A 143,307-nucleotide genomic window follows, 5' to 3' on the forward strand; every position below is an offset into this window, starting at 1 on the left:
TGTAGGTGTATGATCCTGGAGAGACGGGAAGCGCATGGGGTAAGCCTCCCAACCTGCACATTTCTGCTGTGGTGCAGGGAGGTGGGTCCTAAGTGGAAAGGTGTCTAGCTGAGCTAAGGGGGCCAGGGTTGGGTTAGGGGGCTACTGAAGAAGCTGAGAATTGAGGGACGGGTTACTGAAGAAGAGGAAGTTGCCCGGGAATTCAGCATGGTCCTTGGCTGAGGGCTAGGCTGCACAGGTGCAGGGCGAGGCTCTGTGAGGCCCAGCAGAGATGATCTGTGTGGGGCTGAGGGCTGAATGGTGATACCAGAAGTTGTGCAGTTCTGGGAGGTATTGGTGTCTGGCCTGGCCAGAGTGCACAGCCTTTTATGAGCACCTTGGACTTTCAGGTGAGACTCCAGAAAAGACATGATTTAGGAGTCAGGAATATGTCTTACTTTACAGGCTGAGCCCTAAGATTAAAGTCAAAACTAAAATATACCCACTCTAATACAGAATAAAACCAAGGCTGACATGGCCAAAAGGGTATGCCTGTAATCTGTCTACCAGGACAAAAATCAGGACCCTTTAGAAGAAGATAATATAAACCAGACTTCTTAAAATATATCACCCATGATGTCCAGCATACAATAAAAAAAATTATGAAATGAATTGTGAAAAAGCAGGGAGATTTGACCCCTGATCAAGAGAGACAAACACATAAGAATCAATAGAACAGACTCCAAGATAACCCAAATGTCAGAATTAATGGTCAAGGATGTTAAGTAGCTATTGTAAATATTTTTATGGACTTAAAGGAAAACAAAGTAGAATGAGTAGATAGATGGTTAATTTCAGCAAAGTAATGGAAACTATAGAAAAGAATCTAGTGGAAATTGTAGAATGGAAAAGTAAAATATCTGAAATTAAAATTTAACTGTAGGGGATTAACAGCAAGTTGAAGACTTCAGAAGAAAGGATTAGTAAACCTCAAATCAAATTAATAGAAATGATCCTACCTAAAGAACAGGAAGAAAATAAGATTTAAGAAGATTAACAAAGCCTCGGTAACCTATGGGACAATATCAAGCAAGTGAACATATGTTTAATTGCTGAGGGAGAATGAGGCCAAAAACATGAAAAAACAAAGACCAAAAAAAAAAAAAAAAAAAAAAGCCCAAATTTGGAAACAAAGATCAAGTTACAAATCCAAGAAGCCCAGCAAACCCCAAGCAGGATTGATTGATTGATTGATTTTTTTGTCTGGTGTAGTCTTTATTTCAGATATTTATTAAAATACCATTAGATTATTCTTCAGGATAAGAGCAAAGATCATCCCCTGCAAAAACTTAGGAACTATGTACAGAATTTTACAGAACAGAGGACAACACTTTAGCTGAAGCCTGCCTACTGACCAGTGAAGGGTGTTCTGAGTGGAATCAGCAAAGAAAAAGAACTCAGGCAGGGAAGGAAATGAAACTGCAGTTGTCATCAGGGCAAGTCTTGTGATAGTCACAATTGGAAGGTTCGAGTACAGCACAGGGGTTCCATGGGTCTTTATGGCTACACCCCTGGCTAAGGCGCCATTAGGTCAATATCACTCAAATTCCTGGCCAGCCAGACTCCCGTAGCAAAGAGTCCCAAATTGAGGATTAAGTTCCTCCAGAAGTCATTCTCATCGGTAGCGAATTGGTAGATACCCCGAAGCCAATCTCTCACATTGTCCAGGATTTCGGGAGCTTCATTTGCCTGCAGTGTTCATGCTGACCCCACTGGAAGCCATAGCAGCACCCAAGCAGGATTAAAATAAATAAATAAAAAGACAGCAGGGCACATCACAGTTAAAATGCTGAAAATCATAGTTAAACGGATAATCTCAAAACTCACCAGAGGAAATGAAATACATTACCTACAGGGGAATACGGATACCAATGACAGTTATCTCATCAGAAACAACGGAGGACAGAGGACAGAGCCACGTCTAAAGTGCTGAATGGAGAGAAAGTCAACCTAGAATTATATAGTCTGTGAAACTATCCATTAAAAATGAAGAGGAAATAAAAGACATTTTCAGATAAGCAAAAGCTGACAGAATTCATCCCCAGCAGGTTTGCACTACGGGATATGCTGAAGTAAACTTGCAGCCATACGAAGGATGAAGAGTCCTGGAAACGGTAAATATGTGGAGAATGTATTTTTTCATACAAAGCTGTATTTTCTTCTTTTATTTTTCTTGAGAAGTGACTGACTGTTTAAAATAAATGTCATACTATAATACTGTTAAAAGATAAACTGAGGCACATAAAACTTTTGAAGCATTTGTGCAAACACTGATTTTTTTCCCTTTTTCAGTTTTATTAGGTAGAATGATTACAGTTTAACTGCACATACACATTATATTGCATGTAAATACGTATGCACAGTATAGTGCACATTTTTTTAGTTTACGTATATGTACTGATTATTGTTTCTAAGAACAGATTAGAGCTTTAGCTTTTTAAACTTACAGAGTTATCAGAGGAATAAAGCCAACTACAAAGTAAGAATCAACAGAATGGGTAATCCAAACATTGTGCTAAACTGAACGTGGCTGGGGGCGCTCTAAGCGGCAGGAGCCAGGGGAACAGGTGCAAAAAAATGCAAGGCTACTTCGTTGGCTGTATCTTGAGCAACTGCAGTATTTGGAAAAGTCTAGTTGGCTGCTTGTGATTGGTCGTTCTTAAGTTTTGATTTCTTAACCCTGAGGCATTTACAGAAATTGGCTCTGGCTTAGGTTTTGGCTTGCTTACGTTAGCCACCCTAGGCTAATGACTTCCTTGTTTAATGACTTGAACAACAGGGAGGGGTTTATTATGTAAGTATATGTAAAACACAGGACAACAATAGCAAAGGAGGTGGTAAATGAAACTTTAATGCAGTAAGATTCCCATATGTTACACATTCATTTTATATATTCATTCTAAATAGACTGTGATGAGTTAAGGAAGCATATCATAATCCCTAGAACCACCACCAGAAATACAATAAAGAGAAGTGTAGGCAAAAGGCCAATAAGAGGACATAAAAATGAAATGTATAGCATATTTGATTAGTAACAAAAGACTGGAAAAGAGTAACATAGGAACAAAAACCAAGGAGAAAACCAAAAGCAAGCAGCATTTTGGTAGACTCAAAATCAGTAAGTACATTAAATACCAATGGACTAAACACGCTAATTAAAAAGCTGAGATTGTCAGGCTCAAGTACATTCAGTCTACAAGAGACACACTTAAACCTAAAAACACAGAAAAGTAGAAATTAACAGGATAGAAAGCCATACAGTGGAAACAGTGAGATGAGAAAACTAGTGCGACTATATGGTATTGGACAAAGATTTTTAAGAGAAAGATTATTATGAGAGAGAAGGGGGAACTTGCATAATTATAAAAGGGTTAAATAGTAAGAAATATATGAAATCCTTAACGTGTATGTACCTGTACTAGTTTCCTAGGGTTGCCATGCCACAAACTAGGAGACTTGAAACAACAAACATTTATTCTGTCACCATTCTGGAGGCTGGAAGTCTGAAACCAAGCTGTCAGAGGGCCATGCTTCTGCTGGAACCAGTAGGAAAGACTCCTTTCTTGCCTCTTCCTGGCTTATGATGATTTTCCAGCAGTCTTTGGTGACCCTTGGCTTGCAGCTACAGCACTCATCTCCGTCTCCAGAGAAGACTCATCTGCATTTCTCTTCGTATGGCACTTCCATAAGCCATGTCGAATGAAGGCCCACCCTAATGACCCTGTCTTAGCTGATTACATCTGTAAAAACTCTGTTTCCAAATAAGGTCATAATCACGGGTACAAGGGGTTAGGATGTAAACATATATTTGGGGGAGGTTCAGTTCAACCCATAATAGTGCCTAATAACAAAGCTTTACAATACATAAAAAAGGGACAAACACAAAGGTGAGAAATAGACAAGTTCCTTATCATATTGAAGAAATTCACATCTCCTGTCAGTCTCAACATATTTCAAAAGACAAACATCTTAGATAATAGAGCTGAAATGGAATTAAACTAGAAATCACCAACAACAAGCTATCCAGGAAAGCTCTAGATATTTGGAAATGAAGCCATATCCTTATAAGTAGCTAATGCATCAAAGAAGAAATTACAAAGGAAATTAGAAAAGATTTTGAATGACACGATGATGAAAACGCATACATCAGAACTTGCCGAATATAACGGAAGCAGTGTTTAGAGGGAGAGCTATAGTTTTAAACACTTATATTAGAAAAGAAGAAAGTTTAACAATAATGCTTTAATGTTCCAACTTAATAAACTTGAAAAAGAAGAGCAAATTGAACCAAAAGTAAATAGAAGGAAATCATAGATATGAGGGGGAAAAAAAGCAGATAAATGACAGGGAAAATTAAAGCCAAAAGTTGGTTCTTTGAAAAAATTAATTAAATTAAATAATCTATTAGATGGATTAAATCAGAAACAAAGAAAGAAAACAATTATATCAGAATGAAAGAGAGGGAATCTGTAATAACAGATTCTCTGATATTAAAAGAGTAATACGGTTGAGTAAGGACCTCTGAAAATTCTGCCTCCGTAAAAGAAAACTAGCAAAAATTGTCAGGAGGCAGTCCTGTGGGGCGATCTGAGAGGCTGTCATCCTGGGCTCAAAGGGGTTCGAGTCCTCAGAAGTGTCCGCCGGATGGGGCATGACTCTTAACGTTTAGGCTATATATTTATTTCAGTCAACAGTTCTGGCGACCACATGGGACCCAGAGCAGACTTCTCTCCTTCGCCTGCTCTCTATCAGGATTCCGTTGCATTGGTACCAGCAGAGGCCTCTTGGGCCCATCCGACTCCTCAGAGAGTCCAGACGAATTTGGATGCAGGAATCCTCCAGAATGCATTTGTTTGGAGGCTCACTGATTCTGTCCCTCAGTTTCCTGCTGTCCTTTGCTTCTGCCAAGCGCTTCCCCAGGAGGTGGTTCTGAGCAGGCCTTGGAGAAAGGGGGTGTGTGCCTTTCCTTTGTGGGTCAGGCAGCTGGTGTTCCATGTCGGATGACGTCTGTGCACTTCTTAGCTGCTTCACGAGGCCTCACTACGATCCACAGGGAGTACAGGTGACCCTTGAACAGCAGGGTTGGAACTACATGGGTCCACTTATACATGGACTTTTTTCAATAAGTATATTGGAGAATTTTTTGAATATTTTTGACAATGTGAAAAACCACACAGACAAACACAGTAACCTAAAAATATCAATCCAAAGAGTTCAGAAGAAACTAGGTATGCCATGAATGCATAAAATATATGTGGATATGATTTTATTTTATCATTTGCTACTATAAATTCAAGGGCTAACAGATAACGTTAACAAAATTAACAGACAATTGACACAACATTGTAAACTGACTATACTTCAATAAAAGTATATATATATATATACAATACAAAAAACCAAAACCAAACAAACAAAAAAAACCTGACAAATTTTTTTGGAGACGAGTGCTTCCGAACGATAAGTGCCAGACGATAAGGAAATTATAGAAGAAACAGTGCCGCAAAACAGAAGCCGTCTGTTTATTCAAGACTGCTTTTGAGGGCTTTTGCAACATGGCTCCTTCTATGATACAGGCACTGAAACTAAAGCAAATAGAGAATGAAAGAGCAGAAAAGTCACATAGAAACTATGATGTATTTCCATAAAGTTACATGGAATGTGCCTGCCTCTCCTGCCTCACCTTCCATGTCCTCTGCCTCTGCCCCACAAGACAGCAAGACCCACATCTCCTCGTCCTCCTCAGCTGACTCAGTGTGGAGACGTGAGGATGAACCTTTACGATGGTCCACCTCCATTTAATGAATAATAAGTAAACACCATGCCATACAGTTAGTAAACTTATCTGTTGTGAATGTGTGTGTGTGCGCGCGCTCATGTGAAAAAGTAACTTTGTAGCAATAACTGCGCAGACATCTTTATGTTATCATCATCATCCCTAAGTGTTCATCATGAGAACACCGTGTGCAAGACTTGTATTAAAGTGGAGAGCCTAATCCTTACACAGGTGGAAGGGGAGTGATACTTAATATAAACATAATGTGTTAGCTTTCTTACTGTTTTATAACTTAGCTTTCAAAGAATTACATTACCATACAGTATGTCTTTCTCTCTTGTAATTGGAAAAATTGCTTATCAGCCTATCATCACAGAGAAGTGATTTTTTAAAAAATGTGTTTCCAATAGTGTATGATGAATATGACTGTAATGTAACACACCATGAACATTTTATAATGATTCATTTATTAATGTACAGGCTAGGCTAACTATGAAGCAATCATATCTGTAACACCAGGCCACCATAAAGAATCATATTGCTGCTGCTTTGTTACCAATGCATGACTTGTTACACCTGTAAATAAATATGAATTTTTTCACATTAAAAAAAATTGTCAGGATCAACTTTTTCAAAACTCTGGGAAATGTAAACCCTGGGGGGGGGGGTGGGAATTTGGGTCCAGAGTGCCACTCTGTGTTACTCTAAATGTCCGTTTTGAACAAAAAATTGATGATACATACAAAGACAAGAGAGCATGGCCCATATTAGAAAAAAGAAATCAACAGAAACTGTTCTTGAGGAAGTGCAGATATTGGACTTTCTAGACAGAAGTTTTAAATCAGTTATTTTAAATATGTTTGAAGGCCACTAGGAAACAATGCCTAAGGAAATAAAGGAAAGCATGAGAATGATGTCTCTTTAAATAGAACATGTCAGGAAGGAAATAGAAATTATTGTTTTTTCAAAAAGAACCAAATGGAAATTCTGGAGTTGAAAAGTACAATAACGGAAATGAAAAATTCACTAGAGGGGCTCAACAGCAGATCTGAGCAGGCAGAAGAAAGAATTCACAAACCTGGATATAGATCAATCGAGATGATCCAGTCCGTGAAACAGAAAGGAAAGAGAATACAGAAAAATGAACACAGGCTCAAAGACCTGTGAGACACCAACAAGCTCACACACATGCACAGGATGGGAACTCCTAAAGGAGAGAAGAGAGAGGGAGGGCAGAAAGAATATGGGAAGAAATAACAAAGGAATAAAGAGAGTATACTAGGAACTATTTAACACATAAGAAGTTAGTAATGGAGAAACTGAAGAGCAAAAAAAGATATAAGACAACACTAAGCAGCAAATGGCAGATGTAAATCCTGTCTTGTTAGTAATATAATGTAAATGGATTAGATGCTCCAATTAAAAGCCAGAGATTGGCAGAATGCACAAAAAACATGCTCTAACTGACTATATGCAGCTGACTATATGCTGTCTACAAAAACCACATTTTAGAACCACAAAGACACAAATAGGTTAAAAGTAAAAGAACGGAAAAAGAGACACCGTGCAAACAGTAACCAATAGCAAGACAGACCACATCTGGGTAATAAAATAACTCTCAAATTTAAAAGACCGAAGTAATACAAAGCATATTCTCTAACCACAATGGAATGTGTTTAGGTAGGTCTCAGTAAATGCCGCATGGAATTTGATAAACATGAAATGCGTCCCTCCTAGTCTTCTTCCCTGACTAACCAGCCTTTCAAAACTCTCTGTCTGGAAGGGCAGTTCTAAAAAGCATTCTCGCATGACAGGTCACCTCATCCACAAGAGCTAGGTCAGAGGGGATTCTACAGTTTCATTTCCTGGAAACTGCTCCCTCCCTCCCCTTGGGAGGCAGCATTTCATAGTAAGAAATGCTTCACTTCTGGAATCAGGTAGTCTGAATGCCAATAACCTTTTTTATTTTTTTTTAAGGCAAGGTTTTTAGTTTCTCTAAGCCTCAGTTTTCTCATTGGTACCATGAGATAATTACACCTCAAAGATTTAATACGAGAATTAAATGAGATACTAAATCAATAAATAAATCTTAATTTCCTAGCTTCCTCCTCCTTCTGTCTTCCTCCTTCTCATGCAAATAACAACAGTGCAATATGAAAGAGAAGAAATGGGGTAAAGGGTCTTGGAGGAATAGAATTAGGGGAAGCAGAAATTAGGCTGTTGAGTAAAGCCATCCTGAGCTAGAATCCCAGTCCTACAGACACTCATCTGTAAAATGGATCTAATGACTTCCGTCTTGCAGTGTTTACAAGGATTATAAGAGATGATAAGGATATATATGACTTGTCTAGCACCCAGTAGGTGCTCCATAAATAGTAGTGGTCACTATTAACAGTAGTTAAGACATTTTTACCGTTTTCTCCTTCTTGCTCCCCACCCTGTCCCCAAAGCAAACTCCAGCAAACTCCTCCCAAGACACTCTCTGCTCCCCATGGCCTCTCTTGAACACCTCTTGCCTGCTGTATACCCACTTTTCCTGCACCCAGGCCAGAGTGGGGAGGGAAACAAAGCTATAATAAATCTAAACAATTTTGAGGAAGATGTTTAAGTTCCAAAATTATATGTGTGTGTGTGCGCACATGCAAGTGTGTATGTATGTGTGTGAGAGGAAACCTCAGTTAAACTGGGATGTCTCCAAACCCTAGTAAAGTAAAAATGGGGGTGGGGTGGGGAAAGCACGTTATATCAGTGACATGTAAAGAAATCATCATTTAAGCATGAGTGTGTTACCACGGGCTCCAGCCTGCGGAGACCTGATGCCCGGAGCCAGAACCAGGGAAAAGGAAGGAAGGAGTTTTGAAGAAAGAAAAGAAAGAAAGAAGGAAGGAAGGAAGGAGAGAGAGAGAGAGAAAGGAAGAAAGGAAGAAGGAAAGGAAGAAAGGAAGAAAAAGAAAGAAAGAAAGAAAGGAAGAAAAGCAGCCAGCGTTTAACTGTCCTTGAAGTTGTTGTTGTTGTTGTTGTTGTTGTTGTTGTTATTATTATTATTATTATTATTATTATTATTATTATTATTATTATTATTATTATTATTATTATTATTATTATTTAAAGGCCTGGCCTGATAAGACAGCCTTGCTCACGAGGGCAGTGGGGACAACTCCGGTCGGGATGGGTTCTCTGAAGCTTCAAAGGGACCTGCCACAGGCGCGTCTGTGCAGAAGCCCGACTGGATCTTGGCCTTGACTCCGGGACCCCGGGTTCTCCACGCGGCGTGTCAGTTTCCTCATCCACAGAGTGGCCGCAGGACCCCTCCCCCCCCGGTGGTCGGGAAGCTCGTCTGAAACCCCGAGCCCAGCTCCCCGCGCCCTCCGCCGCGGGATCCACTGAGGGCCCAGCGTCGGGACTCGGACCGCAGCGATCCGCGGCTCCCGCCTCCTCAGGGACCCCAGGGGCCGGCCCCCACCCTACCCCACCCCACCCCACCCCCGCGCCTGCCCCCACGTGACTTCCTGAAAGGCCCGGGGCCCGCCCCTCCCGGCTCTCAGTTTCGTTTCCTCGGCGGCCCCGGGCGGTCGTGCTGCAGCAGTCGCGGCCGCCGTTCGAGCGCGTCCCTTCGGTTCCCCCCAGGAGCGCCATGGCGGAGCTGTGCCCCCTGGCCGAGGAGCTGTCGTGCTCCATTTGCCTGGAGCCCTTCAAGGAGCCAGTCACCACGCCGTGCGGCCACAACTTCTGCGGGTCGTGCCTGGACGAGACGTGGGCCGTCCAGGGCCCGCCGTACCTGTGCCCGCATTGCCGCAACAGCTACCAGACTCGGCCGCAGCTTTGCAAGAACACGGTGCTGTGCGCGGTGGTGGAGCAGTTCCTGCAGGCCGAGCTGGCCCGGCCCGCGTCTCCCAACGACTGGACGCCGCCCGCCCGCGCCGCTGCCCCCAGCACGCCCAGCCCGGTAGCCTGCGACCACTGCCTGCAGGCGACCGCCGTCAAGACGTGCCTTGTCTGCATGGCCTCCTTCTGCCAGGAGCATCTGAAGCCGCACCTCGAGAGCCCGGCCTTCCAGGACCACTCGCTGCAGCCGCCGGTGCGCGACCTGATGCAGCGCAAGTGCCCCCAGCACAACCGGCTGCGGGACTTCTTTTGCACCGAGCACAACGAGTGCATCTGCCACATCTGCCTGGTGGAGCACAAGACCTGCTCGCCTGCGCCCCTGAGCCAAGCCAGTGCCGAGCTGGAGGTACGGGTGGCGGGCGAGGATGCAGGACGGCAGCCCGGGCCAGCTGGGTTGTGCAGGGGGCATCACCGTGGGCGTCTTGGCCTCCCTTGGATCACCTGGGTGGGGGCGGGGATGGACCTTGCTGGGCCTGAGATCCAAGCAGGACCATCCCCAGTGGCAGGGTAGGAAGGGACTGGGAGAACTACAGCCCTCCACCATCATTTGTGGTCCATCTCGCTTACCCCCACCCCACGCTCCCATTTTACAGAGGGGACCACTGAAGACGCCAGTGATGTTATTTGCCTTAAGCCTAGTACTTGTCTGATGACGTTTAATAGAAGGTTTTGAACGTCAAATAGGAGCGCTGGAGGTTACCTCTGTTGTCTCAATAAATCCTGGTATAGTTAGTTCCATTTTCTAGTTGAGGAAATAGAGGTTCAGAGAATTGGGCCCCCAGCTGGTCTGACACCATGTTTTGCCGTTTCTCCCCATGGACCAGCCTCATAGCCAAGTCCGCAGAGTTCAGAGCATGGGACATTCCTGGAGGTTTGTTTGAGGCCTGTGAGCAAAAGCCTTCCATGAGCCAGAGACTTCTGGTGACGAGGGAGGATGGTTATGGGTTGGGGGGCACAGGAATCTCTGGATATAACGCACAGGAAGAGCCAGACTCCTGCACCATCGAGCCCTCTGCCCTGGCTGTGCCACTTCAAGCACAGGATTCGTCCTCAGCAGTAAAGCGAGGAGGTGGGACCAGGTGGATTCCTCAGGGGCCTCCCAGGTCTATATGATTTCAGGGGTTTAGGGGATTATGGACTCAAGGCAGAGGCTGTAGTCAAACTACCCTTCATTGCATGAGTCTAAGGTGCAAAGCGAGGCCTGATTTGCCGCTGTCAGGGACTACAAGGGCTGTCCATGTGTTGACCAAGGAGACATGAGGCCTGTGGGAAGTTTGTGGTGGCGCCAGGACCAGGGTGCAGGCCTTGCTCCCATCTGGCCACAGCCCTTCCCTGGCCTGGTCTGCTTGTCCAGTCTGAGCTGGGTTCCTGTGGACTTCGTGAATCCCAGAAGCCAGGTCTCAGGCCTGGCCTGACAGTTGACTTCGGAGGCCCAGCCGTTGCTAGCCCAGCCCACCTGGGTGCCCGCCTGTTACAGGAAGGCACCTGCCCAGCCTTCAGAGCCTGGAGCCCTGCTCTGCCCTCCATCAGCTGTGGTTTAGGGCAAATCACTGCTGTTCTCTGAGCCTCAGCTTCTTCATCCGTAAAATGGGATTAATAGCCTTCTCTCTCCACCTCCAAGGGTGGTTGGGAGGCCTGGGGAAGTGGGGCTGGATGAGCTGTGTGGGAAGCACTTCGCAGGCAGGCCCCAGGGTCAGGGTGGTTGACGGGCTCTGACCAGAGCTGGGTGTTGAGACCTGGCTTTGAATTCTGGCTCTGCTGCGTGGCTTGGAACTCATAAAAGGGGACAATATTAGTACCTGCCTCAGAAGGTTATTGGGAGGATTAAATGCGGAGATCCCTGAAGGGCGTTTTACACTGAATGCATGGCCGAGCTGCTGTTACATGCCCTGAAGGGAGGGTGCTTCGAGGAAAGTGTCAGGCTACCCAGATCTTCTTTGCCTCAGGGCAGCCTGGCTCCTGTCCAAAGGCCCTTCAGGAAGTTCATATCCAAGAGGCAGAAGGCAAATAGGGGCCCATCTCAGCCTGGCCTGGGGCCACAGCTCTCTGTCAGCCCAGAGCTGGGTCTGGGCCCAGGTGATTTGTGTGCCGCACATGCTTGGCTTTGAAATCTTTGTGACAGGCCTTCCCCTGCCATCTCCCCCCACCTGCCATTGTCCTGGCTTGTTGAGTCCTTCAACCTGTCTAGTTTTCCAGCCCTGCTGCTGGTCAGTACTGGTGGCAGAGCCAGCCCAGCTTGGCTTGGTCGCTGGTTTGAGGCAGAGTCAGGACCCAAGTCCCCGGTCTGTGAAGGGATCCTCAGAACTTCAAAAAGTTCTCTACCTTGATTAGAGAATGGTCATTGCTGTCAGTCTGTGGGTCACTTTCCTTTTGTCTGTGGCTGAGTGGGTCCCTCTCCCTCATCAGGGGACTGCTGTATGCGTTTGATGAATGATTGGTAAAATCTTTCAAAATATGGAATGCAAGGCTTTTCTACCAAGAGTGGCTCTTGGAGGTGAAAACAGTTGGTAGTCCCCAGAGGTCTCTTCCAGCTCTGAGACCTGTGAGGCCACAGCTGCCTGGGCCTGCCCTTCCTTCCACCTTTGGTTCAGTGTATCTTGGTTACTGTTAGAGGCCAGGCCAAAGGGCATTGTCACAGAAGTCTCATCATTAGTGACCTGGGCTTTTGGAGTTGAGTTAGTGTGGCCTTGGTCTCTGCTTCCAGCCTTTACATGTGACTGTCACTGGGTTGTTCAAGGTCAGGTTCAGCCCTGCCTCACTCTGGTGGAGCGGGAGAGGCTGGGAAGTGGAAGGGAGGGCCAGGGTATTGTTGAACCAGCTGGTTACGGGACATACATTTTTTTCCTAGAAGTTTCCTGTATGCTCAGTTTGTTCTTTTTTTTTTCTTCTTCTTCTTTTTGTGTGTGTTCAGTTTGGGCACGAGTCTATAATTGTGACACCAGGATCTTGTAACACCGGTTAATAGCGTTGTGACCTAAGGCAGGCCACCTAATTGCTCTGTGCTTCAGTGAGTTCATCTGTCAAGGGCGAGTAACCCCTACTTCCTAGTGTTGTTTTTAGCTTTACATAGTTAATATTAGAAAAATGCCTGGCTTGGAGGAAGTACACGATAAACACTCACTTTCTTCATTATGGTGATGCTGGTGGTGGTGGTGACTTTCCCACCCATTCCTAGGCCTCAGCATTCCACCTGAGCAGGGTGAAATTCATATATGGATTACGAACATTTGTGTAAGTACTAAGAGGCCTGGGATGAAATTAGCTTCCTTCTTGCATAATTTGCCAGTGTATCTGAAGGTGGCTGGGGATTTAGCAATTCTGAATCACCTTAGTTTGGTTTCAGGGACTGAGCTGTCGGGGTGGGGGTGGGGGGGTCTGCTGCTGGTTCATCCTTATTCCTGGGGTGTAGCCCTTGGAGGTCCCTGCCTGTGGGCTTACCTAGTGAGCCTTGGGCTCTTGACTTTTGTCCCCTGCTTCCCAGAGGCTCTCCCAGCTGCCTTCCGGAACTAGCAGATGGCTCTGGGAGAACAGCCCCGGATGCCAGGCTTATCTCTCTAGGTTTCCTTCTCCCTGGCCTGACCTTCATACTTCCTCCCTGCCTTGTCAGCTCCCCAGTGTCTCTGAGCAGATCCTTCCTCCCGCCATATTTTGTCTGCTTTTCTGGTTGTTTACAGTGGGAAGGGTGGTTTGAATGACCTTCTTTGCCACTTACTGAGGCAGCTGTCCCAGCTCATTCTGTCTGTATGAACTTGGTCACCTTGCTGTCTTCTTTGCCTCCATTTCATCATCTGTAAAATGGGTGCGAGTGAAGAAGCTCAGAATCATCCACGCTATCATTTCCTAAGGCCCTTTGTTCTTGCTAAGATCCAGGCACTGTGCTGAGGACTTAAACAGCTTCAGTTAATCCTCTTACTAGCCCTGCGGGTGGGAACAGTTACATCTATTTCATAGCCAAGGAAACAGGTGAGAGGCAGTTGGAGAACTGGGGCTCGAGACTGGACCCCTGGTCTGTCTGGCTCTGAATCCTGTACTTGTAATTTCTTTAGTGTACTGTCCCCCTGAAAGGATGGAGGGAGGCTATAAATATGAAATTGTTTCAGAAAGCTACAAGCAGGCAAGACTTGGGGTGGTGGAGGTACCTTTGGGATTGAACCAGGGGCGGGCCCTGGTGTTGGGTGCTGGGGGGAGTTGAGAGCAGGTGCTTTCTCACCCGGTTGTTTTCTCTGCAGAACAAGCTGAGGCATAAACTGAGTATCATGTACTGTCAGATCAATGGCGCATCGAGAGCACTGGAGGATGTGAGAGCCAGGCAGCAGGATGTGCGGGTGAGTGACAGGGCTCTTCTGGGGCCTCCCTCTGCCTCCAGGAAGGATGAGCTCAGCTCTGGCCTCCACAAGGCCCATGCTTGTTTCCTTGAGTGTCAGAATTAAACTTCAGCTTTGCAAAACATGCAAGAAGAGCCGCAAACCAAGGAATGCCGTCCTGGGAGAGGGCCTTCGCAGAACCAAAGACAACCTACAACTCAGCCTTGGTGCGGGAGTCATTAAAAATTAGGGTTGGTTAAAAGAAGGATTTTTTGGATATTAAGAAATCAGTCTGGGGGGAGGGTATAGCTCAAGGGGTAGAGTGCATGCTTAGCATGAACGAGGTCCTGGGTTCAATCCCCAGTACTCACTCCAAACATAAATAAATAAACCTAATTAACTGTCCCCCCCAAATAATAAAAAGAAAAAAAGAAACCAATCTATAATGTTTATCAAATATGTGATTAAAAGAGTCTTATTCACTGTTGGAAGACCTGCCTGGCTTCTGAGAATTCAGATAATCACTAAGGACAAATAAAAATTGAAAATGTTTTCCATGCTAGGCAAAGTGGCATAAATGTGATTTTTTGAACCATTGTTTTTTTTTTTTTTTCTCTTTAGACATTCAGCAGTTAAAAAAAAAAAAAAAAGACCAAAACAAAAAAACCAAATAATTTTTTATTGCTGCCTTAGTTTGCATAATCTAATCAGACAGGGGTATATGTTAATCAAATGCTCCAGAAAATGTTAAAATTTTTGAAAATATCAGAGAGGGGTTGTACCTGGTGCAGTTGTTATAAGGTCATATAATAAAATACTCTGTTTCAGGGAGGGTTTTCTTGAAGAAATAACAATTTCACAGAGCTCTGAAAAAAGGAGAATGAATAGGGATCTAAGCTTAGGAAACAGCGTGTGCAAAGACCCCAAGTTTTTGGATCCAGTTAGGCTTGCTCATGAGAACTAATTATGTGCATCTCTTTTCAACTCTACGTGTCTTTTATGATTTTTTCCAGCTTTATTAGGGTATAATTGCCACATAGCATTGTGTAAGTTTAAGGTATTACACAACAAATGATTCAAAATATGTGAAAAAAAAAATTAGGGTTGGGCGGGGAGGGTATAGCTCAGTGGTAGAGTGTGTGCTTAGCACGCACAAATCCTGGGTTCAATCCCCACTACCTCCATTAATAAACAAATAAATAAATAAACTTAACTATTGCCCCCACCAAAAAAAGAAAAAAAATTAGGGTTAAAACCTAATATAAAAAGAGGTTATGATTTAAGTGGGAGAAAAACACAAAGCCAAAGTTGCATCTGTTTATTTATTTTTTTTTTGAAGTTCATTTCCTAGGGCTACTGTAAGAAATGACAACAGACCTGGCTTATGACAATAGAAACGTGGTCTCTCACAGTTCTGGAGGCCAGAAGTCCAAATTCAAAGTGTCCATGGGGCCACACTCCTTCTGGAGGTTCTGGGGAAGCATCTTTCCCTGCCTCTTCCAGCATCTGGTGGCTCAGGCATTCCTTGGTTTGTGGCGGCATCATCCAGTCTCTGCCCCCGTCTTCAGGTGGCCTCCTCCCTCTGTGTCCTCTCCTCTTTTTCTCTAACAGGGACACTTGCTATTGGATTTAGGGCTCACTGGGGTAATCCAGGAGGATCTCATCTCAAGATTCCTACCTTAATTACATCTGCAAAGACTCCTTTTCTTAGTAAGGTCACATTTACAGGTTCTGCAACATGGACATATTTTTGGGGCGCCACCATTCAACCCATTATAGGGATTACAGGAAAACAGACTGGAAGGAAACACAGTAAAGGAACAGCAGTGCAAGTATTGCAGTGGTAGAATTAGGGGTGGTTTTATACTGAAAGAAGATTTGATTTTTAAACATCTTGTTCTGGAGCTGCAGCGTGAATTTTCATTGCAGCAGCTGTGGCTTAATTAGGCGAGGTCTGGGTTCAAATACCAGCTCTGTTCCGTTCTAGCCTGGGATACTTTGGTCACGTTGGCAGATCTCTGAGCCTTAGTTTCCCCATCTGCATGAAGGAATCACAGCCTCTTTCCAAAGGTGAGGCTTAGAGGAACGGATGCACATGAAAGTACCTGCATCGGTTGGGGGGCAGGGGCAGCCTAGACTGCTGTAATGAAGATATAAACCCCCTCAAATTCAGCGGCTTAAATGAGACAGACATTTATTCTGCTCACTGTGACAGTTCAAGGCCAGACCTGATCAGCCCAGGCTAGTGGAATGGCTCTGCTCCACGTGATCCTTCAGGGTTCCAGATCTTTCCCTCTTACTGCCTTTCCTCATCTCTTTGGTTGCAGCTGGGTCACCATTCCATCTGTCTTCTAGCCTGTGAGAAGGCAGTCAGGGAAGGAGAGGGTGGCACTTATCCCTCCGGCTCCCGTTGCCCTGGGAACAGCTCAGTCACACGACCAAGCGCAGCCGTAGGGGAGGCTGGGAACTGTAACCATGTGCCCATCTAAACTCCAGAGGTGTCCTCTTACTGACAGGCAGAGAGGAGGATGAATGTTTAGAGATGTCGGCGGTCATGTTGGAGGTGGCAATGTGTTGGATAAAGAAAGAACTGAATTCCATCTCCCTGGCCCTCTTGTGTGGGTTTCTGTTTGTCATGTTGTATTCTGAGCCGACTGAGCGACCCAAGATGTAAAGTGAAACTCCAGCTTCCAGAGCAGTGCTAGCCAGTAGAAATATAAAATGAGCCTTACATATAATTCTTTTCTAAACCTTTTTTTAAAATTCCTTTTTTATTGGAGGTACTGGGGATTGAACCCAGGACCTTCTGCATGCTAAGTATGTGCTCTACCACTGAGCTATACCCACTCCTTGAGCCTTACATATAATTTTAATTTGAATAACCCATGAAGTTAATTTCAATAATATAGTTTATTGAACTCAGTATGTCTAAAATATTATTTTAATCAACATAAAGTATTAAAGAGATGTTTCATATTCCTTTTCTTCTACCATCTTTGAAAACCAATGTGTATTTTACACATATAGCACATCTTAATTGGGGCTAGCCATATTTCAGATGTTCTGTACACGTAACAAGTGGCTATGGTGTTGGATGATGCAATTCTTGAGGAAGTTTTGTGAAGCAGCTTCATACCCTTAAAAAAAAAACTACCCATGAACTGCTTCCCAGCTTAAAAAATAAAATTCACCCATGAAGGTAGAGCCCCCACCTTGCTTCTCCTTTTTTATATCCCCCTTCCTCTTCCCCAGAAGTAACCACCATTCTGAATTTATTTATCCGTCCCCATGTGTTTCTTTATACTTTTACTATGTAGGTGTGTACTCCTTAGGCAGTAAAGACTAGCATGCTGTTTCTCAGCTTTACATAAGGAGCGCCATCCTGTATGTCTTTTTCTGCAAGTTGTTTTTCCCTCATTACTATTTAACATTCCATCCTGTGAATAATTTTCAGTCTTCTCTTGATAAACATTCAGGCTGTTTCTGGGATTTTGCAAATTCAGTGCTGCTTAAAGAGCATTCTCATGTGTCTCTGGGGCAGGTGTCAGAGAATTTTTCTAGAGTATATTCCTTGGATTGAGTTGCTGGGTCCCAGGGTATGAGCACCTTCAGATACACCAGATGTTGCCAGATTGCTCTCCCACGTGGTGGTTGTGTCCATTGGTATCCCCACGAAGTATAGGTAAGAGTTCCTGGCAGTCCACGCCTCCCTGACACTTAGCTTTTTGGCCACTCTGATGGACGCCCTCTTACTCTGGCTTCTCAGGAGGCTGCGCACAGAAAGCTGGACCAGCTTAAACAAGAACACTTGGAAATGAAGGCTCTCATTGATGCCGCTGAGGCCAGCTCAACGCGAAAGATAAAGGAAGAGGAGAAGAGGGTCATCAGCAAGTTCGACCACGTTTACCAGGTCCTCCTCAAGAAAAAGAGTGAGATCCAGACCTTCAAGGAGGAGATTGAATTGGCCCTGAGCAAAGGGGACGAGTTTGAATTTCTGGAGGTGGGTCACGATGAGGCCGTTGTTGGGTATTCTCAGCCTTACGATGTTGATGACAGGTGCGGTGGGGGCCCTTGAGGAGCTGGGACAGTAAGGGGTCGAGGGAAGCATCCCTGAGACACCTGCTGTGTTCGTTTTGTACATTTCATGACGACTCGCCACAAACTTAGTGGCCTAGAAGAACATATGTCTGTCACCTCGCATTTTCCATGGCTCAGGCCTGACTTAGGGCTCCCCAGGCTGCAGTCTGTGCGAAGTGTTGGCCAGGCTGCATTCCTTTCAGGGCTCAGGGTTGTCCTCACGTGCTTGTTGGCAGAACTCAGTTCCTGCCAGTGCAGGACCGAGGTCCCTTCGTCTTGCTGGCTGCCCAGCGGGGCTGCCCGGTTTCTAGATGTTGCCGCAATTCCTTACCATGTGGCCCTCTCTCACGTTAACAGCTTACTTCTTCAAAACCAGCAGGGAATTTCTCCCTCCAGGATCTCCCAGATCCTCTGTTAAGGACTTTTACCTGATTAAGTGAGGCTCACCCAGGATAATCATCGTTTTGATTAACTCAAAACCAACAGATTTGGAATCTAAATTACATCTGCAGTATCCCTTCAGTTTTTTCATGTAACATAACCTAATGGCTGGAGCGATATTCTGTCATACTCACTGTCCTGCCCCAGGCTCAGGCTGAGAAAACGATGTAGGGTGGGTGTACCCGGGGCAGGCGGAACTCTTGGAGGCCATCCTAGAATGTTGCCTCCACCCCCATCCCTCTGTCCCTCCTCAGCATGGCCCCCGGAAGTGTCTTTCTAAAGCACAGACACCCCTCCCCACCCTTTCTGACTTCTTGTCCCTCAGCTTGGCCCACAAGGCCCTTGGAGACCGGCCTGCCTTTGCCAGCCGCCTCATTTCGTGCCCCCCACCCCCGCCCACGCCCCACGCTCTGACCACCGCAGTGCATGCACCATTCCTCAGACGCGCTGGGCTTTGGAAGGGACCGCCATGGCTGGCCTCTGCCTAGTCAGTCCTGTCCCAGGTTTGTCCCCGTGGCAACTCCAGTTCCCTCACCTTCCTCAGATGCCATGACTCTGCCATTGCTGGCGATCAGAGCATGCTAACTACCTCTGCTCTGTACTCGACGACGTCGGTTCTGGATATGCTTGTTTTCATGTCTATTTAAAAGACCGTTGTAGGGAGGGGATAGCTCAGTGGTAGAGCGTGTGCTTAGCATGCACAAGGTCCTGGGTTCAATCTCCAGTACCTCTGTTAAAAAATAAATAAATAAATAAACCTAACTGCCCCCTCCTCGCCAAAAAAAAAAAAAGATCATCAGGCCCTTTTGGGCAGGGGTCACCTCTTTTTACCGCCCTCTTCCTCCTGGTGTGGCCAGCACACAGCAGAGTGTCTGGCATGCAGCAGGTGTCCGGGGAGCCCCTTTGATTGGGTGATGGGGCTTTGACCCCTCGGAGGCCCAGATTCCATGTTTGGGCCCTGAGGAGGGTTCAGGAGCGCCTGAGAACCTTCTCTTCTCCGTGCAGGGACCTCTGTCCACGCCTAGGCTGGATGGCATTAAGTTTCACCGCATGTGCTCTTTCGTAGCGGCCATGAGCTCTCCAAGAAGGATTCTGAGTCCGCGTCTGGGTCTCGTGATACTGTAAGACCCAACTGGGTCTGGAGTTTGGGACCTTCTGTGAGATCCTCCCTTTTCGTTGGATGTGTAGCTGAGTCCTGAAGCCCTCGAGGCATCCCTCTCTGTTCTCAGAACATGTATTCAGAGCTGGTCCTCAGGGGATGGAGATGGTCATGAGTCACCTGTACCTTTTCAGCCACAGCTGGAGGGGTGGAAAGAGCATTATCCATTGGGGTCAGGAGACCTGGGTCCCAACTTTGTCCCCACCACTAACTGGCAGAGTTCTAGGTGGGACACTTGGCATTGCTTGACTTCAGTTTTGCCATCTGTAATGTACGTGACCTCTGAGAGCCCTTCCAGCTCCAGGTCACTGTCGGTTTAAGTGGCACTTGACCCCTCAGCAATCTCTGGCCTGTAATTTGAGAGGCTGATTGGACTTGGTGCCCACGGGCGCTGGGAAGCTCCTCCTGGGGTTCGTGAGGCCTGAGCCCAGGCCCTGGCTTCCTCAGAGCTGCCTGAACTAATCCTCTGGCTTGTTGCAGAAAGCAGCAAAACTGCAAGGAATCACAACGAAGCCAGTCTATGTCCCCAAGGTGGAGCTGAATCACGAGTTGATAAAGGGTATCTGTCAGGGCACCACTGACCTTAAAAATGAGTTGAAGCAGTCCATCACTCACCTCCAGAACAAGAAGCCTGAGGAGCCCACTGTTCCAGGTAACCATCAGCAACCGCCATGCTTCCCTGCGGTGCCCCGAAATGGGATGGATCCCCGCAGCGTTGTGAGATGGGAAAGAGGGTCATGATCTGGGGCTTGAGTTTCAGGGGTTACAAAACATCTGCCCTCCATCTAGGAAGTAGGAGGAGTCTGCCCCATCCTGAGACAGTAGCCATCCTTCCTAAAACATTCTTGGAGGCTGGATATTATGCTGGGACTTTCTAGACGGGCTGTTTTTGTCTCAGTCTGAAGTTGACTCAGATGGATTTTGAATGGATTCTAGGTTGTCAGTGTTATTCGGTGGGGAAATGGCTAATTTTGGGGGTCAGAGAAACCTGGAATTCCTCCATGATACCCCTTATGCTTCCCCCCATATCCAATCCATTGCCGGATTTTGCTTTTTAAATATCTCCTGACTCATTCAGCTGGTCTCACTGCTGGCCCCACCTTGCCTGCTCTCCAGGGCTGTCACCTGTGGCAGCTTCCTTTCCTCCCTCTGCAGCCACTCCTGTTGCAGCTAGCGAGAACTTTTCAGGATGCAGATCTGATCTCCTGGGATCTTCTCCCTTGCCTCACTTCAGAGAATTTCCATTGCTTTTAGATCACAGACTAAACTTGACCCTGGTCTACAAGCCCCTGCCTGGTCAGGCTCCATCTGTTTCTCCAGCCCCGAAGTGCCCCCTCCTTGCACACATCCCTCTACACGCAATTTCTCAAATATGTTCAGCCTCCTGCCACAGGGCCTTTGCACATGCTCGTCCCACTGCCTTGAGGGCTCACGTGCCACCATCTTCACCAGGTGACTCCTCTCACCCTTTGGAGATCAGTTGAAACACTACATTTCTCAGAAAACCTCCCCTGTTGCCACTCTTCTTCCTCAGATGAAGTCCCAGGATCCTTATCATCCATTGGGGCCCTTTTATTCTTCCTTGCTGGCCATGCCTGGGTCTGTTCTCATCCAGCACTCTCCCCAGAGCTGGCACAGAGCCTTGCTGTGTAATCCCAGGGTGGGCCTGAGTCAGCCCCGCCAGCCAAGTGGCCCAGCAGAAGGGCCTCTGCAGCAGGCATGACGTGGCCATGGTAGAGGGGCAGACTTTATTGAATGAGCCATGCGTGTTTGTTTTCCTCCTCCATCAGTGATCACTGGTCTCGGGGAGGAGGGAGGAGAGAAACCAGAGTGAAAGGAGCTACTGCCCCACGCTGGGCATCTCCATCTCACCCCCACCAGGGAGGGAAGTCGTCCCTGTCAGATGCTGGAAGGAACCAAAGCTCGTGGAGGGTTGGGAGGTCATGGAGCTCGGTGCTGGTGGAGAAAAGTCTCCACCCCCGCTACATTTTAAGGCAGAGAAAGGAGGGAGTGCACCAAATTCGTCTGTTACCTTGTGTCTAGTGCACGTACTTGGTCAGATGCGGAAGAGCAGTAGGCATTGTCTTTGTAAGCCCCTCCCCGCCTGCCTGCCCTCCCCCGGCCAGGCTGGCTCCTGGACTTGGTGTGGAAGAGCTGCATAAACTCACCCCTTCTTCTTTGCCGCAGGGGACCCTGGAGGGCACAGCCTGCTGGCTGCACAGAAACCCACACGGCCTGGGAAGAAGCTCCAGAGTAAGTAGCCCCACCGCTGTCCACGTGGCAGTAGCGGCTGTGGCTGGCGGTACACTTCCGGGTGGCATGGCCCCTTCCAGATGCAGATCATCCCGGGCACTGGCTCTGATGTGGGAGGAAGGGGTAGCCAGGGGGCCATGTGGGGCGAGGAAGGGTCTGGTAGGGAGGGAGCAGGACTTGTCTGGAAAGTACAGTATCCTGCAGGCTGGCAGGAGTAAGTTCCAAAACACCCCTTTTCATTCTGCTGGTGGGGAAGGTGGCAAAGAGGGAACCTGAATTCTTCCAGCCCACTTAAGCTCGAGCGCGTGTCAGAATCCCAGGGGCTTGTAACACACAGACTGCTGGGTCCCTCCCCTCCATACTCTCAGATTCACCAGGTGTGGGTGGGCCGGAGAATATGCATTCCCTACAGATTCCCAGGTGAGGCTGATGCTGCTGGTTTGGGGACCACGCTTTGAGGACCATTGTTTTAGCTACACTCAATTCCCACAGGCACACACTCCAGATACCCTTTAAAGATTGTTGTAATATTGGGCCAGCAACTCTCTTTTTTTTTTGCTGACTGCCTATTTTTTTCTGTATGTTTGTTTTTGCATTTTTTTTCTTTTGTGGAGGTATAATTTACCTCCAATAAAATGCATGACACTTAAATGTATAGTTAGATTAATTTTTTTTTAATGGAGGTATTGGGGGTTGAACCCAGGGCCTCATGCATGCTAAGCACGGACTCTACCACTGAGCTATGCCCTGCCCCCCCCCCCGTGTTAGATTAATTTTGACAAACACATCTGTTTTACCATTACCCAAATCAAGATAAAGAATTTCCATTACCCCCGAAAATTCCTTCATGCCCCTGATTAGTCAGCCTTTCCCCACCCAAACCACTGGTGCAGGTTTCTATCACCATAGATGACTTTGCCTGTTGACCTCATATTTTTCAAGTTAAAACATCTTTGCTTTATTTGTATGTATGGGTCACCTTCATGCAATGTGTTTTGAAAATGTCACTGCATTGTGCTTTAACATACCTAATTCTGAAAATATTCTTTTTCAGAAGAAGAAAAGAAACCCAAGAAACCTCGTAAGTTAGGCATTTCTGCGTCTGTTTGTTTCTTGAGTGCCCGAGAGCAGAGCCCGACGCCGATAGTAGAGCTGAGCCGCGGGGTTGGGGGTCTGTGGTGGCCCTGGGCTCTGTGACTGTGTCCCGGGCTGGCAGCCAGGCCTGGGCTTGGGAATGAGGCCAAGTGTAAATGCAGAAGTTCAGTGAGTGTCACTCTGTCTGGACTCATTTGTGTTGCCCTGGCTGTCCAGGTGTGTGTTTGTGGAGTCAAGAGTTGGGGGGAGAGCAGGCCATCAGGTCACTGTCATGTCCCCACTCATGCTTCTCCCTTATCCCCAGCCATTGCCCTACCTGGCAAGAATCTCTGTTTTGGAGCCCCAGAACAGTTAGTGGAAGTCAAGCAAACTGACCAGGAGGGTGAGTTCCGGGGGGCCAGGGGCAGTAGGGTGCCCACTCTGAGTTTGTTCTGAAAGTAGCTCTCTCTTTCTCATCCAGCTGCAGCCAAAGTCGTCACCCTTCCGCCGACCTCGGAGTCTCTCAAGGCCAAGGTGCTGGAGACCTTCCTGGTCAAGTCCAGGCCCGAGCTCCTACAGTGTGAGTAGCTTTGAGCCGCTGGCTCGCTTGCCCATGCCTCTGTCCGGCTTGGTCAGCCTCTCCCCTCTTCAGCGACTCTCTGTCCTCTACTTTATCACATCCTTACTAGCTCCCTTCAGGCAGCACCTGCCTTTCTTCCCGTCCCTGCCTGCCCCTCCCACCATGGACTCCGCCTGGAAGTGATGGGAGGTCCTTCCTCCAGGCCTGGTGTGTCCTAGGGCAGGGGTGGAAGGGACAGCCAGCACTCTGCTCAGCTCAGCCTTCAGAGCTCCTGCAACTGATTGGAGGTGTGGCCAGAAGGGTGGGGAGGCTGGGCTAGTGTCCCAACCAAGGATTAATTTTAGGTCACTTCTGTGCTTACAGACCTCAGTCGGCTCCTGGCTGCCCGCCAATTAAAGTCTAGACCCATTAGCTCTCCACTCTGTGGAGAAGAGTCCCTCTTCTCCAGCTGTGGCCGCTGTGCTCCCAGCTGCCCTGCCTTCCCTGGTCCCAGCATGGGTCCACCAGCCTCGTGACTCTGTGTGGCCCTCACTGTCCCCTCTGCCCAGCATAGCCTTTCTCCCTTCTCTGCTCCCGTCTAGTTCTTCTCACCTGTTGCTCGGCTCAGATTCCAGCCCACCTGTGAAATGTTTCCCTGTGCTCTCTCTGCCGTTCAAGTGGAGCCCGTTGTCCTGTATCTCTGTCCCTCCCCTTTTAGCAGAGTGTGGGTCTCACAGTGGTAGACTTGCCTTGCTTGTTGGAGTGTGAACTCCACGAGGCCAGGCACCATGTCTGGTTCATGGTTGTGCGTCCTGCACGGAATCTGGCCTGAACCAGGTGCTCAGTAAATGGTCTTGGATGGAGAAATAGACAGACAGATGGGTGACCAAGTAGATGGACAGATGGCTGGATTGATAGATGGGCAAATGTCTGGCTGGCTGGACAGAATGGATGGATGGGTGGATGGATGGATAAAACAAGTGAATAAATATTACCAGTTAGGAAAGGGTTTAAAACTGAGAGCACTTCGGGATCCTTGTCATTGATTCCTTGGAGTAATGCTTTCTTAGATGCTGTTAAAGTCATCCTGGACTACAACACCGCCCACAACAAGGTGGCTCTGTCCAAGACCTACACCGTTGCTTCTGTGGCTGACACATCCCAGAACTACCGGCCACATCCTCAGAGGTTCACATACTGCCCTCAGGTGTTGGGCCTGCACTGCTACAAGAAAGGGATCCACTACTGGGAGGCAGAGCTGCAGAAGAACAACTTCTGCGGGGTGGGCATCTGCTACGGCAGCATGGACCGGCAGGGCCCGGAGAGCCGGCTTGGCCGCAACAGCGCCTCCTGGTGCGTGGAGTGGTTCAACACCAAGATCTCTTCCTGGCACAACAACGTGGAGAAGACCCTCCCCACCACCAAGGCCACGCGGGTTGGGGTGCTTCTCAACTGCGATCATGGCTTCGTCATCTTCTTCGCCGTGGCCACCGACAGGGTCCACTTGTTGTATAAGTTCAAGGAAGACTTTACCGAAGCTCTGTACCCGGCCTTCTGGGTGTTCTCCACAGGCGCCACAATCTCCATCTGCTCCTCCAAGTAGGCGGGGCACCGGCCGTCGGCCCGACTGCCTGTGCGGTATCCGAGGCTCCAGTGAAAACGCAGCAGTTGGAACTCTCGGGGAGCTACCCCGAGAGGCCCCAGGGTTGAAAGGATGGGAGGGGGGCTGATGGAGGGTGAGAGGATGGGGAGATGGGGTAAGGGGAGGGGTTTGGCCGGGGAAGGGGGTGGGGTGGTTGTGTTGTGGGCACGATGACCTCCTGCCCCTGTTTTGGGATCTCCAGGCTGCTGGGCAGCTGCCTGGGGCTTCGGGGAGTAGTCATTAGTGCCCCTTTCCTCTTGGAGAAGATCTGTGGCCACTGTGGGTTCCTCCTTAGCCCTCTGGTGTCTGCCTCTTTGCTCTCTGGAGTAGCCTTCAAATCTTGGTGTCTTGATGACAGGGCTATTCAACTCTATAGATTTTTGTAGCATTCCGAAGGCATTGAATTTTAATATCACCCTCCACTACCTACATGTGGCGGTTGGGAGTAAGTGCTCAGACTTTTGGTTAGTTTCTTTCTTCTTTTTCTTTCTTTCTTCTTTCCTTTTTTCCTTCTTTCTCTCCTCCCTCCCTCCCTTCCTTCCCTGTGCTCAAGGGAAGCTCCCCACTGCGGGTCTCCACCCAGACCAGAGTTTCCCAAGGAAGTATGTCCTTTTCCTCCACTGGAAAACAGCCCTGCTTCCCTTCCCGTCCTGCAGCCCCTCATCACCCCATCCATGATCTTAAACTGTTTAATCCAACAGGAACCTTTTCAATCTAAGATTTCAAACCATGATCTGAATCCACCTGTGTTGAATGTGTGGTTCAGGGTCAAGGTGACCTAGGTCCCGTGTGGCTAGGAACCCCTCCCACTCCCAACTATTCTGAAAGGCATCTCAGCGGGGACGCCTTGGCGGCAGCCACGGAGCCTTCTTCCCGTAGCCCAGGCTTTGGGGGAAGGGGCTCCACTGGGCAAGAGGGACCCTGACCTGCGTTCACAGGTGGTGGTTCGGCTCTTATTGGAGCATCTTGCCTTCTTACTTTTTCTCTCCTCAGTGATAGCCTCCTCTCCCCAGGACTGTGAGGCACGGGACTGGCTGGTGCAGATACCGCTCTGGCCAGCACAGCTGAGTGATCAGCTAAGCCTGTTGTCACGCAGACAGCCCATGTGTGGCTACCTCAGGGACCATACTAGGTCACCTGCTGGCGTGACTACCTATGGCCAAAAGGGCCTGCTAGCAGATCCGTGGGAAATGGCAACATTCCTGTCCATTCTTGGCCACGGGCTGCAGACCCAGCGCTGGTCCTTACTTGAGTCACAGGCCTGTCACTGGCCCTAGCCTCTCGGGCTCTTATCCTTGTTTGAGCCAATTCCAGACATAGGGATTGACCAGGTGAAGGGTTGGGAAGACTTAAGGACCAGGGAGGGAACAAGCTGCCAGGCTGAAGCACAAGGGGCTATTTTTCCTGCAATGTTCTGTGCAGTGAATATAACCCCAGTCCACTAAGGGTGGGGGTGAGTGGATTGCTGGAATTTCCTGAGCTCCTCATATCCTGATATTGTCAGGACATAAGTTCTTATCTCAAAAGTGGGAGAAACTTAACCTCCCGTGGTGAGATAAGTCCTGCTCTGGGCTTTCCCAAGAGGAGGGCTGAGGCCAGGCTCCTTGTGGTATGAAAAGGAGGGTATCACTGGGGCAGGGGGCACCCCAGACCTTTTCATATGGATGCTGGAGAAGTTAACACATCTCTTGTACTGGACTCCTAGGGCACTCTAGTCAGGCCCAGGGCACTTGATAGTCCTGACAGATGTGTTGGTCTGCGTCACCTCCCGACACAGACGTTCACCTCCTGGGGAGAGAAACCATCTTTTTACGGAAGACCTCCCTGCAGTAGCTGAAATGTGGTTTTTAAAAGTTTTCTTCCTTTGCTTCTGGGAAGGAAAGTTCTTTGTCGATTCTTCTCTGCTTTGGGAGATGGTCAAAAGCATCTTCAGTGAGCTCCTAAAACGAAAGCCTTGTTTGAAGCCAATTCATACTTGGGAAACAGCTGGATGGAGAAGAGAATGACAGAGATTAAACCACGGGTGCTGCCCTGGCTCTTCTGCAGAGTTGAGGGCAGCAGAGCTGGCTCTTCCCTGGCGAGCGGCTCAGGAAGCATGAGTGCTTCTGTTGAGGAGCAAGCAGGTACTCAAGCCTGGCCCCGCGCAGGTGCTTCGGAGACGTGAATTGAGGGGCAAACCCTCGCGCCTCTGACCATGAGACTTAGCGTCTCCTCCCTTGCCTTGCCGGGCCGCTGTGCGCCCACTAGAATTGGAGGAGACTTCATATTCATCTGACTCCCTGTTTTGCAGGGTCAGTCAGAGGGGGAGGTATTGGGTGACTCCGCGCTTGCCATCCCATTGTGAAGGAGGTGCCTCCTAGATACTCCCTGGTACCCGGGGGAGGGTCAGAACTCCCCAGATACACAGACGAAAAAATACTCCTCTCCCAACCCAGGTATCAGGGGCTGTCTCAGTCACTCTGCCACAATAAACCAAAGGTCAGGGTCAGATTCTTGTTACTATTCAAGGTTGGTTGATTGGTTCCCCACTTTTCCTTCCTCGGAAATGGGTCTGTGATCTACAACTAATACTGATATGCTGTCTCTTACCTAATTCTGCCCCACCCCGTGTTGATTTTAATTAACTAGGAGTATTTGAGCTTATATATTCTTGAGCTTACATTTTTTAGAGTTGATTCTTTAGGAGACAATCAGAGCTGTAGACACGGATCTTTTGAGACCCAGGAGAAAAACTAGGGCCAAAGCTTGCTGACAAACCTTAGAAGCTTTGAATGCAGTGCAGCTGCACTGGCTGTTCTTTCACACACGTGCGTGCAGTGTGGGTAGAAGTGTTACTTGTCTGTCATGCTGGAGTCAGGTGCCCCCAACCAGCTGTCCCGGGGTTGAGATTTCAGCAGAACTATAGCCCACTGGAGACCTGCCCCGGGTGTGGCAACCCCTCCAGAAGCTTTTGATAAAGAATTCTCAGACTGATAGGATGTCCTGCAGGGGCTTTGCTTCAGGATAATCTGAGGATGGGGGCCGTAAACAAACATAGACGGGTAATCAGGGAAACAGTGATGGAGATGCAAGGATTCATTACATTATTCTTTCTTCTGTTGCCTGTGTTCGAAAATGTCTATAATGAAAAGTTTGAGAAAATGAATCCAAAGCAAACCAGCCATGGGCCCTGTTTGTGGATTTTATCCTTCTTTGATGAGAGGCAAGAATCGGAGGAGGTGTGGACTTGAGGTGATTGTGTGAGCATTTGAGTGGCGGTTGTCTCTGCTTTCTGATGGAGAGATTCTAAGTCCTTGGCCTTGCCCTCGGTAATAGTGTGAAGGAAAAGCCGGGCTGGGCCTAACTCATAAATCTAAGTTTAATAATAATAAGTGTCGGATTACTGATCTGAGTTCTGCTGGGCCTAACTCATAAATCTAAATTAACAAGTGTCGGTTTGCTGATTCCCTGCTTATGTTTTTTTTTGCTAGCCAGCTGGATTTTCAGAGAGACATATCTGACCTTGGAATGTTGGTTTGCTGCCTCTCTGCCTCTGCTTTTGTGATAATGATGCTGCTGTTCCTATTGGCTGCATACCCCAAGCTTGTAATTAACCCTATAAAACCTCATGCACAGGTTTTGGAGGTGGTCAGAGCTTCGGAGCAGAAGCCCCTCAGAGCCTGCCGGGGTAATAAATCTGAGTACTAAATCTGAGTACTCCATCCCTCTGAGTGGTGCTAGTTTCTTGGCTGGCCTGTTGTTTCCATAACAATAGGAGTGTACTTGTTATTCAAAAGCCCCTTGGATCCCACCTGAATTTATGCTAAGAGTGCCGGTAAAGAAAGGGATGGTAATACAATAAGAAAGGCTAGTTGAAGGGGGATAATTTGGGTGAAAATGCCTCATGACTGATGAGGTGACAGAGCAGGACTCTGTGGGGCCTTCCTGGGACAGGACACTGCCCCCCACCCCCACCATCCTCTGCTGTGACTCCTCTCTGAAGTACCCAGATCGTAGCATCTCATGAATATTTCCTGAGTTTTTCAGATGCTAAAAACCATAACCAAAGGGAAGGAATTAACTACTTGATGATCATGAGCACATGGCCCCCAGACCTGGAGCCTAGGGGTTGATAGTGTTGACTGACCCTGATATGGCAACGTCAACCAGAGAATTGTGCACAGCTGATCACGCGCCCTGTGACCCCCCACTTCCCCCTTACCCGGCCTTCAAATATGCTTTGCTGAAACCCTTTGGGGAGTTCGGAGATTTTGGGGGCGTGAGCCACCCCATCCTCCGTGCTCGGCCCTGCAATAAACCTTTCTCTGCCCCAAACGCGATGTTTCAATTTCATCTGCCTCACGGTGCTGCGGGCACACGAACTTGCCTTTGGTAACAATGATTGTCCCTTCCTTTCTTTTGTGATGGGATTTTCTGTGCTGAAGTTACTTCCTCTCAGAAGTTCAGACACTAGAGTTTTTTGGTTTTTTTTTTAATGTTTCCCTGTATGTTCCTGAAGTTTCTTGATTGAAAACATGGAGGTGGGAGCACATCTCCTCCCAGATGGGTTTTGAAATTCCTGATGGAACTGTGTCCAGCTTTTGGTTTCATTGAGTTTTCTCTGTTGATGTCCTGTTTTCAATTTCACTGATTTCTGCTCTAATTTTTATTGTATCTTTTCTTCTGTTTACTTTGGATTTAATTTGCCTTCTTTTACTAGTTTCCTGACATGGGAACTTGTATTATTGGTTTTAGAATTTTCGTCTTTTCTCATATATGCATTCAGTGCTATAAATTTCTCTGTAACTGTGAAAGAAAAGCTCGGCTGGGTTAACAAGCTAACTCACAAATCTAAGTGTAACAAGTGTCGGAATACTGATCTGAGTTCTGCTGGGCCTAACTCATAAATCTAAATTAACAAGTGTCGGTTTGCTGATTCCCTGCTTATGTTTTTTTTTGCTAGCCAGCTGGATTTTCAGAGAGACATATCTGGCCTTGAAATGTTGGTTTGCTGCCTCCCTGCCTCTACTTTTGTGATAATGATGCTGCTAAAGCAGTTCCATGCCTATTGGCCGAATACCCCAAGCTTGTAATTAACCATGTAAAACTTCATGCACACGTCTTGGAGATGCTCAGAGCTTCTGAGCAGAAGCCCCTCTGAGCCCGCCGGTGTAATAAATCTGAGTACTCCAACCCTCTGAGTGGAGCTTGTTTCTTGCTGGCCTGTCATTTCTGTAACATAACCACTGTTTTCACTTTATCCCACACATTTTGATAAGTTGTGTTTTCATTTTCATTTAGTTCAAAATATTAAAAACATTTCTCTTGAGATTTCTTCTTTGCCTCATGTGTTATTTAGAAGTGTGTTTTTTGACTCCACATAGTTTGGGATTTTCCAGTTATCTTTCTGTTACTGATTCCTAGTTTAATTTCATTATGGTCTGAGAGCAGACATTGTATGATTTCCATTCTTTTAAAATTGTTAAGGTGTGTTTTATGGCTCAGAATGTATTCCATCTTGGTGAGTGTTTCACGTGAGTTTGGGAAGAATGTATATTCTGTATATTCTGCTATTGTTGGATGACGTAGCTTATAGATGTCAATTATATCAAGTTGATCAATAGTGTGGTTGAGTTCAATGATGTCCTTACTAATCTGTTTCTAATATAGGGTTGTTGACCTACTCAGCACTGATAGTGGACACATCTGTCTTTGCAATGCTATCCATTTTTGCTTCACATAGTTTGATGCTTTGTTGTTAGGTGCATATGTATCAAGGATTGTTATGTTTTCTTAGAGAACTGACTCCTTAATCATTATGCAATGCCCCTCCTCTTTTTTTTTAAATAGCTGATAACTTCCCTTGCTTTGAAGCCTATTCTGTCTGAAATTAATATAGCTACTCCTGCTTTCATTTGATTAATGTTAGCATAGTATATTTTCCTCCATCCATTCACTTTTAATCTATATGTATCTTTATATTTAAAGTGAGTTTGTTATAAAGAGTGTATACCCAGGTCTTATTTTTTGAGCCACTCTGACAATCTGTGTTTACATTTAGACCATTGATGTTCAAAGTGATATTGATTTGGTTGGCTTAATATCTACCATATTCATTACTCTTTCCTATTTGTTGCCCTTGTCCTTTGTTTCTATTTTTGTCTCCCACTCTTTTCCTATCTTTTGTGGTTTTAAATGAGCATTTTATATGTTTCTATTTTCTCTTTTTTTAAATGGTTACTTTAGAGTTTGCAATATACATTTACAGCCAATCCAAGTCCACTTTCAGATGCCTGTATACCACTTCACAGGTAATGTGAGTACCTTATAATATCAAAATAATCCTAATTTCTCCCTCTTGTCCCTTGTATCATTGCTGTCATTGATTTCACTTATATATAAGAATACACAAGCATACGTAAACATAAGATATATATGTAAACATGCATAATCAAATACATTGTTGGCATTATTTTATACAAACTGTTATCTGTTTAAATTAAGAAGAAAAAATTAAAGTTTTTTTTAAACCTTCACTTATTCCTTCTTCAACGTTTTCCCTTACTTTTTGTAGATCTGAGTTTCTGACCTATATTTCTTTCTCTCTAAAGAATTTTTTTTTAAACATTTCTTGCAAAGTAGGTCCACTGGCAACAAATTCCTTCACTTTTTGTTTGTCTGAGAAAGTCTATTTCTCATTTGCTTTTGAAGGATAATTTTGCAAGGTACAGAATTCTAAGGTGACATTCTTTTTCTCTCAAAACTAAAAAATTTTCACTTTCTCTTCTTCCTTGCGTGATATCCAAGGAGAAATTGGATGTAATTCTTATTTTGTTTCTCTGTTGGTAAAGTTTCTTCTCTTACAGTTTCCTTCCAGAGTTTTACTTTTCTTCTTTTCTATATTATGAAAATGATATGCCTAGGAGTAGTTTTAAAACATTTTTTTTTTTAGTATTTTTCCTGGTTGGTGTTCTTCGAGTTTCCTGGATCTGTGATTTGGTGTCTGACATTAACTTGGGGAAATTATCAGTCATTTGAAAGAATTCTGCCCCTTTCTCTCTTTCTTCTCCTTCTGGTGTTTTCATTATGTGTATGTTACACCTTTTGTAATTATTCCACAACCCTTGGATACTTTGTTCTGTTTTTCTTCAGTCTTTGTTCTCTGTGTTTTTTCATTTTTGAGGATTCTATTGATACATATTTTAACTCAGAGATTCTTTTCTCAGCCATGTCTAGTCTACTATTAATCCTATCAGAGGCATTCTTCATTTTTGTTACAGTGTGTTTGATCTCTAGCATTTCCTTTTGAGACTTTATTAGGAATTCCATCTCTCTGCTTACCTTGTCCGTCTGTATTTACATGCTGTCTACTTTATCCATTAAATCCTTTAGCACGTTACTCATAGTTGTTTTAAATTCCCAGTCTGGTAATTTCAACATCTCTGCTATGGCTGGTTCTGATGCTTGCTCTGCCTCTTCAGATTGTGTTTTTGCCTTTTGGTATACCTTGTAAAGATTTACCTTGTAATTTTTTCTTGCTAGCCAGACATGACGTACTAGGTAAAAGGAACTGCTGTAAATAGGGCTTTGGTGAGAGGGCTGGGGGAGAGGGGAAGTGCTCTCTAGTCCTGTGCTTATGAAACAGGAAGTAAGTGGGCAGGGCACAGCCATTCAAAGCATGAGACAGCAATTAACACCAAAATGGTAGAAGATTCAACTCCCAGGAGGCCTGGAGGCTCATGATGCTGGGAGATTTGACTTCCAATAGAACTTGAGCTTCATTATATGCTCAGTGTAATATATTAGCATGGTAAATAACATGCCCACAGGTGCCATGACAGTTCCAAGCCTAACCATAAAAAGTCAAAGAGTGGGCAGTGGCCCAATTCCTGAGAATCCCAGCCCCTACCCCAGGGTAGTTGGCATGGTCCTCCCACTTGTTGGCATGTGAGGATACCAAGCCCATAAAAACTGGCAACACCACACCTCGTGGCCTCTCTCACTCCCCGGAACTCTGTCAATGGAGTGTGTGTCTACTTTTACTTTAACTGAGCACCCAACCCCCACACCTCATGGCCTTTCTCTTGCCTTCTGAAACAGCTTACACTCTATGCAGTATGTATCTCTCTAAATAAATCTACCTTTACTCAACTGTAGCTCACTCTTGAATTCTTTCCTGCTCGAAGCTAAAGACCCACATCTGGTGGGGCACATCCCAGGGACCCAACTGAGACCTGGGACGTGGCCCTCCTGATGTCCCACACTCATTTTTCTTGTATCGCTTAGGTCTTGGTCTTTTAGTGAGCCTATACTTCCAAACTGTGAACTTCACAAGTGTTTCTCAGTTTTTAACTCCTCCGCTTAAGTGGTACAGGATGCTGGAATGGGCTGGAATTGGATATTTCCCTTTCCCCAGGTCAGTTACGCTCTGATAAAACCACAGCAGGTTAGGTTCTGGTTAATTAGTTTACCCTGAGGGCAGACCTTGATAAGGGGGTAAGGCACAACTGGTAAAAGAATGACACAACCTTGAGGAAAACAGGAGGACAAAAACTGACTAGAACCTGCTAGGCCCAAGATGGCGGAAAATTCGACTTCCGGTCGAATTTGAACTTCATTATACACTCACTGTAATACATTAGCACGCTACATGGCAACCACAGGCACCATGATAGTTCCATGGCTGACCACAAAAGGCCAAAAAGTGGGTGGTGGCCCAATACTTTGAAATCCCCACCCCTTCTGCAAAATGGAATAATCCTTCTATTCATACCACTGGGTATGCAATTACCCAGCCCATAAAAACTAACCACCCCGTACCCCGGGCTGCTCTCGCTTCCTGAGACTGACAGCATTCTGCCTATGGAATGTGTATCTCTCTAAATAAACTCCTTTTCACTTTACTATGACTCACTCTTGAATTCTTTCCTGCTCCAAGCCAAGGACCCTCAGGGTGGCCCATCCCAGGGACTCACCAGAGACCTGGATCGTGACTGTTCCCTCACTCCCCCCGTTTCTCCTGCAACAAAATCAATGCTTCTTTAACAGAAATTACTTTTTTTTTTTTTAAGCTGAAAAACTTATCCCCACTTTTAAAGCACTTATTGCTTATCTGTAAGAAATGACACCTCTTTATACAACATGTAAAGAAAAGGCTGAACACAATCTGTCATGCTTCCTTTTTTGGGAAGTTTTTTACAACACAAATCTAAATTCTAGAATGATGTAGGAAGTGCCAACTGTCTTTAGTCAGAAGTAGACGGCAGGAATGTAATCTTGTAAACAAATTCTATGAAATGTAAACAAAAAACCTTCTGTGTTTATTTCCCCGTTGGGGAGTTGCCGCACAATTTTGTTCTATTCTATGAGCAGCAATTTGCTCTATTAACAGGAGCCCCACCTGTTGGGGGGCGGTTTCTGTTTTGCCTTTGTATCCCTTAATGACTCACAAGGAGTCATGACTCTATGATGAACTGTTAATATGCCTCAGGTCAGATTTGTTTAGCACATTCTAACAGTGACACAGAGTGACCTTTCATTTGTCACTTCTCTGGAAGGTAGCCAATTGCCAGAAACTAAGACAGCAGTACTGGACGCTGTACACTTTTAGGAAATAGCAGTCTTTACCATGGGGAACAGGAAATAATAATTCCCCATCTTATAGCAGGATGGAGACTAAAAGAAGATGAAAAGTAGAGGCTGGAATTCTAGTCCGCTGGAGTCATTTTTCCTCTTGTGTATTTTCAATCTTTCCCTTTCCATTAGGTATTTCCTTTCCCCTGAGCTGCCAGTTATGCCACTGTATTTCTTAGCAGAGCAATGATTTTAATGGAAACCCTCATCAACTTGCTAAATCTGGTGTAGCCCAAAGATCTGCCTCCCCAGGTCATCTGCTGCTGCTCCGTGTAGGACGGCTGCTCCAACACATAACCTGTCCTGCCCCTACGCTCCCCCAGGTGTGACTCTGTGGTTCACTGGTGCTTCCTCGCCTAGAACTCCGACCACCAGCCTCCTCCATACAATGCTGCTGTTGCTACACTGGCCCCGTGGAGGGTTGACTTATTCAGTGAATACTTTCTGAGTTCCTATTATGTGCCAGGCATCGTTCTCATGCTGGGGTTACAGAGAAAACAACCACCGCAAACCCAGATTCCTGCCCTCTTGGAGGCTGCATTCCAGTAGGGAACAGAAACACACAGATAAATATTAGTCGGGGAAAAAGTGCTATAAAGAAAATAAAGCAAGGTAAGGGCATAGTGCAACAGACAGGTGTGTGTGCTGGTCTAGATAAGATGTTTAGGGAGGACCCCTCTGATGGGTGACATTTGATCAGCAACTGGAACGAAGTTGGTGGGGGAAGGAAATAGCTTGGTGGTAGAGCCCGTGCCTAGCATGCACGAGGTCCTGGCTTCAATCCTCAGGCCCTCCATTTAAAAAAAAAGGGGGGGGGGTGATGCTGGGGAGAGATTCAGAGCAAGCAAAGTTCTGGGAGAAGAGGAAAGTCCCCGTGGTAGGAATACATCTGATATTTAGAGGACACGGTGGCAGAGTTTTAGAAATTATTTCAAGTGTGAAGTTATGTGAGGAAGCCACGTTTCCCTTTCATCCTCCTCTCTCAGTTTCCTCTAGAAAGTAAGCTCCAGGAGAGCAGGCCTTTTCTACACTGCTGTTTCCTAAATACACAGAAAAATGCCGAGGACACAGTACATGTAGAAAGAAATGTTTGCTGAGTGGTGACTGAATCAAGGATACACGCTCCACTGTGTGTAAGACTCTGAGGTACGTTTGGGGGTTAGCCAGAGGAATTTATAACAGAAGGGAAAAGTAGAGTTAACAGCCTGATGTTCAACATGACTAGTCCCGGAGTCCTAGGAATAGGAAAAAGCAAAAGCTAAATTCTTTGTTGCTATTGTTTTTTTGTTTTGTCTTTTTTTTCTGGGTGGGGAGGTAATTAGGTTTACTTATTTATTTATTTAATGGAGGTACTGGGGATCAAACTCAGGACCTCGTGCATGCTAAGCATGCGCTCTACCACTGAGCTATACCCTCCCCACTGAAACTTAAATTCTTCATAGGATCCCCTCGACGCACTCTAGATCTTGGCCTGTCTTTTCTGTCCTTGTCCATCCTCTGATTTAACAGTGAATAGAGAGACCTTTCTTTCACCTTGCGCCTAGAAAAATCTCCAGCTCCCTGTAGGAAAGTCTCACCACCTCCCTCCCCACAAAGGATTGTCTTCGCCCTGGGATTTAATTCTCTCTGTTTCTCCCCACAGGGGGATTCACGGGTCACAACGTCCTCAGGAGCAAATTTCCTAGCAACCAGGTGATTAATCTGGGTGATTCTCAGACTTTAGAGGTATTTGAATCACCTCAAGGACTTGCAGCAACAGATCCTGGCGCTCCAACCCTGAGTTTCTGATTTAATAGGTCTAGGGCGAGACTCGAGGAATTTACATTTCTAGCAAGTTCATTGGCGTTGCTGATGCTGCTGATCTGGGGATTGCCCTTGAGGAATCACTGACGTAGAAGAAGACCTCAGGGGGCATCAGCAAATATGTCCACCTGGGCTTTTGTGTGTTAAGTTTGGTCTCCTTTGAGATCTCCACTGATGTGAGGGCGAGAGAATTTGCTCTGCATTTCTACATGGCGGAACCACCCCTTGCATATTGATACAGGTTCCCCTTGCTGCCTGAGAGCAGAACATCCCTATATGGCGTAAAGCGAAGAGCATTTCCTCCTCCTTTCAGATAGTTCGAGTTTGGCCACTTTGCTTTTACAAAAGACCTACATTAGTACATTCATACAGTAATGCCTTTCTTCATAAAAGCTAAAATCCTCTTTGGATATCTTTGTTATCAAAAACAGATCCTAATGTAGGTGTTTTATAAAAGCGAAGGGGTAGAACTCAAAACTTTCGGAAAGTGGGGGACACCTGTAATCTCGTCTCCTTGGCTTGCAGCATACTTCATTCACTTCTTTCCTTTTTTGGTTATTTGTCATTTTGCCCTCTGTTGATTCTGCTTGTCCACTCTCCCCTAAAGGTGAGCATTCGCCTTAAAGTCCAGGGTCTCTGCTATTCTCCCCTGAGCTTTCTGCTCTCCAGGAATCCACCCCCTTTCCCCATCATCATCACCATCATCACAGCTGACCTTTATTTCCACTTACTGTTTTCCTGTGTTCCTTGTAGCACTGGACTTGTCATAAACATATCGGTTAGGATGTTGCCTTTGGCAGCAATAAACAGAAAATCCAACTTTAAAAACTAAGGAAACTTTTGATCTCACATGACCAGTAGTCCCAAGGTAGGGCAGTTCCAGGATAAGTTGACTCAGTGCCTCAACTTGGTCATCAATGGGTCTTTCCTTCTTTTCACACTGCCACTCTTGCCCTGTTGGCTTTGACCTCAGTTTTGCTTACCTCCTGGTTAGAAAATGACTGCAGTGGTTGCAACCATCACACACAGTCATGACATCGTCTCTTTCTCTCTGTATCCCTTAAGAGCCAGGCAGTCTTTCCTGGAGACACCCCAGGAGATCTCCCCTTTATGTCTCTCATTGGCTAGAACTGGGTCACGTGTCCGCTTTCAGCTGTTAAGAGAATGGGGTTTCCTTGTTGGTTACCCCTGAGTTGGGGCAGCGTCAACTTCTCCAAGTACTTGGCTGTCCTTTGGGGACACAAGGAAGAAGAAGGGAAATGATGGATGCTGGGTGGTGGGTGACTCAACAGCTGTCTGCTATCTGTGTGTTCTGGTTATATCTACCACTGCCTAGCAACACAAAAACTTAGAGAGGGAAACATTTGTTTTGCTCTTGACTTTGCAGCTTGGGTGGGGTTTGGTTGCAACAGCTCATTTCTCCTCTACTCGGTGTCAGTGGTGGTGGCTTGAAGGCTGGCTGTTAATTGTCTTCAGGCTATTCACTCATATGTCAGACAGTTAATGCTAGGGGGCCTTGCCTTGCAGTAGGTAGATTTTCTCTGTGTAAGACTGAAGAAAGGGCTGGGTTCCAAGGGCAAGTGTCCCAGCAGGACCAGGCAAAAGTCATTCATATTGCCTTTTACGACTAAGCCTTAGAAGACCCCTGTGCATTTTCTTCATTGGAAGCAGGTCACTCAGACCAGCCCATATACGTAGGATTGGAGTTCATTCTTTGATCAGAGGAGTGTCAAGGAATTTGTAGATCATAGCATGTGTTATCTAATTAAATCTTCCAAGCAACCCTATGAAGTAGGTTCCATTCTCCATTTTTTTTTACAGATGAGAAAACAGGCTCAAGAGATCATGTTAGAACCTTGAAAATATTGTGCTAAGTGAACTAAGACACAATGTTGTATGAATTCCACTTACATGAAGTACTTAGAATAGGCACATTTATAGAGACAGAGCAGAACAGTGGTTACCAGCGACTGGACGAAGAGGGGAATACAGAGTTATTGTCTCACGGGCATGGAGTTTTGTGGATGATGAAAAAGTTCTGGGAATGAAGAGTGGTGATAATTGCACAACGATGTGAATGTATTTAATGCCCCTGGATTTCACATTTAAAAATAGTTTATAGCTCACACTTAGCATGCTTAGCATGCACCGGTTCTGGGTTTGATCCCCAGTACCCCCATTAAATAAATAAATAAACCTAATTACCTCCCCACAAGGTTAAAATAGTAAATTTTATATTATATATATTTTCCCACAATAAAAAAAAAAAAAAAAAAGGAAAGAGAGAGAGAGATCAGGTTAACATTCTGACAGATTGTATCTCCCCAAAATGGCCACCACACTCTTTCCAGGGCAACATGCTTTTCTAGAACTTTGCCACACCTCACTAGAGGCCGCCTGTTTCTCCTCCTGTTGAAACTGGCAAGCGCCTGGTCACTGCCTCGGTGAACAGACCACAGTATGAGTGGTGCTGTGTGACTTCTGAGGCTGGGCCACCAAGGAGTAGGGCACCCCCCCGGCTTTCCAGGGAACTCAGATGCCATGTGTGGGGAAGTCGCAGTCCCAGCCAACAGCCAGCATTTACCGCTAGACACGTGAATAAGGGAGATTTCCAATGATTCAGTCTCCAGCCTTCGAGCTGAGCTATCCCAGCAGACACTGGGCGGAGAATTAGACCCTTGTGAGACATGCACAGAGGCCTGTCTACTTGCAGATTCAGGAGCAAACTAAATGTTATTTTAAGCCAGTAAGTTTTCAGGTAGTGTGTCACATGACCATGGTGACTAGAACACATACCTAGTGAGTGACAGAGCCAGGACCTGAACCCAGGACCTGGAGCTGAAACTCCAGCACTCAATCATGCCCCACCTCTCTGTGAAGGACACACCCATCTACGCCTGTAGCCTGGCCAGTTCATGAATGTCCCCATGTAACTTTATAGTTTGTGTATCTAGAACCAAGTTTATCTTCTGTTCCTCGGAACTAGCTCTCCCCTGTGTAGAGGACCAGCTCCACACGGTGTCATGGCGCCCTGGCACATACCCACCCAGGCAAGGCTTGAACCATGGCTTATGTGAGACTTGGCAGAATGCCCTGTGGTCCTCCCAGGCACAAGATGATGGGAAACCTACAAGGAGCTGGTGCAAAGTCATCTTGCGTTCGCCTCTTTATCCCCCCTGGGAAGCTGTCACACGCCAGCTTCTCATTTCTCTGGGGTTCTGGTGAGACGTGGGCTTCAGAATATCAAACCGCTTTCCTGTAGTCTAGACTTAGCTCCTCAGCAGTGGGGCGTCCCACAACTCGCCTTGCAGTCATTCTGCCTCTCTTGTTTTGGTGGTGTACGAGATCATGGAGAGTTGGCACCTTTGGCTTCTTGTAACCTTGGTACCTGTAAAAATGGCTGCTTGTAACTTTGCGGGTTGAATCAGGTGTTGGTCTTGGCCTTTTTTAGGTGAGCCTGATTCCCTGCACTTCCCCATCTGTATGTCAGGTTAGTGTCTACTGAACAAATTCGTTCCTCCAAGGTCAAAACCTTGAGGGACTCCTTAACCCTTTCTTCATGGTATCCTTCCTCTAGACCTGTCAATTCTGCCTCCATAAATTTTCTCAGTTCTGCCTCTATTTCCCTGTCTGTTATCTCTACCTAAATTCAAACCCTAGTCTGCTCGCTCCTCAGTTTTAGCCAAACTCTCGAACTAGCCTTCCTGTTTCCAGTCCTTCTCCCTCCAATCCATCTTCCGTGGTACTTCCAGAATAATCTTCGAAAAATGCCATTTTGTAGATGGTCCCCTAAGATTCATAGACTTGAAGTCAATGTCTTTAGCTTATTTAATGCTCTACAACTAGGTCTTCTGCTGTTCCTCTAAATTCATCTTCCATTAATTCTCCACATCAACCTTTTCTTCCTCCAGCTTGGCTAACATGGTGTCCTCTGAATATGTCAGGATGGCATCTCTTTGAGGCTCAGCCTGAGCCGCTTTCTTTCTCCCTGAAGCATTCCTCTACTGCCAGCTTTTCTGAACCCGTGTGCCACTGAGTTCTCTGTAGGAGTCAATGGGCTTATGGATGAGTCAGAATACAAAATGATTGGAGATAGCAGAAGATGACTAGACAGAGCAAGTTCATTGCCAATCGATACTAAAAATGTGTGAGGACTCCAGTAGGACTGGTGTCCTTGGCACAGAGGTTCTTAATCGGAGTCTAGGAGGCCCCTGAAGTTGATTGTAAAATTCTGCTGCATGCGATTAGCAATGTGTGTGTGTGTCTCTGTAACTGTGATCAGCTTCTTACAGAGGCCTGCTTGGGACCCAGTAAAGGCTAAGAACCCCTGACCTAGACAGAAGGTGGCAAAACTTAATGAAAAAACATAAGCAACACAAACCCCACTCGATTTTGGAGTCACAGGACTAGATTGGTATCCCAGCTCTGTGTGACACGGGCCTGTCACGAACCTTACTGAATCACGGTGTACTCATTTGGGAAATTGAAATTATTGTCTGCTCTGCCTAATCGGTTGGGCTTTTGTGAGGAATTTTATATCAAATTGCTTTCTAAATGATCAAATGTGCTACAAATATAAATTATCATACCACTTAACTCCAGACCGTATGGTTCTTAGTTTATCTGTCCCAGTTTACATAATTTGTTTTGCTCTCTTGAGATAATAGATTCTCATTAGTCTTACCTCCCCTGCATGTTGTCTGGGTGTCTCACTGGTCCAGAGTCCATTGCCATTGCCTGAGTCATGGTCACAAGCTTTTAGTGTCAGATATTAAAGGTCACTGCTTCTCTTACCAAATAAAAGTCAATCCCTTGCAACGTGTTAGTCAGAGATTATTCGTTTATAAGGAACCGAAACTCACTGCGGCTGGGCCCCCTCCTCTCCCAAAGGAAGTAAGCGTGTTATTTAAAGCAGTGCTTCTGAAGCCATTTGTGGTGAAAAATCAGGTGTTTTGTCGGTTTGTTTCTTTTTAAAAAAATTTCCAATAATTGTAGAAATTAACGGACAGAAACCTTGATTAAATAGAGCCAGGAGACAAGAAGTGGGAGCTCTCACAGCCTGAGATGACAGCAGAGCCCGACAGGGAGAAGAAAGATGCCTCTTCTTCCCCAGCGAGGACTCAGCCAACGACAAGCCACAGACTCGGTCCACAGAGCCCTCCCGACGTGCTTTCCCCCCTAAGAAAGCGGTCTCCTTCTCTTGTCATGTGGAGACTTGCACGTGGCTCGCCATGGTTGCAGACGTTGAACAGCAATTCTCTGCTGACCTCAGATGAGCCCATCCTTTCTGGAGAAATATCTGGCAGTCTGTTTGTTTTAGGTCAGCAGCATCATGGATCAATATTTTTATAAAACACAACAAAGAGAAAGATGGCATAAAAAGACATACAAAATCCAAGCCCTTTTAAATTCTGATTAGATTCAATAGTCAACTGTCAGAATAGCTATACGAATTTCTAAATTCTTACTCTCAATTTCTGCTCTTACTTACTGGAAGAAAGGTCTGTGGTCCATACTTTGAGTAGGACAGATTTAAAGGTTTCAAAAGCATTTCATGAAAATGAAGCCCAGTGGAGAGCCTGATCGCTTGCTGATCTATGTATGGGCTCCCTGGGTCCAATGAGCTACAAGGGAGGAATGACCACGTGGTATAAACATGGCTGTAAGGGTGGGAATGTTTTCCCTTCTTCTTGGTTCTTTGGCTGGTCTAATACTTAAATTGAAGTAAGACAGAGCAACAGGAGAAAAACAAAATTGTGTACATATGGGGGCCCTCTAAAGATATGAAGACCCAAAGGGCAGCCAGCTAATTGAAGCTTCTACAACATCCTAAGGAAAGGGATAGGGACCCGAAGGTACAAAGAAGAGGAAGGCCATTCACAGGAAGATGTTTGGAAAACAGAAGTTGCCCTGTTATGCTGGTAAGTTTCTTAGAGCACACACATGCCCTAAACACACACACTGTAGGAGCACACAGCCCTTGCTGTTTGTCAGGGGATGCAGCATCTCAGCAACTTCATTTGTTCAAACACTGCTGGGAGCCCGCTCTACACTGGAAATTGGAGGCTGAGTATAATGTCCTGCAGGGTTAAGTGTTCCATGAAGACACAGAGCAGGATTTTCACAGAAGTTATGCAAGTACTCTGTAATTTGAATGCAAAGATGACCAAAGTAAGCAACCTGTCCTCAAGCTCATGTTGTACACGGCTTTCTTACAGACGAATTTTCTGTCTACTCATGTGTGACAAAAATGCAATTTATATTTCCTAGTCCCAAAACTGTACCAAAAAAATTAAATTTCTATATATAGGCGACATGTAACATTTTCAGCTCATCAAAATCTCTGAACCCCTTCCATGTATATGGTCAGTTTCCTTGGAAGGGGGGTACCCCCAGGATTCCTGGTGTCCAGCACAATGGTATGTCTGCCTATATTCAATTGTATTTTTTTCTACTGTTGGTGGTGGTCGTGTTGACGACAAAAAAGCAGCAGGGTAGAGGACCTGGGATCAACATCCAGGCCCGAGTTACTGATCTGTAAGAGGGAGTTAATAATGTCTATGTCACAAAAGTGTAGATTATAATGAGATAAAAGTAAATAAAAGCATCTAGGCACAATTCTTAAGTGCCCAGTAAATGTGTGCTAAAGCTGTTTAGGAAGTCAAAATATGGCATACTCAGCCTATTTAGTTACTAGAGAGCCTTCTTTGTGAACTTCTGTGGGTATCACTGCCAGACATGATGACTCAGGCTTAAAATTATTGATCAAGAAAAGGTGCATGATTCTTGGCACTGCCTGTTTCAACAAAGGCAGGCAAGTGAGCAATGAATTTTAAGTTATTTTAAAAATAAAAAGTAAAAATTTTTAGTAAAGATGACAGAATGCAGCTGGACTGCAGAATCTCCTTCCTCTAATGCCTAATGAAATGAATGAAAAATGTTGTCTGCCACAAAATGTCATGTGAAATCCAGATCATAGTTGCTAAACCATGAAGCTTTATAAAAATTCGAATGGAATGAAATGGAAATGTCCGCCGGGCGAGAGGGTGCCCTCACCCTCCCCTCCTGCTATAATCCTCGTATAAGCCTGTGGGAGGCTACAGGTGATTAGCTGCCAACCCACATTTTAAAATCAGATTTAATACACAAAGTCCACATTTCTGTCTTTTCCAGACAGAGGAGTTCTGTTCTGGCTGGACCTGCTTGCCTGTGATCACGTGCTCTCGTCTGCTGCAGTCCCACCTTCTCCACCAGCCTCGTTCCTTTGAGCGTGGGAGCCGGCAACCTCTACACTGGCCTATTTCCCACTTTTACAACGAGCAGCAGGGCTCGGCCAGAACAGGTAACCTGTCTAATGTTAAAACAGTGCCAGAGGCTGGATTTTCAACCTAGGTATAAATTCTCTTCTCTTTCCCCCGTACTGACCAAAACTGAGACAAAATCACTTATTTGATTCCCTTTCTTACTCCACTCTGCCACGAGCCAGTCTCTAAGTCTGTGTATTTGCCTTTCTGTCCACACAGTATGTATGTCTGTCCTGCCGTAGACCAAGACCATCTTCAGTGAGACCAACTCAAAGCTGTTTCTTCGTGGTTGTGTCAGAAAACAACACAGAATCATACTTTCCAAGTGCTGCATTTTAAATTTTATTAAAAACAAGCAAACATCTTCAACATATCAAATGCTTTAATTCACATTTCTCTGTCTGTAGGCATTGACCACAGCAACACAGACTCAACACAACAAAAGCAACTGACACAGGGAAGTGAAGTGTAGGGACAGGGTATGGTGGCCACGGCGGGAGAAGGTGCACGAGGCCAGCTGGCTGCTCAGGTGGAGCCGTCACAAGCGTCCTTGACACCGCGAGTTCGCAGACCCGCTTCAGCCAGTTCATGTGCACGTGACCAGGCCCAGGGATCCGGCTGCTCTAAACTTGCATACAACAGGATTAAGACTGGAGCCAATTCATCTGCCGGGCTCATTCAAGCAGATCAAATTTGAAAGACTGCGGGCAGAGCCCCGACCAGGAAAATGACAAATGTCCTTATGAGCCATTATCACCCAACAACACACAAAGCGCCCTTCCTTACTCTGGGAATTGCTCAGGTAGCCCGACCTCCTCATCGGATCAGCATGCCCCTTTGCCTGGACAATGTTACAGGAACAGACACAGCGACCTAATGTTCCAGTTCTCTTCAACATTCCGTGTCAGCCATCAGAAAGGAACACACAATGCAGATTTCCTACATTATAGGAAGTGCATTCTGCTTCGACACTTTAACACTGGTAGCCCAGGGCATCTTTCAGAGACTGAGGAAATATCCCAGGTCTGGAATCAGCAGTGCATTTAAGTTTATAGTTTCTAGCTGACTTATTTTCTGCAGATATTTCTGTAAATGACCAAGTCAATCATTTGTTTTGTGAACTTCTGTACCAGAGGGTGACATTTTTTGGTTCTTTCCCCGGAACCTTAGAGTGAGCCTTTTTGAGACCTGTGACTCTCATGTGGTGGCTACACATGTGGGGGTTGTAAGTGTGTGTGTGTGTGTGTGAGAGTGTGTGTATTTACACAACTAAAATTAAATATAACCATTTCTATACTACAATTAGAAATACAAGGAACAGAGGCTGTCAGTGCTTTACCGTTCAACAAAATGCCTTTAAAGTTTGTGAAATAGCCCAGTGGCCACATTCCAAGCAGCAACTGAGACATCCAAAATATTCTTTTTACAAAAAAACATGAGGTCTCTGAGTATGTAAAAACTAGTAGAAAATTAATCGGGTGACAGTCATTATAGTGGCTTCCAAACTCTGAAAAAAAAAATAGTGAAGACTTTTTTTTTTTAAAAGGAAGTGGTTTATCTACTGAAATCTGACCTGAAGCAGCACTCCAGCATAGGGAGAAAGCAGGAGCCCCAGGGGTCCCCCACTGGCCCCTGAAGCACTGTTTGTCCTCCAAGACTGCATGGATCACAGTCTAAAACCTACAGTTCCACATAAAAATCTGAGGCTATCAATTTTCATGTAATAGAGTTTATCAACTGGATAGGATATGAACAAGTTTTTTCACAGTGTTCCTTTACAAGACAGATTTGTGGGGAAGAGGGCAGTTAGTGGAGTAAAGGAAAGACAATTTTAAGAATATCCAATTAACTCAAATTTTCTGCATGGCGTCTACTTGGCAAAAGCCCTGGGTGAATGCATGAGGTACAGAGCAGTAATTTTAAAATTTCAGTGTGTGTCAGAAATGCCTGAGATGCCTGTTAACAAAGCCAGACATGTCTACGTCCATCTCCAGAGATATGCATTCACCAAGTCAAGGGTTGGTTGTTGGGCTTAGGTGTCCACACTGCCAACCAGCTCCCCAGGGGATTCTGCTGCTGCAGACAGACTGCAGATCATACTTTGAGAAACAGGAGATAAGCCTTGAAGGGAAAATTTGCAGAAGGCAGGGGCATACTTTTAAAAAGTAAAACCAAAACAACCTCTTCTGTCTTGTCTCTGAGCATACATCTTCATTCAGATTGGGATAGAGTAACAACACTACTTTTTCTTTTTACATTTCTAGATTTTTTAAAAAATAAATCTATGTTTCATTGTCCCAAATTAGGCAGAATTAAAAAAAGTCTGAATATAAATTGCTGGTTCGTGTTTCAATATTATCATTTCGAGGGAAAAAACCTTTTGACCTTTTCAGCTGAATACATACAAATGACATATTTGGATCCACATGAATCTGTAAATTAATATAACCTTTAGAGCTTCCTAGATAGTGCAAATTTTAAATTCCATACTGTACATTAAATACAATTTTACCTTATATTACAAATGCACGCTATTTTTCTTTTCACATGCTGGTAATATTCATTTTTACAGTGCAAAAAGGACTGATTACAATTTCTGAGTCACAGTACATTTTCTAGCTCTAAGTAGGCAAACATGTTTCAAAAAGCAAATACTACACGTTTCTGACACATCCTAAAAAAATAAAAATAAATAATTTTGACCATAAAAGTTTTATAAACATTAGCTACATTAAGGGTTCACAGCTAAATTGTTGCAGAAAACCTAAGACACATTTCAGATCATGTAATCTTACCATCAGACAACTTGTATTTAAAAACATGTCAGTTTTGATTTCTATTAAACATAACAAAGCACTGAAAATTATCACCATCTACTTATGGGACCCATAAGAGCTGCCAGGTACTCAGTATTTAAGATACTAGGCTTGTGAGGAGTCAGGAATGTATTAGGACAGCAAAAGATGGGAGAAGTCTGAAAACAGACATGGAGACGTGCTTTACTTCATATATTTCTTCCTGAGAATGTAGAAGTTATTATTTTTTAAAAAATCAAGACAGTTTAAAATGGAACAGAAACATCCTGTGGCAAATTATTTTTTGTAAAGTGCAGAATCCCTGGTAATGTCAACAATGGCTATCCTAATATGTAACTTGCAAACATTAGTCTTGTAAATTGTACTTACTTAAAACAAGGCACATGCCTCTACATTTATTTGAAATGCTGGGTAAATGTGCCTAAAAAGTTAGTGGGTTTTTCTAAAATAAGATAGTATGTTTTATGATATGGTATTCTGAAATAACTTTCCTAATCAAAATTAAATCTGAATGAGTGAATAAGGTAAGAAAAACTTCATGAAGTGTCAAATAGGGAGAAAACTTCACTGGATTATGAAAATTGAAAAAACAATTTGTTTTTAAATAAATGAGTGTTGTATATAAACATTTTTTTTTAAAAAAAACCTGTTCTAAATCCAACATTACGGTTAGAGTACAGTTTTAACAATTAAAAAAACTACACTGTTATTTTGATATCCCATATTAACTATTTACTTTGATTGTATAATTAGGACTATGAATTATAGATAAAATATAGCCTAAGCAAAATGAATTAACAGTGTATTTGTAAAATGTGATGCCTGTAACAATTCTGACCATGAATTAAAGAATGAAACTCATTATACTCAAAACATGATCAGCCCATGAAAGAAAATCTACAAACTCTCCCTCCACCTCAACAGGTAACCTACTGTGAGAGGTGTATCAACAAGGTGAAAACAGATCTGCTCACAAAATCTTTCAGTACTAGAACTGAGCTTCTCCCACTGAGATCTGGAAGAGGTTAATTTAAGCAAAATAAAAATATTCTATATAGTGCACTGACTGCTGTATACTCTACTTAGTTGTTCCTTCAAAATACGGCCTGAGCCCGAAGGTGACTGAAACTTAAGTTTATGGCGCTTTATAATAGATGGCAGATTCATAACAAATCCTTTAGAGGAGCCAATGGTGTCTTGCAGGATACTTTCTAATCTTTCAGAGGTTAGTGTCATTAAAGACCACCAAGCTCACAAGTGGGCCATTTGTCATAAAAACCCCAGGCTGGAGGCCCCCCAGGGAGGCCCAGCTGCAGACCTGGGGAGCAGGGTGGCGAGCAGGAGGGGAGCCGGCTCCCAGGCGAACCATGAATCAGCCCTGCGGTACGTTTTTGGCAATTGAGGGTCAGATAAAACACTGAAACAACTTCAGCTACCCAAAAGTAGTTTGCCAGTGCTTTAAATCCCCTTCTGTTTTTAAAAACAGAGGAATATTTCTGAAGAATGAGAATATCTCAATAATATACTGCCAGGATAATTAAATTACACATTTTAATTATTAATCAATGGACTGCATGTCTATCTGATTGTGAGTAACAGAATTTATGCGATCAATTTACCAAATAAAACAATATATTGTAAACACTAAACACAGGTAACCACAACGAAGAAAATAAATAAGTAAAAAAAAATATATCTCTCATTTTAAAATAAATAAGATATAAACATTTTAGCAGATGATTCTGTCCACTTCCCCGAGGGGAAATTCTGTTAAGTACTTTGGATATAAAAGACTACTCTATTTCAAAATACTACAAGACCACTACATTTTAAAAACTTATCAATCAATACTGAACTTTTTTGAGCAATTAATCTGACTAGTAAATTTTCTTTAGGACATTTTTTTGAATTGTTGACATTGTCTTTTACTCAAAAGGGAAGTTGCTGAACCATCCAGCTCGAAACCTGTAACTTTCAATCCAAAAGTGCTCTGAATGTTAACTTTTACAATTCACCTATGTGGTTTGCTTTTGGCTATAGTGGGATATAAACAAGATGCTGAATTTTGGTTCAACTTGATCAGTAACAGAGGTAATCAAACAACACTAGGGGATGGAAAATGCTCCTAAAATGAAACTTAAAATAAAAAATTTAAATACTGTCTTTCTTTTACACTTCTCCTTTTAGGGTTCCTGGAATTAGACACTTAGGGACCCATTTGGTGCTGGGCTGGAGAAGACCTTATTAAGAGGCAGCTGCAGAGGACGGCCAGCACGAACCATGCCGTCTGACACCACCATCTCCTTTCAAAAAAACAAGTCATTTTTTAAATGTTATGGTGTCACCACATTATCAATTAAGATGGAAATGATTTTTCCTCCATCCACGTCTTGTCGGATGTATGTGTCCATCAACTGTGTGGTTCAAGAATAAGGAACGAGAGCGCAGACTCCAGTGCACCTACTCAGACATAAAGCCTTCTTGGGATGTTCTGCGACTTTTAACAGTTAGTGCTATATGACCAAAGCATTTGCTGAAAAAAGACCAGGCATCTGAAAACAACTGAAGTCTGGCTGTTTTTGGAATGCTATTTACATAAATGTATACCCATTATACTACTGATGAAATGAAGACTAAACTAGATGACAGAGAAGTTCTATTATGGAGGAATATGCATCTACTCATTTGTGAGGATTCTGTACTAAGCTCTCATTTCCTCATCCATCTACTCAGTTTCCTTCGTGTCCTCTGGATCCGAAGTACTAGAGATGTCATCATCTGTTTGCTCTCCAGAGAAATATAACATCAGTGCATGTGTCTTGTGGGTTATGGTGACGGTGCAGGGCCCTTGGGCCCACGGCTCCCCATCTACCTGCATTGGCATCATCGAGCACTTCAGTATCAGCTAGAATCAGAGCACACAAAATTAGACAAAAGTCAGTCTCCAAGAGTCCAGAAAAATCTTCCTTAGTAACAGGCATAGTATCCCTTAACCCTTCTCAGGGACATTTCTTAGCATTTCATTCTTAGAAAATTAATCTGAATGTATCTTTATTCCTCGATTGTTTAAGGGATTTTTTTCCCACTGAATGCTTCATTTCTTCAGCTGGAGTGAGGGCCATACTCCCTGCTTCTTCCCCATCCCACTCACCTGTGGTGAGCACGAGCTGTAAACCACTGCTTAAGGAAAGCTATCACATGGACGTTTACTTCTACACATCAACGGCTTAGAAATGGACAAATCAGTCCATGACAGCAATATTCCACCTACCCGCACCGTGTGTGCTTGTCCTATTCGAAAAGGATTTGCCAGTTTCACTTGAATCTGAGCACAGTGGAAAGACCCATATACTCCAACGACTTCGAGTAAACCATCATCGTGCCTAAAGTTGGAAAAAGGAGATACGGATTATATGATGCAATAAAATAAAAGCAGTCACATTAGGACAATTACTTTTTTTTCTTAAATTGAAGTATAGGCAGTTGTAATGTGTCAATTTCTGGTGTACAGCATAATGTTTCAGTAGGACAATTACTTTTTAACACAGGTGGGCCATCAACTTATTAAATATTGGTATTAATGAGGTATAAAAAAAAAACTTGAGGGAAAAATGTTAAAAGTCTACAAGGAACAACAGACTACTTTAAAGAAAACAGTAATATAAAAAACCAGATTGCAAAGGTACATACCTGGCAAGAGGGTAAGTCTCGTCTCCCATCCCTTCCCACAGTCTGCAGCCACCGCCCCAGTAGCCAATGTTCAGAACTATAATACCTTCCAAATTCGGCAGCTCTACTCGCTCACCATCCAGTTCTAGCTTTAAAGAAATTCAAGTAGTTAGTTACTACAGGGCACATTATTTCCAGACACATCCACTTAGAAGTCACATCCACTTTCTTGCAAAGATGTGAGAACTGCACGTGTAGAAGACAGCCTCCTCCCCTCACTCTAGGAATCTGGCCTTTCCCCCTTGTTCAATGTTTATTGTAATAACTGAATTATAACAAATGAATTTTTTTTTTACCAAGGTCATCAAAGACATCCTTTTTGTTAAACAGTATTTTTTTCCAGGCCTCATCTAACTTGCTGTTTTAATAGCACCTGACACTGCTGACTCTTCCTCCCCGTTTTCCTAAAATATTCTCTTCCTTTGCGTTCTGGGAAGCAGGCTACTTCTCTGGATGTTCCTCCTCAGTCACTCCTGAGCACTCACTTCCAGCCTCATGTTGAAGGCATTCCGCAGAGCTATGCACAGGCTCCTTTCTCTTCTCATGCTACACACTCTGGAGGAAAATCGGAGCCATTTCTGTCTTGTTCATTGCCACCTCTGGCTGACAGCTCTATTTTGCTAGTCCAGGAAAGTGAACTGGGCTAGATCTGGCTATTCAATAGCCAACAAAACACTTCCAACTGTGGCACCTAAAGCTACCATGCACAAAACTAAGTTAAGCATCCTTTCTGCAACTGACTTTCCCTCTGCCCTCCCCACACTGCTTAATCAGAAACCTGGGAATTATCTTTGACTTCTATGCCTTTATCCTCCATATCCAATTAATCATTAAAAACAACGGATGCTATATGTCTAAGTATCCACCCCTCTACATTACTCCTGATGGTACCCCAGTCCAGCACCCCTTCATTTCTCTTGCTTTACTCTCCTCTTATTCATCTCTCAGATTAGTCAGATTGACGCTTATCTCCTACTACAACCCCTCAATGATCATGATCAAATCCAAGTTCCTTAACAAATCACAGCTTCCTCTGTAATTTGGCTTCTGTCCATCTCTCCAGCCTCAGCTCTTGCCTGCCGCTTTTCCTCCTGCAAGCTATGCCCCAGCTTAAACACACTCAGATATACCCTGTTCTCTCTTGCTTCTGTTCTTAGCCTAGAATAATTTTCACCTCTTTCTTCACTTGGCTAAGCTTTAATTTTCAGATTCCAGCTTGCCACTTCTTCCAGGAAGACTTCCTTGTTAGTCACTGTCCCTAAACAGTTTCTCTAGCCCCTGGGTCATGCACTGCTCTTATGTATTCCTCTAGGGCTGCACGTTTTCCTCACCATATCACTTCTCATACCATACTGCAATGTGGTTTAAACGTCTTTCTTCCCTCTAGACTGTAAACTTAGTGACAGCGAGGGATTCATCGTTGTGTCCCCAGAACTAGAACAGCGCCTGGCATCCTGTAGGTGGTTTCACAAATAATTTCTGTGTAAATAAACTATCAGACAAAAAAAGTGTGACCTCGTATGCTTCACTCTACCCATGCTATCAAAGCCCAGGAGAAAGGGAAAGGATAAAGCAGGAGACTTTTTAATGGGATTATCTCACTGCTCCCCCTGTGCTGTGGCAGCAGGGGCCGCCAGGTCAGCATCTGCCGGGCTGCAGCAGCTTCCTTTGGCCTGTGCACAGTCAGGCTCCTCCCTCTCTGCTCATTTTTTCACTTTCCCCAAGCTGTTTGTTGTCTGGCTCTTCCCTTTCTACTTATTTTACTAGTTCTAGGTTTTGCTGTATTAATGTCTTTGTTGTTGCTGTTAACCATTACAGATTCTTTTTGGAAGCAAGCAAGAAATACATGTAAAACTTTGCCGTATCATGATGTCAGGGACATTGCAGCAATAAGTAACCATGAGTATCCTATTTCTACTGTTCATACATTTCTATTTTGCTTTAATATGTAAGAGGGATACAGCGCAACCGTAATACAAATTAAACTTTAGGCTTAAATTTCCCCTGAGAGTCCATGATGAGTCAGGCACCGCGTTAGGTAACTTCACACTGGTCATCATGTCTGAACGGATGCTATTCAGTGTAAGAGTTAAACAGACTCTGGACTTACATAAACCTGGGTTCAAATCCTGGTTACCTGTGTACTCGGGCACTTTGTGAATTCGGGAAAGTTATCTAATTTCAAACAGTTTTCTGAGTTATGGGAATCTAATAGTACCTGCCTTCCAGGTTGTGGTGAGAATTTCATTGGATAATGGATATAAAAGCACTTAGTAAAGTGCCTGGTACAGAGTTAATACTCCGTATGTGTTAGCAAAATATGTTAATGGAAAATTCAGCTTTTTTGTTAAAAAGAAAAAAGTCCATAATCCAGAGACCATTTAAAACCTTAAAAGCTTACCTCAACTTTTTTATTCAAATCTTTACATTCTTGCACTAAGCAATCTTTGGTTCCATAAAATAAGTACACAGCCTATGAGAAATGAACAGAAAACATGATATTAAAGAAATCTGACGAGCCCCGTAAGCAAGAAAAAGATACTGAAGCAAAGCTCCCTGACGTGACTGCTGAGCCGGGTTTCCGCAGAGCGCACTATGTGCTGACGGGAGAAGGGGCGCCATTATTTCTGAGTTTAACTAGCCCACTTTCTCAAGGGGAATGTAGGTTAGGGTGGTTTGTGCTTAAATGGTATTTTCTCCCAGCTTTTCCAAAAAGCTACACTTTATAAAGAAAAACTATATTAAAATGCGAAAATTCCACCTTTTCCTAGCACTTCAGATTACTTAATGGAATACAGATAAATCTAGCAAACATTTTATAATCCTTTTCGAATATAGAAAGGTTGATGGAAGCACTGAGATGTTAATTACCACTTGTATAAACATCAATACTTACTGCCTTAGTAACTATATTAATAAAAGAGAACTACTTGTAAATTTGAAATATTTGTAAAACAGAACCAGGAACAAAATTGTTTTACATCCATTTTTCACATCCTGTTGCTCAATCACCAAAAGTCATTAAAAAAATTCCAAGACAGAACTTCCACCAGTGGAATCAACTGTGCTAGAAACCAGAGCGATGATCTTAGTTAAACTGGTAAACCCACTGCTCCTTTTCTTACTTCGTCTGCCTTTTAGTTTTTTCAAGCCAATGGAATCTACTTTTCCATTAATGACTTCACCAAAAATTTATCTTGCCTAAAATTTCTTTCCAATTCTTGTTGCCATTTAAGTAAGATAAACTATCATATATTCTATTTAGTTGCCATCTAAGCAAAATATGCTGTAAAACATTCCAACTTCGAGTTAAAAAATTTTTGTCACGGTTATAAAATACTTTAATAAAATACATTTAAGGATCTAATTTGACAGTCTTAAACAAAATGGAGCAGGCAAATGTTTCCATAAGTTAGTTCTATCTCAATCTACTTGAAAGAGTGCTAGATATAATTGAACTATTGATTTTTACCTTCGATCATAAGCAGGGAATGTTATTTTATCCAACACACCTTATTAAGAATTCTGCTAGAAAACAGAGATGGTGCCTTCTCACGATGAGCGTGAAAATTGAGAGCCATAAGAGCATCAGGTCCAACAGAAAAATAGTTGTTCATTGTGAATTCCTGTGAAAAAGGGTAAGTAAGAATGAGCAAGAGATTATGCTTCAGTCAAGCCTGTGTCATATAGTAAGTATGTAAATCTTAGTCTTTATGTTCTTTATGAAAATGTAAGACTTTCTGCATTTACTTTCCACATAGAGCTATTTCATGCTATCCAGTGAAGTTTCTAGAAATAAAGCTTCAGTTCAAAGGCTGATATTTATAGACATAGATTTCTTTTTCCATTTCTGTTGAATATGCTACGTCTAAATGGCTCTGCTTTGCACCCAGGCTTTCCACTCCCGTGTTCCCGTTATAGTTGCTTGTTATCCTCACCAAGCTCAGGCTCTCAGCTTTTTCAGCCTCAACCTAGGGTACTGGTCCCGACTTAATTCATCTTACTTCCCAACCCAGCCTTGATTCCTCAGTCTGTCTCCAGCTTGATCTTGTTCCTGAGCAATAAGCTTGAATTTTCAACTTCTTGTTCAGTGGGCCACAGATTCAAGGCTGACATGCCCTAAATCTAATGCATTTTCTTCCTACTCAAACTTGAAACTCTTTTTTTTTCTTATCTTGTTAATGTTATTTCTGCATATCTCATCCTAAAGACTAAAAATCTGGTAGTAATATATATTTTCTCTCTGCCCCTAATACCAATCAGCTGCCAGGTTTTGATCAATTCTACCTCAAAATGTCTTTGAATTGGCCTCATCCTAACATTCCCCTTGTTTTGCCACAGTGCAGGTTTCTAAGCTATTTTCACACTATCTCCAGAGTATCTCTTTAAAAATACAAACCTGCTATTCCTGTATCATTTGCTACTTGTTAACCACGTTTTGTACCCTCTAGTCCATTTCCCCTACCTGGAAAGTCTCTTGTTCCTTTCCCTGTTGATCGAAATTTTATTTGCCAGCTCCAACTCCCATGTCACTTCCCCTGAAATCTTTGCAGCCTGATCTAGCAGGGCGGGACCACGCACACCTGCAGCCTGTTCCATGACCAGCTCCCTAGAGATAAGCACCTGTCGCTATGTCCCACCACAGCGCCACACCCTGTACAATGGAGGCACACCATTGTGTTTGTTGAGCCACTCATAGCTGCAGCCCTAAAAACATACCTTGGGTTTTCTTAAGTTGTAGTAGCCTTTATTTGTTACTTGAACTTTCCATCTAAAAAACAGAAGTCAAAAGGGTCAGTAATTATCACCAAATTAACTGCCAATGAACTATAATTATTACCAATCAACCCTGGGTGCCTGGCAGATGAAGTTCTACCAAAACAGCATTTGGAGAAATAAGCACATTTAAGTGAGTACATGAATTCGGAGATAAGTACCTGGCGTAATTTATGACTTCAGTCCTTATAGAACAACAAAATAAAGAGCAACAAAATGAATGCCAGCATCTACATATAAGTACAACTAACAAAGTCTTTCACATTTAAATTACATTTAACTTTATACAAATCTTCATTTATAATCCAAACAACATTCCCAAAGCTCAAGAAATCTACTTTTGAGGGAAGGGTAACTTACCTGTCTAATTTAATTCCATCTGCTTCCATCACATTTCTTAAGACTTGTGCGACTGGGATTTCTCCTGCGTAACCTGTACCCCAGCCCAAGGTATTGGACAGATCGTTGCCTGTTCCCAGAGGCAAGACTGCAACCTGTGGAATGTACTTCTCTTGTCCCTGTAATATGGAAGATGTATTTTAGATTTTTCTCTTCAAACTATTTGTAGGGTAATAATACTTGGTAAAATTTAAAGCCCAAATCAATAAAGATATAAATATAACAATAACTGCTTAATAATAATATTAAAAATTGGTAGGGTCCTCTAACATTCATCTGCATGATAAAAAATAACCACAAATACTGTATGAGTATCTTTGAAATGGTTCTGTGAAAGGCAAGTAGGTCTTAGAAGATGGATACCTTAATCTTCATTTCATCAACTGCATCCAGGACCCAGCCCACAGTCCCATCCCCACCACAAACAAGTACTCGAGCTGAGTAATAGGGAAGAAGAGTACAAAGTTGCAGCGCTTTGACAGGGGGAGTTTTAGTTACATCAAAAACCTAGAAATGAAAGAAAAGGAAAAAATTATTTTCATACAACACTGTCCTCCATCTATGAGGATAATTTCCCTTTAGGTGAGTACAGGCCTGGCTAAATGTCAATATTGGCTACGATGCGTTTATCTTTAACAATATGCCAGCCTACATTCACTGTGGCTATGTTCATTGCTTTAACAACCATTACAATCCAGGGAAAATGTCTAACTAAAAATGAAAAGATTAATAGTTAAAGGAAGATTTTCTCTTTGGTTACCTGGACTGGATTTAGGAGGATCCTAAATTCTCCCAACAGCCCTTCTCCCATGTTAGTTCCACTGCGAGAGTTGGCCAGGATTATTAACGGAGTCCATTGTTTTCCAAGCTTCGAGGCTAGCTAAAAAAATTAATGCGAGTGAAAAGTGCTTACTATCTCAAAGATGGTGAGCAGTACGTTTTTTATTTCTTAGTAACAACAGTGCTATAAATTTGCTGAGAGAAAAACAACTTTCCAATTGATACAATATAAAAATCAAAGAATTCTAAGAATGGAAAGGGTCTTTACAGATTAACTAATTTAATTCCACTTAATATATAATCCTCTTCTACATTATTCTAGATAAGTCATCCAGCATATACTTGGATACTCAGGTAAGAAGAAACTGGCTAACAAGGCAGCTCATTCTACTAAACCAAATTATTAGAAAGTTTTGACTTAAACTGAGTTAAAGATCTGTCTTTCAATAACTTTCATCATTCTACTTTTGCTTCCTGAAGCAAGCACTGATTTTACTTGTTCTTCCATATAACTGTTGTGCTCAAACACCTGAATCATTAGATCTTTCATTAGCCTTATCTCCTAGGCAATACGTTTCAACCGTTCATAGAATGGACATTGATTTTCTCTGTTCTCTTAAACTTGACTGTCCTTTTCTGGATATATTCTAATTTTCTAGCTTTTTTTTTTAAATTTATTTTTTAAGTATTTTATTTACTTATAATTTATTTTATTTTGGTAGAGGAGTAATTAGGCTTATTTACTTTTAGAGGAGGTACTGGGGATTGAACCCAGGACCTTGTGCATGCTAAGCATGTGCTCTACCACTTGAGCTATACCCTCCCCATAGCTTTTTTTTTTTTTAAATGGGATATTCAAAAATTGATTCAAGAATCTAGATTCATACAAAGCCCAAAGTCAAATGAAATTAATGTTTCTCTAATCTAACCACATCTTTCTTCTCCTTTTCTCCTTATGGATACAAACATTAATGAAGATGTTTCATTGTTTGACTTAGTGATTCTGATCCCCTGTGATCTCAGATTGAATTCAGATACATAAGGAAGGGGTTGTACATTTAAAAAACAAGTACCACGACAACATTAAACATAATGTTTTAAATTTTAAGATGCATCCTTCTTTTGCAGGAAAATTGACAAAGATGACATTTAAGATATAAAATCTTTACTTGGAAAAAACACAATATAATTTTAGAATGAAACAGTTCAATTACTTTGGCATATTCAAATAGGAAATAAATGCATATTTTTAGTACTGAAAGATATGGTTATATCAAGCTTCATACACATACATACTGCAAAGTGTTGTCACCAGCTTTAACGTTCACCACTATCTGTGCAAGCATCTAATGTGCAATGTAAACTTATCTCTAGGCACCCTATGTAAGGTTCCGAACGGAAAAACACTTTTAGACAATGTGTGAGGAAAATCTACTTTCTTTTCACAGACATTAGCCATGAATCCCATATCTAGCTGTTCATCAGAAACATCTGAGGACTTAAAACAAAGATGGATTTCCAGGATTTCCCCTAAATCTACTAAATGAAGCACGATGATGGAGGTGGGCTTCCTCAAGTGATCTGGATGCAGGCAGTGACTTTAGGGACCACTAACAGAACATTTAAAATTTCCCTTCAGACATGAAAGCTCTCAAGAGCCCAAATTTGCGGCACATATCTAGGAAGTGGGTAGGGCTTTACAAGTCTTACCATCGTGATTCCTCTCACACGCACAGTTGTGTGAGTGTTTCACATCCTAACTTAGGTAACTTTTTGGAAATCAATTATACAAGGAAAAATAAACTCTGATTACCATTGCATAATCCGTTTTTCTGTCTTTACGCATCTGATTAATAGAGGTTAAATAACCTGGTGGAATGATGAGGTTTTTGAATTCACCAAAATCACACTTTTCATTCTTTAAGCTGTTTTTCATGCATTCATCATGTACTGTTTTCTGACACCAAATGCACCTGAGGGAAGGGAGAAACAAAGATAATTATTAGCTTTAAATCATCATCTTACGATCTGCAAACCAATCACCTTTGCCAAAAAAATTAAAATAGTGATTGCATCACCGATGAGCATAAAATCTGGCAATAAAATATTTATAATCATATCTGCACAGTGTAAATGGAGCAATCAAGTCTGAATCTACATGGCAGTTTAATCTAACAGTGGTCTTAAAGTGTGGTCCAGGGAAGATCCTTTCAGGGTGTCTCTTGAGGTTAAAATCATTTTAATAGTAATATATTATTTCACCTTCATTCTCTCAAAAGTGTACAACTGCGTTCTCTGGAAGCTATATGATATGTGCTAAATCAACAGACTGAATGCAGAAGTGAACAGGAGAATCTAGCTGACTGCTACACCAAAGAAATGTACCAAAAATATAAAACAATGTCAATCTTCTCACTAAATTTTCACAAAAATACTTTATCATTATTTTAAAAATGAACATTTAAACAATTTCTCAGTTTTAATTTATAACATAGTAAATACCAGTAAACATAATCCACATAAACAAAAGCTGATCTAGAACAATGGTTCTGGGTATTATTTATTTGTGCTTTGGTTGGAAACGATTCATGAGGCCTAAAGGCCTTGCTGCTTAAATGCCTCACTGGCCTAGGTCCAGGTTTGAAAACCTCCTGATTTATAACCATCTGTGAACACTCAAGTAAATAAAGCAAAACAGTCAATTTCTTATTAGCAGTTAATGCAAAAGTAATTTGTATGTTTGCATATGAAGTACAGGCACATTTATGTTCAAATTTGCCTCTGTTTGAACCCATATGTGAAACAAGCAGAGACTAGTGCTGGTAAAAATCCTGGGCTTCTATTATTAATCTGCTAAGTATTTAATCCACTCACAGGTAAGTCAGATCTGACTGTACAGACAAAAGCTAGCTCAAAGAAGTTAACAGTTGTCATTAAATAAATAAAGAATTTAAAAAAGAGGATAAAAACTCTTTCACTCCAAGGTCATCTCTCCTGGACTTCTATTTTTAAGTTGTTTTTTCTGTTGGATGTTCAAATTTGTTAAGTAATTACTACTGTTTACTCAAGAATCCCATTTACTGCTGAAATCAGAATTATCCACGTGACCTGATAAAGAGAAAACTGTAAAATAACTTGCATGATAAACTTTGTTAACACTTTCTTTCAACCTAAGCTTGAGAAACTACAATAGACTGCTTAAGTAGTCAAAGTATACCACCTACAACTACTGCTCTACTGTTAACTTTAAAATAGTGTATTCCTATTGAAAGTAACCTGAAAGGATACCCACTGAATTATTTCACAATGGTTTCCTCTGGGAAGAAAGGTGGGAGGGACAGATGAGAACATTCACTTTTTACTCCATGTTCTTTTTATTGCTTGAATTTCTTTCTTTCTTCCTTTTTTTTTAAAAAAAATATTTAACAAATGCTTTACTGTGAGAGTAACTTTCTCAATGTCCATAATATAGATGCACTTTCATAATCCAATAAACAACTCAAAAAGTTTCACAGCCCAATAGTAAATGTAAGTTTCCAATTTGAATGAAGTCTAAAATACACAAGTCAGAGCCCTGACCATACAAAAGGATAATACTCAAAGGACGTTCACAGTTCAGAATCACCCCACTGTTTCTGTGGAAAACCCAAGGCAATTCCTTGGTAGTAACTGGGTTTAACAGTATTATAATTCTACTGGACAAATTATATCAGGGATCTCTCAATTCTGGAATCCCAGTATTAATCGACTACAAACAAGTATTAGCCCACATCTGTCACCAATGACTCAGAAGTTTCTTTCTAACGAACTGACCATTAGATTTCCATAGTTCTGAAATGGCCAACAGACCACAGAAAGACACTTCTTTAGGCTCCTGCTTGAAACCAACAGCTTCAGCAAACTGCTGGCCTTGATTCTGGGCCAAATATTACTTGAGTGTCTAAACACCAGTATATGTCTATGAACTACTTGTATAAATTTTTAAAACTGTATTTTTAAATAAAATGATATAGGCTATACTTGATAATTTAGATAATACAGAAAGGCATAAAATAAAAGTCATCCAGATATAGTTCCTCTTAACTTTTTGATGTACTTATTCTGTTTCACAGTCCCTAGTTGGTTTTTCAGATTAGGGATATGATGCATGTATATCTGGACGGTACTTTTCTTCAGAAATTGCATCATGAATTCTGTCCTATGCTATTAAGTATTTTTTTTAAAAAAAACACGGTTTGTAAAGAATGTGTAATATCCATCATGCAGATATACCATAGTTCATTCAACCCTTCCTTAAAAACAAAACAAAACACATTTAGATAGTTTTTCTAAGTATAACCAACATGATACACAACCTTAAACATAAATGAGATTATTTCCCTGGAATCTTAGAAGTCAAGTTACTGAATCAAAGTGTGTCCGTCTTCCTAAGGTTCTTAAGGTGTCTGTCCAATACGCCTGATGCCAGTGCACAAAGGTGCCCCTCACATTTAACCTGTGCAAACACTGCTCAGAAGTATTTCAACACGTTTCCTTGATAATTTGGTGGACAGAAAAAGTATTTTGTTGTTTTAATTTGGAGGTCTTTGATTACTAGGCAAAACTTAGTATTCTTCTGCCTTCTTTTGTGATTCATGCTGTACATTCATCTTTTACTAAGTTTTAATAACTGCATGCACTTTTTATTTATGTAGGCTATCAACCTCTTCTCTGTCATAGTGATTACAAACATTTCAGCTTTCTTTTAAATTTACTTTTTAATGCATTTAAGTTTACTTTTTGCTAGACAGATCTACGTTTCTCTTTATGGTTTATTTTAATGCTTTCATGCTTTGAAGTCCATTACAGAAATATTTCCAAATTAGGTAAGTATTCACCTATAGTTATTTACCTCTCACAATTCTCTTTTCATGTTTATGCTTTTAATTCAAGGCTTCTTAACGTTCTGGGGCTATAGATTTCACCGAGAATCTCGGAAAGTGCCAGGCTTTTCTGGAAACTCATCCATCCATGAACCAAGGAGACCCCTGCTACAATCCATGTGGAGTTTCTTTGGGTGTATAGTGTGATACTGGTGTTCTGTGTGATACAGGAGTTAACTTTTCCCCCACAAAGAGCACTTGTCCTAGCACGATTTGTAAACTCATCTTTTCTAACCCCACTGATTTGTGACGCCTTTGTCATTTACTAAATTTAAATTCTCATAAATTTCAGAAAAGACTCTTAACCAAGATGATGGCTGTTATCAGCCTTTGCTCTCTAAAAGTAAAGCCGAAATGCTTATTCCTTACTCAGCATTATATTTTTCCTGAGAAATACCATAATCAAAATTGAGACCTGTTCTCTTTATACATTTTGTAATTGGTATTTAACTTGATCTAGAGTCAAACTAATGGGAAAATAAGACATTACAAATAATGTCTTGATGTTTTAGTTTTAGCATCATTTAGCATCTCTGAGTGACTGTTTATGAAGTTTATTCACCAACTTTTTATTTCGAAAAATTTTAAACCTACACAGAAATCAAAAGAATAGCAAAATGAGTACCCTTCAGCCAACCCTTAATTCTGATACTTAATTAATGTTTTCTTCCACATTGGCTTTCTCTCTTTCAAAATAAACTCATATTTTGCTGAATCATTTGAAAAGAAATCATAGACATTATGAGATTCTGTCTTTCAATATTTCAGCATTTCCAAAACACAAGGATAGTCGCCTTCCTTTTCAAAATGTTTTGCATTAAAAAAAATTATTTTACAAGAACACAGGTATGCCCACCACCTATATTCCGGTATCGTACTGTAATTGATTTGTTACATATCTATCCATCCATTAATCTGCCTTATTTTTGGCACACTGAAAGTAAATTGCAAACATTAGAATACTTCCTAAATACCTTGGCAAGCAGGCATATCATTACTCAGAATTCATTACTTGTTTATAGGTTTTTTTAATATAAAATTTATATATGATGAAATGTACAAATATGTACATTTGCTGAGTTTTGACAAATAAACATAATCATGTAACTTACATTATGATAACACAGAACATTACCCTAGTTGCCATTCTTGTGCAAGAGTGTGACTGTTTTATTTAAAAAGAAAAAATTCACAAGGGAAAAAAAGTCTGCTGGCAACACTGTTTATTTTTTCTAAAGTTACCTGTTCACAACAGTCTCTTCTTTAGTATGCTGGGGGAAGCAACAGAATTATATGTGAAGCTGAGACAGTCATCTATGAAATTCACACTGGAACAGGCTTGGCAAACTACAAATACAGCTGAATAAAGATTTATTGGAATACAGTTACCTCTTTCATTTGTATACTGTCTGTTGCTGCTTTGTACTGTGATAGACTGTAGAGTGAAGTAATTATGACAGGCCATATGGTCTGCAAAGCCTGAAATACTTATTTTTGGCTTGTTACAGAAAAAGTCTGCCAACCTTTACTTCAGAAAATAGTCTGGTAGCTTTCATTGTTTCAGATAATTAATGAAGTGAATAAACATGTACCCATAGAACCCAGAATTATAAAATTTAAGATCCAAGCCTAGACTAAAGCTGCCAATATAATTACCTTCTAAGAGTCAGAAGCTTTGCTTTATTAATCACAGTGTATGTTGAGGGAGGGGAGATGTAATGAACAAAAGGCCTTACAGATTCAAACATTTTTTATAAATAAAAGTATAATATAAACAAAAATGTTTTCTTAATGAGAGATAGACCAAAGGTTTATTTAATAAATGTAATGCATACTTAAAAATATAACCTAATTTCTTATTTTAGTCAGAAGAGAGGTTAGATGAAACAAGGGAAGTACGGGGAGGAGCGATAAGACAGGATACTTGGTGCAGACACACACTGTCACGGTCAGGGAAGAGGCTGGAAAACAGAGAAGAAAATAGTCTATGGGAAAACAGAATCTAGCACCATGCCTGGTATGAATCAGATGCTTAATACCTGAAAACTAAATAATGACTGAATGAGTATAAATTAAAGGGCCTTTGTCACTTACTTGGCAGAGTTTAACCAGGCTGTGGGCTTAAAATCAGTTATCACCGATCATTACGGCCCTTCGAAATGATACCTTGTTGACCAGCCTTCTTAGTTCTCTCTAAACCTTGGACTTCCCAAGAATGTGACGCAGGCACAGAAGGAGCCCTCCTCAGGGCTGGATAAAACCCAGAGAGGGGCAGTCTGGTCTGTGTTTAAAGGTTCTGAACATTTATTTTGTTTCTTTTTCCAAAATACCTAATTCCTACAGAAGGTCATAGCAGACTGTGATCCTGAATAAAATTATTGGCTGAAATAAATCAGAACATTGCAGAACACAATATCACTTCAGGACACTGTGCTCTATTCTCTTGGGAATAATAAACACTTCCTAAATTACACAAGAACAGTTTTTACCATGGGTGAAGGGTTCTAGCACACTGGGAGCGGACTGCTCACTAACGGGCAGGAACAAGCTCATAAGGAAAAGGAGACCTAACAGCACAACGTTCACTGTGCTCAAAGGGAAGGACACAAAGCTAAGGACAGAGGCTCCTGGTTAAAACAGAATATAAATATAGCAGTGGTTCTTAAACTTCAGAATTACCTGCAGGGCCTGTTGAAGCAAAGATTGCTGGTTCCCAGCCTAAATTTCTGATTCAGTGGGTCTCGGGTAGGGTTATCATTACCAGGAAAAATAGAAGATGCTCATTTAAATTTGAATTTCAGATAAACAAGTAATTTTTTGTCTAAGTGTGACCCAAATATTGCAAATATTTTTTCTTCTTGTGCTAAACGCAAATATTTTATTTTATTTCCTGTGTTAAATCTAAATCTGTGTTAGAATTTGCATTTCTAACAAGTTCCCAAGTGATACTCATACGGCTGGTCTGGGGACTTTACTGTGAGAACCACTGAGTTATAGGATATTACTTCATCAACAAGAAGTAAAAATCTGGACACAAGGGTGAATAGATTAGGGAAGGATTCTTGGAGGAAAGGGCACAAGATGAGTCTTTAAGGATGCCTAGAAGCTAGCCAGGAGGAGGATACTTAAGCCTTGAGGAAAGTTAGTAAGAAAAACCCTGATATTTTAAGGAAACTACAATCAGCCTGATGTTCCTGGTGCATGACATTTAACGCAGATGGTGATAGATAAGACTAGAAGGGCAGGCAGGATCTAGAGAGCGTGAGGACCTTGTGTACCGTGTTAAGCACTTGGAGTTTACAATAAAGACCATCAGGGTAAATGATGGGGTAACTGATGGGTTTTAAATAGAGCAGGGGCCCCATCAGATATGCATTTTTAGAAAGGTCATTTGATTGGAGAATCAGAGCACTGTGACTGTTAAAGAGTATATGAAATACAGTTAAGATATTTATAGAAGCCATTTTAATCTAATTCTGCACAAAGAAGGGAAGGAAATAAAACAATACCCAATTCATGTCTTCCTTCCAGCTAATCCCAAATCCCTAAGACTAAATCTTACCTAGGGAATCATGAAATTTTTTCAAGGCACTGGTCACCTAGCTCTGTTGCCAAAAGGACATGTAAATTTGAAAGATATCAAATAAAAATGGGTAGTTACAAAGCTCTGTAGTTGTTTAAAGTGTATTTTTTGGGAAAACTTTCCTTAAGTCTAAATTTGATAAGTAAAATTATTTAAAATAAGATTAAAAAATAAGTGTTGGCATAACAGTGCTCATGCTAATTTAAAAAAAGGATTTTTAAATAAAACAACCAAAATATAAACCAAAATGAAAATAATCTGCTATCTTGTGCCAGTTTTCTATTTCCGTTCTTAAATGTGTTTAGGGATCTTTCTATTTGTCAGAGACAAAACCATCACAATGAAGATGTCCAGACTTAAGACTGAGACAAGGCTAGGGGTTAGCATTCCTAACCCTGTCCTGGGGGTTAGGAATCCTGGATGCCAGTTCTACTTTAGCACTGAGTGAAATTCTCTGAGCTATAAAATTCTCTCAAATGTAAAGTAAGTTAGAAAAGATAATCTGCAAAGCAGCATCTCCTTTTATCACCGATCTCTAACATGAGCAAAGGACATCTTCACTTATTTTCAGACAATATTTAAGTAGACAAATGTGCTGTCCAGTGTGTATTTAAAAGCTACTAAAATATTGGCTCAATCAAAGTCACTTGGCTAAGACGCTACATGTCCTGGAAGACCATCCAGCAAAAGGAGTATCCCTTTAAGTGTTCTTTTGGAGTATATTTCACTATAGCGCCAAACCTATATTAGAAAAAGACTTAAAAGTGCTGCCCTGGAATGACCTTTGTTTTCATTGTACATTCATAGTACAATACTGAGAATGAGTCAGGTTTGCAACTCTAGGGAAAAGTTAACTTGTCCATACTTCATTTTTCCTCACGCAAAATGGAGATAAGCAACAGTAACAAAAGCTAAAATAAAACATACAGTGGCCATAAAGTAGGGAGCACCTAGAGACCTCCGGATGAAGGCTAAGAGCCACGTTTCGTTATCCAAAGGGGCAGGTTGGCTAAGGAGTGTAGGCTGGATGCCTCATCTTGGCAAATGACTACTGCAAAGCAGCCTCGCTTGGACAATACCAGGGTTACTTACTAGCTTGCTTCTTTGAAGTGGGAAGTTTAGGCCATTTGTGGAGATCAAAGCAGACCTCGACGCCCACTCTTTGACATCCTGACTCCCACCAAGCATTCTGGGACAAGCAATACCCACAAAGGCTGTACCTGTAGTCGCAGAGCTTGGGTTGACTGCCGCACTGCTGCTTGCAAACCACGCAGTAACTGCACAGGGGGACGTTGCCCCGGATCCAGTGGTGCTGCATGGCGTCCAGGGCCTTGCTGTCACTCTTGAGCATGATCTCCTTGCACTGGAAGCGCTTGTCGGCCTTCTTGAGGCAGCCCTCGTCCACGCGCAGCCCGCAGCAGTCGCAGAAGGCGCCCTGCAGGATGTGCTGCGCGCACACGCAGCAGTAGGTGGGATGGCTGAACAGGTCCGTGTCGCGCCACCCGTGCTTGCTCTTCCGGAAGATGTCCCTGCGGTGCAGCTGCCGGCGCGACCGCTGAAGGCTGCACCAGAAGGTGATGAACACCGGCAGCAGCACCGAGCACAGAGTCCACAGGATCAGGTGCCCGTCCGCAAACAGGCCCTCGTAGGGCGCCGGCCGCTTCTCCCCTTCCATCTTCTCCAAGGACGATTCTACCAGGAGAGACACGAGCGGGTCCACCTTAGGCTCGCGGTCCCCGTCCCGCCCTCCTTCCTGCCTTTCAGGGGATCCCGAGGGCGCTCCGCTCTCTGCAAGGAGAGGCACGTGCACCGTCTTCACCGCGGCCCGACCCCCGAGCCTCAGGGTCGCCGGGCCGCGGACCTGCAACGCCGAGGGGGCGGCGCCTAGCGCTGTCACGCTCCGTCCCGTCCCTCCTCCTCGGCCTTGGCAGCCACCCCCTCACCTCGCCCGGCACGGGGAACGGAGCAATCACAATGTACGGGCTGCCCCCCACCGAAAGGCCGACGCTGCGCCCGGGGCTTTGGGAGCGACTGCCGGCGTGGGCCGCGCGGCGCCGCTCAGCGTCCGTAACGGTTAGTCCAGGCCCCGCACGCCACTCCCGGGCGGCGGGACACAAACAGATGCGTGCCGCCGCTCCGGCCCGAGAGCGGCCTCCCGCAGCTCCGCACCCGCCCGCCGCCGCGCGGCCCCGCCCCTCTCGCGAGGCCTCAGGGAACAGGGCCTCTGCCCCACCGCCCCTCTGGCCCTACCTCGCATGTGTTGGTGGCGCGGCTCCAGGGGCACAGCCTCAGGCCTTCCTCCGTTCCTCGCGCCGCCGCGCGCGGGATCCCGACTCGGGACCCGCTTGGCGTGCGGAAGCCAGTGAAGAGGCCGGGCCCGCTGGGCTGGGCGGAGGTGTGAGGTGCGACCGGAAGGCTGACGGGCCTTTGGGGGCGGGGTCTTGGGAAGAGTGTGGGGCTTGGTGGGAAGGGCGGGCCCGTGGGCGTGGCTTAGGGAGAACCGTGGGCGGAGTAACAATATATTGCAGGTGTTAGGATGGATGGTTGAGCCCAGAGTCTGTAGTCCGAGGAAGTCTAGCATGAACGATTTACACAGTATGAGTTAAGCTTAGTTATGACCTCCAGTCTCCCCACTTCCTTACTGGTGAATTTGGGAGTGGGCAGTTTTGAACGTTGGAAGGGAGAAAAACTGGCATTTTTGAATGTTATGTATTGATAGAATGAAACATTACAAGTCAAAAATTAATAGATGTCATGTATGCTCTTGCTATTTGTTAAACACATACTAGCTGAGGGCTCACTGCTAAGCACTATGTCAGAAGCCCTAGCTCTCCTGGAGGGTCAGGCCTGTTGAAACATGCCTAACAAGAATATATTAGCTCTATTTATAGTGGCTTACTGCACCCGAGCCTCCATCTCTGCACTTGCTAGGCACCATGCTAAATTTATCATCTCCATTTTACAGATGAGGAAAACCAAGACAAAGAGAGGTGGAGGAACAGGCTTGATGTTCCAAAGCCAACTCTGGGACTGAGATCACTTTATTTTAACTTGGTCATCCAAGTTACCGTCAGTCTAAACCACCAAAGAGAGAATTCCTTTTATTTTGTTATTTCTCTGGGAAACTTGCCCTGGAGATGTTGATAAAGTGCAGATTCTGATTCCTCTTTTCAGGGGAGAGGACTAAGAGCCTGCATTTCTTTCTTTCTTTCTTTTTTTAAATATATATTTATTGACGTATAGTCAGTTCACAATGTTGTGTCAGTTTCTGGTGCACAGCATAATGCTTCAGTCATACATGAACACACATATATTTATTTTCATACTCTTTTTCGCCATAAGTTACTATAAGATATTGAAAATAGTTCCCTGTGCTATACAGTATGAATATATTTCTAATAACTGGTCCAGTGATGCTGATGTTGGTGGTTCAGAGGCCACATTTCAGTAGGAATGCTGAGGTTTTTGGGAGTCTGGATTGTGAAGATTGAGGGGTTGGGGGTGTGGTGAAGTGAGAAGACGACACTGTGAGGCCTGGAATCGGGCTCAGGCCCTCACACATCTAACCGAGTCTGTTGTGCTTGTCAGTTCATCTCCCTGGGCCTCAGGTTCCTCATCTGTCACATGGGACAGTTGGACAATATCTCTAAAGCTTCCCTTCTGCTCCAATAGCCTGCCTGTGTATGGAAATGTCACTGTCTTTTGTGAATCCTAAATACTAATGGGCAGACCCCATATTAGTTTAGATGGAACCGTAACAAAAGAATATACTTTTAAAAAGTGAGGATTTCCACCCCCTTCCATCCCATTCCCAGTATAGAACATCTGGAAAATACAGAAAAGTAAAAATTAAGAAAAAATCTCCCATCTCTCACCCTAGAGACACTCTGTGTTTGAACTACATTTTGGCCAATTTTCTTCCATTGTTTTCTAGGATGGAGATTTTGGGGGTTGGGGTATAGCTAGTTTTATCACTTGAGCTAAACCCTCCCCCTCTTCCATTATGGAAGAATGTGGTAGAGCGCATGCTCAGCATGCATGAGGTCCTGGAAACAATGATTTACTTGTTTGTATACATAATTTTGATCATATGGTAGCTACATTCTCTGCTTGGCTATTTTTTTTTTCATTTAACATTACAAAATAACTTTTATAAGTTTTTATAAATTTGTATTTAATGTCTCATAATAAATATTCCATTCTATGAATATAGTTTACAGTTTATGTAACCTTACCTCTGTTGTTGGCTGTATAAGTTGTTTAATGTTTTGCTGTTATATATCACTTCTCTGTTTAGGGTTATTACCTTAGATTCTCACATTTCGCTAAAGGATATGAAAAGTTTAAGTCTTATGAAAAAGTTTTTTTTTTCTTTAAGCAATAATGGTCCCTCTTTCCTAAGTGAAAAATCATTTGGAAAATTTACCGGTATAGAGACAGCTTAATAGAAACTACGTGTCTGAGTAAAACACTCTTATTCCACTAGAGGCAATAATAATAATTATTATTATTTTAGCCAACATGTGTTGCCTGCTTCGTAGATCGTAGGCACGAAGTTTATCCTCCTCCTTTTACGGGTGAAGAAAACATGCCTGATGTCGCACAGCCAGGAGTGGACTGAGCTGGGGTTTGAATCCCGTTAGTCTGATGCCAGAGCTTGTGATGTTCTGAATCCAGGCAGGCATCTCAAGGTGTGGTCTTTGAGCACCTGCATCAGCATCCTCTAAAAATGTGGATTCCCCAGTCTTGACCAGCTCTCCTGAATCAGACTTGCAGGGGAGCTAGGAATCTGCCTTCTTAACAAGTTCCCCAGATAATTCTTCTAATTATTTATTCAAACTTTAGTTTTTGGTTTAAATTGTAAATTATATCACACCTACAAAAGATGTTATAAAACATATACAAAGTTAAAAAAAAAAAGGTAAAATGAGCACCTGTGTACCCACCACGCAGGGTACTGTACTGAACATTAGAAGCCTCTCCTGTGTCCACCTGACTGCTAGTCCTCCTCCCCCATCAGGGAACTGCCATCCTAATTTTCGTGTTCTCCATTCCTTGCTTTTCTTTATAGTTTTACCCTCCCTGAAACTGTCTTTAAACAATATAGTTTTGTTTAGAAAAACAAGCCCAAGCCGCGCCCTGTCAGGAAATAGGAGTGAAGCCAATGATAAATGAAGGATCCCAAAAAGAGAGATGTTGAGCAGGGTCTGGGACAGAGTCTGGGTTCACCCTCCTCCCTGAGAAGATTCCACCTGGAGGCACCAGCAGGCACAGTCTTGGGAAGATAGCTCATTACCATGTGGGACTGCTGGGCAGGCCTGTAGATTGAATGTCTGGCAAAAATACAGCTGAGGGAGTGGGTGCCTTCTATCTTTGCTTCTCAGCTCAGTAGGACATCCCTCAACTTCTTAGAAAATGGTCCACGGGGAATGCTTCTCAGGGAGAAATGAACATCTTCAGCTGATCCAGGCTAATTTCAGGCAATACACGTGATGATTAAGATAAACAAGATACAAATAGTATGTGTCAGGCTCCCCCAGCAGTCTGTCCTCAGTGTGTCTGCGTCTTGTGATGCCCACCTGGACCACCCATCCACTGTGTCAGAACACAGAGGTTATCCTGGGATCCCCGTCACCATCCTCCGGTTTGCATCTTCTGTTTCCTGGGTCCCGTGTCTTCCGCTTTCTTGGTGATTCTCTAGTTTTTGTGGGGCACATCCTTCAGTAACTTTTATTTTTATTTTTTAACATTTTTTATTGATTTATAATCATTTTACAATGTATCAAATTCCAGTGTAGAGCACAATTTTTCAGTTATACATGAACATATATCTTCAGTAACTTTTAGAGCAAGGGTACGTGGCAATCGTATTTTTGAGCCCTCACATGTCTTTATTCCACTCTCCATACCCGATGATTTACCTGGGTGTAGAATTCCAAGCTGGAGAGAATTTTCCTTCACACCCTTGAAGACATTGCCCTGTTTCTCCTTGAATGTTGCTGTAGAGTCTGACCTTTTTATTCCTGATCCCTAGAATGCAACCTGTTTTTCCTTTCCTGAAGATTGTAGAATCTTCTTTTTCTCCAGTGTTCTGAAATGTCACAAAGGTGTGCCTTGGTGTGAGTCTGCTTTCGCCTGTTCTGCCAGCTTTGCTGGCCCTTTCAGTCTAGAAGCCCTTGTCCTTCAGTTCTGGGATGACTTTGTTGATTTTCCCCTATTTCCTGGGTTCTCCTTTTTGAAACCTGTCTTATCTGAATGTTGAACCTCCTCAACTCTTCTCTTTCTGTCTCTTTTCAAAAGATTTCTCTCTCATTTTTGCTCTAATATTCGAAAATGTTTCCATAGCTTTATCCTTGAATCTTTTTATTGAGTTTCAAATTTCTGTTATGTTTTTAATTTTTAAGAACCTTTTTTTGTTGTTGTTGATTTTTTCCTTCATATTTTTTTTTTACAGGATGCTGTAAAAAAGGAGTTCTTTTTTGGGAGCAAAATTTTTCTTCCGTCTCTCAGAGGATACTATTAGTTGTTTTTTTTGTTTGTTTGTTTGTTTTTCCTTCTTCTTCTCTCTTTGCATGGCCTGTGATTGCCCCAAGTTGTTTTTTCCTTTGGTTTCTTTTGTCTACATCTTCCATGACAGATGCTCTCTCAGATATCTGGTGAACCTCCTGGTGACTCATAGGCATCTAAAGGTTTGAGACTGTGGCTTGAGTGTCTCTTAATCTCTCTAAAGCTTGTTGTTCCAACTGACATCCCACAGAGAAAAACAAATATTTCAGGATGTTTTTTCTCCAGAAGAACCAGAGCTTTTCTCTTCCAGTTAGAGGCCTAGCCCTTTTCCTGAATGAAATCGAATACGACAGTAGCCTTAGAGGTGGCTTCACCAGTTATTCAGCCCACGCTCCATCGCCCGTGTGTTTATTTGTACCGTCTTACATCCCTACAGCCCTGCCAGTGCTGCTAGCGTTCCTGTTTAGGCTGGAGAGAAGCCTGGCACTGGCCATCAGGGACCCGGTGCAAACCTTGGCTGTCCTCACCTGCTGGGCGGGCTTAAGTTGAGGCCAACATCCTGGCCCAGAGCAGAGATTATAGCCCATTCAGGGAAGCATGCAGAAGGCCGGAAAGGGCCCTGTCCAAGGCCAAACTGTCTTACCATTGTATCTCTGCTCCAAAGAGGAAGGTGTGTGTTTGTGCAGAAGGACTGAGGATATGAGAAAGGAAGCCAAGGGCGTGGGGTGTGGAGACCGAGGGGAGGAAATCAATTTGCACTTAGAAGGAGCCATATTTTCTTTCCTAATAAAGATGTATTTTTATTTCAACAATAGATATAATTATATATCTTAATATGTGATTGATTAATCTCTGTATCATTTGGCCATTCAAAACATTTTCACAGACTATCATATGTCTGAGAGCGGGGTGGGAATGCAAATATAAATAAGAGTGTCTTCACGGAGAGGGAGGAATAATAGTAACAACAATAAAAGCAATAGTTTCGAAGTATTAGATCCATATTGTTATCTGTCAAGTACTTTGCATATAATTTTATGTCTTAAAACACCTTTCGAGGTCAGTTTTATTATAATGATTTTTTTTTTATAATGAGTAAACAATGATGTGGACAGTAGAGAAATTTGCCCAATGTCACACTGCCTCAGGGTAACACCGATAATAAGTTTCAGAGCTGGGATTCAAGCCCAGGTCTACTGATAACTCTGCAGCCAACAATCTAGCTCATTATACCACGTGGCCTTCAGTAGATCTTCATTCACTTTTAAGTGAAGCTTCTCGCAGGTCCCTATTATTAACTTAGACCCGATGGCACCCAGATTTGGACACATTGATCACCCCATTTAGAACCCCCTATATCAGTTATCTGTTGTCAGAGTAATGCTGTGTAACAAACCACTCCTAGACTCGGTGACTTGAAATAACAACCCTTTAGTCTCAAGGGTCTGCAGATTAATGAGAGGCTCTGCTTTAGGCTGTGGTAGCCAGAGGTCAGCTGAGTGAGGCTGGGCTGGGCTGGGCAGGTCTGCTGTAGGCTGCACATCTGTGTAGGCACTTTTCATGTGAATTAATTCTGAGACTCAGCTTGAGGGATGGCAGCTGTCCCAGGGGGAGCTCTTTTGGTAGCTGTGGCTGCAAAATGCAAGAGGGCCCACCTAACTGTGCAAATGCGTTTCCCTACCCCTGTTGGTGTCATGTCTGCGACCATCCTGTGATACAGAGCAAGTCCCTTGGTTGGGCCCAAAGTTAAGGGACAGGTATGCAAAGTTACACGGTGAAGAGCATAAATATGCAGTGGTGGTGGTGAAGGAATGATGCTGATAATTCCACCTACCTCACGCAAACCTCACATTGGCCCTAACAATGTGCCTGTACATTAATGCGCCTGTGGGTGCCCATGCAGTTCACAGAGGTACTGTTAGGAGAAGTATACAAGAATTATATGCACATTGTAAAAACATGGAGTTTATAGTTTATACTGGGAAAGGTAGACACAAAAAAATAAAACAACTGCTAAAAGCAATGTGAGAATTTATTTAATTGACTCTGGGCCTAAAGAATGTGGACACATTATAATTCTCTTGGGACAAATTCAGCATCTTTCTATAGTTCAAAATAAGATGTTCCCTTGTTCCTGAAGCTTCTTTAACTCACAGAATTTGACATCACTGTCTGCAGGATCATGGTGTTGAGAGCTTGATGGCGTTGGCTTTATCACGGATCCTTAAACATTTAAGAATTCCTTTTTGTCTTGTATTGTTTGTTTTTATGAGGGGGAGGTAATTAGGTTTTTCTTTGATTTTCGCTTGGAGAAGGTACTGGGGATTGAACCCAGGACCTCTTGGGTGCTGAGCAAGCACCCTTCCACTTGAGCTATATCGTTCCCCTGAGAATTCCTTTTTAAAAGAGATGAAAAACCCATACAAATGAAAGTATCAGTTACGTGAGGGTGCCGTGAATATGGGTGGAAGAATTCTTCTTTTATAGATTCTTACATGCTGTCAAGTTGGTAATGTAGCTTTCCCAGCCGTCAGCATCTGATGAGGACCTTCAGATCAATGAAAATCCAAGGAAAATAGTCCGAGGCACTGCAGTGCCATCTCTCTCCACCTTCGGTGGATTCTCTGGGATTCTTGGCGACCTCTAGAATAGGGAATCTTGGTGGCCTTGAGTATCTTTCCCATGACCTTGGTTGTCCCAGGTTCGTCTCTCTGCCCTGCCACCTTGTGGATTTTGGGGGAATTGCGCCTTCCGCTGCAAGCCCTCTAGACTCGTATCACTGATTTGGCTGCCGCTTCCCTAGGAATGGGCACAGGCGGGTAGAAGAGAATTCTTCCCACCAGATTGACACTCACAACAAGATGACCTTGCTCTTTCAGTTTTGCTATAGTTCCTCCTTTTGGGACGGTATCCCCAGAGCCCCACCTGAAAGGCATTTGAGTGACCTTGCTGGTATCACACCTGAAGGGTCCTCTCCACCTGAGACCTGGAACCAGCATCCCAGGGTGGGATACAGGCCCCTGACTTTCTTTAGTATCACCTCTCCAGTCCACCCAAGGTTCCTTTTCTTCTTTTTACATTACGAAAGTGATACAATCTTACTTAGGGCTTACAGTCCAGAGGAGGAGACATTTTAAAAAGCAAACAAATAAAGACAACATTTACACGTTATGGTGAGTGCTGTGAGGTGGAGAGTCATGGTTGTAGTGGGAGCAGAGAACTTCATTAGGCAGGCTGGTAAAGGCAGTCTTGCCTGAGCAAGAGAAATTGCAAATAGAAACCTGAAGATTGAGAAGAATCCAGTCATTAAAAGAGGGAGGAAGAGCATGTGCAAAGGTCCTGGGTGGCAATGAGCTTGTTAAGTTGAAAGTTAAGTGTAGCTAGAGTGGAATGAGCTGGAGGGGTGTGGCTGAAGTGGGCTTGGAAAGGGCAGAAGTCACAGATAACACAGGGCCCTGTAGGGCATGGTAGGGATTCTGATTCTGTTCTGACCAGTAGGAAGATAGAGGAGGATTATTTATTTATTCATTCATTCATTTGTTCATTCATTTTTAGTTTTATTAGGTAGAATTGTTACAGTTTGACTGCACATATATAATATGTTGCATGTAAATACATATACACAATATACTACATGTACTTTTAAAATTTACATATATGTACTGTTCATTATTTCTAAGAATGTTTAGAATTTTAGCTTTTTAAACTTACATAGTTATCAAAGGAATACAGCCAACCACAAAATAAGAATTAATTCAAAAATATACATATACCCCACTATTAACAGCAACATTCTTTATAATTGCCAAGCCATGGAAGCATCCTAAGTGCACACCCATAGATGAATGGATAAAGAAGATGCAGCACATATATGTAATGGAATACAACTCACCCATAAGAAAGAAGGATATTTTGCCATTTGCAGCCCTTCATTCACTTTTTTTTTTCACTTCAAAAACCAGAATTTTATAACTGGCATAAACATTTCCATTGCATCAAAAACAACAAAATACCTAGAAATAAACTTAACCAAGGAGGTTACCTATACTCTGAAAACTGTAAAAGAAGGAAATTGAAGGTGATACAAAGAAATGGAAAGGTATCTTGTGCTCTTGGATTGGAAGACTCAACATGATTAAAATGGCCGTACTGCCCAAAGCAATCTACAGTTCCAATGCAACCACTGTCAAACTACTCATGACATTTTTCACAGAACCAGAGCAAACAATTCCAAATATAAAGAATGATTCATAAGCTGGGAATTCCAATTTATATTTTATATTTCTATTTTAAGAAGACCGCCATTACTGCTGCATGGGAATGGGTTGAAGCAAACAGGGAGGGAAGCTAGGAGACCCGTTGGAAGCCTGGCGCAGGAGGCTGGGTGAGAAGTAGCAGTGACCTAGACTCCAGTGGTGACAACAGAGTTCGAAGAACTGAGACCCACACTGTTCCATGTGGTACCCACCAGCCACGTGTGGCTACTGAACACTTGAAATATGTGAATGTAAAATAAAAACCAGGTTCCAAAGACTTGGTACCAAAAAAAAAAAAAAAAAAAGGAATGTAAATTATCTCATTAATACTTTGTTTATCTTGATTCCACTTTGAAAAAATAACATTTTAGATATTTCATGTTAAATAAAATGTAATTTTAAAAATTTCACCTGTTTTTCACCTTAAAAAAAATGTGGCTGCTAGAAAAATTTAAATTATATATGTGGCTTGCATCCATAGCTCACATTATGTTTTTATTGGACAGCACTGATATAGACAAAAGTTACTGAATTAAAAAATACTTTTATAGTAAATTTCCACTGGATACATTAGAAATTTCTAGCTAGGTATAAATTTTCTTCCTGGTCCACAGAAGATGTTTATTTGAAACAACAAAACAATACAGTTAGTGTTTGTTCTAGGCACAAAGAATAAGAGGAATAAAAACCTTGACAATACACATAAAAACCAAGACGTTTAATGTGACAAATATATATTCCTAGACTAATGCTCCTAAAATTTGTTATTGAAAATTATCTAAAAGCAAAAGAATGTTACTAGCAGCAAAAAACCAAGCACCTAATTTTGAGCAAATCAATGTGCGAGGTGACTTTGCTAACAATGCATGATATTTTTCCTTGTTTACAGCCTGTTGAGACTATCTTTATGCCAACAGAGTGGGCCGAACACTGAGGCTTAATATCAGTTACACACCATTAGCATAAACTTGGACAACTACCGATAGGGGACTGTTTTCTTTTGAGCTGGCAAAGTAACTATACGGAAACATCAGATCATTTCTCTGAACTGAGAATTTTATCCCAATAAAGGCCACATACCTTCCACACACATTTTAATAATATGTTTAATAATTTACTTATGTAATGTTTTTTGGTGAGTTAAGTTTTATTTTATTTTATTTTTTTGAGTTGAACTTTAAAAGACTTCAGGTTACTGAGATTTTATTATCTTTGTAAAAATCAACTTAAATGTGGAGTAAGGCTGCTTACAGTCTTCCTGACAGCATACTGCATGAAGCCTTTTTGGGAAGGTGCTAGGCTTTAAAGACAGCAGAATTTGGCTTGACTTCAGCATCCATAACGTGTGTCCTTGGACATCATTTCTCCTCTCTGAACCTCACTTCCTTTTCTTTTTCCTTGAAGAGGGGAGGTAATTAAGTTTATTTATTTTATTTTATTTTTTTAATGGAGGTACTGGGGATTGAACCCTGGACCTCATGCATGCTAAGCACGTGCTCTACCACTGAGCTATCTCCTCCCCGACCATGAACCTCACTTCCTTCTTTGTGAAATGAAGATGGATAATGGTGAGTAGTGAGTGCTAGCTGCCTTGCCATTGGTCCCTTTCTCCTCATCCTTAATCACACCCCACATGAGAGGTACTGATATTTCCTTTGCACGGGAGAGGAAGCTGAAGCTCAGAAAGAGTAAGTGATTGACCGAAGGTTACATTGCTAGAAAGACATGAGCCAGGGCATGAGCCCTGGTCTATCTGGCTCCAAGGTCAGCTGAAGACAATTTTTCCCCCTCATTAGACCCCTTGCTAATTTCCCTGCCTACCTCTGAAATTATCAGGAAGGTTAAGTTAGATTGGTGAATGGCTTTGGGAAAATGTCATAAGATATGCAAATGTACTGAAACAGTAGGAGCTTAAACTGAAGCTACAGATAAACACAAACTACTCCATGATGTATAGATATGTGTGTTTAAGTGAGATGATGGTCACTTGTTGCTTTCTCAAATTCAAGCTCTGAAAGTCGTACGAATCATTTCCTTCCTCAGGATGAAAATTGATAGGAATTCAGAGGAAAATATTTTCATGATCATACTGAAAACTCAGCATCAGAAGCGTTTAGCATCATGCCCTAAGTGCCGTTAGTCAAAGCATAAACAGTCTTTGGGCCAGATGTGGCTTCCTTCAAATAGGCAGGCTCACTGGGAGGCGATTCATTCTGCAACAGGCGGAGAGAGGGACCCAGGCAGGATGAAGAGATTATTTGTGTTTGTGCTGTCTCTCATCTTACTGACTTTCTTCTCAGGTGAGCATTAACCCCTGAAATCTATGCAGACACGATAAACTGGAATAAGTCTATTTTATATATTTGAAGTATTTTTTTCAAAATTTCAAATACTGTATAATGTATAATAATTCAATGCCTGTTTTTTCCTCCCTAAGAGCAGGCTCCCAGAATTGCTATCATTAGGGATAAATTATTTTTTGTACCTTTAAACATATTTGAACACTGATTCTCAAAAATGCTGCTAAATCTTCAATGATACCATCTTTTAGAGTTTATAGGAGATCATCAAAATTTGATATATTTTAAAATTTTTTTATTGATATACTTTTATTATACTATTCTCCTTGAGGGATCATTTATGATGATCAAGTTTAACATAAACTTATTGTCAAGGGATATCTTCTAATAACAACTTTAACTTGATTCAGTGTACTGAGAATTTAAAAGAATCCCGCCAAAGCTACCCTAAGGGACAAGAAACACATTGACCAGAGGACTGAAGAAAACATGTTTTTTGAAACATATTCATTCGATTAACACCCATGTTTAAAGGAATGGGCCATTGAAGTAGGTAAATGTTTCAGTTTTGCAGTTTATACTCTGAGGTAACCGTGTTAGGAACAATTTAAAATTCCTCTCTGAGCCCTCTGGAATGCCACGTCCTTTGGGACAGGTTCCCGTGAAAGAACTTTTGTGTGCTGACTGAAATTGGACTTGCAGATCCTTTGCCTTGGACTGTGAGATGGAGCAGGGACTTGTGTGGCCAGGAGTCCCTAAAGGTCCCTTCCTGACTTTTTCCAGAGGCCTCTCCGATTCTGACGGAAAAGCAGGCCAAACAACTCCTGAGATCCCAGCGCCAGGACAGGCCGAGCAAACCCGGGTTCCCGGATGAGCCCATGCGGGTGAGTTCTGGGCTCTGGCTGTTTGAAGGGAGGGAGATCACCTGAATGCTTGTTCATTATGAAATGAAATGAGGTGCTGGGCCCAGCCCAGCGCAGGTTCTGCAGAGTCTCAGGTGTAGGCTGATCTCCCCTTCCTACCCACGTCTTTTCTCCCCTGGAGGCGCCAGCTCCACTCCCCTGCTGTTCACACAGTATTGAAAGTGGAGGGGGAGGGCATAGCTCAGTGGAAGAGTGCATGCTTAACATGCACAAGGTCCTGGGTTCAATCCCCAGTACCTCTGTTAAAAAAAAATAATAAATGGTGATCCATTCATAATGTATATACATGTCAAATCACTATGTTGTACACCTGAAACTAATACAATATTGTATGTTAACTTTACTTCAAAAAAATTAAAATAAAAAGAAAAATAATAATAAAAATGAAAAAATAAGACAAATGGCTGGCATTCCCAGGATATTGAGTAGTCTGCTGGGTGTCCCCTGAACGGGATGCCAGGGGTACCCAGCGGCTGGTGCCAACCCCTTCTCTCTCTTCCCTTGGGCACTGGCGAGCTGGCTAGACCAGCATCCCTGGCCAGGGATGCTGTCTGGGCTGCTGGTGGGGTTCTGCACTCACCTCGTGTCTGAATTTGGTCATTGGCCTCCGCTCTGCCGTGTGGGTTTGTGGTGTCCACCTAGTCTTTCTGAACCAGGGCCCCCTCCCCTGCCTTTGTTTTGTGACTTTCGATGGGTGCTACTAGGCCCTGACACCCTGGCCTCAGGCCAGTTCGGGCCTGGCTCATCTCCTTTGCCCACGATGGAAGCGCTGACATTCCTGGTATTTCTACCCAGCCAGGTGAAGGTAAGTAGCAGGACCCAGGCAAGGTCAGCGTGTTTGTGACGCCGTGTCTGGGGTCCAGGCTGGTCTCCCACCCTGTGTCCACTTTAGTCCAGCTCCATGCTGACCCTCTGTTCACAGCATCTTTGTGGCAAGGCTCAGAGGATCTGCAGCAGCACTGACCTTTGCTCCTTGCAGAATCATGTGGACAATTTGGTTAGTTCATTTAAACATCTCTCATTACAGTGCTGTGTCACACGGTACTGAAAAGTGTTGGCTCTGGCTCAGATGGTTGGGGTTTGAATCTCCCCACTTTCAAACTGTGTAACTTTGGGGACGTTTCCTCCCATTTCTGTACCTCATCCATAAAAAGGGGGCTACAATAAATATTATTACTTATGTACTAAATAGTATTATTATAAATAATAACATAAAATAACTATGTTACAAAATACAGCAATTCATAGTCAGGCACTTAAAATAGTACTTGGCAAGCAGTAACTACTCCTTTGAGTGTTAAGTACCAGGGATGGGGCAGGGGGCTGAGGCTGCAGGCAGTTGCCTGGGTCTCTGCTCAGAGTTGGTTGCAGACGTAGAGGGGTCAGCAAGTGACTGTTTCAGAGAGTGGCTTAGAAACGAAGCAAGGGATTCAGGTTGCACAGAGTGGAGGTGGCTTTGCCCTTTTTGGTAAAAGAAATCAGAGGTGGTTCGAATCTTTAAGCGCAGGGTGGAAGGGGACTGGGGGAGCAAGAGGGTTCAGGTACGTTGGACTTTGTCTTGTGTTCGGTGGAGGACAATCAGAAGGTGTTTCAGATCGGGGGTCAAGGGTGCCGATTCAGGCTGTTGACAGAGGGTTTGAGAAGCATCTAGAAGAGGCCCAGGATTGAAGTCTGAGGATGCCAGTGCTCAGAGGTGGGCAGAGGTGGAGCATCCTGAGGGCTGAGAAGGAATGGGGAAGATTTGGGGAGAACCAAGCCCGTGGTGTCACCAGCATGGGGCACAAGGAAGGTGCCGGGGGTGGGTGAGGCTGATGGGGAGCAGGGTGCCTGGGTCTAGGGTCCCTGGGGGGCTCCAACTGGCTCTTTGTGTTTTTGGCGTGATGTCTAGGGGGGCCATTCCTTGGGGGCCCCAGAGCTGGCAGAGGCTGGCTCAAGGAGCTGGGAAGCAGCAGGCCCCCTCCAGTTGCGCAGGAGACAGGCTCTAATCAACAGCAGAGTCGCAGGTGTTTCCTCTGCCAGCATCTTGCCCGGGCTCCTCTGAGCTCTGGCTGTGGAACAGCAGCCTTGATGGGGACTGGAGGTGTCTTAGGCTTCAGGCAGCAGGTAGGGGTGGATGTTACAGCTGGGTTTCCTGCCTCCAGCTTCCTTCCTCCTCCCGGGCAGGCTACACTCAGTGCTAGACTTTGTCTCTAACTGCCACTTGGTGTGGCCCGCCCCTGCCCAGAACTTCTGAGGGCTTCTCTGACCATTCCCCTCTTCCTGGCTCCTGGTCATCACCTGCCTTTATCTGTGACAACCCTCTGCTTACCTCCGACTTTGCATTTTTACCGATTATCTGGCTTATGGGGTTTTGTTGGTTTGGCTCATCTTTTATAGACTTGACTGCCACCGACCCATCTTAACTGCCTTGAATCTACCTGACCTCATCTCTGTGATTCTCTCTTGCCTCAGAACCTACTGCTGACCCCACCAGCCATTTCCTGCCCAGTCCTATGTGTCCCTCCCCAAGGCACTGACCTGTGTCCAGAATCATCAGCCACTCCGCCAAGTTTGGAAAAGTGCCCGTGTGACCTACAGTTAAAGTGTGGGAAAAAAAAAAAAAGCAATACACGATTTGCTGGCTAGTCTACACTGGTGGTTCTCTTTCAGGGGTGATTTTGCTCCCCCATCCCCAGGGACATTTGGTAATGTCTGCAGACAGTTTTGGCTGTCACAACTTGGGAGGGAGAGGTGGCCATGTTTGCTATTGGCATCTAATGGGTTAAGACCAGTGATGCTGCAAAACATCCCATCTTACAACGCACAGGGCAGCTCCCACAACAGAAAAAACGATCTGGCCCCAAACACAATAATGCTGAGGGTGAAGAACCCTGTCTACAAGGCTGAACAACCTCTTTCTCTTATACTGTGTGTCTCTTGCACTGTCATTCACAATTAAATCCACCCACCCACAGTACTGGCTGAATCAACAAGTGTTTTCTGCAGTCACATTTTTCTCGGAGTGTGTTTCTTGACCTTGGCTGCATGCCGCAACCAATTGGGGAGGTTAAAGATCTGATGCCTGTGGTCCCATTTACAGAGGGGTGGCCAGGGGTGTGGCTTAGGCATTGGGTGGGGGGGTTAGAGCCCCCAGGTGGTATCAATGTGCAGGCCAAGCTGAGAACCACCGGGCCAGGCCTGCTGCGGGGAGACCCACCATGGGTAGGTAACAGCAGCTCCCGCAGTCCAGCTGGGAACACGTTTAGAAAGCAGTTAAGTGTCGAACCGAGTGATCTGGAGAATAAATGGGATAGTTGTTTAGACACAGATCAGAGAGAGAGAGACTGAGAGGGTCAGACGGTGGCCTTGCTGACCAGGATGGGCACTTAATGACACTTTACATTGACGATACCCTCCCGAGTGCCAGGCACTGAGGTTGAAGACTAGACGTTCGTCTTTTGTTCGAGATGCTCATGTCCATTGCTTGGAGATGGAGCCAGAGCATTCTGTGCTGATTCCAATTCACTAACGAGGTCATCTGGCCCACAGGGTCTGAAAGGAGAGAGCCTCAGGCTCTGCTGGAAGGGGGATGGTGGCTGGGAAGGCTTCCTGGAGGAGGCACCACCCAGCTGAGGCTTGAAGGATGAGGAATTTGCAGGCAGTGCAGGAGTGGGTGAGGTGGGAAGAGAGGGATCCCCCAGGGTGGTTCTGGGCTGTATTCTGCGCAAACTGGTTGTGGACTTTGGGCTTTGGACTGAAGACGACAAGTCCTTTCCTTTTTCTGGAGCCTAGTTTTCTCTGTGAACTGCAGAGTTTGGCCCAGAATCTGGCTAGAAGGTTCATCTCAGGTCTCATATTCTAGGGTATGGCTAGAGTTTCAGGACGACCAGTTTCCTGGTGCCAGTCAGCAACTGGGAGAGCCCCAGCAGACGGACATGCACTTGGCGAGGGGCCAGAGGGGTTTATCTGAAGCTCCTGGGGTGGCTTATGTAGAGGCGTCTCTAAAACCTTCCCTCCTCATGCTGGCCCTGCGGCCCCTGCATCCGGTCCCCCTGTGCACCTTGTCGTTGACTTTTCCTTTTCATGGGTTTACTGAGAGCAAGATGAATAACACCAGTCACCTGTCATGTAAAAGGAGGCGATTCATCCCTTTTAACTGAGCGATTGACATAGCAGCCATCTCAGCCTGCGTCACTGTTGAATGTGAGCCTTGGACACAGTGACCCCATGTTTGTCAGCAGGTAGTGAGGAGGCCACAAGGTGGGACCTCTGGCCGTGGGAGCCACACCTCCCTGATCTTTACCTTTTGCCAAGACCACCTTCTATTCTTTCTTTGTGCAAACCATCGGCTTAGATGGTCCTCTGCTGGGGATGGGCACCATCCTGTGCACTGCGGACTGAGATACCGTGTGTGCGTGTGTGTGGATGGTGAGTGTGTGTATGTGAGGGTTTGTGTATGACTGTGTGTGTGTGAGGATGTGCATGTATGTTTGTGAGGGTGTGTGTGGGAGGGGGTGTGTGTGTGTGTGTGACTGTACGAGTGTGAGGGGGTGTGTGTGAACATTTGTGTAAAGGTGTGTGTATGATTCTGTGTGTGTATGTGTATGTGTTAAGGCGTATGCGTGTGTGTTTTGGAAAAGGCCTCTCAGAATAATTTTTTCAGAAAGTCTGGATTCCAGTTTCCTCTCTGTTGACCTTGACTCTCCAGTATCTGGGACACATGGGACGCTGGGTGATGGCCACAGAAGGTCCTCCCGGGGCCAGGTTGGAAAGCCCTGGCTGTCACAGCGGGGTGAGCTTTCATTCTGTACTCAGTGGGAGCTGCTGAGGGATTTGGATTGCAAATGCGGTTAGCGCCCTTATAAAAGAGGCCCCAGAAAGCTCCCCAGCCTCATGTACCATGTGAGGACCCAGTGAGAAGTCTGTGACCTGAGAGAGGGCTTTCCCTGACCACGCTGACATCTTGTCAGTTTCCAGAGCTGCGAGAAGTCAATTTCTGTTGCTTATAAGCTGCTCAGTCTGTATTTTGTTACAGCAGCCGGAATGCACTGAGACGTATTACAGCTTATTCACTCAGCCCTTCCTGGAACACTGGACCTTTTAGTTATTCCCAGTGATGAAGAGCCTGGTACACATGTCTGTTTTGCTGAGTTCAATGGTAAGAAATGAAATTTCTGAGTCAGAAGGTTTCCGTACTTCCAATTGAAATAGGTATGGCCAAATCGCCAGACCGACTTACCAACTCCCACCAGGAGTGTGCATAAAAATACCTGGTTCCCTGGACTCTTGCCAACACCTGATATTATCAGACTTTGCACGCGCAACTTTCAAATGGAAAGAAATAAAGTGTTAAAAGAAAACTCCCCTATCTACTCTTCTATCTGTATATGTATATGGAGATATGTTGCCGAACAATAATGACAATATTTTCTCATTGATAAGATTTGGGGCAAATTTATACTTTTACTCTCATACTTTTTGCTATTACTTAGTGTATTAGCTTCTTAAGGCTGCTGTAACCAAGTACCACAAACCGGATTGCTTGAAACAGTAGAAACTTATCCTCTCACAGTTTGGGAGGCTTGAAGTTTGAAGTCAAGGAGTTGGCAAGGTCGGTTCCTTCTGCATGCTTGGAGGGAGAATCTGTCTCATGTCTCTTTCCCCGCTTCTGGTGGTTGCTGGCCATCTTCGGCATTTCTTGGCTTGTAGCTGGGAGGATTGTTACTCCAATCTCTGCATCTGTCTTTAAATGGTCTTCTTCACAGTGTGTCCCTGTATCCAAATTTCCTTCTTCTAAAGAAACCAGTTACTGGATTTAGGGCCAACCCTAATCCAGTATGACCTTGTTTCCAAATAAGGTTATGTTCACCGGTTCCGGGTGGACATAAACTTTTGGGGGACACTGTTCAATACAGTATGCTCAGCTTTTCATTTTTAATAAACATATGGCTAATTTTCACCAAGAACAACATGGGAGAGGGGTTAAGAGAGGGACAGCAGAGTGCTGAGTCTGAATCCTAGCTCACTACTTACTGACTCTCACATCCTGGTCAAGTTGCTTAAACTCTCTAAGTCTCAATTTCCTCATCTATAAAATGGGACATGATCATCAAACGTACCTCAGGCTTATTGTGAGAGAAGGCATGCAGAGGGCTTAGCCCAGTGCCTGACAGTTAGTGAGGACACTGGCTCTCATTCTTCTTGTTTTTTTTTTTTTTTGTTTTGTTTTGTTTTGTTTTGTTTTACAAAGCAGCAGCTGAATAAATATTTCTGAAAATGGAACAAAACAAAAACCTCTGTGACTCCTCACTGCTTATAGGATGAAGGCCTGCAAGACAGACCAGCCCCAAGCCACCACTGTGTCCCATTTCCTGCCACTCCTCCAAGGCCATTTATGCTCCGACCGTCTGGAATTACTCATTATTTTTCAAATAGGCCATTCTGTCCCTGGTCTCAGTGTCTTTTCACAAGGGATGCCCTTTGCCTGCAGTGCCATTCTCCATTATTTCTGCCTGGTACTCTCCTGGTGACCCTCAGTGTCACCTTCTCTGTCTCCCCAGAGTTGGTCCTGCCCTCCTAGTACTTACTCACAAAACAATACTATACATTTATAGAGGTACATCTATGTGCACGTAAATTTTTAGAAAAAATTCTAGAAATACGATCAGTTGACTGTTAACTGTGTCATCTCATTAAGGAGGTGAAGACTGCAGGTGGTGATCTAGGGAAATTTATATTTGATGTTTGAATTTTAAATAGTAACAATATGTTCATGCATTACTTGTATAATTACCAATAAAAATGCAAACCATTCATATTTATTCTAGAAAAACTGGAAGCCAAGAAAGAGTCAAAAGAAGAAAAGAAAATTAGGTGTAGTCTTATTCCCTCTCCTCAGAGACAGCACTGCCATTTTTTGATGTATTTCTTTTTAGTCTTTTTGTGTATATTTTTAAAAAAGTATAATCACATTCTATCTATAATTTTATATCCTGGTTTTTCTATTAATATTATAACATACACATTTCCCTGTATTATTATAAGCTCTTAATAACCATAACAATAGTGAGGTACCCTCTTTTGTTAGATTAGTTCCACTATTTTTCTATTACAAACAATGTTCTAAATATGCTTGTTCTTAAAGTGCTTTTAATATTTTGTTTGCTAAGGCTATATTCCCATAAAATGAATTACTCAATCTAAGGATATGAACATTTTTAAAGCTTTTAGTATATATCATCCCATTGCTCTTTGAAAGTTTTTTTAAAACAATGTATGTTCTTGTCCTCCAGGAGAATGTTCCAGTAGAGGTTTTAAGGTAAAGATATGATGGGAGCATGATTATGGTACTTTAAATGGGATACCAGTTGGCCCATTTCTGGGGCTGGAGGAGTGGATGCAGTGAGGGAGCATCAGGGATCAAAAATGCCTTGTGGGTGTCTGCGTGGACACCTTGCTGCTGTTCATGGGCATTAGAGACCTAGAGGAGAAGCAGATTGTCTGGAACAATGGTGTCTTTGAAGTTCTTCCCTGACAGCACCCACCTTTATACTGGTTTCTTTTGCTCTTGTCTCCCTGGCTTATTCTTACTCATTGGTAGAGATTCACCCAAAATGATGCCTTTTTGGAGAGGACTTCTTGTTGCTGGGTGTTTTTTTGGGGCAGGAGGAGGTAATGAGGTTTACTCATTTATTTTTAGAGGAGGTACTGGAAATTGAACCCAGGACCTCATGCATGCTAAGCATGTGCTCTACCCCTTGAGCTATCCCCTCCCCCTGAGAGGACTTCTTGATGCCCCTACCCTCCCACCATGAATTAGAGAATCTCTCTGGTCTAGCACTCACAGCACAGAACTGCTATTTTTGAGTTAAAAAAAAAAAAATCTGTCTCTCCTACTAGACTGCTCTAAACTGCTTGAGCAGATGGATCATTTGTTTCGCTTCTGGGTCCCATCACCAGGCACAGTATTTGACATTTACTAAATGCTCATGTACTTATTTCCATTCCTTTTTTTTTTTTTTTTTTTTTTTGCTTCTCTCCAGGGGAGAAATTTTGTAGAATGTAACTCTACCGTAGAACCTGGAGGTTATTTCAAAGAAATCTTCTCTTTTGCCTCAATTAAATTCATTAAATTTCTCTTAGTCATCACAAATATTAGGGAAGAAATGATTGCCAACTACGGGGGTGAACCATGGAAATTCTCTAAAAAGATGACATCCGAGCTAAAATTATGTCTTTTGTGATTGTATTCGTAAGCGCTTGTGTGCCCTGGGAATACACTTTCCATTTTGGCCTGTATTCCTTTCAGGAATGTTCTTGTTGGGCAAGTATAAATCATATTAGCTTTATTGGAAGTCGTCTTTGTAAAATACGCTTTCATATTTAGCCCCTTGACAAATGTGTGTAGTAACTCCATTACCCTTTTGTTCCCAGTTCAGAGCGACTGAGATGTAAATTGCGCACATCACTGATGGGCTAAGCCTTCTAGTGGCCCCGTGGAGTTAAGTTCTGCCCATATGATTACATTGCTTTTACTAATGAGCAAAATAATTCATCCAAATATTGATGGACCTTTAATTCTGTGCAAATGTCACTGGAAAGATTTTGCCTTCTTGGAAAAAGGTCCCACCTTGATAAAGTAACTGTCCACTTTATGATTCTTAGCTTGGATCAGGTTCTGGTGGCTGTTTAATCTCATTATCACACCTCTCCAGTACCATCATAAGAACCCCTTCCAATTTCTGCTCTCACTACTGAGAAATTATTTACTTAAATTATTGCAGTTGGCATTGGACACGAAACGCAGATACTAGTTTTTGTTTTGCTTTAATTTTTTTTCCCCTCGAAGAAAGGAAACTGAAAAAAAAAATCAAAACTTATTTTCCATCTACCCCTTCTTTCTTGATCCAGGAACATTTGAGATTATCATTAATGCTGGGTCATTTCTAACTCAGCCAACGCAATTGTTGAATTTGTGGTTTTCAGCAGATTTGCAGTTTGGCTTTTCATCTTTGACTAATGATTGCTTTTAGACCTTTGTGGCGTATTCATTTCCCTAGCATTTTAAATAAATAGTGAAATGTCATGGAAACCAGGGCTTGTTTCTTTCTCTCTCTCGGTGTGTGTCTGTTTGGGTTGTTTTTCTTCAATAGTGATTTCAGCCACCATTTAGAAGTTTGAAATATATATTACTCTTTGATGCTTTTTAAGGTGCACTTGGCCTGGGCCATTAGATTGACATAAATGCCCAGGAACCTTCCGAGGAAGACTTAGTAAGATTATGGAGAAAGAGCAGCCATTTCATTTATTCATTTACTTGTTTGTACATTTCTCTGGGGAATTTTGTTGAGGCCCTACTATGTGCCAAGCACTAAGCCATCTACTCGGTATACCTTGGTCACGCTCATCGAAAAGCCAGTTGGGTGTTTGGCTGAGAGCGACAGGGATTAAATGGCTCAGGATGGAAAAACGCATGTAATTATAAAAGGTGTATAAAATGCTTACATCAGGGGTGACAGTCTTTCCTATCACCACCTCTCTCATCAGAAGAGTCTAAGTATTGGGAAGCTGTCCGGTCCATGATCGCAAATATAAGTTTTCCAAAGTTCTAATTTCCCCTTGAAAGCTCGAATTTTATCGTTTAGTAACAAATACGGTCAGTTGTTTTGTGGAAGTGACTGGCTCACTTCAGTCGTTTCCGAGATGTCTGCCAAGCAGGGATAAAACAGCCTTTCAGTCAAGTTCATCCCTTGACACCAACCCTCCCCCAAATCCTTTTCCCTGAGGAAATCATCGTATTGTGTCATTCTGCAGCGGGAGTGCTGCCTGCCTGCTCCCGCTGGTCACTTTCTGTGGCGTCACCAGGGCGAGCGTCAGCGAAACTGGCATTTTAAGAACGTCTTATTTTTATTTATTTATTTGAACGGCGAGTGTGGGATGACGTATATGATGACCGCTGGGATCGTTTGATGTCGCTACCTTGGCTCCTACGAAGGCATCCGTTTTACCCAACAGCACGCGCAGTGAAAAGGCAGATGTCTCAGTATTATTCGAAAAACAATTCTGACATCATGTACCCCCAAGGGGAGCACAGACCATGCTTTGAAGACCAGGGCTTCAGTCTTTCATTCAACAAGCATTTATTGAAAGTTTCCTGTGGACCAGTTCCTGGGAGAGACGCTCCGCCCACAACCTCAAGGCTTGCTTAGCTCTTCCGTATCTGTTAGTAACCAAAATTGACTGAGGAGAGCTTAGTAAAGAGACTTTTTACAAAGGTGTGGGAGGAAGATGGTGAACTGACAGGAGATGATAGCAGATGCAGGGCTAAGAGCCCTGAGGCATGAAGGCAGAAGGGAAAAGTGTGGTTCCCAGAACCGGAAGGGCAGCCGTCTAGAATCTGGGTCTTCAGGGGAGGGATGCAGCCAACCTGCCATGACTCCTCGGGCAGGTACCCGGGGAGGACATACCCTGGCTCCTCCCCTCCTACCTGTAATCCCCTGCTGGCACCTCCGACGTCAAACCCAGCTGGCACAAAAGTCTGTGGTTGCAGTCTATCTAGGTTAGCCTGTTAATGAACAGGGCCTGGTAGAGGAGGGGAGAAAATGGATTTAGAGGGGGAAAAGGGAGACTACGTATTTGGCACAGGGCTTTGTTTGTATCATTTCATTTAACCCTGGCAAGACAGTGAAGTAAGTGCTACTGCCATCCCCATACTGCAGATGGACAAACTGAGGCTGGAAAGCTAAAGCCATAGTATTGGTAGGGTCTCGATTTGAACCACACCCTGATCCAGACCCAGACCGAAACTCTTAGCCTCTTCACCACACTGCCTGGCAAACAGGCAGACAAGAAGATAGCAACGTGGGTTTCCTTCAGTGAGCTGCTTACACGGAACAGTTGAATAAGTAAAGCTATGTGCTGAGAAGTCTTTGTTCCTTATTTACAAGACTCCACACTGCCTTCCTGTTCCTCCCAATTACCATTCTTCCGGCTAAAGACTCTTCCAATGGGGTAAGGCAGGGCAGGATTCAGTCCCAAACTCAAAGCATGTCCAGCAAGCTGCCAGAGAATTCTGGGTCCCACCAGGAGCCCAGTCCCTTCCTGGATGCTCCAGAGACTCCCTGCCCGGGACGCAAGGTACATTTTGATGAGTTAAATGAAAAGAACAATAATCAAAACAGTTTCGAACAGCATGGGTCCTGGGGAAAGGAAAAAACATTTCAGGAAAATTTGACACCTCATAATTCATTCCTTTGCCCAGTCATTAAAGATTTTTTAAAAAGTTACATTTAATATAGGATGCAGACTTCCTAAAGGAGTTTCTTGAAACTTAAAAACTGAAAGTTCTAAAATGGACTGTCTGTTAGAGCTTTATCAATGCTGTAGGAAGGTTTTCATGATTTAGGATTTTTATATCTATACGAGCCAAAATAATCTTACACAGATAATTGCCAAATATGACTAGTCTCTCCCAAGGTGAAATGTCACTTCTGTGAGTAATAGTCTGCAGCTTTGGGTTACCTACATGTGTTTATATGGACTGTTCCATGCATACTTTGCAATGATTCCCATAATTTCAGGCCCCAGACTTATTTCAGGGTCATGTCGACAACATACATCCTCCAATTAAAAATCATTTCTAGGGGGTGCAGATAGTACAGCTCAGTGGTAGAGTGTGTGCTTAGCATGCACGAGGTCCTGGGTTCAACCCCCGGTACCTCCATTGAAAAAACAAATAAATCTACTTAACCCCCTAGCCCTCTCCCCCCAAAAAAGATAATAAAAATCAATTCTACCTCTTTTAGGGGGAAACATCAAGTTCATGTGCCAATCGGTGAGCCAACCCTCATAGCACCTCCACTAAAATATCTGATGCGGGCCAATGAAGTCCCTACTGTCAGGGAGAGGTCACTGCTAAACAGAGTGACCAGGGCTGTGCTGGGGGACGTCCAGGGAGCTCTGGGGTCACAAGGAATCTGAGCAGGTTGCCTGGAGGAAGAAACATCTACGCTGAAAACTGCTAAAAAGTCAGGTAGGAGTGAGACAGGAAAAAGAGAAGGCACAGGAGTGTTCTGGGCAAGAGAACAGCCTAAGATCAGAGAGCAGCGCCAGGGCAGCCCATCCAGGGAAAGATGGAGCTGGAAGCTCGAGCGGGTTGATGGTGAGAGAAGAGGCTCAGGAGATGGGTGAGGCCAGATCCTGGGGCGTCCACAAACCACCTTAAGGAACTGGAATTTCTCCTGAGCCCAGAGGAAGCCACTTAAGTATTTTAAGTGAGGAAGCAACATGGGTAGGTTAAAACAACAACAACAACAACAACAAAAACTTTGCAGCAGGATAAAGAGATAGATAAAACAAGCAAAAACCAACAACAATGGGTTTTTCACCCTCTTCTTTATAACTTTTTATTTTTACATAATTTCCAAAACAGTAATATGTATCACTCTTGTGATTAAAAAAACCCCAATAAAGACATTTTCATTTTTTTGTATTTTAAAAAGCTACTCTGGCAGAAGACCTGAACAGATACTTCACCAAAGAAGAGACACAGATGACAAACAGGCGCATGAAATGATGCTCCATGTCATAGGCCATCAGGGAGACACAAATCAAAACCACAATGAGATACCACTACACACCCATCGGAATGGCCAAAACCCGGGACACTGACAAGATCAAATGCTGGCAAGGATGCAGAGCGACACGAACTCATTCACTGCTGATGGGAATGCAAAATGGGACAGTCAATTTCAAGGACAGTTTGACAGTTTTTACAAAACTGCATCCTCTTACCATAGGACCCAGATGTCACACTCCTTGGTATTTATACCCAAATGAACTGAAAACTTGTATGTAACACTAAAATGTTTACAGCAGCTTTAGTCATAACTGCCAAAGCTTGGGAAGCCCCAAGATGTCTTTCTAATAGGTAAATGGATAAATGAACTGCTACACCCAGACCATGGAGTATTATTTAGCACTAAAAAGAAATAGGCTACAAAAAAAACCATGAAAAGACATGGAGGAAATTTAAAAGCATATTACTAAGTGAAAGAAGCCAATGTGCAAAGGCTACATACAGTGTGATTCCAATGATACGGCGTTCTGGAAAAGGCAAACCTATGAAGGCAGTGAAAAAATCAGTCACGGCCAGGAGTTGGAGGGCAGGGAGGGATGAACAGCTGGAGCACAGAAGATTTGTGGGGGAGTGAGACTGGTTTGTGTGATATTATGATGCTGGATACATGTCATTACACATTTGTCTAAACCCACAGAATGTACAACACCAAGAGCGACCCCAGTGTAAACTGTGGACTTTGGGTGATGACGATGTGTCAGTGTAAGGTCATCTCTTGTAATAAATGCACCACCCTGGGGTGTGGTAACGGGGGAGGCTGTGTGTCTGTGGGGACAGGGGTATGTGGGAAATCGCTGTACTTTCTGCCCCATTTACCTGTGAACCTAAAACTGCTCTGAAAAATAACGTCTATTAAAAAGAGAAGCAAACAAACAAATGAAACCCCCAGCCCAGCTGTGAGGGTGGAATGGAGAGGAAGGAGCTAAAATGAGAAGCAGGGAGACCCCTCCAGAGGCAGTGGCAGGGGTCTAGCGGGAGGGCCGGGGACTGAGATGGGGCAGAGGCAATGCAGATGAGGAGAAGGGATCCAGGAGCATCCATGGGATTTAGGGGTTGCTTGGATGGTGGGGGTGGAGGGTGAGGGAGTCCAGAAGCACACAGGAGCCATGTGGGACCAGGACCAGATGCGTGGAGACCACTGCTGGTACTCTGGGCAGTGCCCACTGGCCCCTTCTCTGTCTGCACCAAGGGATGGAGAGACAAGGAATGGAGAGAAGGGAGGGAATTTTATCACCGATTAAGACAAGAGAAGTAATGCTTCCCTTTTTCATTTAAGAAGCATCCTGTTACCATTTTTCTGATACACAATTTATATGAGATAATGCAACGAGAAATGACACACGGGAAACTCACAGCCTGAACTGGCTTTGCGGAACAGAAGGAAACCTGGGAGTGACATTCCTGTTGATTGAGGCAGAGCAAGAACAAACTGAGAGAGAGGAGAGGGAGAGCCAACGACCACATGCAAAGGAGCAACCGTTCCTCCCCCAGCTGGATCAGTGTACTTAGTGGCCAACGAGCGCAGTGCACAGCCCGAGCGCCCTGGCTCCTTCGCAACACACATCAGTGACACCTGTTATTTGTGCTCTTTCCTCCTTTCTTCAGACCCCATCGTCCTGCTCTGGCTGCTGGCTTTCCGCTCCCTGTCCCCCATCCATCCTCCACCCTGCTCTGCCAGCTGGGAGACTAACCCGCCATGAACCGCATCACCTGGTTCCTGGCTGGCTGGCTTCTTCGTGGGCTCGGCAGGAGCTGGAGGCCAAGACGAGAGAAAGCAGGGGGTATTTGTTTCCCCCATCTATGCCTGCTTTGCTGAGGCTCCCCACGTCCCCGGGGCTCTGCACGTCTAGGCATGGCTGTGGCTGTTCTCTGTTGCTGGTCCCCAGGTGCTGGAATGTTCTTTGGTGCTTCTCTTAACTCTGTTCACCTGGCTGTGAATGGTCCCTGCACTGGTCCCATCAGGTGAGCCGTCTGAGGGAGAAACTGTGGTTCTAGAGAAGCTCTGAGATCAACAAAGCTGTCAGTGACCACTGTGGACCAGGGCAGGAGGGCAGGGACTCTCTCTGCTGTCGTGAAGAGTGGTGGGAGGTGGCAGATCCCATGTCCTCGCTTGCTGGTTACACTGACATTATCCACAGCTGCAGACCAAGCCCACAGGGTAGTCAGTCATCACCTTTTGACTCCTTTCAGGAAGGCAGTGCTGGGCAAGGCCTGAGGGGAGCAGTGGTCTTTGGGGGCTCCATTTGGACAGATGACTCTGTTAGGGTGGAGCAGAGATGATGGGGGGAGGTGGGGCATGGGGCGGGCGGAATGGGAGGCAGAGCGACGGACGGAGGAGTGAGCAGGTTGCCAACAGTGGACACCCGACCCACAGAAGTGGCAGAGTAGGAGGAAGTCATCTGAAAACTGTTCCAGACACAGGCTCAAAGTCCTTCCGCTCAGTCTTGGGATAAGTTGGAGGGAGACACTGCGGTTCGTGTCTGGCTTGGATCCCTGAGTGGATGGAGATGCTGGTCACAGAGATGGGTGGCATGGGACAACCAGCTGTTCTCTGCTGGAGACACATCAACATGGAGAGCCAGCTACACTTCTTAGAAACGGAATCATACAACATGTGGTTCTTTGTGACTCTATCACTTAATGTTTTCAAGGTTCATCTGGGTTGTAGCATGTGTCGCTACTTCATCCCTTTTAATGGCTAAATAGTGTATGTCCCTTGTATGGGGACATGTTCCATTTTATTTGCCCATTCATTTGTTGATGGACATTTGGATTGCGTCTACCTTTTGGCTATGATGAATAATGCTGCTGTGAACATCTGTGTGTAGGTTTATGTGTGAACCTCTGCTTCCATTTTTCTTGTATATTCAGTTGCTTGGTCATAAGATAACTATGTTTAGCAGCTTAAGGAACTGCCAGGCTGTTTTTACAAAAATACCCCTTTACCCCTAGTACCATTTTGGGGGCTTTAAAGTTTGTTTTATTTGTTTATAGCATCTCCAGCATTCTTACAGTTCTCTCTTGCCTTTTAAAAAGGATGATTTTTATCACAGTTGTGGGTCACCATAAATAAAATAGTTATGCATGTTCTGAGCTTTATAAAAATGGTCTTTTTGGGCTTGCTCTTTTCAGTCATCATGTTATTTCATAGACTCATCTATGTTGTTGTGTGTAGCTGTAATTCATCTATGTTCATTGCTGTATAATATTCCACTGTGTGACCGTACCATAATTTATTTATCCATCCTCCTGTCAATGGAGATTTACTGTGTTTCCAGTGTTTTGCTACCAAATTTATTGCTGCTATGAACATTCTTCTACACCTGTCCTGATGTAAGGACTGCTCTCATTCTCAAAGTGACCAGGGATACCAGCACCAGCTGGGAACTTGTTACAAATGCAAATTCTGGAGCCCCACCCCAGACGCTCTGAATCAGGAACTCCGAGGGTGGGGCCCCAGCAATCTGTAGGTTTTAACAAGCCTTCTGGGTGATTCTGATACCTGATGAATTTTGAGAACCATTGCTCTAGGGTATAAAAAAGAAGTTTCTGGATTGCAGTCAGCCAACTGTTTTCCAAAGTTCTTGCTCCGGGTAACTCTCCCTCAGCAATGTATATGAGTTCCCCTGGATACGCACCCTCTCAGCACTCAGGGTTGTCAGATTTCTTTATTTTGCTCCTGAGTGGGTCTGCCTGGCAGGCTTTCTCTACCGAGAGGCCGGGTGTGGTGGTTTCTCCTCCCTGCCTCTGCTGTCACTGTGGATAAAAGCCTCCCCTTGCTGTGGGTTTGTTTTGACAGGAGTACATGCACCATCTGCTTGGCCTGGAGCACCGCGCGGAGGAGCAGTTCCTGGAGCACTGGCTGAACCCGCACTGTAAGCCCCACTGTGACAGGAATGTGGTCTATCCGGTGTAAGCGTCTCGGGACCACCTCCGGTATGTTCCCGCTCCCGGGCCTTCTGTTTTAGGGAGACCAAGGTGAACAGCACACGCATGGCTCAGAGCCTAAGAGAACATGGCATTGGGGGAACCAGTGGGTTAGCTGATTGTGGGCTGGGGACTGGTGAGAGCCAGGCAGGAGAGGTGGGTAGCAGCCAGGTTGGGAGGAGCACTGGGGATCCACCTGGGGGCTTGACTCTTGTTGAGTCACCGAGAGGTCCCAGATGGAGGAGAGACATGACCCTCTTTGCCACCCAGAAAGGGTCTCTCTGGAATAAAAATCTGAAGTGTGGCTTGTTGAGACTTGGGTCTCTCCAGGTGGGTCGGCATCCGTGGGCACCAGGATCAGCAACTTCTTTACTGCCTCCCCATGGCCTTCCTGGGACTGTCCTGCCCGCCCCGTCTTCCCTCTTCCCCTGGGTTTGCCCTGTCAGTCCCCTAAACTGGATGGCTCAGCGTCCCTGCACACCCCACCTCTGTACCTTTGTTCTCGCGTGAGGCTGCTTGCTGCTTCCCTCACAGTCTGTGTCCATCTCCTAACCCCCTTTCCAAATCCCGCTAGGTAATAGGCAACATCCCTTCAGAGGTTAAGCCTAGTGAATTTCATTTCTCCGCCGTAATGTGTACGGATGATGCGGGGCAGGCTGTACCTGGGTAGCTGGTCATCTGTGGTTAAGAGAAGTCTTGTATCTTTGCGGTTGACTCTGTGCTGCTGTGAACTGACACAGGAATGCTCCCGTTAGAGGACTGCTCTTGGTGACGCCATCACAAAGGGTGCTATCCCGCAAAATCTCTCATTTGGGCCTCCTGACACCTCTGTGTCTTTGCCGGACATGCGTTTTAACTCTGGTTTTTAGGGGACCTAAATCAACATGATTGAGCTACTAACTCATGCCGGGCAGGGGTTGGTATACCTGTCTTCTGACAACTCCAAATCCTGCATGCTCTGCGTGAACAGAACTGCTGGGTCCTGTGTGTGTATGTGTGTGTGGTTGGCAGGGGTCATGGTCCTTCTGTGTGGCTTTAACAAAGAGCGAGAGGGGCATCTGCTAGGAGTGGACAGAAGTTCTGCTTTTGGCGGATGGGAATTGGGCTGACATCCTGTTCTGGTCCCTCCAGCCTCTGAAGCTCTGCTGTAGGTCAGAGCTTGTCCGTCCCCGGCAACAGCGTTGGAAGCCCTCGCTTGGCTTCTCCTAGAACACAGAACTGTGTTGTAGCTGGGAGCTCAGGCTCTGGAATCAAGTGGACTTGGGTTCAGCTCTCTGTTCCTGCTCTGTTGTCTTGGACAAGTCACCTAACCTCTCTGAGTCTCCGTTTCTGCATCTGTAAATTGGGGTGATGATGGTATCTACCGAGCCTGGCGCATGGTGAATGACTCCATGAACACAGGCACTTACCACCATGGTGCAGGCCGCGGGACAGGAGGGGTTTCTGGGCTGAGTGAGCCTCAGGGCAGTGCCCTCCAAGGGGCGACCAATGCCTCCACCTCTGGTGGTGGTGCTGGTGGTGGTGGTGGTGTTGCTTCTGCAAAACAGAGGATTCCACAGATGCCTCGCTCCAGGCAACGTCCACTTAGACAAGGAAATAATAGCTGGAGGGATGTGTCAACTTGGAATTTGGAGTCAGATGTCATTCAGATTGTGAGTCCACTTCCAGAAAAAATTCCTAACTTCTCTACCAGTTTCCTCACCTGTAAAATGTATGGGCTCCTCCCCCCGTGAGGCTGTTATGAGCGTTGAAAAAGTCAGTGCATAGAAAATAGTGCTGCCCTGGCATATACTGGGAAGTGCTCAGGAAATTACAGCTGGAGAGCTATTTCTTCCTCCCCCTCCTCCCCTCCCCACCTCCTCCTTCTCTTCTTAATCAACATCACCATCACATTAACATTATTTTCTTGTTCTTTTTCAGCAAGCATTTTGATAAACACCAGCCCGGATGTTGCTGAAACAGGATGAGGCCCCCTCTTTCGTTTACTTTTCAGTAGTGGAATGGATGTCTTCAGACCTTGTGAATTGTGGGCACAGCAAAGGTTGCCTTGGGGATTGATGGCAAATATTTATGCTGCTTCATTTTACTAACCTGCATAACTCATTAAAACCAATAACTGAAACCACAGCCCTCCCCCCCACCCCGTGGCCTTCCTACTAGTTGGAAAGGGTGGGCTGGTGGACCCAGGACCTCCAGAACAGGAGAGGGTAGCGAGGAAGCCTTGTGCAGCAGAGTGAAGCCCACCACTGGAGGCTGCAGGGGTTTTGATCATTGCTTTTTCCTCTCTCTTCTTTTCTGCTCTAATAAAAAATCACTGTTGAGCCCACTTTCCATGGTGTCTCCTTTCCTTTCCTACAAGAGAAGCAGAGATTTTTCTCCCTTGTTTATCACTGCAAAAATCCAGCATCAGAAAATGTACTATTCTTTGACTAGGTGAATGGATAAAAATACAAACACCCAGCAATTTTTCACAAGGGCCATCTTTTTGGGCCAAGAGATGATTTGCCTAAGGCCAGCTCTGGAAATAGAGCCATAACTTAGTACCAGGTGCACACCCTGGTCTTCTAGCCAAGGGGACGTTTCTTGTGGAAAGTGGGTTGCAGCTTCTGTATTCCAGTGCCCCTCACCTGCCCACAACCCCCAGAATCCAAGATTGGACTATCAGAGACCAACAAAAGCAAAAATTGGGAAGGCAAAGGGAAGTGGGCTGGATGGTCCTACAGCGAATGCGGCATCCTCAGAAAAGGGTAAGGAGTGATGCCCATTCACCCTGGGGCTACAGAGGAGGGCCTGTGCAGAGGGACCCTGAGAGGGCTTGTCTAGGAGAAAGTTACAGGGCTTCTCAACAATGATGACAGTGACATTTATTGTATGTGGACTCTGGGCTGAACCCTACACTAAGACTTTGACATTCAGTACCTCATTCGATCATCACACTGTGGACAACAAATGTTGCTGCCACTTCAGTAAACAATGAATGTTGCCTGCCATCAAGCCATCAGCTACTGTCGCCACCCCTGATGGTGGCTTGATGGTATCTTGGTACCTTAGTGGTGAGGGGAACTCAGGATGGAGAAAACCAGGATCCTGGCCCTGGATAGTTCAGATGCATATCTAAGGAATAATTTCAATAAGCCCAGACTCTTGCATCTTCCCATACATAGAAAAGCACTAAAAGCATTAACTTGAGATGTCCATATTTTTGTGATTAGCAGTAATCTTTTGATGTTCAACTGCATTTTTTTTTTTCAGCAAAAACTCCTGGCTCCTCCCTTATGTCTTCAGAGCAGTTTGTCTTTCTTCCTCTACTCTCAAGGCCAGTAATGATGAGTTGAATCCTTCTCAGACCATATCATTATATTTTTTTTTGAGGAGGGGCAGGGGAGGAAATTAGGTTTATTTATTTATTATTTTTTTAAATGGAGGTACTGGGGACTGAACCCAGGACCTTGTGCATGCTAGGCATGCACTCTACCACCTAGCTGTACCCTCCCTCCCCTCCTAGGCCATATCATTCTGACTGTCCCTCCTGCCTCCCTCACACAGCTGGTGGGTAAGAGGAGCTGGGATCTGAACCTAGGAAGCCCCTCACTACTCTGGGCCTCCCAAACACACTGCCCTTGAACCTGAAATCCTTCTGCCCTAAGTGGTTAAGTGTTTTTTTTTTCACCTGAGCTCCTTGAGGGCTCAGGATGTGTCTTTACTGGGACACCTTTGCACCCCCCAGTTAGCAGGGGCATCATTGAGTACCAGACCCATCCCATGGACTCTGACACTTCCAGGGACTCGTGTGGGTGTGGGGCAGACACAGCCGTCCTGCTCGGGCCAGCACACCACCTGTGTCTCAGGGTGCTTTCTAAGAAGTAGGAACTGCATATGTGTGTGGGGGACAGAATGCAAGGTAACGACACTCATAGGTTCCAAAGAAGAGAAGGAATAAAGCAGGATTAAAATAAAGCAGACCCACAGGGAGCCAGGGTCTCACGACCCAGCAGAGAAGGAGGCGCCTCCTTGAACTTCTAGGAACCCTGGACATAGCTCCCGTCTGAGAGGCAAAAACTTCTCTTATGATCAGAGGGGATTCTTCTTCTGTTAAATTAAGTCTGGTATTCAGCTTCCTCCCCTGGACACACTATGCTGGCTATGCTGACTTTATCCACATCACACACCCCTGAGGCCACAAAAGGGCCAGTGCTCTGTGTTCTGGTTCATTGGTGAGCTCACTGCAGCATCACCTCCCCGGTTCACAGCAGCTTCTCAGACTGCAGGTGAGTGACAGCGAGGGCGCTACAGGACTAGCAGGACAGCAGCAGGGAGCAGTGGTTCAGGAATCCAGGCTTGGAGCCGGACTGCATTCCAATCCTGGCTCCACCACTGATTATCTGTGTGCCCTTGGGCAAGCTGATTAACCTCTCTGGGCCTCTGTAGAATAATAATGATAATACTATTATTCCAATGTTCCAAATGTTATTGTGATGATTCCTTTCTTGAGTAAGCACTCCATAAAAGTTCCCATTACTATTTTAAAAAAATCCTTGGGCATTGTTTTATGAATCAAGATAAAGTCTCTCTCTCTCTGTTTATATTTTAAAACTTTTTATTTAGAGAAGAGGTAGAGAGTGGTTGGGGAATCCAGGGTACTGAAGGGCTGCCTTCCTACCCAAGAAAGAGTTGCCATCTTTACACTATTGAACCTTCCTATCTATGAACACCGTCTCGCTCTCCATTTATTTTCACCATTTTTTAACATCTATCATTAAAATTTTATAATTTCCTTTGTAAAGATTCTGCATATCTTCTGCCAGCATTATTTCTAGATACCTTGTAGGACTTTAAAAATTATAACTGTAATTTTCTTAAAATTACATTTTCTAGTTTGTTATTCTGCTGTGCATAGGAATAATACTGATTTTTACATATTGATTGTATCCAGCCACCTTTCTGATCTCTCTCATTAATTCTAATAGTTTGAGGTTTTGAGAGCGTTATTATGTATGACCTTTCCTCCTGTCCCAAGTTTAGAACAAATTGAGATGTAAAGGCAAGAGTCAGGCAGACAGTCACAAACTATCAGTTTCATTACCCGTAAGCTTCTTTGGAAAATATGGATCAGATCTGTGGCTACAGTAGGCTTTTTACTACCCCATTCCATAACTGTATGTACCCAGTCGCAGACCGAGCTGGAAAACTGCAGCCCTGCCTTTGTAAATATCACAGAGCGGAGGAGCAGAGGATATGGGTGGGTCCTACGGGCAGGCTGGTTCCCCAGGAGAGGAGGGAGGAGGGTGCTGGGCTCTGCAGGCCCAGTTCCTTCTCCAAACTTATCAATTACTCTTTTGGGGTGGGGGAGGGAGAAAAGAGAGGCCAGGGGTGCTATTCTAATGGAGTTACCACCAATGAAGAAACATGAAACAAAAATCCCTCAAAAATTGTAGACTGCATTGCATTTTCTATGTAGAAAATCTTATTGTCTATGATTATACTGTTGCTTCTTTTACGAGAGGTATAACTCTTATTAGTTTTTCCCATCTTATCACGATAGCTAGGACTTCTAGAAAAGTGTTGGACAGAGGTCATAATAGTGTTTTCTTGCCTCACACCTGTCTTTAAAGAGACTAAGTATGATTGCTGTAGCCTTTTGGTAGAAAGCTGTTTTCACGCCAGGGAAGTTACCTTCTGTTTTGAGTTTTAAAAAAAATTATCAAGGGGTATTTAATTTTTTGAATGCTCTTTTACATTAATTAAAATGAGTATACAATTTGTTATATTAGTGTGGTAATAATTAATAGATTTTTCTAATGTTAAACCATCCTTAAATTCCTCAGCTAGTGCAGCTTGCCAGGGAAGGCTTCCTAGAGGTGGGGGCCTTCAATAATTGTGAAGTAATTAGCTGGACAAAAGAGAAGGAAGTGGGGATGAAAGGTAGGCAAGGATGAGGGCTAGAGTTCTTGCAGTTAGAGGCAGCAGCAAGTGCAAAGGCCCTGAGGTGGGGAAGGAGCCACTTTGTTATAGGAACTTCCAGAAAGCCAGTGTGGCCTCACTCTGAGGAACGAAGGAGAATGTCTGAGATGAGGAGGTAGCCAGTAAGTCTCCTCCAGTCCAGTTAGCGAGCCCGCCAGGTGATTTGATGACCTGAGAGGTTGAGAACCACTGGGTTCGATCTTCCTGAAGCTTCCTGATGCTGTAGGAAAAACCCAAGATCCAGAGCTGGGAGGCCTGGGCTCTGGTCCTCTTTATTCATTCTTCCAACAAATACGTTCTGAGCACCTACTCTGTGCCTCACACTGTGCTAAGCCCTGGGGATCCAGAAATGAACAAGACAGTCAAGGATGAATTAAAAAAAATTAAAGTTCATATCTATCTATCTATCTATCTATCTATCTATCTATCTATCTATACCTCTATATCTCATCATTTTAATCAGTACAAAGTATACAATTTAGTGGAATCTAGTACCTTCACAATGTTGTGAAACCATTAACACTAACTAGTTCCAGAACATTTTATCACTCCCAAATGAGGCTCAATAACCATTAAGCAGGTATTCCCTGTTTGTCCCTCTCTGCAGCCTCTAGTAACTACCAGTCTGCTTTCTGGTTCTATGACTATGCTTTATAACTCTATTTTGGACATTTCACATAAATTGAGTGATATAATATATGGCCTTTTGTGTCTGGTGTTTTTTAATTTAGCACACATTTTTGAAAGCCATTCATATTGTAGTGTCAGTAATTCATTCCTTATTAAGGCTGCATAATATTCCATTGTATAGACATACCACATTCTGTTCACCCATTCATCTGCTAACAAACCACTGGTGTTGTTTCCACTTTTCTGCTATTGTGAATAGTGCTGCTATGAACATTTGTGTACAAATTTTTGTTTGAGTCCATGTTTTCAGTTCCTTTGGGTGTATTCTTAAAAGCAGGTTTGCAGGGTCAAATGATAATTCTATGATTAACTTTTTGAGGAACCACCAAACTGTTTTCTATAGTGGCGGCACCATTTTACATTCCCACCAGCAATGCATGAGGGTTCCAATTTCTCCACATCCTTGCCAACACTTGTTATTTTCTGTTTTATTATAGCCATCCTAGTGGGCGTGAAGTGGTATCTGATTGTGGTTTTGATTTGCATTTCCCTAATGACTAATGAAGCATCTATTCATATGCTTATTGGCAATGTGTAAGTTCTCTTCAGAAAGATGTTTATTTAAGTTCTTTACCCCTTGGAAAATTCAATTGCTTGTCTTTTTGTTGTTTAAGGGCTGGTGTTTTTGTAATGGCTGAGAGCAGAGCTTCCTAAAGGTGGAATCTTGGACAAGTTACTGAACCTCCCCTGCTTCAGATCCCTCTTCTGTAAAATGGGTGTAATAATAGACTGTATGGTAAAGCATGGTGTGAAGATTAAATGACCTACTGTGTGCAGAGCTCGTGAAACTCTGCTGGGACATGGTAGGTTTGTGCCAGGTAACTGATAGCCTACATTATCCACGAGACAAGACTAACAATAGTAACTGAACATAAAATTACCAGAGATGAATAACTGCCGGGAAGAAGACAAAACAGTGATGCAATAGAGAGTGACGGGAAGGCTATTTCAGGGTGGGTGGACAAGGGAGGCTTTTGGGAGGAGGTAACACTTGAGCTGACACCGGAATGACAGGAAGGAGCCAACTGCATGAAGATCCCTGTACAGGAAGAGCATTTCAGGCTGAGAGAACGGCTGGGGCAAAAGCCTTAAGACAGGAACAAGTCAGCCAGTTCAAGGAAGTGCTTGGAGAAGGACGGGGCTACTGGGGGCGGGGATAGGGTGGGCTTTCCCTGCATGGGGGTCCAGGGTGATGGTGACAGCATGAGGGGGCGTGTGCTTTGGAGTCAGGAAGCCTGCGTGTCCAGATCTCTACGTATTGGCTGAAAAATAGGGGACAAGTTACCTAGCCTGTTTGGAAGAGCCCCCCATTTTCTCATGTTAAATGTGAGGCCGGTTGTATTTTCTCACTGGCCTGCTGTGAAGCTCAAACCTGATGCAATTCAGAGCAGGGGGACACACACTTTAGATGAGATTAATCAGAGGTCTGAATGCAGTAGGGGATGCTCATTGCAGTCTAGTGAATCCCTTTGTATTGGCCCAAAAGAACGTGGGCAGGTTTGAAAATACCTTTCCATGGGGACGGTAATAGGGAGACACGACCTGTGATTTTCTCCCTCAGCACTGTGGTTCACGCAGCCCTCGTAGCCTCCTTCCCACATCCCCTGAAACTTCAAGGTCCTTGAACCTTCTTTCAAGGTCCCGTCCAGCTGAGCTTTTTACTGAACACCCTTGCCTACATGTGCCTGGTCTGGGGCTCTGAAGGTGAATGGCTTGGTTTATGACTTCAAGGAAATTCCACATCACCTCCTCCACTAGGCTTCTTCTTGTGGCAGCACTGAGGACCGCACCCTCTCCTGTGTCCTTAGGGGATAAAGGGGGTAAGGAGAGCTTGGAGTCCTGCGCTCCTTCTTACCAGTATCCAGGGTACAGGTGCTGAGCACAGTCTGAAGCCAGACTGCCTGGGCTTAATGCCAGATCCACCACTTCCTAGTGACTTAACCTGTCTGTGCCCCAGTTTCCCCATCGTGAAATGAAGATAACAGTAGTACTGAATCATAGGATTGTGATAAAGATTCAATCTAGATAATTGTAAGATAGATAAAGTGCTACAAGAAGGCCTGGCTGGGAAGTGCTATGTAAATATTTGCTTATTAAAATAAATAAAATCAATGACAACATTAGCATCGTGTTGTGGGCAAGCCATGGGACAGCCGGAGCCTCAGTTTTCAAATTTGTACATTGGGGCTGTCATGAGGCTCCAGGGAGATAATGTGTGCATAGAGCCTGGTACAGGGAACCTCTCCACAAATGTCAGCTCCCTTCCTCCCTCGAAGCCCTGTGCCCTGCTGGGACCCTGTCTGCCTTTCCCACAACCATTCAAAACCAGAGAAATGGGCCTTATCTGTAGCCCAGGGCCTACACTGTGAAGGCTCTTAGGAAAGGTATGCTCCATAGAATTGGAAAAGGAGAGGAAAAATTGCACACGGTGTGTGTGTGTGTGCGCGCGTATGTGTGTCTGTCTGTCTGTCTGTCTATGTGTTGGGGCAGGCCAGGGAGACACAGCACCACCCACCCGCCAGCCCACACAGAGCTGCTGGAAGGCTGGAGTGATTTTATTCAGCCAGGAGGGAGGGCGGGGCGCCGGGGCTGCGAGGGCTCAGCCAGCCACTAGGGGTCAGTGTGTCTCCGCCGCAGGCCCCTTACCTGATTGGGGCAGGCGCCCACTGACAGTTCCTGACAGTTTGCAACATCTCCTGCCTAACATTTAAAAAAAAATTAATTAATGTATCTTTCTCCGTAGCAGAGAAGGGAGCCCAGACAACCGAAATAACAAGCCGCCTCTTTTGCAGGAAAATGCAGGAGGTGGTTAAACCGTCCCGTCCTTCGCATTCCTGGGCTGAAGGAATAAGAATCCAATTGTGGTTTCTGCTCTGGTTATCTTGGTGCCGCTGAGGGTGCCATGGGGGAAAATCTGCTGAATTCTTCCTTTTCTATTTTCTGCCTCGGCGAGGAGGAGGGCGTTAATGCCGGCTGGCAGTTACATGAAACTGAGATGGATGGTAATGGGGTGTGTTAACAAACAAGGGCAGGAAATAAAGTGTCATATTTTCTGGAGGGCGAACCGCTCCCCGGAGACAGAGCGGCAGGATTCTAGCGAGGAGACACTTTGAAGAAAAAAAAAAAAACAACAAAACTCTGTATAATCTCCTCTCTCTCTCTCTGTCTCTGTCTGTCTCTCCTTCCCTTTCTGGTGCCTCTTTGGTGAGACATAAATTCTGTCTTATCCGGGGGTTGGTTAATGGGCAAATAACTGGGCACCAAAAAGAAGAAGGAAAAAAAAAAAAAAAAACAAAACCCAAACTCAGATTCCTGCTTCAGTGTTTAGCTATTTCTTTGTCTCGGCTGAGTCTGGAGATAATGACTTCAGAACTCGGATGTAGACTTCACAACATCAGAGATGCCCGCCTGGAGCCCACTCCCTGTGTGCCAGTGGCCCCCCTCCTCAAGCCCACTGACCCCACGGTCAGACGCGCTGAAGCGGGCCCCTTGCCGATGCTTTTGCGCATGCACAAACAGGTCCACATTTCCCGCAACCTCGTCCCCCTCCGCCACCGCGCCCTCATGGTTCCTCTGCAAGGACCCAAGACTCCCACCCGCCTTGCGTCCCCCTCCCCCACTGTCCCTTGTGTAGACCCACATCACTGCCTCTCTGAACAATGTGCTGTTTGAAGGCCTGGCTGCTATCTCATTCTTTGTAAGCCTAGCACCTGGCGTGGCGCCTGGTATATTGTTAGTAGGTGCTTGATATGTGTTTGTGAATGAATAAATGGTGATGTCCCGAACCCCCCTGCTCGAAATAACAGGACCAATGTTTACTGAACACATGTCCTGTCCTAAGTGCTCTGCAAGCTTTCTCTCATTCAGTCCTTACACAGTCCCGGGGAGAAAGGAACTAGCACATTGTCATCAGCATTTCCATTTTACAGAATTGGAAGTCGAGACGCGGAAGAGGAAACTGACTTGCCCAAGGCCACAGACCCTGGCAATGGCAGAGCAGGGATATACTGGGTTATTGGTGCTTCATGACCTCTGTCTACTTGGATGGCCCACCCCCTGGTACCTGGACCCCTAGTACGGCCCTTCACACTAGCTAACTTGTTCTATTATAGACACGTATGCTCCTTGAGGGCGGGGCTGTTTTTGCAGCTTCTCTGGAGCCCTCAAGAGGGAAAAGACCAAATCAGGGCAGAAGTCAGAGTCCCCTGGAAGCCGGCCCCTGGGTTTGGCTTTGACTTGGACTGAATGGATCCCTCGTGGGGCCGGACTACTTTGGATTCTGGCGCCAGGCTTCCTGGGTTCAAATTCCAGCTCTGCCCCTGACTAACGGGGCCCATCGCTTACCCTCTATGGGCCTGGCTTTCCTCATTTGCAAAATGGGCATAGTCAGAGCATCCACCTCCTGGAGCTGTTATGAGGATGCAATGGGTGGATGTGTCTGTGCTGAAGGGTGCTGGGCACTAAGATCTACCATGTGTTAGTGGTTCTCGTTGGAGATGTGGACACAAATCTGCACTCTTCAGTGCCATTTCTGAACTGTACGCTGGTCCCTCTACTGGTCATCAAGTATCTGTGGGCATTACAATGCCCTTTATTCATTTGAAGGGTAGTCATCCCATTAAAAACAAATAGGACATGAACAAGCTTGCGCCTTCGAGACTCCAGGGGAAGGCAAGCACTTGGCATTCCGCCTTAGCCCTCCACGCCACGTCACGTACTAACATATAAATCAACCAGGGACGCCCATATAAGGTCTGGTATTCAATACATTCAGTGTATGGCTGCTTTGGGTGGACATACGCTCACAATTAATGATGCCAGCCGGCTCCTCCGGATGGATATAAATACTCTAGGAAGAGAAACCCAAGACCAAAGGCTCAGGACACCCCGGGCCGGCAGCACCAGCTCAGACTCTTCCCGTGTGATGCTGCATGACTCGATCCTTAGTCCTTCCTGACGGCTGGGTGAACCCACTACGGCCACATTTTTGTCAGTGTTCCCAGTAGTGTCACCAGATCCCATGTTCTCTAAGACCAGAATATGCTATCGAGTTTTCTTCAGAAAGGGTGCCTAGAGGAGTGTGGTTGGGGTCCTCAGATGGCTTGGGAGTGACCCTCAGAGTTATGGCTCAGTCTCCGAGTATCTATGGAGTGCTTGCTTTATCCCCGGGCACTGTACTAGGTGTGGGGATACTGGTGGGTTCCTGTCTCCAAGGAGAATGCAGCCCACTGGGCAACAGCTAACGGACAGGAAGTGCTGTTACACTGAGTCCTGTGAAGGAGGAGGTCAGGGTGCTATGGGGTTTATATGGGGGTGCAAGAGCTCCACTTTGGCTTGGGGATCAGGAAGGCTTCCCAGAGAAGTGGAATGAGCTAGGCAGAGAGTAGGTCCATTCCAAGCTTGTCAAGACCCTGCAGCTGGGGAGATGGCGGAGGAAACATGCGGGGCTGGAGTGGAAAGGATGCCAGGGCAGGGAGAGTGCGCAGAGGTGAGCCTGCGGCGGGGAGGAGGGCAGGTCACACAGAACCTTGACAGCCATGTTAAGGGCTCGAGGATTCATCGTGATTCTCAGCCAGGTTCGTTTTGCCCAGTACATAGCCAGCCACGATGCTGAGACTTGCAGCAAAAGGAGGGTTTATTTGCAAGGCAGCCAAGTGAGGAGACGGGAGAACAAATCTCACATCCGCTTCCTGAAGGCGAGGGGCCCAGGGTATTATAGGATAATGAACAAAGAAGCAGGGTGCGGGGAGCGTGGAGAAAGAGGATTGGAAAAAGATGCTGTACTTGTTCTTCTGCGCAGGTGTAATTAGGCTACAGGCCTCCACATGTTCTGAGATTGGAGTTTTCAGACCTCTGAGGTCAAAAGGTCGCGGCGGGGCCACACATGTACATGCCCAGGTGAAGGTTCATGGGTCCTATCCAGTCTTGACTGGCTCAGCTCAAACTAGACGCAGCTGACTCCAAGTTCCTGGACAATAACTTGGGCAAACATCTTATTGTTTAGGCTACGTGCTGCTTGGAGGACATATGAGTCTTAGAAATGACCTTGATTAGTGAAGGCAGGTGACATGGATTTAACCCACCGTTTCAGCCCCCCAATCTTTTGATTATTCCTCAGTCGTGAGGCAGCAATTGCTCTGGCTGCTTCCTGCTGAGAAGGGATGCAGGCCTAAGAAGGGCCTGAGGAATGAGAAGGTGTAAACCAAAGAGAACAGCCATTCTGGTAAGGCAACAAGTTATTTAAATTGTCTTCTGAAGAGCTTTTCTTTACCAAAGTCATCTCTGCGGTTCCGCATGATTTCTTTCTCGCCGCTTCCTTATGAAAAGGAGCATGAGATCTGCGAGGTGTTTGTTCACTTGCCCCCTCGGAGAAGTCGACCTTGGGGTCCAAACAGCCAAGGTTGGGATGATCTCAGTCAGAGTTTTTCTTCCTCAGCGTGGTTTCTGTATCCTGTCTCATTCCTCATAAAGTCCTGTCCGTTGAGGATGGAGCAGTTCTTCTGGGTGTTCATTCTTCCAAGATTTCAGTCTAGAGGTTCTTTGCCTCCCCTCCTGAAGGGCCTCCATCTGCAGTATATTCTTCCAGATTGGTTGCAGGCTGTTCTTTTCAGGATTAGAATGGTCAAGCCTGCAGTGCTCAGGCCTGTGCAGATGGTGCTTTGTGTCCATTTGTCCAGGTGCCAAGGTAGCCCTTTTGTCGCGTCCCTCATGGAGGTCCTCAATTTGGTCCTTCACTTCCCTGTGTTGGGGCAGCCGCCAGCAGAGTGGCCTACTTCATTCTCTGTTGTTCCCTTTTCTCCTGAACCTGCTCTCTGCCATTAAAAACGTCAAAGACAATGTCAACAGCTTGAGGCATAAGCATCCTTGAAGCCCCGTCTATGACCGGAGTTGCCACAGATTCTTGTTCAAAACCCACCAACCCCACCCTTGAACAGGAATCAACATATATCTTTAAGTCACAGGGTCTAGACACAATGAAAAGAAGCCAAGGAAGAGAAAGACAGAAACTGGCTAGAACCAGCTGAAACCAAGATGGCAGTGAGTCTGACTGCCAACAGACCCTGAGTCTCATCCTATGCTGGTTTTACTGCGTTAGCCACTAAATGACACACCTACAGGCAGCCATGACCCAAGTCCCAGACCAGAAAAAGGGTGGCACCCCATTTCCAGGAAAGCCCCGCCTCTCTCCCAGAAAACTAACACGTATGCCTCCCCGTCAATAATCTCACTCCTTCCCTTTACTCCTGAAAAGCAGATCCCTCTCGCTTAAGTTGAGAAGCCGATTTGTGAACGAAGTTCTCGCCTCTCCATTCTCTGGCCATTGAGTAAAGCTTGTGCTGCTTCACCCTCCGCTTTGGTTTCGTTTTTTGGCTGCACAACCCCGATCGGAAGAAGAACCTTTCTTGCCTAGGCCCTCTGCCTGAGCAGGGGTCCATACGACTTAACCCCGTAACACTTCTACATTTTGCAGTTCTTTAGCAAAGTTATTCACTGAATAAAGTCTTCCAAACCTCAAAATCCCGAAACCCCAAAACCATCACTTTGCTGCAAAACAAAGCACCGAAAGTTGGTGGCACCTCGCCAGCAAATCCAGGGGACAGTCCCTGGAACAGACGGACCAGGCAGCTGCTGGAACTCATCCACAGGCTCTCAGCACCGGCAAGGGGCTGACACACCGCGGGCGAAAGTTCTGTCTGGACTCACCTCTGGCTGGCTTGCTGAGACTCCGAGGTTTGCAGCAAAGGCAAGTTTTATTCACCAGGCAACCAGGCAAGGAGATGGGAGAACTAATCTCAACTCTGCCTCGCCCGAGGCAAGAGGCCCAGGGTATTTCTGGGATAACGAATATAAAAGCAGAGAAGCCTGAGGTGCGGGGAGTGTGGTTCTGCGCAGGCGCATTTAGGCTGCAGGCCTCAGCGCGTTCAGAGGGTGGAGTTTTCGGGTCTCTGATGCCAAAAGGTCATGGACACATGCGCATGCGCAGGTGAATGGTCAGTGGTCCTATCCAGTCTTAACCGGCTCAGCTCCGACTGGACACAGCTGACTCCAAGTTCCTAGAAAAGAACTCTAGCAAACATCTTACTGCTTAGCCTACCTGCTGCTTGCAGGCCGCCGTAAGTCTTTAAATGACCTTGATTAGTAAAGGCCGGTGAAATGGATTTAACCCACGGTTTCAATTGCAAGGGCGCAATGGAAGGATTTAAGCAAGGAAAATAAGGTAGTAAGATTTACATTTTAAAAAAGTTTCTCGTAGCTGTGTTGCGGATTGGAGAGGATTAGACGGTTTGTTTAGAGGTTCTAGCAGGGGAACGCAGCTACTCGCATACCCTTGACTGAGAGGAATGGTCCTCTTCCACCGAGCGCACTTCGGGAGGGACGCAGGTGGAGCGGTGAGGGAGGAAGGGGACACTCGCCTAGCCAACCAAATCAGCCGAATCAACGCTGGCGATCAGTGGGGTGGCAGATGTTGCAGCCAGTTCGCCCTCACATCCTGGAGAGGATTAGAGAGACGCAAAGGTGACCCTGAGAAACCAATTAGGAGACTCCATATTAGGCTCGGGGAGAGATGTGGTCGCCTGCATGGGTGGGAGGAGCGGGGATGGAGAAGGCAGATCAACTCGGCAAACATTTAGGTGATAACACTGACAAAGGAGAAAGAGGAATCACAGAGGACTCCCAGGTTTTGAGTTTAAGCAAAGGAGTGGATGGTGGAGGAGAAATGGGCTTGGGGCAGGGCAGATTGTGTATTCAATTTGGACATGTTGAATTTGAGGTCCTGGTGAGACGTCCAAGTGGTGGGTATTGGATAGGGTCTGGAGCCTGGAGTGCAGCAGATAGGATGCGCTGGTGTTATCGACTGGGAGTCGTTGGCCGTAGATGGCATTAAAGGCCATGGGGTTGGTGTGGTGGCCCAGACAAGTAAGCAGGTCAGTGCTGGAATGGAGAAGGGAAACTCAGGCAACTGGAGGAGTGGGGAAGGGAAGACTGGATAGCAGGCTGGGCTCTCCTGCAGCACAATTTAGCATTTGTCTGGGTAACCAGTCTTAAGTGGCAAACCATTTTTTGTACTATTATGGCTTTGGAAGAAATAGCAGTGACACAGGCCCTTGACATTTCAACTCCACGATGAGAATTTACAGTCGTTTTTTAATCTGCTTTGGGACCCTGCCTAAACCTTGTTGGGATCTAAAAGTCACAGGTCCTTTGCTGCTGCTTTGCTTTGCTGAAATTCTTCCCATCCAATCTTGGAACAAGAAGCTCTCTTGGGGGCTCTTTCTGCCTCCTGTGGCACTCCCTAGCAGCCTTTGGGCAAGGTGGGATTCCTGATAAAGGAAAGGTTGGGGAAGGGTCCCCTCTCAGCTGGTGGCCTGTCTGACTTGGTATTAACTAGCGGTAAAAGCTGCTTTAGAGGGAAGATCTGAGCATTTAAATGAGTGACCCAGCCCTTGCCCTCTCACATTTCAGCCTTCTCTGGTTCTGTCTTTCCCAGTGTATTCAGTGTCCTCTGCTGGTGGCGTGGGAGATGACTTTAGGCGGTAGATGGACATGACATTAAATAACATTAAATCACAGAGCAGTAAGTTTACTTCATTTTCAATCCTGCTTATGGAAAGCAGAAAAATCCAGGGATGTTTTAAATTTTTACTAATCTTCTCTTTTAACAAAGAGTGAGCAGGCATCTGAGGCCAGGCAGAGCATTCAGCCAGCCCCCTTAGCTAGTATCGTTTGCTTTCTTTCTTTTTTTTGGTGGGGGAAGGTAATTAGTTTTATTTATTTATTTTTTAATGGAGGTGTTGGGGATTGAACCCAGGACCTTATGCATACTAGGCAGTCACTCTACCACTGAGCTATACCCTCCCCCCTCACTGATTTTAATTTTTCCTTCTCTTTGTGGCTCACGATGATGGTTTGCTTTCACAGTTGTAACACTGTTACTGCCTATTTCCAGCTCTCTGCTTTGTGGGGTTATTTGTCACCTCAGCTACCCTGGCCTATCATGACTGCTACAGTAATAATGGAAAAATATTTCTTTGAAATAAGTGTATTTGAGTAATTTCACAGTTGGAACACAGCTACGACAAAATAGCTGAAGGTGATAATGTGGATGGCAAAGTTTTCCAGAATGATGGACAAGATTATAGAATTTTTGTTTTTAAAGGGGCTGACCTAATTAGCATGATTAGCTGTCCTGGTTTTCCTGGGATTGTGTTTCTGAGAGGTGGGGCTTTCAGTTTTAGAACCCAGATAGTCCCAGGCAAACAGAGATGAGTTGGCAAGCCTTGTCCGAAGTAAAATTAAGTGAAATTAACTGATTGTCTTCACCCGTCAATCTTAATCGAAGTGGGGTGGCAGGTGTACTCATCAGAGTCTCCAGAAGCTTTGGGTCAGATGAGGGAACCAGTGGGTATCTGGCAAGCCTCCCCTTCCCAAAGTGGTTTAACTCCCAGCAGACAGATGAGGAAACTGGAGAGGAGGAAGGGGACGGATTTATCCCGGGTTGCACAGATTGTAAGTGTCGGAATGGAGAGCAGAACCACATCTCCTGACTGTCAGTTCCAGCTAATTTTCCTCCTCCTGGACCCCCGGCTATAACTCTTTGCTCTACTCTGTCCTTCCCTTCACAGCCTCTCTTTGCTTTCAGATGCCTTTCTAAATCACGTTAAAACAATGAACAACTAGATGGCATTTGTTAAGTGTAAGACACCATCCTAAGAGCTTTATATTAATATATTACATGAATCAGTATTCTATGTTATAATTAATATGTAATATAAGTATTAATAGTATATAATAGATCAATCATAATAAGTATATATCTATTAATCATTAATCTTCACAACATCCTAGGAGGTAGGCACTCATTATCCCCTTTTTACCCACGAGGAAATGGGGGCATCGGGGGGTTAAACCATTTGCCCGAGGGCACCACCCAGTCAGTGGCAGGGGCAGGATTTAGAATCCAGGCAGTCTGGCTGGAGAGTCTATGTGCACAACCACCAAGCTCCACGGTGATCTGAGCGGCTGTCCTTTACTAACGCACCTGCTGTGGGTTAGGGGGTGAGCCTCCAGAGGGTGGGCCATATTTATGCAGAAAGGGTTCAGGTTTACACATTGTGAGATCTGAGTTTGAATCCTGGCTCCAGCATTCACTTGGAATGCCTGGGCCGCACTTTGTGTGTAATGTTGGAAAATAATAATAATAATGGTAATAAAAGAATCATCTGTTACTCTTTTCTCTGTTACGCTGCCATAAAGATCACATACAAGGAAGTCTATGTGACAGGACTTTGTGAATAGCAAAGCACAAAATGGATATGGCTTTTGTTAAACAGTGGCATAAAGAGATGCTTGTTAAAGGCAGGATAATGATGGGAAAACCCGCTGTGAAAGGCGATGGATGGGCCAGTCACAAAGGTCCGGACTGAAAGTCTGGACAGCAGTGACGTAACTAGCATGTGCTCGGTCACATGTGAATGAACAGATGAGTGATGGGAGTTGAAAGTGAGAACCCTGGCCAAAATTGTGGTTTGAAGCGTATAGGCCTGTTAAAAAAAAAAAGACAAAAAAAAAAAAAGGGAAAGGACCTGTATCATACAGCTGTTATTAGCTCCACTTGCAGGTGAGGACACCAGGGCTTGGAGAGACCAGCTCCCTGGGGACTCCTTCCCGCCCTGCCCTGACCAGCTGCAGACTCCTGGCAGGTCCACCACCTCTTTGAACCTCATTTTCCTCCTCTCGAATTCAAGGTGGCAAGGATTAGATGCAATAACATGGCCGAGCGCTCAGCCCAGTGCCTGGCAGCAGGGAATCCCTCAGTCAATATTAGTTATTATTATTAGCGGTGGAATCTGCTTTATTATTTTTTTTAATACTTTTTTTTTTTAATGGAGGTTTAGGGGATTGAACCCAGGACATCATGCATGCTAAGCACGTGCTCTGCCACTGAGCTAGCTATATCCACCCCACCGAACCTGCTTTTTAAAGTGAATTAATAGTTGCTACTTGGAAGATGTTGACTGTATTTCTCCAACTCCACTGAGATGCTGGGAAGTGGTTAGTAAGGAGTTGTGAAATCTCCCTCTGACTTCAGAACCCCTGTGATCCTCCAGAGAGGATCCTTTTTGAGCCTTTGAGCCATTTAAGACCCCATGTAGCCTGTCTTTGATCCTAGCCCCTCCTCTGCATTTGAGCCTTTTTCGGCCAATCCTTTGCCGTCTTTGTGCTTTAGTGAAGGATGATCAGTTACAGGAATGAGTGTTCCCCCAGATCCCTTTCTGCTTCCCTTCAAAAACAAAATGCTCGATGCTAACAAAGTGTCTTTCAGGCAACCAGAGGCACAGAACACCCGGCTGCTGGTCTGAGTGCTGGTTTCCCGTTTCTGGGGGCAATGGCCAGCTGTCCGGCCCTCCCCCGCTTCCCCCTCCCCCACGTTATCTACAGGGATTGGGAAACATTATCAAAACAGACTCCATCTGTTCCTAAAGTCGTGGAAGAATACTCGTGTGATAAATTTACAGGGTCACTGGAAGACCCTCTAATTTTCTGGGAAATGACAAGGCGTCTGTGGCCACGTTGTGTAAAATTTCCTCTTTTATCCCTAAGTTACATGCCATGGACTATTTACTCGGAGTCTGAGGGTGTATTTACCATTCAGGCAACATCACAAGCCGTCAAAGAAATCTACTCAGAGTAGGATGTGTTGGGTGTCTCGCTTTTCTAAAAATGACACTCAGCTCTTTTTTTTTTTTTTTTTAATAAATCTTTTTAGGTGCTATGTTCACACTGCAAATAACTCAGGGAGGACACTGGTAGGGAGTCAAAGTTCAAGTCAGGGCAGACGTCTCGCGTGGAAACAAGACTCACCCCAGCAGCTTTGCCAAGAAAGGAAGCTGGCTAGATACTGGATTCCTTCTGTGTGCCCTTCCAAAGTGGGGTACTGATCTGTTGATCGGCTGAGTGAGCAGCTCGTGGGTTTGAAGCCTCAGTGTGTCATTCAGAGCCAGCATCAGTCGGACAGCCACACGGTATAGAGAACTTGCCTTCAAAGCTACTCGCTGAAGGAATGCTTTGGGGACAGATGGAAGAACATGATTTTCCAACTTGACAACCACTCACATTTTGTGGGTTCTGCCATTAATGCTGAACTTGCACATAAAGTGCTGGTAAAATCCAACTTCCTGATTCAAAACAAGATGCCAAGGGAGTCCGAGAAGGTGTCGTGGAAGGGCTTGGGCTCTTACAAAACAGCCCGTTCCGGGATTCAAGTGTGAAGGCACCAGGACCACACTGATTCCATTTCCCTTGAAATCCACATGGCTGTCAGAATGAAGCAGCAGTGGGGTGGTGGTTGGGGGTGTGGGAGAGCCCGGGAGAGAGTGCATTTGAGGTTTTGCTGACCTGAAGGCATTTGAAAATTAGTTTGAATCCTTCTGCCCGGTCCTGACAGTCCATGAATCTTGCAGACTTTGTTTTTGGTCTGATAACAAATCCCCAAGAGGAGTTGTTGGAGAACAGAGTGGGTGTGAGGCCAACCCCCTCCCCGCCCTGGGGACACAAGGACAGTCACCCTAGGGCTCTGCTGCCTGCTGTTATCATAAGTTGTTGTCCCCAGGACTAGCTCTGTCTGGTCTCATACCTACTAAGGGGGTTGGGGTGGGAAAGGAGACTGTTACCTTGCAATGACTTTGGCCTTGAGCTTGAGGGTCCCACAGCCTTCAGGCTGGGATTGAGTGATCCCATATCTCAGCCTCTACAATTTTTCTGAATTCTCTGATCTTCTAGGCTTAAGATCTCCCAGCAGCAGCTCTGCAGTTACAGCTTAAAGTCTCCAGTCCTTAGCACAGCGTCCCCTGATCCCTAATGGCCTAACCCTACTGTTCCCCCCACCCCTGGCCCCGCTCCAGTCTTGTCTCTTGCTGCCCCTGAAACCTGATTCTCCAGCTTTGCAAACTACTTCTGTTGTCCCCAAATTACCATGCCGTCTCTCACTTCTTGTCTTTTGTTCTGCTTGCATTATTCTCTTCTGATCTCCCCCTTCATCTAGGAGTCTTTCCCAGAACCCACCCTCCTCTGTGCCACTTTGCATGGGCATCTGGAACTTAACCCTATTTGAGCACTCACCATTCTCTGTATTGTGGAGGTCCCTTTGTGTGAACTGGAGCACAGTATAGTTACCAGGTTCTGGGACAGCCAGCCAACTGTCCTGGGGGTTGTGTCACAGTAGGGAGTGAGGACTAGGTGACGTTCCCAGGGGGCTGGGTAGCGGGGAGGGGTCCATGCCAAGAGTTGGGCTTTTGGGAAGTGAAGGATCATTGGTGGCAAACCAGCAAGATGGTGGAAGGCTGTAAAGCGTAGGACATAATCCTTCACCATAACTCCTCAGGTCTACCCGTCATAAAGTCACCAAATCCATAAAACCAGCACTGGAATTATATTTCTTTTGGAAAAATAGTGAAAAGGCTTAGGGCCTTGTCCCAACTGGTGTGAGGCCAGACTGGGACAACAGCAACGGACAAGAATGGAGACAGGATGGGGGGAAGAAATTAAGAATTTGCATGAGTTTTGGGAAGAGAGTCCAGATTTACGTCAGTTATAAAATTGGGAGTTCGAGCTATGGGTAACACTTACTTGTCTTTCCATTGGACTGTGAGCTCCTTAGGGGTGGGACGTGTGGCTTATTCATCTCTGGATGCCCAGTGTTTAACTTAATACCTGACATGGAGCACACAGGGCTCAGTGAATAGTTGTTGGGTGGATGGATGGAAGGATGGTTGGATGGATGGATGGATAGATAGATAGATGGAAGGATGGTTGGATGGATGGATGGATGGATAGATAGATTTTCCAAGGATGCAGACAGACTAGTCATGATTTTCCCTCTGCCTCAGATGCCTTTTCTTACCGTGCTCTACTCCCTTCCTTAGCTGGCTATCTTGAAGTCACCCTTCACAACACAGCATCTGAGGCAAGGAGAAGCGTATCAGCAAAGACCTGGAAACCAGAGGGAGCAAGGTCCAGTTGGGAAATTGCAGGAAGATGTGTGTGGTTGGGAAGCACATTTTGAAGGAGGGAGCAGGGTTGGGTGGTGCCAATGGAGAATTTTAATCAGGGATCAGACTATGAAAGGATTTGGCATAAGCCTAAACCTTTGACCTTTTTCCTGAGAGCAACGGGACTGTTGAAGGGTTTCATGCAACATCTTGAACGATTGCATTCCACTTCAGTTATCTGCATGGCTTTTCAAACAACGCTTAGAACTGCCCTGCCAGGAACGCAGCTCAGAGCAGAACAACAACCCAGAGCAGAAATTAGTCCAGCCATATTTCACCAGGACGCATCCTGAACCTGGAATCAGAAGGCCTGGGTTTGTTTTGAGGCTCAACTTCCGGTTGCCAGCTAAGTCACTTTACCTCGTGCCTCAGTTTCCTCACCTGTAAAATGGATAAAATAGAATTACCCAGGGCTGGCTTCATGGACATGCAACTTGTACAGTCACACAGGACCCTATCCTTACAATGATCTTGACCTTAATTTAATGCTCTGCTGTCACTGTTATAAAATTATTAATTTTTGAACGAAGAGTCCCATACTTTCATTTTGCAGTGGGCCTTACAAATTATGTAGCTGGTCCTGAAACTCCCTCACAGGGATGTTATGAGAATAAAATAAGATCCAAAAGGTCTTTAAAGACAATAAGGCACTGAACAAATGAGAGGCCTCATTGATATTATCCAAAGGGATGTGATTATTCTAAGTTTACCCATCGTCCTGTATGCCAGCTGCTGGGGACCCAGATGTCATTGAACCTAGTCACTCTCCTCAAGGAACTCGGGGTTATTCAGTAAAGGGCAGAGTTGGGACTTAAACCCCTGTCTTCAATACCCAGTCTAGTGCTCTTTTTTCCATAATAAACCTTTGTTACCATGCCTGTCTGCTCCACTGTTCTATTAGAGCCTTAGTGCCCGGGGCATCTTCTCTATCCTCACTGTGCCTGGAACAGCATATTGTACATACAAGGTGCCAGGTAAATGATTGTTGAATGAATTAATACATTTGAGAGAATGACAGGATTATGTGCCAAGCATCCCTGCTTACATGTCCTTTAGGATTTCCTACTATTCTCAGGATAAAACCCAAACCCCTTATCTTGACCCTCAGCACTCGGTGGTCCAGCCGCTACCTCCATCTTCCTCTACTGATGGACCCCTGCCATCCAGCCGCTACTCATGACCACCGTGCTGCTCCGCCACCCAGGACCTTGGCGTTTGCTGTTCCTTCTGCTGGAACACCATTCTTTGCTCTCATCAATCTCCAGGTTACCCCAGCTCATTGTTCACCTTGCTTCCCAAGCCTGACTTTCTCAAGGAAGCCTGAGCTGACCTTGTCAACCGAATCACCCTTCTTCTGGCGTTCTCTCAAAGTGCTGCCATCTGCCCTGTCCCAGTGCTTCCTGGCATTGCAACCGTGGCCTCCGTAGTGTGGCTGTGTTGATGGTGGCCCATCTGGTGCTCTGGCTGGACCACTTGTGTCTCTGTGGTCTGCAGTGTTCCTGGTGATCAGTGCAGTGCCTGTCACAGAGGGGGTGCTCAGTCCACGTGTAGTGAGTGTGTGAATAAACATGAAGGTTTGCGGGCTTTGTGCCGGGTGTTCTCCAGCCCGGTGACGGGGGTTGCTCCTCCAGGCCCGGGCTCGATGTTCATCACAAAACAGTGAATGTGCAACGGGGCCCCTTCTATGCACCAGACTCTGTGCTCAGCCCTCCAAATGTACCATCTCACACTGTCCTCACAATATACCACTTTACTGATGGCACGATCGAGGCTCAGGGAGGTTAAATGATGTCCCCAAGGTCACAAATCTTGCAAGGGGCCATCTGAACCTGAGCCCAGTGCTGGCTAATGTGCACGTCCGGGCTCTTTGACCACCTCTTGTATCTCTTGCTTTTCCCCCAACCTGCCCGTCCCCAGCGAAGCATCACGTTGGTCTTCGCAGGTGACACACCTGTAGGGCCCTGCTGTAGGCCTGTGCGCTGTGACACATGACCCAGGGAACAGGAGTGGGCAAGACTGTTACAGGCACAGGGACCAGTCCTGACTTTATTCTTAATCACTGTGTTACCCTGAGCCAGTCCCGTTTGCTTTGTGAGCCTCAGGTTTCTCAGCTGTGAACTGGGAATCAGGTCCGTGAGCTCTGCTTTTCCTTCCGGTGCTAATTCTGGGTCTGTAGGGTTCTTTCTAGCTCAGCCCCTCCCCACGCTCCAGCCACGCTGTCCTTCCTGCTGTTTGAACCCATTAAGCTCCTTCTTGCTCCAGGGCTTTGGTACCTGCTGGGCTGTCTGCCTAGAGCATCCTCCTCTGGTCTTCACGGGGCTGGCTGGCAACTTGACACATAGGTTTCAGCTCCAGTGTCACAGAGAGGCCATTCTCCCCCCACCTGAAAAGGTTGGGGCCCCACACCAGTCACTCCATCGTCTGGTTTGCTACATAGTACAGATCACTGTTTGAAAATGTAATATATGTATATGTGCGCGCACACACACACACACACACACACACACACACGTTTTAAATCTATTTATAATAAATCTATAATAAATATAAAAGATCGTTCTTTCTATCTATCTGTCTGTCTGTCTATCTATCTATCTATTAATCATCTGTCTCTCTCAGTGGTTGTTCATTTGCTTGTGAGTCTCAGGTCACTGGGATGTGAGCCCACGGGAGGACGGTGGTGGGCTGTCTCATTCATTGCTGCATTTGTAGCCCTTGGGAGGAGCACGATGAATACGTGCTGAATGCACTGACTGACTGATGGAATGAATGAATGAAAGGATCATTCTGGGCTCTCCAAAGCACCAAGGGTAGGGATCCAGCAGAGAGAGAAGGTGAGGTGAGGTCAGGGCCACTCGGTCCACGTACTTGGTGCCCTTGCCAGAAGCCCCGCACCAAGCCCGTCGCTCACTTCCTGGAGTAACGTGCCAGTACAGAGTCACTAAATACATGAACTCACTTAACCAAACTGATGGTGGCATCCGCCCTGGTGTGGCAATCATAGTGCTTGCAAATCCAATAAGAATTACCCTGGAGAAGAACCACAAATCCAGAACAGCCCGGATGAAAGGGCCACTACCTACCCACCCTGCTTTCTCTTTCTTCAACCCGAGAACTTTAGTGTCTGGCTGCCAGGAGACACAGCCTGCTTGATTCTGACCGTGACCCTTGGGGAGTTTGTGGTTACATTTGGGGGCATTTCCAAAGCTCTCAGATGTCCTGCTGATATAAAAACCTATCACTCTCCATGGGCTCCAAGGGTACACATCTATGGTTTTAGAAAATGTTCCATAAAATGAAAAAAATGTCCTCTTCATCTCACCCCTCGCTCCTCACCTCCTGCCTCACCTTTCATCACCACCCACCACCCACCGTCCTGGTTTTCCATCTGATACTTTACAGCTGCCTGGGGACTGGAGAGAACTGTGACAGTCCTACGGTTGTCACAAAGCTGGAGAGACCCCACGTAATTAAAACAGTAAAATGGCTTCCAGACTTAGAGTACTTCTTATTCAGTGTTCGAAAACCTGCAGCCTGCTACCCAGTTGACCTATCTCTGAAAAATACAATAAAAAAACTGAAAGGTGAGGGCTTCACCCACTTAAGAGCAACTGGGGGAGAATGTAATAGTTGCTGCCCCAATCTGCCTTCTGGATTCAACTATCCACCCAGAAAGACGAGAGAAACAGTGATTTTTAGATTGGAAAGGGCCTCGTGGGATGAGAGGAAGGGGCCTGAGAATTCATCAGATGTCTGCGCCTGCCCCTGCCCCTGCCCCTGCCCCTGCCTGCCTTCAGTCCCCCACCCCAAAGAAACCAGAATCTAAAAACTTTGAGAGAAGGCGATTTCACTGTCTCTCTAGGAGTCCTCTTCACGGTACGATAGGCCCTTACAGTCAGGAAGTCGTTACTTAGTCTCACCCATGGTTCTCATGCTGCATTAGACCGTGTGGATCTTAAAGAGTCTGGGTTTCCTGGATGGCACCTCTGTTGAGCTTTCCTGGGGCCCACGGAGGTAAATGAGCTGCCTTTAAAGGCACACTGTGGAGGAGATCTGTCTTCCACTGTCTCATGCCTGGAGTGTTCCTGCTGCTGGAGTCTTTGATGATTTCCTTGCTCGCCAAGGATGCCTGCCCCACAGCAGGGAGGCCGCCTGAGCTCTGCGGTGTCCTGGGAATGGTCTCTGAGGTTTAGAGGAGGCTCGCTGTGCTACATCCTAATCCTTAACCCTCCTCAGGGGCCAGCGCTCACAGTGTTCTTAATTTCGTTCTTTAATTGCTTTACTAACCTACCAGTTCATCTCATTCTTCATGGCCCTCGCGAGGATACCCCAGCTGGAGAGGGGTCTCAGTAGACACCCTGCCTCCGGGCTAGAACATCAGAGACTGAAGGCACTTTCCCTTCTTCTAACCTCTCTGCCCACCATCATTCTCCTTTCCAGTTTTGAATGAATCTTCTAGACCTGCAGCTGCAGGTAGCGGGGCCGGCAATAGATATTTGTGAATGGAGAGGTGAATGAATGAATGGGATAGTGCATTACCGTGAACCCGACCAGACATACTGGCATTTTGGGTTTTCAGTTGCTTCCCGGTTTAGCAGTGGGTTTTCTGCCTCTCGCTACCTGAGATCACAAAGTACATTTAGTAAGTAGAGTAGATGCCAGTAACCCAGGACAGGGGAGCCCCGGCTGGGAATCCGGGAAAGAGTTTGACCAAATTTTGGCTTCGGCACTCAGCCATGAACCAGGCAGGACCCAGGCGGAGGAGACAAAACTGCCCCTTGTGTTGAGGGCATCCGCTCCAAGGTGCTTTTACGACTCCACCTTTGGGATCCAGTAAATTCTTCTGTCCACTCTTCTCTGAGCCCTCACCTCCACCTCAAGCCTAACAGAGCCAGACTGAGTAAGGTAATGTCGAGTTCAAGGTCCTCTGAACTGAACGGTCAGCTCACTTTCCTGAAATTCCTAAGGAGGGCTGTGTTATAAATACGACGTCTGCATCTCTCTGTCTTCTCCTGTCAAAGCAAGCCCTGGAGCTTAGAAGCCTGGCTTCCAGAATGAAACCTAACAATGTAAACTATTGGACTGGAGGAGCTGACACTGTTTTACAAAGGCCATGAATAAGCAATGAGTTTGGTGACTGATTGTCCTAGGAACCAAATTCCACTCCATATGGTCAAAGGGAATTTCAACCAAAAAGCTTGTCTCTTTAATATTTCCTATTATTGACATAATAACTCTTCTTCTCTGGCACACGTCCTGCCCCTCCAGACCAGAGGGGACCCTACAGCTTCTTATGCATGACCTAAGCCTCACATGGGAGCACCAGAGATCTGGGCCCCCCCAAACCCTCAAAAGACAAGCCCCCACATCAGCCTTCAGATCTCAGACCAAATAACACCCCCCCTCCCCGCAAGATCACCACAGTGCAGGCATGAACCAGCAAATCAACGAGGCAAGGAGCCAGTGAGATGTTACGTCCACCTGCTCTCTAGTTAAGGGAGCTATTACATTTGTGATTCTCCTCATCTTTTTGCAGCTTGGAAAAACAAAATAAAATACACTTGTAGATCATGAGTTTCTTGATTTCCAGTTCAGTGTCAGGATTGGATAAGGTTTTTGGAGTGTCTTTGAGATGAAGCGAGTGTATTTTGTATGTGGGAAAGGAATGAATATTTGTGACCAAAAAGGCATTGCCTCTATAAATAGTCACTTCTCCCCTGTCCATTCATCTCTCTTGACTTCGTCATTTTATTTGTTTCAGAGATAAATGAGATATTACTGGATGTGACATGTGCAGGGGCTTGAACGGTGCTTGTGCTGTTGAGGTTGCTGTCTTGCTTCTGCCATTGCCTTGAGAAAAACATGATGTTGGCCCCAGAGAATGAGATGCAGAGCTTCTCTGGGTAACCTGTAGACCCGTAGCCTGAACCAAAGCCAACCATTGCTGACTCTCAGGCGAGAAATGCTTCTTATTGTATGCCACTGTGATATTTGTGTTGTTACACAGCAGTAGCTGACTGAGACAACCCACGATAGCAACCTGGAGCCCAATGGCTTCCTGAAAGATGGAAAGTGAACAAATAAATGCCTAATGAGTTGGCAGTGGGTCTGTGCCAACAGAAAGGAGAAATAACATTCTGGGGATGAGCTGAGAAAGTTCTTCCAACTGCCTTGAGACCTCAGCCTGAGCAGTGGGTCCTGGGGACGTGGGGGGCTGTCTAGAAGCATGGGTACCACAGAGTCTCCCCTGTTGGTCAAAGAAAAAGAATAAAGAGTCTGTTGAAGTTGTAGGTGAGGTGAATGGGTTTATAGACTGAGGTTGCCCAGGAATTCTCAGTGTATAGACACAGTGTACAGACTGAATGTTTGATATACTTTTTATATAGCCATTTTATGATAATTAAACTTCTTACTATAACTTGGTGGTAAGAGTGCTTTTCCCACATTCCAGAGATTACCAAGACTCTGACTTAAAAAAAAATCTTGTTGTACCATATGTATTTTTAGAAGGAAGTAGAGGGAAAAAAAAATAGATTAACCAGGTGCTGGAAAAGGGAGTTGGGTGGGGAAAAAAAATGCCGTTTAGAAATAGACTATGAAACAAATTACCTAGATAAACCAATGTAAATAAATTTATTGTTTAAGACGGGGTCATAAACTCAAATACCTTGGGGGCCAGGCAGGTGACATAAACAAATGAAGCAGGCCAGCCGAGGACTATGGTGATGCTATTCCTGCCCCTGGCAGCCCCGACATGGGTGCCCTCCCTAGGCTCAGCTGATTTGCTGGTCCTTCCCAGGACCTGGAGTCTTGCATGAGTGACAGCAGCGCGGAGGTGGAGAGATGACATGGGGTGGCATCGGCGGTATCTAGGTGTGTTTGAATGGAGATTGATATAACACCTTGGAGAACACTGAATGCCAGACAGAACTCACCAGAGGGTCTCCAGCTATCCACTCTGGATCAAGACATTCCAAGTGCAGGAAGGGGACTGTGAGTGTATGCATCTGTTCTTAGTAAGCTTGGCGCACACATAGGTTTCTGCTTCATGAAGTTTCCCTAAATTCTGTGTTTCACCACAATGAGGTGCTCTTCCTGGATATTGCAGTACAGAGCAGTGAAATCTCCCTTTCTCAGAAGGCTTGCATTTGGTCCTGTGATCTTGGTCAAGTTTTCATCATGCTGACCCTCAACTTCCGTGTCTATAAAATGGGTGTTTGGATGCTGGTACTCCTCCTTTCTCTGGGATGTTGTAAGGATCCAATCCCATGAGTTCATGTATGAGAAAGCACTTCGCAAGTTCTGACACATCAGGTAAACATGACATGAGAATTCAAGTTGCTGATGCTTTAACCTGAGATGCAGGGGATGGGGGTGGATCTGTCATGGAGCAGGCCATTTGACTATTATCAAAGTGCTGAAAAGAGGACTTTGCAACCCATTGCCTCCCTGGGCTCCCTACTCTGTCCACCGCTGCAAACCTGTGCCTTTTTCATGGTAATAAATGTTCACGATGCACCTTAACATTGTTTTATTTGACCCTCACAACAGTCTGATGGGGTAAGGATTATTATTCCCATTTGCTGATGAGGAAACTGAGGCTCAGGGAGCCTAAGGTCATGTAGCTGGGAAGGAACAGAACTGGGGTGGAGGCGATGCCAGGTCTTCCCACTGTGGAAGTTCTAGTTCACAGTGCTTCCTGATAGTCTCCTGGGACCATCAGAGGCCCACCTGGAGCGCAACAGCACCATCCATGATAGTGAAGACTCTGGTGAAGCACTCGAGGGATCAGGAGGGGATCATGAAATAGCTGGTGAGTGGAGCCCAGAATCCCTCCTCTCCACCTTCTGGAAACAACAACCTCCACCCTCACCTTTTTGGGGAACTGCCTCCTTCCCTGTTCAGTGTAGTTCTGCGTGAAGCTGCCTGTCCTCGCCTGCGAGGAGCATGTGATTTAATTTAGACCCAGGAGATGCGTGCTCCCAGCATTTGAGTCTTGAGAGGTCACACACAGAGGTGGAGGGAAGTTGCTGCTGGGTCATCCTGAGACCAAGCCTAGCACAGTGGGTCTCAGAATCACCCAAAACACTTGTGAAAAACACAGATTGCTTGGCCCACCCTCGGAGTATCTGATTCAGAATGTCTCCAGTAGGGCTAGGTCTAGGGTGGCGAATTTGCATTTGTAACACGTTCCCAGGTGATGCTTCTGCTCGGGGGACCGCAGTCAGAGCTACTCCAGCAGGGGGCTATTTTGCCCCCCCTCCCCCAGAGGACATACAGCAATGTCTGGGGACCTTTTTGATTTTCACAAGTGGAGGGCTGCTACTGAGCATCCAGTGGGTAGGGAGGTCAGGGAGGCTGCTAAACATCCTACATTGCAGAGGAAGCCCCCTTACACTGAGAAATATGCAGCCCCAAATCTCGATAGTGCTGAGGTTGAGAAGGCTTGCTCTAAAGGAATGGTCCACGTGTTCCTACACTGAGTCCCAAGAGTGCCTGGTTCCTGCCTCTCTCCGTGCTCTTCCACTGAGTCTGTGGGCTAGCCCAGCATCCTTCCGAGACGTTCCTTTCTCTTTCACTTGATCAGAGTCCACGTGTGTTACCTGCAACCAGAGATCCAATGGAGATGAAGCGTTAATGACCTTAGAGGAGTCTGGTGGGCGATCATGGGAAGATCTTAGGGAAGTCTTAGGGAAGATCATGGCTGGTTTCTGGGTTAGAATATCAGCCACGTGCACTTTTTTCCTTTCCTCCTGTAACCCCCTTCTCCTCCTGGTGGACCATTCCATTTTAAATAAACACACCATAAATTGTTTATCCATTCTTCTATTCTTGAACATTTAGGTCATTTCCTTTTATTTGTTGTTATTAAACAATGCCACAGTGAATACTTTTACATATTAAATGTTCGTTCTTAGATGTAAGAGTATCTTTAAGGTTCCTACCCGGAAGTGAAATTGCTGGGTCATGTCATCAGGACATCTTCAGTTTTACTGAATATTGATAAACTGCTTTCCAGAATGATTGTGTCGATTCATCCTGCCACCAGTGGTGAGTGTATTATCATCCTCATCAACGCTCATTGTAGACAGGTGTATTCATTTTTGTGCCCTGTTGAGTGACTCATTGTTTTAATTTGCATTTCCATGATCATTAAGGTTGTTGACCATATTTTCATATGCTTGTTGTTCATGTGTGTTTTTCTTTTTGGAGATCACGACTCATAGTCTTTGCCCCTACCTAGTTTCTCTTTCTTCCTTTCTTTGTTTCTTTTTTTGCTTGTTTAATTTCTTAGTGATTTATAGACTGATAAGATATATTCTGGGTACGAATTGAACATCTGTTCCATGACTTGCCATTTAACTTTGTTTATGGTGTTATTTGTTGTATAGAACTTTAAATTTTTACTTGAGTCAAATGTATTAAGATTTCTCTTTTGGGGTGATTTTTTTTTCCATCCTGTTTTAAGGATCTTTCCATATGCCAATATAATTAAAGATACTGTCCTCTATTTTGTTTTAAAAATGTAAAAAAACTTAAAAAAAACTTGTCTTTAATCCATCTGGAATTTATTTCTGTTTGTAGAGTGGGTCAGAAATCTCACTTTAATTTTTCCATGTGAGCAGCCAGTTGGCCCAGCACCAGTTACTGAGCAATCCTTCTCACTGATCTATAATGTCACCATTGCATGGAGTCAGTTTCCATTTACGGGTGGGTCTGTTTCTGGGCGCTCCACTGTTCTACAGGTCTGTTTGTCAGTCTCGGCACCAATAGTGCCCTGATTTAATTTCTGTAAACTTACAATATGTCTCGGTATGTGAAAGCATGAATCTTTCCTCCTTGTCTTCACAATTATGTTGGCTAATTCTAGCCCTTTACCCTTAGTCTCTATGTGTATATAACAGTGTACTGTATACATATGATGCTTGCAAACTGTGGAGATACTCATTTCCTGTCCCTCCTTTTGAGGGTTCCTTGTTACCACCAGGAATGTACATTCCTTGGCTGAGTTTCATTCAGCCCCTGACCTTGTGCCCTAAACAGGACAAGAGAATCGCTGAACTGAATCCACTTGGTCACAAGTAGTCTCCTTACACATATGACCCCAGTACGGATGCATAATAGCACCTAGTAAATATTTGCTGAAACTGAATGAAAATGCCTCAAGAGGCCAAATGCCCAAGCTGAGGGTCTTTCTTTGAACCTCACTTCTTGCCGCACCAGAAATAGCACCATGTTTATTCATTCAGCATGTGTTTGTGCAGCTCCTACCAAGTTCCTGGTAAGCCAGTGAGACATGGCCTCAGCCTTCATGGAGGCAGACATTCAATAAGTCATTACACACTGCCAAAAGTTCTGTAAAAGAAAAGAACTGGACTCTTCAGAGAGAATAACGTTATTGGAGGGTCAAAGGAGCCCTTTCTGAGGAAGTGACGTAAGAGTTCGGGATGAGTAGGGCCAAGTCAGGCCAGGATAAGAAAAGGACTCTTTTATACACAGAGGGAGCAGCACGTGCAAAGGTCCTGAGGTGGGAAAAGCCAGATGTGCAATAGTGTTGCTTCTCACACTTTCATGTATACCTGGGGATATTATTAAATGGCAGGTTGTGGATTGGGGCTGAACTCCTGAATTCCAGCCAGCTCCCAGGTGCTACTGGTGCTGCTGGTCTGAGGCTGTGGCTCACACTTCAGATAGCACTGTGTTAAAGTTGCTGAGAGCATTTTGAAGGTGTGGCAGAGTGTGGGGAGCAGAGATGAGGGTGAAGAGATGGGACTGGAGGCTTAGGCAGGGACCAGATCATACAGGATCTTGGGGGCCACCTTCCAAATGTAAGCAGGAGAGTCTTTGATTTGGCAACTGATAAAATCCTTCTTAAAATTTTTTTTTATAATGCTTTATAATGTTGCTGAGAATGGTAGTGGTTCAATCAGACATAACCTTTGGGAGTTTACAGTCCTGGGCTTATTCTTGATGCTGGAGGGCCCTAAGAACGAAGGGATTGCTGGAGTGTTTAGTCTGGTAAACCACAGGGCCAGGAGTCTGCCCTGTCTCTCGTCTCCCCTCCTGTTCCACCCTCAGATCTGCTGCTGTGTTTACTAAGGAGACAGTGTGGAAGAGGATCCTGAGGACCCAGGGGAAAGCTTGGCCCCACTACTTGCCACCTGTGGATCTGACTGACCTTCGGCATGCCCTTCATCTGCCTGAGCCTCAGTTTCCACATCTGCAAAATGGCAATGCAGCAACCTCCCTGGCAGGGCTCCTGGGAAGATTGGAGATAATATATGGATGGCGTGGCCATCCTGCAAATGAGATGTGTTTTCTCCTGATTCCTATCCCCGAGTCCTGAATTTAGGAAAAGCTCGCAACACACTACCTTCTGCACAAAATTCAAGGACTTGAAACTGTCAGGGCCTCTTTTATCTTGATATGCCACTCCACTTGAAGAAAGTTCCCTTGTCTTAAGTAAACCAGTCATATCTGGGGTTAGACTGGCAAAATACGGGCAAAAAAAAAAAAAAAGGCGAATAATTTCTTTTTGAAAAAGAAAATTCTCCATAGGAAAAAAATGAGCTAGGTTTGCCTGCTAGGGTCTGTGTGCTGACCTTTCCTCGCTGTCTGTCTGTCTGTCTGTCTCTGTCGTTTCTACTCAACAACAGGATGTCCTCTGTCTCCCCCTCCTCTGGCTGCAAACAACCCTCGGAGCCGCTCTGTCTGCCACGCCGCACTCTGTTTAAAGGAACAGACACCCATTTCTCACAGAAGAACCGTTAGGTAAACAATAATATATTTTTTTAAGCCCAGAAAGTGGCTCAACATACTCAGCGTGGAGCAACCGTCTCTAGCATTCCCCAGCTAGTTTCAGGACAAAGGTCTCCGGAGGAAAGATGCTTCTTTTCTTTTTCCTTTCCTTTCCTTCCCTTCCCTTTCCTCTTCTCTTTTTTTCTTTTGAGTTTAAAGATGACAATAGGCTGAGAAGGGCAGGGAGGCCCAAAGCCAACAGACAGGAGCCTTGTCTTGGCCTAAAGGACCCCTGGAGGCTGCTCTTGGGCACCCCTGGCCCATGTGGCAGGAGAGGATGGCTTTTGCTCTGATGCGTCCTGTCCCCTCCACGTCCCTCCCATTCGCTGAGCACTTCCAGCCCTGCCTGTGTGGAGGCCCTCCTGGTGTGACCTCATCGCACACTCCTTCTGACACCTGGAGGTATGCGTTATTGCCCCCACTTCGCAGATGAGGAAACTGAGGCCCAGAGGATGAAGGAATTTGCCCAAGGTCACATGAATTGAAATTCAGGTCAGGACTCAAAGCCAAGACTCCACAGTTCATTTCTGAGCCACCTCTAACATTGATTTCCTGGATCCTAGCTCTTTGAATGACTTGACTTCACCCCATGGCCTTGCAAGAGAGGAGAGAACCCATTTTCTAGATTTGGAGGGCAGGAGCTGCAGGAATGAGCTGCTCCCGGTTATGGGACATTGGTCGGGGTAGGGGGAGCTCAGAAATATGGCTGAGGTTCTCAGGCTCCTGACTCATATACCCAAGGCTGGTAGTTTCAGTGAAAGAAAAGTCCAAAGAACAAGGTGCGGTCAGCATCCCCATTTCCTCACACGGTTGCTCTCAGAGACCCAGGGAACTCTTCCCTCCCACCACCCTCCGCCTTGCAGCACTGTCTCCACAGCTGCAGTCCACGAAAGTTGACGGCTGCACACCCAGGTTCCCATCTGTAGACCCAGGGAACTCTTCCCTCCCACCACCCTCCGCCTTGCAGCACTGTCTCCACAGCTGCAGTCCACGAAAGTTGACGGCTGCACACCCAGGTTCCCATCTGTCTGTAACAACAAAGAAATAATGACCAGAATAAAGCCACGCAATGGGTTCTTAAACCAAGTAGAAAGAAAATGTTTTGGGCTTCTTCAAAATATAGTGACTGTTCCCTGATGGGAACAAATCAACTGGGAGGGGGTGGTTGGGATGGGCCTGGGGAGTGGAATGCCACTGGCTTTGGGCGTAGGCAGACCTGGATTTGAGATGAACTTGCTGGCATGGGTCCGTGAGAAATCCCTTCCTGGTTACCGTGGTCCTTCTTTCTTCATCTGTCACACCTGTGCCACAGGGTTGACCTGGGGAAGAAGAGGTTATGGAAGGCTTCTCCGTGCCTGGTCTTCCCCACCCCTTCTCACGGCATCCCACAGATGGGCAGCATTATTATTTTTGCAGTGAAGAAAGTGGGGCTCAGAGGAGTTCACCAGCTTGCCTGGGATTGTCCAAGCTTCTGAGTGAATGTGTTTAACGAAACCACTCAGCTACACCGGGTATGTGCGTAAAATCAATTTGGGGTCTGTCAACTTGCTTGAAATGAAGTGATTTCAGTTTAAGTCAAATGATTTCATTTCCTAATTCCTTGACCCCAAGGGGTGAAGAGCACATTAAAGATGGAAGCCCTAAAAGGGAACCCTCCTGCACTGCTGGTGGGAATGTAGTTTGCTTCAGGCATTACGGAAAACAGTATGGAGATTCCTCAAAAGACTAAAAACGGACTTACCATATGATCCAGCAATCCCATTCCTGGGCATATATCCAGAGGGAACTTTAATTCAAAAGATACATGCACCTAGTGTTCATAGCAGCTATTTACAGTAGGCAAGACATGGAAACAGTCTAAATGTCCATCGACAGATGACTGGATAAAGAAGTTGTGGTATAGTTATACAATGGAATAGTACTCAGCCATAACAAATAATAAAATAATGCCATTTATAGCAACATGGATGGACATGGAGATTGTCATTTCAAGTGAAGTAAGCCAGAAAGAGAAAGAAAAATACTGTATGATATCACTCATATGTGGAATCTAGAAACAGAAAAAAGAAGACATTAATGACATTATTTACAAAACAGAAACAGACTCACAGACGTAGTAAGCAAACTTATGGTTACTGAGGGGAAGGGGGTAGGAAGGGATAAACTGTGAGTTCAAGACTTGCAGATACTACTATATATAAAATAGATAAAACACAAGTTTCTTCTATAGCACAGGGAACCATATTCAACATCTTGTAGTAACCTATAATGAAAAAGAATATGAAAATGAATATATGTACATACATGTGTACACCATTATGCTGTACACCAGAAATTGACACAACATTGTAAATTGACTATAATTCAATTAAAACAAAATTTATGCTGAGACCAAAATGCCCACAGAGGGAGAAAAGACACATAGAGAGAGGGGCTGCTCCTTGGTGGGACAGGGACTTGGGGAAGTGGGGGTGGGTAGAATCTTGGCACGGGTGGTGGGATTAGCCCTGACAGGTGGAGAGCGCTCCTTCTATGCGGCCGGAAGGGCAGTGCAAATGTACAAAGCCTGTAGGTGGGGCGGCAGGAAGGTGAGGGCGTCCTTTCCTGATGGCCTCTATTTTCTCTGCAAAGTAGGAGGGAAGGTCAGTTTCTCAGTCCAGAGGGGCCTGGGAGAGGTTTGGAAGGCACTGTGGGGGATCGAAGAAGGGCCGTGGGGTCCAGTGGAGCAATGGTTGATCTCGGTTTTGGCCTTTTCTTTGGCACCTGCCCATGTGGCCGAGTGTCTCTCTCCAGTGGAATTCTGGTGTCCAGAGCTGGGGGTGAAGATGGTGCATCGTGGGCTTGACTGCAAAGCTGCAAGGCTTTGTGGGTTCAATGTGACAAGGAACCAGGGGGTGAGGAATTGGCAGTGACAGCCAGAGAGTGGGTTACTTGAAGAATCATGATCTCCAGGCCAGCTTAGAAAGGGAGGGAAATCAGCATGCTGGAGAGAGAGGGTCTTAATGAGAAACGAGATGGGACATGTGGGAATGAATAAACCAGAGGAGGGTGGCTACTGGGGTGGGATGAGATGTTGATGGTGGGACTTCAGTGGCGGGCGTTGGAAGGGTCACTGGATTGAGGCCAGCTGGTGGGTGGGTCATCCCCATGGTGGGGTGCAACTTGGTGTGGAGAAGGAAAAGTGGGAGCGAGGAGCCCTCAGTGAACAATGTTGGGGAGGGCCTGGGTGGTGGGGAGGCCAAAGCAGTGAGGAGAGATGGGGGCACTCAGGATGGCAGGGAGGAGCTATTTTGTTCAAGGCAGGAAGAACAAGAACAAATGGAAGTCTGGAAAGTGAATTTCTAGGACAAAAAGCAGTGCTGGGTCCTGGAATGCCAGGACATCAGGTACATGTCTCAGTGGGTGAAGTGGAGGCCGGGAGAGGTGACCTGAGATGCTCTTGGCTAATTAGCAGCAGAAACGACCTTGCCCTAGCACCAGGCTAGCGCTTCTTCCCTGTACTGAGTCGGTGGACCCACTGCCTCTAGTGCTAAAAGTCATCTTAGACATCATCTTTTGTTCTAAAGCTGAGCAAGCAGAAAACTGGGAAAATTAAGGGAAGGGTCTTCGAGCTGGGACCAAACCCAGGTTTCCTGACTCTTGGTTTGTTGCTGGGCGTTGGTGATGGGATAGGGAAGAAAGCATGTTAGAGAGGGGTAGAGAGTGTAGGGGGGTGTGTGTGTGTGCGCGCGCGCACGTGCCTGCACGTGTGAAGTCACATTCATGTGTCTATGTCTGTAAGAAAGTTGGACCAAGGCAGTATTTCTCTTTCAGGAGGAAAACACGCTGTTGCCTTTGTAAAGGGTGCCAGTGAATGCTTTCCTTTGCTGGGAGGGGAGATGGGAGGAATGCTCCGTATCTCTGGATTCCAGCGGATGCTCCCCGGGGTGCAGCCGACCTGGGCTCCCAGGATGCTCTGTGCCCGGGAGCTCCTGGGGCCGGGGCCATAAGCTCTAACCAGCAGGCTTGCAGCCCAGACTCCCCATTGCTTGTATCAGCACCAAGATACCTACACTGGACACATTTGTTTAGTCAGGGCTTGTGTACGTCTGTTAGGGTGGCCATCATAAAGTGCCACAGACTGGGTGGCTTAAAAAAGAGAAATGTATTTGCTAACAGTTCTGGAGGCTAAAAATTTGAGAGCAAGGTGTTGGCAGGGTCAGTGTCTTGTGAGGCCTCTCTCCTTGGCTTGTAGATGACCTTCTCCCTGTGTCTTAATTGTTTATTTTTGTTTCTTAATATTTCTTTTCCCTTATAATGGCAGTACTGGGGATTGAACCCAGGACCTTGTGCATGCTAAGCAAGAGCTCTACCACTGAGCTATATCCTCCGCTCTGCCTCTGTCTCTACTTATCAAGAGACCAGTCATGTTGGGTTAGGGCTTAAAGACCTCATTTTAACTTAATCACCTCTTTAAAGAACCTTATCTCCAAACATAGTCATATTCTGTGGTACTCGGGCTTAGGACTTCAACATTCAATTTTGAAGGACAAAATTCAGCCCGAAACAGAATGATTTGGGTTGCAAAGCCTGGACCGTCACTCAAGTTAATCAGGTAAGAAGAAAGTTTATTACTGAGGATGAAGCCCTCTTGTGAGACATGTGAACTAGAAGCAACTCCTCCTGCCTCTTTCGTCTCTGGGGTGGTGGTTTCAAGCCATAGTCACAAATTCTTTGACCACCCCCTCCCGTAGAGTGGTGGGGTCTATACCCTGGCCTCTCAATCTGAGTGGTCTTATGACTACTTCAAACAACAGAATATAGCAGAAATGTTGCTATGTGACTTTGAAGGCTGGGTTAAGAAAGGCCATGCAGCTTGTGGCTTGTGCACTGAAACACTCGCTCTTGGAGCCCTGACCCACCTGTAAGAAGTCTAACCCCTCTGAAAGGCCATGCTGGAGAGCCCACAGGTGGGCACTCTGGAGTATAGCCCCAGCTGAGCCTGGCTTCCAGCTGTCCCTGCCAATGTGCCAGTCACCTGAGTGAAGCCATCTTGGATCTTCCGGCACCAGCCCACCTGCTAACCAGTGACCACACCGTGACTTCTGCCGATACCAGGCAGGTCCCAGGAATCACCCATCTGAGCCCTGCCTGAATCCCTAACCCCCAAATTCATGCTGTATGATAAAATGGTTGTCATTTTGAGCTGCTGAATTTTGGAGTAGTTGGTTATGCAGAAATAAGTCAGCAGAACACCTGAAGTCTGTTTCTTTCTGCTTTTTCCCTCCCTGTTGCTTTTTCCTGTTGACTCATATTTCCTGCTTTCCTGTAGATTTAACCTGCACCTGGCTATAACTTGCTGTGGCTCCAGTTATCCAACCAAGTTTCTGCTCTGGTTCCCACATGTCTCTGATTAGAGCCTCTGTATTAGTCAAAATACTTGAGAGTCTGATCAGCCAAGGCCAGGGGCAAGGTCATGTGTTAGTGGGAATGAGCCATGTCTCCTGGAGATTGGGGCCTCGCAGACCCAGAACCTGATCTATGCCATGGCCACTTCAATGGAGGAGTGGTCATCCAGTTTATTCTCCTGTCCCACCAGGAATTCCTTTGATGACATCAGAAAGATAAAATCCCCATAGCCTCTTTTTAATACTTCCAGGGCCAGTTCATCATATGAGGTAGCCCACTGGCTGTGGGTCACTTTTGCTTGTTTAAAATTTTTACAGGTGGAGCTGAAACTTTTTTCCTCTTTTACTTTTTGGGCTTTATCCTGTCCTCAGTAGTCATGCAGAGTAGGTGGTTTTCTCTCTTAGCAGACAATATTTGAGATTTTTCAACTCCTTGTCTTTTCATTGCAAACCTGGGTCTCAGGTATAATGACCAGAATGGGTGACCAGAAAGGGAGGAGGGGAAGGGGCGCTGACTTGATTTCACTGATGATTGAATGAGCCTCGGTAGGGAAGCCAGCATACAGTTCACTTTCTTGACTACAAGTTCTTTTTGTTAACATTTTTTAAATTGAGTAATAGTTATTTTACAATGTTGTGTCAAATTCTAGTGTAGTGCACAAATTTTCAGTCATACATGCACATGTATATATTCATTGTCACATTTTTTTTTTTTTTGCTATGAGCTACCACAAGATCTTGTTTATATTTCCCCTGTGCTATACAGTATAATCTTGTTTATCTATTCTGCATTTTAAAATCCCAGTCTGTCCCTTCCCACCCCCACCCCCTTGGCAACCACAAGTTTGTATTCTATGTCTGTGAGTCTGTTTCTGTTTTGTGTTTATGTTTTGTTTTTGTTTTTGTTTTTTAGATTCCTCATATAAGCGATCTCATATAGTATTTTTCTTTCTCTTTCTGGCTTACTTCACTTTGAATGACTTTCTCCAGGAACATCCACGTTGCTGCAAATGGCGTTATGTTGTCGGTTTTTGTGGCTGGATAGTAGTCCATTGTATAATATACCACATTTTCTTTATTCAGTCATCTATTGATGGACATTTAGGCTGTTTCCATGTCTTGGCTATTTTAAATAGTGCTGCTATGAACATTGGGGTGCAGGTGTCATTTTGAAGTAGGGTTCCTTCTGGATATATGCCCAGGAGCGGGATTCCTGGGTCCTATGGGAAGTCTATTCCTAGTCTTTTGAGGAATCTCCATACTGTTTTCCACAGTGGATTTCCTTGCTTCTCTCTCCCACTCTTAATGATTTAGATGTCTTCTTTTACAATTTTGTGTTCATTCTTTTTGTAATTCATGGCAGTTATCTCCTTTCCAGTTATGAGTTTCTCATTTTTGTAGCATCCTGCTTCTTTTCTATTTAGAGTAGACCTGTGAATATTTCTTTTAGCATGGGTTTAGTGTTGCTAAACTCTTTTAGTTTTTGCTTGTCTGTGAAGTTCTTTATCTCTCCTTCTATTCTAAAGGATAGCCTTGCTGGATAGAGTATCCCAGGCTGCATCTTTTTTTCATTCAGGACTTTGAATATATCTTGCCACTCCCTTCTGGCCTGTAGTGTTTGTGTAGAGAAATCAGCTGAGAGCCTTATGGGGGTTCCCTTGTAACTCACTCTTTGTTTTTCTCTTGCTGCCTTTAGGATCATTTCTTTATCCTTGACTCTGGCCATCTTGATTATGATATGTCTTGGTGTGGGTCTGTTTGGGTTCTTCCTGTGTGGGATCCTCTGAGCCTCCTGTACTTGGATATCTGATTCTTTCTTTAGGTTTGGGAAGTTTTCATTCATGATTTCTTCCAATACCTTTTCAATCCTCTTTGTTCTTTCTTCCCCTTCTGGAACCCATATTATGCCTAGATTGGCACGCTTTAGATTATCCCATAGGTCCCTTATATTGTTTTCATTGTTTTTTATGTTTTTCTCTCAGCTGTTCTGATTGGGTGCTTTCTGTTGTCCTGTATTCTAGGTCACTTGTTCGTTCCTCTGCATTATCTAGCCTGCTTTGTACAGCCTTTAGGCCAGCTCTCATCTCAGCAAATGAGTTTACTAATTCTGCTTGGTTCTTCTTTATAGCTTCTATTTTATTCTTGACATATTTTATATCTCTAAACACTATTTCTTTTAGTTCCTTCAGTACTTTGATCACTCCTTTTTTGAAATCTTGATCTAGTAGGCCATCAATATCTATTTCCTTGATCGTGCTTTCAGGGGGTTTCTCTTGATCTTTTAATTGGGAGTGGTTCCTCTGCTTCTTCATATTGCTCATATCCCTCTGGCACTGTGGCTTAAGGAGTATCAGTTATCTATTTCTCCTGGAGACGGTGTGCTCTTAATGATTTTATTGAGAGGTCTTCGTGTCTTCGCCCTGTTTTGCGAACTCAGCTTGCTGTTTCCAGAGGCCCTCTCTTGGCACCCTCATCTGTGCTGCTCCCAGTGGCTGTCAGCTAGCAGATCGCGGCCCCTCCTAACACGAGCTGAGCTCTTACCCAGTGGGTGGGTGGGTCACTCCCCCTCCCGATGCTGCAGTCAGATGCTGTGCTCAGGGGGAGGCAGGTGGGTGGATTGCGCCCCTCCCAGCACCGTGGTCAGGTGCTGCGTTCCTGCCAGGAAGGGGGGTGGCCACCCGCCCTCTCCTGGCACTGGTCACTCCGCTGCTCTGTGCAGCTGCCCACTCCACCTCGGGTAGGTGCTTCGAAGACAGGCTTGGGGAAGACCGTGGAACGGCCCCGCCCCTGCTCCGTGCCAAATCTCAGCTCCTTGTTTGTCTTGGTGGTGCAAGTTCTCTGAAGTGCCAGGGCAGAAAGATCCTATCTGCCTCGGGCTGTAGACAAGTCTCAATCCTGCCTAGGAGGTTGCGGAGCCCCCGGTGTGGATTCAGGCCTCGGCCCTGCCCCCGCCCGGGCGCTGCGCACAGGAGGAGATGGCGGCTATGGCTGCGCCTTGCCTCTCTTCTCTCGAGAAGTGCCAGTAATGGCAGCGCTGGTCTGAGGAGACAAAGGCTACAGTGCCCCTACCCCCAGGGCACACCAGCCATGTTGCTTTGCTTTTTTCGCAATTTATGGGGGACCAAGGTTGTTCTGCTCTGTATCCCCTCCCAACCACGGCGCACAGCCCCCTGCAGTCCCCCGGGGCTGCCTCAGTGCAGCCGCACCCGTCCTCCGCCCGGCTCGGGCCGCCTGCCCCGGCCCCAGCTGCTGGCCCGTGTCTCGGGCTGGTGTCGCAGGGACCCTTTGTGCCCATTTAACTCAGTTCTGTTGGTCAAAGGGTGCTCGGGGCAGATCTGAGCCTCGGAGGCTCCCCTTCCATCCTGCTGGCCTCTCCGTTGGAGCGGGGGGGGGGGGGGCCCAGCGAATGAGTGCCAGTCCTCCTTTGCCGCTTCCTCCCCATGGGATTGGTCCTGCACTGTTTTCCTTTTGCTTCTTTCTTTTTTCCTTTTCTCCTACCAGATTTTTGGTGTCTTTGTCTTTCGAAGAGGGCGATGTTCTGTCGGAGTTCAGCAGGTGCTCTGGTTGGGTGAGTAGGTCCGTAGATGTGAGTTTTGGTGTGTTTGTGGGAGAGGGTAAATAAGCTACAAGTGTCCTTCTGCTCTGCCATCTTGCTTCTCTCTCCCGACTACAAGTTCTTTTTGATCCTATGTGTGTTTTTTACTCATTTTCACAAGCACGTCTGGCTTGGCCTCCCCTTTCTGTGTTAGTTTTGTAGGGCTGCTGTCGCAAATTCCCACACACTGGATGGCTTCAAACAACAGAAATGTATCTTCTAACAGTTCAGGAGGAGAGAAGTCCTAAATCAAGGTTCCTTCTGGATGCTCGGAGGGAGAGTCTGGTCCACGCCTCTCTGCCGGCTCATGGTGGTGGCCTGCAGTCCTTGGTGTTACTGGCTTGTAGATGCATCACTCAGCCTCTGCCTCTGTCTTCACGTTGTGTTCTTCCCCGTGTCTTCCATGTCTATGTCTGAATTTCCCTCTTGTTCTAAGGATCCAGTCATTGATGATCCAGTCCAGTATGATCTCATCTTAACTAACTACATGTGGAAAGACCTTTTTTTTTTTTTTTTTCCCCCAAATAAGGCCACATTCTGAGATTGCAGGTGAACGTGAATTTGGGGGGGTGGGGTGGACACTGTTCTACCCAGTACACTTTCCTCCCTCTCCCTCCTTCCCTCCCTCCACTTCTCTCTCCCTCTTCCTTCTTTTCTTTCCTCTCCATCCGTATCTCCCTCCCGGAAGCACAAAGATGAGTGCCCAGTGTTCTCGCAGGGGTCATCGTTTTTGCACTGTGCCTGGTGCAGCACCATGTATAATCTGGTTGGAGGTCAGAAAACCTTCAGAAGGCAGGGACCATGTACTGCTTGTAGATGAGTTGCAGATCACTCAGTGATAATGTCTGGATTAGAAGTTTTAGCAGCTGTGGCTCAAGAAGAAGGAGAGGAAGAAGAGGGGGAGGATAAAAGAAGGAAAACTATACTTTGTGAACTGAAATAATTTTTGCACCTTGCCTGCATGACTGTGGGAGGCTCAGCTTGAGATGAGAGTTTTTCCTCTTCAGGAATAAAGATGAGTCAAGCAATGGTCAGGCTTCCTTCTGTCTGAGAGGCTCTCAAGACCACACTCAGTAATGAAAGCCATTGCTGGAAACTTCTAGACTTTTGCTGGCTAATAATGTAGCCACTAGCCACAGAGAAATGAGAATGTGCTCAAAGTGCAAAATACATATCAGACTTCATGATGTGTATTTAAACAGCTTACTATGAATACAAAGTACAAAAACAAAGACTGTACAATATCACATTGATAATTTTTACATTGATTGCATGTTGAAATGATAATAGTTTAGATATATTGCATTATATAAAGTACAAGCATACTTCAGAGATATTGTGGATTTATTTCCAGACCACTGCAATAAAACAGATATGGCAATAAAGCAGGTCATAGGAATTTTTTGGTTTCCCAGTGCACGTAAAAGTTATATTTATACTCTACCATAGTCTACCAAGTGTACAAAAGCGTTATGTCTAAAAAGACAATGTATATACGGTAATTAAAAATTCTTTGTTGCAAAAATGCTAACCATCATCTGAGCCTTCAGTGAATCATAATATTTTTGCTTGTGGAGGGTCTTGCCTCCTTATTGATGGTCACTGACAGATCAGGGTGGTGGTTGCTGAAGGCTAGGGTAGCTGTGTCAGTTTCTTAAAAATAAGACAACAATGACATTGACTGACTTTTTCTTTCATGACTTATTTCTCTGTAGCATGCAATGCTGCTTGGTGGTATTTTACCCACAGTAGAACTTCTTTCAAATTTGGACTCAGTCCTCTTAAACTCTGCCCCTGCTTTATCAACTAAGTTTATGTAATATTCTAAATACTTTGTTGTCATTTCAACAGTCTTCACAGCATCTTCACTGGAAATAGTTTCCATTCAAGAAACCACTTTCTTTTCTCATCTGTAAGAAGCAACTCCTCATCTATGAAAGTTTTATCATGAGGTTTCAGCAATTCAGTCACATCTTCAGGCTGTCCTTCTAATTCTAATTTTCTTGCTATTTCCACCACATCTACAGTTACTTCCTCCACTGAAGTCTTGAACCCTTCCAAGTCATCCATCAGGACTGGAGTCAACTTCTTCTAAACTCCTGTTAATGTTGATACTTTGACCTTTTCCATGAATCATGAATGTTCTCAATAGCATCTAGAATGTTTAATACTTTCCAGAAGATTTCAATTTATTTTGCCCAGATCCACCAGAAGAATCACTATCTATGGTGATCTAGATAAAGCTATAACCTTACAAAATCTATTTCTTAAATAATAAGACTTGAAATTCCTTGATCCGTGGGCTGCAGAATGGATGTTGTTAGCAGGCATGAAAATAACATTCATCTCATTGTCCATCTCCACTAGAACTCTTGGGTTACCAAGTGCATTGCCAATGAGCAGCAATATTTTGAAAGGGATCTATTTTTTAGGAGCAGTAGGAATCAACAGTGGGCTTAAAATATTCGGTAACCTATGTTGTAAACAGATGTGCTGTCATCCAAGCTTTGTTGTTCCATTTATAGAGCACAGGCAGAGTAGGTTTAACATAAATCTTCAGGGCCCTAGGACCTTTAGAATGGTAAATGAGTGTTGGCTTCAATTTAAAGTCACCAGCTTGCGTTAGCTGCTAACAAGAGTCAGCCTGTCCTTTGAAGCTTTGAAGCCAGGCATTGACTTCTCCTCTTTAGCTATAAAAGTCCTAGACAGTATCTTCTTCCAAAAGAAGGCTGTTTCATTTACATAGACAATCTGCTGTTTAGTGTGGCCACCTTTGCTAATAATCCTAGCCAGAGCTTCTGGAGAACTTGCTGCAGCTTGTACATCAGCCCTGGCTGCTTCACCTTGCACTTTGATGTTATGGAGATGGCTTCTTTCCTTGAACTTCATGAACCAAACTCTGCTAGCTTCAAACTTCTTCTGCAGCTTCCTCACCTCTCTCAGCTTCACAGAATTGAAGAGCGTTAGGGCCTTGCTCTGAATTAGACTTTGGCTTAAGGGAATGTTGTGGCTGGTTTGATCTTCTATCCAGACCACTCACACTTTCTCCATATCAGCAATAAGTCTGTTTTGCCTTCTTATCATTTGGGTGTTCACTGGAGTTGCACTTTTAATTTTCTTCAAGAACTTTTCCTTTGCATTTGCAACTTGGCCAACTGTGCAGGAGGCCTAGCTTGTGGCCTGTCGTGGCTTTCTCCTTCCTCACAAGCTTAATCCTTTCTAGGTTTTGATTTAAAGTGAGAGATGTGTGACTCTTCCTTTCACTTAGGGGCCAGTGTAGGGTTATTAAATGGCCTAATTTCAATATTGTCATGTCTCAAGGAACAGGGAGGCCTGAGGAGAGGGAAAGAAACCTGGGAACAGCCCGTCGGTGGAGCAGGCAGAAGACAGATAACATTGATCGATTAAGTTTGATGTTTTATCTGGGTGCTGTGCGTGGTACCCCAAAGCAATGACAATACTAACATCAAAGTTTACTGATCACAGATCACCATAACAAATACAATAATAATGAAAAAGTTTGAAATATTATGAGAATTACCAAAACGTGACCCATGAAGTGAGCAATTGCTTGTGGAAAAATGGCATTTTTTTTTATGTTGTTGGTGGTGGATGCAGGGTTGCCAGAAACCTTCAATTTGTAAAATACGCAATATGTGCAGTAAATCAAAGCACAATAGAACCAGGTCCACCAGTATTAAAATCACTTTCATCTGTTTCTTTCTATTTTTTTCTTCTTTTTGTTTTGTCTCTCTCTCTCTCTTTTTTTTTAAATATGACTACTGGAAATTTTTGAACTTTGTGGCCTGATGATCTTTCTACTGGGCATCACTGTTTAGAGTCTGAGGTGACTCGATAAAAAAGCTTGTCTGCAGAGTTTGAATCTTAGCTTTGCCGTTGACGAATTGTGCCAGTTGGGCAAGACACTGTCTCTCTCAGCTTCGTTTTCCTTGTCTATGAAGTGGACGTGATGGGATAATGATTCCTACCCCACCTCCATCTGGGAATCACCACGAGCATCCAAGGCGAGGTGGTATGTGGAGAGGCTTCATGAATGTGAAATGCAGCATAAATGTGTTTTGATCAGCATTGCTGCAGTGGCAACAGCCTCACCAACGCCATCACCACCATCACTGCCGCCATCATCACCACCATCGCCGCCGCCGCCGCCATCACCATCATCGCCATCGTCACCATCAGCAATCCCTTCTCTCTCAGCCAAGAGAATTAGGCCACCAGGGCAGGAGCATAATACCAGGCCCAGGGTAGAGTAGAGCCCACAAGAATTTCTGCTTTCAGCTCTTCCCAAACCCTGTGGCTGGATTGTAAGTGACTTACCCTCTTCCAGCTGCCAACAGTGCTTTTGTCTGCTTCGAGGGGGTGGGGCAGGGCAGGTCTCCTGAGAAAAATGTGCCTTCCACCTAGTACTTTTCAATCAATACAGCGTTTATGCATGCTTTTGGATTAGAATAAGACAGCCAGCTTTTTTTTTTTTTTTTTCCAAAAAAGCATTCCTGTTGCATCAGACCACCAAAGCATTTCCCCTCTCTTTTTTTGGCCACCAAATATTTTTATGATTTTCCACATAAACAGCTAGGGAAAATGCTAGCAGCCACTCAGGCGGCAGTGGCAGGCACACGATGTCTCCCATGAGAGTAAGGGATTTAAACACACACACACACACACACACACACACACACACACACACAACCAATGCCTAGGGGTGGGGGTGGTGGGGGAGTGGTAATTAGTCTAAGATACAAGGATTTCTATGAATTCTTCTGGGGGATTCTGGGATAATAAACTAGAATACACCCTGTGGCTTCAAGCTGTGAGTGCTCCCTTTTGAAAGATTCAAACATTTGCAGATGAAATTAGGCGTTGGTGAGGTTAGGAGGTGACGGGAGGTGGGGAGAGAACCCACCCTTCTAAGGGCTAACCCTGGGGCCCGGGACCTGCCTGTCTCTGCCCCTCCCCCTCCCCTTATGCAGTGAGAATCTGATAAGGTTGGGGACCTGCCTCCTGAGGGATGCGGCGTGGAGATGGCCAAGAGCTTGTGGTAACTATTGATTATTTGGTCTTCCGTTTTTTCTTTCTTATCCCATCCCTGGCGAAGTTTTCCCAGAGACAGAGCGGGGCCTCTCGTAGCCAGCCAGCTGCTTTGTGCTGAGAGATTTAAAATCCTGCAATTGATTCTGACTGTGTCCAGAACAATAGGCGTCTGAATCTGATTTATTAATCTTCTGGGGAGTGAAGGAGGCGGGCTTCATGTCCAGGCTGTTTACTGCAGTGACAATGGGCAGGGTTTGGACTTGCATTTCTGCTGGGTTTATGTGGGCGGAAGCATGGGAGTGGCGAACGGA

The 143,307-nt window shown here is 44.8% G+C and overlaps 3 protein-coding genes, 1 long non-coding RNA gene and 1 other non-coding gene across 6 annotated transcripts; 3 read left to right on the forward strand and 2 right to left on the reverse strand.

Moving 5' to 3' along the window:
* The first annotated feature begins 9,347 nt into the window (after positions 1-9,347).
* On the forward strand, positions 9,348-28,651 carry TRIM25 (tripartite motif containing 25). Its single transcript, XM_014556519.2, has 9 exons — positions 9,348-10,046; positions 13,930-14,025; positions 17,771-18,004; positions 20,162-20,333; positions 21,869-21,934; positions 22,989-23,015; positions 23,334-23,411; positions 23,490-23,588; positions 24,638-28,651. The coding sequence occupies exons 1-9, from the start codon at positions 9,450-9,452 to the stop codon at positions 25,168-25,170; spliced, it is 1,902 nt and encodes a 633-aa protein (XP_014412005.2). The 5' UTR covers positions 9,348-9,449; the 3' UTR covers positions 25,171-28,651.
* A 1,650-nt stretch (positions 28,652-30,301) lies between these two features.
* LOC106729201 lies at positions 30,302-44,276 on the forward strand. The gene is made up of 3 exons (XR_004326633.1): positions 30,302-42,545; positions 43,798-43,966; positions 44,148-44,276. It is a non-coding gene; the product is annotated as an uncharacterized LOC106729201 (long non-coding RNA).
* DGKE (diacylglycerol kinase epsilon) lies at positions 44,247-67,310 on the reverse strand. The gene is made up of 12 exons (XM_032498451.1): positions 67,184-67,310; positions 66,154-66,625; positions 58,242-58,401; positions 56,409-56,528; positions 56,012-56,155; positions 55,610-55,767; positions 55,193-55,244; positions 53,986-54,099; positions 52,875-52,946; positions 50,435-50,562; positions 50,016-50,127; positions 44,247-49,649 (listed from the first exon to the last, which is right to left on the reverse strand). Exons 1-12 carry the CDS (start codon positions 67,188-67,190, stop codon positions 49,470-49,472), a joined length of 1,719 nt encoding a protein of 572 aa, XP_032354342.1. The 5' UTR covers positions 67,191-67,310; the 3' UTR covers positions 44,247-49,469.
* On the reverse strand, positions 60,217-60,353 carry LOC116656886. Its single transcript, XR_004311893.1, has one exon. It is a non-coding gene; the product is annotated as a small nucleolar RNA SNORA2/SNORA34 family (small nucleolar RNA).
* Positions 67,201-97,788, forward strand: C16H17orf67 (chromosome 16 C17orf67 homolog). 2 transcript variants are annotated; one of them, XR_004326632.1, is made up of 4 exons: positions 67,201-67,335; positions 78,780-78,880; positions 95,335-95,471; positions 97,383-97,788. XR_004326632.1 is itself a non-coding variant. In XM_006181401.3 (4 exons), the coding sequence occupies exons 1-3, from the start codon at positions 77,942-77,944 to the stop codon at positions 95,449-95,451; spliced, it is 273 nt and encodes a 90-aa protein (XP_006181463.1). In that variant the 5' UTR covers positions 77,906-77,941; the 3' UTR covers positions 95,452-95,471; positions 97,383-97,788. The 2 variants fall into 2 exon arrangements, 1 of the variants encoding a protein (XP_006181463.1); XM_006181401.3 differs by lacking the exon at positions 67,201-67,335 and adding an exon at positions 77,906-77,996.
* The last annotated feature ends 45,519 nt before the right edge of the window (positions 97,789-143,307 follow it).

This window comes from Camelus ferus, chromosome 16 (genome assembly GCF_009834535.1).
Source record: "Camelus ferus isolate YT-003-E chromosome 16, BCGSAC_Cfer_1.0, whole genome shotgun sequence".
Taxonomy (NCBI): Eukaryota; Metazoa; Chordata; class Mammalia; order Artiodactyla; family Camelidae; genus Camelus; species Camelus ferus.

Excerpts from the sequence above, each read along its gene's own strand:
- TRIM25 (XM_014556519.2), top strand. The coding sequence starts at position 9,450 with ATGGCGGAGCTGTGCCCCCTGGCCGAGGAGCTGTCGTGCTCCATTTGC. Across the intron at positions 20,334-21,868 it reads TGAGGAGCCCACTGTTCCAG|GGGACCCTGGAGGGCACAGC; the intron begins GTAACCATCAGC and ends TCTTTGCCGCAG. Across the intron at positions 23,016-23,333 it reads AAAGAAACCCAAGAAACCTC|CCATTGCCCTACCTGGCAAG; the intron begins GTAAGTTAGGCA and ends CCTTATCCCCAG.
- C16H17orf67 (XM_006181401.3), top strand. The coding sequence starts at position 77,942 with ATGAAGAGATTATTTGTGTTTGTGCTGTCTCTCATCTTACTGACTTTC. Across the intron at positions 77,997-78,779 it reads CTTACTGACTTTCTTCTCAG|AGGCCTCTCCGATTCTGACG; the intron begins GTGAGCATTAAC and ends GACTTTTTCCAG. Across the intron at positions 78,881-95,334 it reads TCCCGGATGAGCCCATGCGG|GAGTACATGCACCATCTGCT; the intron begins GTGAGTTCTGGG and ends TTGTTTTGACAG.
- DGKE (XM_032498451.1), bottom strand. Across the intron at positions 54,100-55,192 it reads ACAACTTAAGAAAACCCAAG|GAATTCACAATGAACAACTA; the intron begins GTATGTTTTTAG and ends CCTTTTTCACAG. Across the intron at positions 52,947-53,985 it reads CTAGCAGAATTCTTAATAAG|GCTGTGTACTTATTTTATGG; the intron begins GTGTGTTGGATA and ends CATTTCTCATAG.